This window comes from Manis pentadactyla, chromosome 5, assembly GCF_030020395.1.
Source record: "Manis pentadactyla isolate mManPen7 chromosome 5, mManPen7.hap1, whole genome shotgun sequence".
Classification (NCBI taxonomy): Eukaryota; Metazoa; Chordata; class Mammalia; order Pholidota; family Manidae; genus Manis; species Manis pentadactyla.
This window is the reverse complement of record NC_080023.1, coordinates 1,375,244-1,514,254: the sequence shown is the minus strand read 5'-3', so window position 1 is coordinate 1,514,254 and position 139,011 is coordinate 1,375,244. Positions and strand designations below refer to the sequence as shown.

The 139,011-nt window shown below is 59.2% G+C and overlaps 2 protein-coding genes across 15 annotated transcripts; both read right to left on the bottom strand.

Annotated features, from left to right (window-relative positions):
• Positions 1 to 21,246: 21,246 nt before the first annotated feature.
• HTRA3 (HtrA serine peptidase 3) lies at positions 21,247 to 54,114 on the bottom strand. 9 transcript variants are annotated; one of them, XM_036921311.2, is made up of 10 exons: positions 53,434 to 54,114; positions 42,748 to 42,852; positions 39,806 to 40,028; positions 37,224 to 37,421; positions 36,441 to 36,473; positions 34,661 to 34,775; positions 31,199 to 31,234; positions 25,445 to 25,493; positions 23,773 to 23,868; positions 21,247 to 22,337 (listed from the first exon to the last, which is right to left on the bottom strand). In XM_036921311.2, exons 1-10 carry the CDS (start codon positions 53,979 to 53,981, stop codon positions 22,172 to 22,174), a joined length of 1,569 nt encoding a protein of 522 aa, XP_036777206.2. In that variant the 5' UTR covers positions 53,982 to 54,114; the 3' UTR covers positions 21,247 to 22,171. The 9 variants fall into 9 exon arrangements, with proteins under 9 accessions (XP_036777206.2, XP_036777207.2, XP_036777211.2 ...); XM_036921312.2 differs by having other exon boundaries at positions 37,224 to 37,418; XM_036921316.2 differs by having other exon boundaries at positions 42,748 to 42,847; positions 53,434 to 53,945.
• Positions 54,115 to 86,776: 32,662 nt separating this feature from the next.
• SH3TC1 (SH3 domain and tetratricopeptide repeats 1) lies at positions 86,777 to 134,132 on the bottom strand. 6 transcript variants are annotated; one of them, XM_036921320.2, is made up of 18 exons: positions 134,002 to 134,119; positions 113,883 to 114,067; positions 110,192 to 110,263; positions 107,799 to 107,926; positions 106,576 to 106,681; positions 105,622 to 105,768; positions 104,773 to 104,959; positions 103,917 to 103,993; positions 102,908 to 103,103; positions 101,056 to 101,189; positions 99,386 to 99,427; positions 95,986 to 97,650; positions 94,540 to 94,720; positions 93,321 to 93,471; positions 92,303 to 92,425; positions 91,428 to 91,578; positions 90,324 to 90,520; positions 86,777 to 87,152 (listed from the first exon to the last, which is right to left on the bottom strand). In XM_036921320.2, the coding sequence occupies exons 2-18, from the start codon at positions 114,052 to 114,054 to the stop codon at positions 86,895 to 86,897; spliced, it is 3,987 nt and encodes a 1,328-aa protein (XP_036777215.2). In that variant the 5' UTR covers positions 114,055 to 114,067; positions 134,002 to 134,119; the 3' UTR covers positions 86,777 to 86,894. The 6 variants fall into 6 exon arrangements, with proteins under 6 accessions (XP_036777215.2, XP_036777214.2, XP_036777216.2 ...); XM_036921319.2 differs by lacking the exon at positions 134,002 to 134,119 and adding an exon at positions 120,328 to 120,475; XM_036921326.2 differs by lacking the exon at positions 134,002 to 134,119 and adding an exon at positions 120,328 to 120,475 and having other exon boundaries at positions 87,017 to 87,152; positions 90,295 to 90,520.
• Positions 134,133 to 139,011: the final 4,879 nt, after the last annotated feature.

The following is a 139,011-nucleotide window of genomic DNA, read 5'->3' as shown; positions in this document are numbered from 1 at the left end:
CTCCCTGCTGGCTGTCCCTGCTTCCGCCGTGACTTCTGCTTTCCTCAAAGCCCTCTGTGTGGCGAGCGCTAGAATATGACATCCCTGGGGGGCTGGGGGAGCTGCTTGGAGGGTGGGCCCTGGGAGATCTGACTGTGGCCGCCCTCTCGCACCTCTCAGCTGTGCCCCTGCCCCCAGGGCCTGCCCCGTGCCTCCCCGCTGCTGGGCTCGCCTCCCACGCCTCGGTCCCCTGGGTGGGCACTGGCACATGGCTTAGGCCAGCTACCTGACCCCTTGGCCCACAGGAGATGCTGGCCACGGTAGGAGAGCTGCTCCCATCCCCGAGCTCCTCCTCCTGACTGCTGATTCTGGAGGATTCCCGGGCAGTGCTGCAGGGGCCGGTCTGAACAGGCAGCAGTGGAGCGAGCGCAGAAGGCCCCCTCCCTCTGGCAGGCGTCCCGGGGACACCTGTCCCCAGCACTGAGGGAGGCCGCAGCGCTCTCCCCCGGGCCCCCAGTGCCCACTGCAGCGCTCGTCCCCAGCTGCTCTCTTCTCAGAGCGGGTTAGGCAGGGTGACCGGAGAAGTCAGCTCCCTCTGTCCTCACACAAGCCGCCAGGCCCCCGGGGGCCCGCTCTCGCCCTGCCGTCGCTGTACCCCCCGGGGGGCCGCTCGGCGATCTCACCAGGACTGTAAGTGGGAGCACGCGGTGTCTGTCGGCATCCGGCTCCTCTCTCCCACGTGGCACCTGAGGGAACGCCCGTGGGTGTGGGTGGCTGGGGGCCACCTCTTCTCATGCTGCATGGCTTTGCGTTGTGTGACTGTCACTCGGTCTATCGTGCCTCTGTGGCGCTGTGTCCACGCTAGGGCTGCACCAGCAGAGCTGCCCTGACACGCCGTCCAGGTCCTCGGGCGGGTAACCCCTAGGCGCCTGTGTGCTGGGCGCACCCAGGACCGGCCTCAGCAGGGTAGTGTCTGTGGGCAGCGCCCCACCTGGCAGTCCCCGGAGCAGCCACCCCAGTCCCTCTCCCCGAACACCCACGCTCAGCCCCCCATCTCTCCACTTTCTGTCCTTCCCCTGCGTCTGGCCCCACTGCGCATCAGGAGACCTCAGCCCTCCGTTGTGCCAGGGACCCTGGGTGACCTGCCCCTCTGCACCCCAGTTTCCCCGTCTAATGAATGAGCTGGAACTCAAGCTCTGTCATGAGGCTTCCAGCTGAGATCGTCTCTCTCAGTTAAGGATTCTTTTAAAATCATGAAAGCAGTAAAAGCACATTAAATAAGCTTCTAAAATCAAGGAAGAGAATCACCCAGAGCCTCACCGGCTCCCCCCCAGACCCCGACTGCCTCACTGTGGAGTGTCTCCTTCCAGAGCTTTTCCTGGAGTGAGTTTTCTGGGCACAGTCACACCTCCAGGGCTCCTACGATTCTCCCTCTTGTTCCTCCCAGTAGCGTTTCCAAGGCGCCACCCGCGCTCACACCCAGCTTTCTGACTGGCTGCATGATATTCTGCCGTGGCCTCAGCCGTTTCCCTGTGGCTGCACGTGAAGGCCACTTTCTGAGTCCTGCTGTGACAAACGGCACAGCAGTGGTGATGAGCAGCCATGCCCGCGTCGTGCCCCCGTACCTTTGGCATTATTGAGGGTACACTCCCGGGAGCAGAATTCCTGGGTTGAGGCCCATGAACCTTTTTGTTGTTTAGTAGCAGATAGAAGCTTGCTTTTCAAAGTCATCATCCCAGTGTATAAAGCCAACAGCAAAGCTGCGGCACTTCGCTGCCCCTACCCCCCGTGCCAGGCCCTGCCATTCCGGAGCACTGTCATTAGGTGGAAGGGCTCCTGCTGTGGTTCTCACTGGGCCTGGGCTGCCTGGCGGGCTGGGACAGCTCTCGGCGGGGGCAGCACCTCCAAGGAGCCTGGCGGAAAGGAGGTTGTATTCTCTGCTCCCGGGCAGTGACTGACCCTTGGACCCCATCCCACAGCCAGGACTAGAGGGAGGGCTGCCCGCCGTGTGTCTGGAGCAGAGTGAACACGGAGAGCCCTGGGCAGCTGCCAGGAGCCCCGGGTTCTGGGCTCACCCAGAGCAGGTAACTATGATCAGGTCCTGGAGAATGCAGTTCATCTTTCCCCGCCTCCCTGTGTCCCCTCCCAGGAAAGAGCCTGGCCTTGGGATCGCAGCCAGGTCCTGCCCAGGGTCCCAGCGCTCCGTCACCCCCTCCACAGGCACCACCGCGCCCTCCCAGCCAGCATTCCGAACACCTGTGCTCCCCGTCGGGGCCTCCTGAACCAGCCCGCATGGACCTCCTCCTGGTGCCCCTCCTACCCTGCCTGGCACCAGGCACTACACTGCCCCTGCTGTCCAGCCACCCACACTGTTCACCTGGCGCTCTGCCAGCCTCAGCCCAGCCCAGCACCACCGTAGCTGGTTCTCGCCCTGCTTCACCTTATCAGAGGCAGGTGGGGGCCCGGGCCTCCTGCGCTGGGAGCCGGCCGGGCTGAGGGAGGTGGGGCCGCTGTCTGCACCCTGAGCCCTCCCCAAGGCTGCTCTGACATCGGGGCCACCCCGGAGCCCCATCCTCAGCTTCCAGGCTGGCACCTTTTCCCAGACCCGCTTCCTCTTGACCCGTTCCTAGGCCAGACCCAGATACCTTGAGGGGAAAAGAACTCGTGTGCTGGCATCAGAGCTCCCAGCCCTGCCCCGGGGCTCAGGCACGGGATGTCAAGCCTCATTTCCTCATCTGTAAAATGGGACAGGGTCACCTACACAGCAGGGCTCCTGCAAGGATTCAAGGAGATGCCAGCCAGCACAGATTGCGTGATGAGGGCCATCACTGCTGCTGTCACTGTCACCGCCATATGGGGTTCACGGGGGGAGGACGGCACAGTATTGGGGTATGGGCGTACGGAGGACAGGCCCACGCCCAGCAGACACTCAGGGTGCCCCCAGGTGGGACAGCTGTGGTGAGTCACAGGCCGCAGGACAGGCTGGCCCAGGGAGGCACGTTTAGTGAGCTGGTCTGAGACTCTACCTGCAGGCTGAGATCCTGTAGAAAGATGAAGGCAGGGAGTCACGCTGCCCTGACTCTGGCGCCTGAAGGGGCAGGGCTGTCTCCCTGCTTCTGACCCCCGGTGGGGGCAGCTCGCTTGGGCCTGTGCGGGGATCTCTGCAGCCAGCCCTGCAGGAGGGGATTGTTCTGGGGCCTGGCCCTGGGTCTGCAAGCCGGGTTGTGGTATCTGAAGTTTCTCCATGACATCCCTGCACTCTGGGCCTTGCAGCTGTTTCTCCTTAAAAAGAAAAACACAAACTAAAACCCAAACAGGATTCCAGTGGCAACCTCACCAGGCCACCTTCGGGAACGTGGACAACACGGACAGCTGTGCTGGAGAGCTTTGCCTTCCAAGGGCCCTGGCCTCCTGGCTCGGGGTCGCCGAGTGACGACCCCACAGTCCACCACAGTCCACCACAGTCCACCCACAGTCCACCAGCCCCTCAGAGGACGGAGGGGCCACTGGGGCCTCCTGCTCAGAGCCTTCGCATGGGCTGTTCCCTCTGTCCACAGCACTGTTCTGTGTCCTCCCAGCAGCTCCTCTCCTGGGGGCTGTTCCCAGACCAACCCTCCCTCCCCACCTCCCAGCCTCTCTGCAGCCCAGGCAGCCTTGAACTTTGTGGACAGGCTGTCCTGGAAATGTGGGCTGGGCCATGGCTCTGTGGTTCTCAGAGCCCCGTACGTATTTGACAGGTGCCCAGTTAATTGATGCTGGATGAGTGCTTAGTGATTTGGGTGCCTGCTGGGTCCTGGGGTGCAACAGATGCTTCCAGGCCCCTGCCCTCTGCAGAGGCTCTTTACATCTGCGTCCCTATTAGCAAGGGTAAGACACCCTTACCGAGCCATGGAAATGTGAGTTATTACACCCTACCATCTGTGTGTGCAGCTGGGCAGACCCAGCAGAGCCACACCTCCTCCAGGGAGCCCCCCTGAGTCCCTAGGTCAGCACCTCTACTCCGTGCTTCCCCCCATCAGAGCACCCCTCGGGCTGGCCACCCTGCCCTGTCTGTCCTCTCTCTGACAGCCATTCTCAGATAGCTGCACAGCGGGCAGAGAGGGCTGGCTGCTCCCATGGGGGCTGGTGGGGGCAGGAGGGTTGAGGTAGCGACCGAGTGCCCATGGTGCCAGGTGGTGGTGGGTGCTGTGGGAACACGAGGGAGGCTGCACTGGCCCAGGGCAGCCGGGGCAGAGGCAGGGCCCCTCACTGTGGCCCGCAGGGCACAGGTGAGAAGGTTCTAGCCCTTCTGCAGGCAGCATCCTCAGTTCTTGCTGGTGGATAGGGGGCGAAGGTGACGGTGCTCGGGCTGGGCAGGACAGAGCCGCAGGGGTGGATCTGACTGGAGGTGTGGGGAGGCCAGGCGGTTCCACGGGCCTTGTCCTGGGCCCACCTGGCGATGAGAAGCGGGGACCTGGGACGAGGGGCGGGGCGCTGAGCCCAGCCTCCCAGCAGGTCCAGGGCCATCCACTGGGGATCCTGTGCCCAGCCTGGGGACCCCTCCACATGGTGTGGGGACACTGCACCCCACCTTGTGAAGGAAGAAATGGCTGCAAGGGGGGTCCCTATGGAGGGAGACCCTGAGGAGGGGAGTCCCTGTGGGGGGGCCCCTGAGGAGGGGTTCCTGAGGATGTAGCCCTGTCGAGGGGCATCCCTGAGGAGGGGGTGCTCTGTAGGGGGGAGGGCGGCTGGGAGCAGCGTTCTGGGTCTACAGAGGTCTGGCATCCTTCCTGTGAGCTGAGCCTCAGGAGGCAGCCCCCAGGGCCGAATCATATGGGCACCCCCAAGCCGGCCCTCCCCAAGCCTGCCTGGGACACAGGGGCGCTCGGGGCCAGGTCAGATTTGGGGATTGGCACACTGAGCCCTTGGTGTTTACAGGGGGAAGGCAAAGCGCTCACAGCCGCCGTGGGAGCTGCAGAATGTGCCGGTGATCTGGGGAGCTCTGACCCAAAGCCCGAAGGACAGATGTGGCCCCTGGGGCGATTCTGTGTCCCTCTCCCCAGCGAGGGGCTGTTTGTTCCCACACTGGGGCAGAGCTATTTTTCTCAGAATACAAATGAGTCTTGGCCAGCGCTCCTGTCTCCTTCAAATGGCGGCGGAGGCAGAGGACCGAGGCCACCACAGCCCATGGGCTGGCCAGCCTGGGTCCATGGCTCTGCCCCCAAGGGTCTCCAGCCAGGATCGAAGGGGAGGCCCGACCAAGGGGCCAGAAGACGTCCCTGACTGGCCCCCAGCCCTGCACAGCCGCTCTGCTGTGTGACTTTCCCACGCACGCCAGGGCATGCAGCCAAGTGCCTTCCTCCAGGCCACGATGGGAGCAGGGGCCCCGCGGTCACCTGCTGTTCTCTGCAAGCTCCGCTCTCCACCGTGGGCCTCCTCCCTCCTGCCTCTCGGGCTAGGAAGGATCTCCATCCTAGCAAACTTCTCTCCAGCCACTGTCTGAGCTCCCCTTATCATCCACTGCTCCCAGGAAAACATATTCTTTCAGTGTCTTTTAAAATCGAAGTTGTATGTGGTTGTTACCTAAGCAGTTAAACGATCCCCAGCCCTTGTCCTAAAAGCCAGCTGTCCCCTTGCCCTCTGTGCCACCCACCCACTCCAGTCACTCTTCCCCTGAGACAACCACTTCCTTTTTGTCCTTAGTTCTGTCAGTATTTATGTCTGTATTCCGAAATAACCTTGTACTGCCGCCCCGTGCTTTCCCAGCTCATCAGTAGCTACTGACTTCCCACAGGGAAGACAGGCAGGGGCTGTAGCCACTTCCCGCCCCCCCCCCACTGCCCCCTCCACACTTCTTCCCGTCACCCCTGTCCCACGCACAGAGAGTGTGGTTTGAGTCAGAGCCATGTGATTATAAAGGTGACTCACAGCAGAGCCAGGTCTTATACTGTGATTACTTTTCCCGCCTTACCTTTTTCCTCCTACAGTTACCAATCGCGTTGTTATTTTATCCGTTTTGGTCTCTTAACATGTGTTTATTCACAGTTCAGTGCCCCACTCTCTCTGCCTCTTGTCTGAATCCCCCAGACCTTCAGACATACCAGGTGTCCTGTGTCTTGCTCGGCCTGGATTTGCTCCGTCCCTCAGCGGAGCTCTCACCCTGTCGGCTTTGTAATAAGGATGCAGGGGAAGTGAACGTGCTGTGATCTCGGCTGCCTGGAAATGCCAGCCTGCCCTCACACCTGAGTGGTAGTCTGGCTGCCTGCCTCAGTCTGCCCGGGGCTCTATAACACAATACCAGGCTGGGGGGCTTGGAAGCAGCAGGGACTTACTGCTCACAGTCCTGGAGGCTGGGAACTCAGGGCCAAGGTGCTGGCAGAGTTGGTGTCTGGTGAGAGCCTGCCTCCCCGTTCACGGTGTCCGCTTGCTGTTTCTCACAAGCTGAGAGGGACAAGGGGGCTTCCTGGGGGCTCTTAGAAAGGCACTGAACCCATTCATGGGGTTCCACCCTCATGCCCTCATCACCTCCCAAGGGCCCCACTTCCAAATACCATCACAGTGGAATTAGGGTTTCAGCATATGAATTTGGGGGGCACACAAATATCGTTTCTAGTGCTAAGTGGAATTCTGATTTGGAAATCGCTTTCTTACAGAAAAAAGGTGGGCAGCCAATTTTACAGGAACTATGCCATCAGTTTCAAGTTGACAGTATAGCCATTGTCAAGTCCAAAGCCATTCAATTCCTGATTCTTTATATGTGCCCTTTCCCTCTTGTATTACCTACTGAAAAATTTAAATTAAAAAAATTAATTTTTGAACAGCCTCATTTGGTCCTCCCTCCGGTGTCCTTCAGGTCGGAAAAAGCAAGTTGCGTATTTACATACGGTCCTGGAAATTAGACTAAAAGTTCTGGAATAATCTAAGGTGTGAATTGTGGCTTTGTTTTCCCCTCAAAACATCCAGCATGGAGCCACTGGCATGGTGACCAAGGAGAATGGGAAGTACCCTGTGCCCATCATTGTCATGGATCTCAGCCCTGCTGGCCTGTGGGGGGGGAGTGCCTGCCCGCAGTGGGCTGCAGCAGAGGGAGTGCCTGGCACTCTCACCCTGCCCTGGGGGGCCTCCAGCCCACCTGCGTGGCAGGGCTGCCCCCAAGCATCCTCCCCCTGGGTCCCTGTGGCCCGCTCAGCTCGCAGAATTTGACTGTGCCCATCTCTTCCAGCTCACGGTGGAGGGGGCACGTGAGAGCTCGGAGGTGCTGAGCTCACATGATGCTGTGGGTGACCCCCAGGGACAGCAGACCCTGTCACCACTCCCTGTCACCTTAGGGTTCAGCAGGATTGTCCTGCTACAAGCACAGGTTACAAGGGTAAGATCATGGGGCAGCTTTCACAGCTGTGTAAACCAAGACTGGGGGATTGGGCCCCTGGGCCTCAATTTCCTTATCTGTAAAATGGGGAGAAAGGAGTTATTGTGAAAATGAAAGCAGTCGTGAAATGTGGCTTGACAAGCAGTAAGTAGAACACGGTAGGTCCTCACGTCCACTGCCAAACTGTCCACCAGAGAGCTAGAGGCCCTTGGTTGGCCCAGACGCTCATGCCAGACCCCTAGAGGTCCTGCCCCTGGGGGCCCCGGGCTTGTCCCCAGAGAGCCGGAACCTGATGCAGCCTGCAGCCCCTTGGCCCTGGCCCCAGCTGCCGCCTGCTGGGACACGCAGGCTCCACCAGCAAGGCCTGGCTGCCAGCTCCCTCTGGTCTCGGGATCTGTCCCCTCCCTGTTGGGCAGTGGCAGTCCTCACGGCCTTCTTGGGAGCCTCACGGCCTAACCAGCGCTGTCGGCTTGCCAGGGTCACAAAGGGACCATGCCTTCCAAAAGAAGGTGGAAGGAAGCCAAACTCTGGGCATTCCTGGGGAGCTGGCTGCGCTCTCTCTCAGATCTGGGCCTGGGTACACGGTGTGTTCATGTTGTGAAAATTCACCAAGCTGCTGCACTTATGGCTGGAACCCTGTTCTTCACGTATGTTGTAACCAGCAAGAAATTCATTTAAAAAGGAATCACAGGAAGATAGGATGAGGGACATGTGGCAAGCTTTCAGAGTTTTTATTAACAGTGAGCCCTGAGGGTGTCAACAGTGGGATAGAGTCTGAATCAATCTGAGGCTGCTTTGCAAACATATAAGGTCTACACCATGGAGAAGGTCAGCCCCAGGTATGCAGGCTGGTCAAGCGCTGGGGCCCTGACCCCACACTTTTAGATGATGCCTGTGCTCTGAGTCCCCAGAGCCTCACACACAGTTATCTCAGTGATGACTGAGTAGGTGCATCTGGCACGCGAGCAGGTTTCTGAGCTTTCTGCTGAACTGCTTCCAGGTTTTAGTGAACAAAAGGTGATAGGCATTTCTTCATTACTGTTAAAGTTAAAAACAAACCTGGAAACAACCTAGAGTTGCAATAATGGGGGGCAGTATTCATCCATTACTGTGTCTCTCTGTACTAGACAATTAAGCAGTAATAACGTCTGGGCTTGGAGAACAGCTTGACATTACGTAATGTTAAGTGGGAAAGCAGTTAACTGGCATTTATCTTCAGTGTGACCTCAGTGCAACAAGATCCAGGCAGAAAAAGACAGGGGCCTCCAAGAACTGAAGAAATGGAGAGCTAGTCCATGTTCATGGACAGGAAACCTCGAAGCTCTTTCCCCAGAAGACCAGAAGGGCACACACTCAAATGTCAGCAGGTCCTGTCTCTGCCTGCTGACAGTATGAGTGATTTTAGTTTTTTTCTTTGTGCTTTCCTGATTTTTCTGCAATGAGCACGTGTTACTTTAAGCATTAGAAAAAGGCAATAAACTAGTTACTTTTTTTAAAAGAAAAAAGTGCAGAAAGAAAGAAGAGCTGGTCGAGAGGGGCCGAGCAGCTGAGCTCAGCAGCGGTGTTTGGAGTTGGCTGGACGGGGCCGAGCGTGTCGCTGGGGCCAGCTGTCCGAGTCCCCTTCAGCGTCTGGCGCCTGTGCCCCAGAACTCTGAGGGAGACAGAGGCCCGCAGTGAAATTCGACTCCAGCTCGCCTGGGACGCCTTTCTGTCTGCAGAGAGTGCGCCTGGGAAGCAGCCTGTTCTCCATAGTCTGGAGGGCTGAGGGGGGATTATTTCCCCAGCTGGGGTCCTTTCTTTTAGGAAGCCTTTAAAATGGACGATGGAACAGACATTGTCAAGAAAGCCAACTATGGTTCTTCACGATTGAGACCCCATGCAAAGAGCCTGCAAGGGGCAGTTAGGGGCTCACCCCTCAGACTCGGCTCAGTCTTCAAGGCCTTGTGCAGTGCCACCTCCTCCAGGAACCCTCCTCCCCTGGTTTTCTGGGCCCAGAGTGTCCTCTCCCTTGCCTGCAGCCCTCACATGCGTGACCCACTCTGTCCTGTGCCACCAAGCCCTTCCTCCCTGTGGGGGAGCCTGGCTGGCCCCAGCAAAGCCCTGGCAGAGGGGCAGGAGTGGGAGGTGCTACTGGGGAGTGGGTCGCGGCTGTGGGCATCTGGGTCTCTATCCCTGTGGTCCTTCCCAAGAAACTGAGTGATATACTTTGAGAGGTCCCACCACAGCACAAGGAAACTGGTGTGATCCACGAGGAGCCAACTGTCACCGGCTGAGGTCCCGGGCATTACCTCCCCGGCACGGGAAACATGCCCGGGGCCCCAGCTGGCACACTCCCACCACAGACAGAAGGAGGCAGTCCTTGACTGGAGGGACAGGATGGTCTGCAGGTGATCTGGTCAAGGGCTGGGGCTGGGGCTGGGGCTGGGGCTGGGGCCCCACTGCTCCTGCTCCTGTGGCCTCAGGCAGCCAGGACCCCCGAGGCCACCCCCACGGCCTGCCCAGAAGTGCATTAGATAAGTGCCATGTGTCCAGGACCCAGGGAGGCCGCCTGCCTCTTCCCCAGGCCCCGCTCCCCTGGGACCCTGAGCAAGTGCTCAGGGAGGTCTGATGAGGAAAACAGAGAGAAGGGGGGTCTGAGCTGGCTCTGACCCTGCCCTGGGGAGGTGACAAAGCCCTCACCCACCGTCAGCCCCGAACCTGCCTGGCCCTGTCGCCGAGGCTGGTGGTGGCCCAGGAACTCTTATTAGAGGCGGACTCTCAGTCCCTGTAAAACAGGCAAAGGCCCAGGCTTGGGGCGGGTCGCAACTCTGTAGGCAGATGCTCACAGCTTGACCCCGAAATCAGGCAGACCCGGGCTCGTGTCTCAGCTCTGCCACCTCCGTGCTGCGTGGCCGACTCACAGCTCTAAACCTCTGAGCATGTCCCATGTCTTCTTTTCTGCAAAAGTGGGAAACAAGCCCCCAGTGACAAGGTCATCAGAGGATTTGATGACATCCCAGCCATCGAGTGCTGGGAATGGAGCCTGCTGTGTGGTGAGGGGTCAGCATGTGCCACCGTGGCGGCAGGCAGGGCGACGGGGCGCTCCCTGCCCAGGGTTTGCGTCTGAGAGCAGAGGGTGCCAGGTGCCCCCCCTTCTAAAGAAGGAGCCAGAGCCTCTCTGAAGGGGTGACTGGGAGTGGTCAGGGTGACTAAGGGGTGCTGGATACCAACCACTTGGGGAATGAGATCGAGAGAGACTAGAGGGAGGTGGGGGAGGTGTGCGCCCCGCAAGCCAGGCGAGGGGCTCGGAGAGAACCACTCACGCATTGTCTCTCAGAGACACGGCCCCAGCAAGCCTGCTGGAGGGGAGGACACAGCACGGCGCTGGCCCTGGGGCAGGGGGTCACAGGGGGAGCCCTGGCCCACGCTGGGGCCTGCCCAAGAGCCTTCCTGCCAGGACAGGTGGCCCCAGGGCGGGGATCTAGGTGGGGCGACCTGCCAGAGGCCGGACTTGGGGAGGCAGCAATAGTTTTTCTCAAGGTCACCCTCACCTGAGATTTGAAGTGTCTGCAATTCCCACGCTGTGAGTTCTCCCCCATATCTCTGTCAAGCTACCGATGTGACTCCAGTGACCATGGAGTTGGGAGGAGATGCGCCTTGTCACGTCTGGTGGGTTCCACCCTGAGGCCTCGTGCTGGCCTCAGCCACCCTGGTGCAGCTGTTCCTGCTTCAGGGACCATCAGAGCAGCAGCTGGGCAGCTGGCACCTAATGCCAAGGTGGGCTCTCCTGGGGCTCAGCGGGTGTCCTCTCAAACAAGGGGCTTTGACTTGCATGGGGCTTCCTGTGGAGGGGGGGCACCCTAGCACCCTAGCTGGGCGGGTTTGTCTCAGGCCATCCTGGGCCTGCTGCACCGTGTGGCCGAGACCAGCCATGACCATCCTTGGAGCATCACAGAAAAACCTTCTCGGGCCGCTTTCCTCGGAGGAGCTCTGTGAACACCGGCTTCCCCCTGCCTGTTATACATCCTCCCAAAGCCCCCAGGATAGATGGTTTCCCTATTTTACAGGTGAGGGAACAGGCGCAGAGGGTCTTGCAAGTGCTCCCCTCGCATTCTCAGCTGGAGCCCCGTCCTGAGCCCCAAACCTGCTGTTGGCCACGCATAATACCAGTCTGGGCAGCCACCTCTCCCAGACCTATTTTTAGACCCAGTTCAGCTCCAAATGCAAACACACTGTCAAGATAGTGGCCAACTTGGACCCCATCCACGAGCAGGCCCTCTCGAGACACCGAAACAGAAAACGGCTCTATTTGTGGATGACACGGTCTGTAGGCAGAGGCTTCGGCTTCCAGGGGATGGAGGCCGGATCGCAGACCAGCCCTTGGACGACCTGACACACTGCTGCTTCCTACATAATCGCTGCTTCCAAACACAGCATAAAAATGCACGCAGAAGCATCTTGAAATTACTCTTGCAAAAAGGCAGCTTTGTACTGGGGCAGACCGTGGTGCCAGGGAGAGAGAAGGCAGGTCCGACTCGCTGAAGTGAGTGTGCTCGGGATGGTTTGTTACTGTCTTCACTACTTCTCTGAGCTAGAAAGGCATTGGCTGTGGAGCTGGGAGGACCGCTGGGACCATCTTAGTAGCGCAGGAACCGGACTAGCCCCCCTTGCTTGCCGCGTGCTCGCTGTGGGCAGGGCAGTGCTAGCGACCCCACCTGCGTCCTCTCCGGATCTCCAGAACCACCTCAGGGGACGGACGCACTAGCGTCTCACTTCACAGGTGAGGCCCACGGAGGCTAGGTTATTTGCCCTGCCAGCTGGTAAGGAGGAAGCCTCGCATTTGAATTTAGGTCTGTTGAACCCCAAAGACTACAGATTTAATTCCTCCGTGACCTTATTCTACGTCTTGCAGAACTTCCTCCTCCCATTCGTCTCCCCACCCGCCAGCTCCAATGCCCCCTCGTCTGGGAGGCGCGCTCTGCTCGCCAGGCCATGCTGGGTGCTTCGTCTCTCAGAGCAGCGATAACACCGAGACACCTTCTCTGCCTGACGGGGAGTCCCTTGGGGCCAGGGACCGCTGTGGTGGTCATCTCTATGATTTCTTAGGCCCATCTAGATAACTCACTCAGGAGAGACTGGGGACGCAGTGAATGAATAAAGCTTTTCATCCTGTGGGGGAAACTGAGGCCCAGGGGGGCTGGACGATGTGGTAGTCAGGCCTTAGGCTCCAGGGTCAGAGGCTGGGACATAATTCACACGCAGCCACGTTTGATGGGGAGCCTGGGCTGTCCATGCGCGTCCGGGGATGAGGCCAGTGCGTCCATCCAGGGTCACTGCGAGCAGCACACCGAAGCCCAGGTGGCTCACGCCCCCGCCCATGGCTGGGGGTGGCCAGGGCTCCGCACACGACTGTCTTTACTGATGTTAGAAAGCAGACCATAGTGCCACACCTACCAGGGGCAAACAGATGGGTCTTGTTTTCCTACACAAAGGCTGTGCCAGTGTGCCCAGGAGAGTTCCCTTTTAAAAGTGAGGCAAACACACATAACATAAAGTTTACCATTTTTACAATAAAGATTTTTTTATTATGGTAAAATACATGAAATGTGCCATCTTAACCATTTTTAAGTGCCTGGGTAAGTGGCACTGAGTACGTTCACATCTCTGCGCAGCCACCCCACCTTCCCTCCCGAGAACTCTTTCCATCTTCCCCAACTGAAACGCTGCACCCCTTAAACACCAGTCCCCACCCCGGCCCAGCCCCTGACACGTGCCGCCCTCCTTCCTGTCTCTGTCCTCGACGGCTCCTCTAGGGGCCTGTGTCAGCGGGGCCGCACGGTCTGTCCGTCGGTCACTGGCTCATGTCACCCAGCACCCTGTCCTGCAGGCTCACCCGTGCTGAGGCCTAGGTGAGAATCTCCTTCCTTTTTCAGGTCGCATATATCCCGCTGTGCAGACAGACCCCATCCGGTCTCTCCATCCCTCCGTGCATGGACACTGGGGCTGTTCCCAGGATATGGTTCTGTGAACCTCTCAGGGAATCAGCAAGTCCAGGGAAAGGTGATGACAAGCGACTCCTGAGATGGGCCTGCCGGTGAGCCTGGGCCTGGAGCTGCCGGAGGAAGCCGGGTGTGTGCAGGTGAGGGGCCTCAGCAGGCAGCAGGGGCCAGGCCCAGCGGGGGTGCCGGGCCTGGGGCTGACTGCGGAGTGGAGTTGTCCAAAGCCGCTCAGACGCGCAGTCACCCAGGTGCCCGGTGGGCCTGCGTGGGGAGCAGGGGAGGCTGGCCCAGAAGTCTGGGGAGGTGCAGCCCCAGAGCAACGCTCCTCAGAGCCCGAGTCACCCGCCGCAGAGCTGGGCAGGCAGGAGGGGGGCCGACACCGAGGACAGGGGTGGCAAACACGCCCGATTCCTCAGTCACATGGTGATTTGGGTCAGGGACCTTCTATTTATCTAAAAGACCGTCTTTACTGCTTCATTTCAGTGAGTACAAAAATATACAAAGGGCCTCTCTTCCCCGCCTTGCCTGCAGCGGCCTGCGGCTTGCTGGGCTTGGGCTCTTCATGTGTGTGTCCCTAGGTGGGGGGTGTGCGCAGAGCTCAGCCCGGGAAGGGGGCGGGGGGGCATCTGTGGGCACATTCCCCACGCATCTGAGCGTATCTGCACGTGGTGGGGAACTGCCACCAGAGATTCAGGTGTCCCAGCCCAGCCTGCGGGAACGGTTCCCCACACCTACGTGAGGGCTAGGAACACCGGGAAAGCTGTCAGCCAAAGGAGAACCGAGGGACAGACGGCCCACCTAGAAAGAGTTTATCTTCTGAACCAGGAGTCAGGGCGCAGAGCTCTGGGGTGCCTGCTGTGAGCTGGAGCCCAGCGCCCATCTGTGCACTATGCCGCAGCACGTGGCCCACAGCTGGACGGTGTGACTCATACTCCAGGTCCGAGTAGATCTGTGCATCTATGACTGTAATTCCTGGGAAATGGCAGGAAAGGGTCTTAAGGAATGAGTGGCTTCTTCTAACTTCACCGAGACGCGCTCTGCCTAGAGGAAGGGTGGTCGGGTCGCTGTGGCAGCAGCTCTGTGAGATGCACACCGAAAGCCCCCACCACTGAGGCTCAGAGAGCTCACCACCCTTGACAGAGCCAGGGTTTGGACGAGGTCCTCCGGGGAGTCCGTGCCCCCACCCTGCACTGTGCCTTCTCCCATGGTGTCTGGCAGATCCTCAGGGAGGGCCTCCAGTGAGACATCTAGAAATAAAACTAAATGCCTTCTTATTTAAGAGGCCATCCCGGCGTGCGTGTGTGCCTCCCTCCCCTCTGCCTGTCCCACAGACAGGGCAGCAGGGAGGCGCCCGGGGAAAGGGTCCACAGAGCTGCTTGGGCCTGAAGGGGGTGCACAGACGGACAGGAGATGCTGACACTCTGTGAGTCACTGGAAGGCAAATCTCAGCTGGGCGTGGAGGGGCCGCAGCCGACGGAAAGGCAGAAGAGGAGCCGAGGTGCCAGGAGGGCCAGCCCCCCGCAGGGCCACCTGGGGCTGCAGGTTTGGGGCTGCATGAGCGGGATGAATCCAGGGGATGGACCTGACCCCTGCTGGCTGCTGCCCCGAGCCAGGCGTGCGGAGAAGCCGTCCAGCAGCTCTGGGGACGCCGACTGGCTGCCGCTGCGGGAGGGGCTGGCACTCCGAAGGGAGGCGCTCTGCATTTTGTCTCCAGGCCGAGGAAGGCAGCCCTCTGCCGCGCCCCCCTGCACACCCTCAGGGAAGCCTGCCAGTGGTCCCTCTGCCCTGCACCCACAGATCGAGGTCAGCTTCACTTTCCCAGAGAGGCTGGAGCTGGCAGCGGAGACCCACGTGGTGTGATGTAGCCACGTGAATTAGTGCAGCCGCCACATCACACGTTCCGGCAGACAAACAGGGCCAAGCCGAGGGGAAGCGGCCACGCCAGGGGAGGGCCAGGCAGGGCGAGCAGCTGACCCACAGGGGACGGAGCTCAGTGCTGTCAGGCCAGCTTAGGGGCACTGATCGTGAGCCGCAGAGATCTGGCATCCATACCACAAAGACGGGTTACTACAAAAACAGAAAAAGGAGGGGCAACCTGAGAATAAGATTTTATGGAAAAGATAAACAGAATGAATAGGACGAGTCAAGGAAATCATCCCGAACTTCTGAGGCCAAAGGCAAAGAAGCTGGGAACCGGGGATTAATAGGTCACAGCTGATGACGTATTTTGAGTGTGCATCATATGACAGGCACCGTTTGAAGTGTTTTACTAATCAATTCCCAGGTGGGAATTATGATTATCTTCATTTACAAAGAAAACTCCATTAATACATGTTTGTTCTTAAATTCTACGAACATTTAAGAGAAATGATAACAATCTTATGCTAACTTTCCAAGAAAACAGAAAGGGTAGGCACTGAGCAACTCATTTTATGAGATCAGAATAATCTTGAGGACAAACGTCAATGTGATCATTAAGAAAAAGGAAAATTACAGATCTATTGCACTTATGAGCCCAAAAATCTCAAACAAAATATTAACAAGAATATAAAAAAAGATAATACAGCATAATAAAATTAGGTTTTGTCCAGTAACTCGTTTGTTAAAATATTCCAAAATCAGTGTATGTCATTATATTAACAGAACAAAGGAGGAAATCATTTAGTCATTTTAGTAAAAGCAGAAAAGTCTTCTGTTAAATTTAAATTTCATGCATAGCAAAGCTCTTAGCAAATCAGGAATAAAAGGGACCTTTCTTAGGCTGATAAAGGGTAACTAGAAAAAACCACAGCAAACATTAAGCTTTAATGATGAAATATTGAAAGCTTTCTTTTGAGATCAGGAAGAAATTTAAGATACCTGCTCTCATTTTTACATGACCCTGAGCTAGAGGTTTTAGCCAGTGCACTAAGGCAAGAAAAAGCAGTAAAAGGCATTAGGCTTGGAAAGGATTAAATAAAACCTATTATTTATAGATGATGTGATCGAATATGCAGAAAATACAAAATAATCTATAGATAAATTGTAAGAATTAACAAATGATGTTGGCAAGGTTGCGGGATATAAGGCCAAGTGTAAAAAAAATCATAGAAGAAGAAGAAATCACAAAAACAAGTCTACATATCAGCAATAGAAAACTTAAAAAATTCAAAAGATACTGTTTGTAAATCAAACATAAACTACACAGGGAACTATACAACAATATTGGGAGAAATGAATGAAAATTTAAATAAGTGGGGGAATACCCACGTTCATGTATTAGAAACCTGAATATCATAAACGTTACCTCTCTCTGAAATGATGTATAGATTCAATGCCATTATAGTCAAGTTCATAAGAGGTGGGACTTGATAAAGTTATTCTGAAATATATGAGGAACAAGAAAGAGTCAAGAATAGCTAAGCACTCTTGAAGGAAAAATACCACGTGGATGGTTTCCCTGTACTCGATAAACAAATCATGTCCCACAGCTGAAGTGATTAGGACTGTGTGACCTCGGGGCAAGGACAGAGAGAAGGTTGAGTAGGAAATAGGAAAAACGAGTCCAGAAATGGACCAACACATATATGGGGGCTTGGAGGAAAGAACTGCCTTTTATATAATGGTTTACAGACAGTTAAATAGCCATACGTCCACCTGGGAAAATAAAACAACCTCTCCTTTGCACCACACGCAGAAGTCAATCCAGTGGACTGTATATGTAAATGTAAAATGTTAAAGAATAAAAGCTTCAGGAAGGTAACAGGGAGGCAGGGTTCTAAGGCAGGAAGGCACTCTTTAAGTCAGACATCAAAAGCACTAGGTATAAAGGAAATGATTGGTAAACCGGGCTATAAAACAAATGCTTCTATTCACCAAAGGACACCATCTGGAGAGACAGTGCAAGCTTCCTGGAGGGAGAGGTATTTTCAGCACATTAAACTGAAAAGTGGGCATTCCTACCACAGAATTTTTAAAAAGGCAAATCAAGAGAGTAACAGGCAAGACTTGGAAGGAACTACACAAGGAAGAGATCTCAGTGACAATAAATATTTGAAAAGTTTCCCGACCTCACAGTAGTCATGGAACTGCAAACTGAAATCAAGAGCCGTGGCTCCGTGCCCGCGGAACCCTGGACTCAGGGCTGACCACAGGAAGTGCCGGGAGGGCTCGGGGCCGTGGGAACTCTCGTGCGCTGCTGGGGGGCGTGCAAGCTAGTACAACCACTTCACAGAGCTTCTATTTCTGCAGAAATGGAGTAGACATGCACCCAATGACTCAGCTGTTTCAGTCCTAGAAATACACCCACGGAAATGAGCACAAGTCACTGGAGACACATACGCAGCTGCTCACATCTGCACAGAGGCCACCACCCCAAGCTGGAAACAGCTGGATGTCTGTCTGTGGGGGACTGGCGGTGTGCGGACCGGATGTTACACAGCGATGAGAGTCGTCAGACGACAGCCACACTCGGTGATGCTTCCCATGGGCACAACATCCAGCCCAAGAAGCCGGACACAGAGGAGCCCATTACACTTGTCAGCTGGCGCCCAGAGGTGCAGGCGCGGGCGGCTAACCGTGAGGCGTGGGGCAGCGGTTTCTGCAAAGTGAGGCGGTTGGTGACCTCGTGGGAGGGCTGGGGGCATCTGGGCCCTGTCAGCCGTGGGTTTCCCGACTTGGGGCCGTGATGGGGCTGCTTTCTAACACGTGCAGCTGGTCAGTTTGGACACCTCTGTGTATGTGTGTCACACTTCACAATAAAAAGGACCGTCAAAAAGTAAAGATGCCTCCAGCACGTCAGCTCTCCGTTCACACCCCTGTGCCCCATTGAAAACATTTACTTGAGGAAACATTTCAGACAAAATGAAAAAGAAATTTATAAACAAGGAAGATGTTGTACCCAAGAAAAGTGGGTGTAACCCTGACTTACGGAAAGAAAAGTGCTGACAAGGACCCATGTGTGCAGCATATATACTTGTGCATGTGTGTATGCTCCAGGGTGCTGTGTGTGTGTGCACGTGTGTGTGTGTGTGTGTGTGTGTGTGTTATCATATCCTGGGTACACTTATACCTGGGCTTGGAGGGGCCAGGGCTGCAGTCTGGGGGCTTTGCCCAGGTCAGTTGGGCATTCTACAGCCGGCCGGCCTCTGACCTCTCCTCTGGGCCTGACGAGGTAGAGGGAGCTGTCTGGGGACAGCTCGTGACCCCCTGCAGTTTGTGACCCCACTGTGTGAGCGCATCAGAGTCAGTGCCACCGGCTAGAGGCGAAGTGTGGGCAGGGCCAGCCCCTCCTGGATGCCCCTCCGGGACCACTTCCTCCCCTTTCCAGGGCCCTGCTCTTCAGCCCTTCCCTCCTGTCTGCCCAGCTGTGGCTGCCACTGTGAGCAAGCATCTGGCCCTCCCACCTTCCTCCGATAAGGGTCCACTGGGCCGCCCAGGAGAGCCCGTCTCAGGATCCTTTGTGTGATTACAGCTGCAACGTCCCTTTGGCCGTGTGAGGTGACATTCCCAGTCCTGGGTGTTATGCTCTGGATGGTCAGTGGGAAGACAGCAGGTGCTGGGCCGGGGAGAGGCTCCAGGCAGAGGAAGCAGGTGGCACAGGGGTGGGGCTGCAGAAAACAAGTGGGTGGGGGAGGCAGCCTGGAGCCTGAAGACCCGCTGGGCGCTGGACGTGGGCCCAGAGCAGGCAGCCTCAGGGCGGTCACTTCTCCATGGGTGCAGAGCTGGGGCACTGTGGGCAGGCCCAGGCCCCCAGGGCATGGCTGGAGGCTGGCATCATGGTGCTAGGGGCCCTGCTGCTTCTTGCAAGTCTAACCCACCCCAGAATGCCCTCTTGGGTCCCTGTGCTCTGGATCCAGCCATCCCCCGGGGGCAGCGAGGGACTCCAGAAGGAAGATGCCATGGCCCGCAGGCCTGCTGCCCCTGGGTGACTCCCCTCCTGCAGCTCCTGGCCGGGCCCCAGGCACTCGGGCAGCGCACACCTGTCTGCGCCAGCCCAGCCTGCTCCCCAGGAGGCCGGCCACCGGCTCCCATGTGACCCCCAGTCTCCAGTCTGGGCCTCAGCTCCTGCCTCTGTCCCGTGGGGCGTTTGGACTCCGGCACGTGTGAGGCTCCTTCCCGCCCTGTCCCAGGGCCCCAGTTGTTTATGGAGAGACCTCCCAGCTGGAACAGCCTGCTCCCCGCTGAGGGCACTGGCCCTGTCGGCACCCCACGCACAGTGTCCAGGACACAGAGTGGGGAGGGCTGAATGCCCAGTGGGGGGGACTGCATCCGGAGCCCGAGCATCCCTCAACATCAGGGGCAGCTGGCAGTCTCTGAAAAAGTTGTTTTTCACAGAGCACAGCTGGAGGAGCAGCTGGGGGGTGGGGGGTGCCGGGGGAGGTGGCTGGCAGAGGACAGGGGCCTTGGACACCACAGAGCCCACTTCCAACTCTGCAGGCCCAGCTGGGGGGGGGGGGGCAGGACAGCAGCCCCCAGCATCAAGTGAGGGGTCCCTCCTTCCTAGGAGGTGGCACCTCAGGCCTCCCTGGCTGCAGAGCAGAGGCCCCAGGGTCAGCCCTAGAGGGCAAAGCCGAGACCTCAGCCCGGGCCTGGCCGACTGTCGAGCTCAGAGACCTCACTGACCACCTCCCGTTTCCCATGTGGACACCCTGGGGCGGGGACCTAGCCATGGTCACTCAGAGGCTGGTGACAGGGAGTGAGAGGATGCAAAGTGACAATTTTGGGAATCTTGGGGGCCAGGCGCTGAGTCAGGAACGTCCTTGTGATGTTTCTCTCAGCACTTACTGGAGCCAGGCAGGCCCTGGCATGTCCGCCTTCAGAGAGGAGCTGGGTCTCAGACTGGGCTCCTTACTTGGAGGTGGGCCACGAGGCCGCTGAGCACATCCTCAGGGCAGCCAAAGAGGGAGGGGCAGTGGCTGCACGCGGAAGGCAGAGGGTCAGCCTGAGAGCAGGGGGCAGTGGATGGACTTCAGAGAGCGTGACTCTCCTAGGCCGGGGTGCAGCTGGCACAGGCCGGTTGCGTTTGGCCCACTCTGGGTGGGAGTAGAGGGCTGGGGGCTGGGGAGGTGGGCAGCCCCCTGTGTGGGCCAGGCTCTGACTTTTGCAGAAGATGCTGGCAGTGGGGTGGGCTGTGAGAGGAGGGAGGGCACACGATGGGAGGCCGGCTCGGGATCCAGGAGGGCCGGCAGGCCAGTGGGAGAGGACCCTGGCGTAGAGGGGCCTCTGTGTCGGGCCCCTCCTTCCCCAGAGGGGCCTGGGTGCGGCCAGGGTGTGGGGAGCGGCTCAGCTCATGTGATGATCCGAGCCTTGGACTGCAAACCTGGGTGGAGGCCACAGCCCGGCGCCTTCATTAAAAGCTGCTTGTAATGGTTCGCGGTCCCCTTTCAGGGTGCCGGCTACTCTTATGTCTGACTCCCCACATCTAGCCAGCTGGCCGCAGAGCACAGAGTCACCTGTGGTGTGCCCCTGGAAAGGGCCCTAGGGACCAACCCGATGCTGCCATGGCCATCTGAGATCATCTCCTAAAACTGACCTAAAAGGAGACCCGTGGAACCTCAGGCCCAGAGCCTGGAAGGGCTTGAAGTCCCGCAGTTCACCCGCCCATCCCCACCGTTGGATGACACAGAGCAGAAGCAGAGAAGCTTTATCGCGGGCCAGGCCCACACCGCGTGCCTGGCAGAGGCTCCCTGCAGGTCAGGTGCCCGACTGCTCATGGTGGGCAGCGTCAGCCTGCACCCCACACGCAGGGAGAGGCCTTGGCTGGGGGAAGGGAAGCGAACTACCCGAGACCCCAGAGCTGGGAGCAGGTGGCGGAGCCTGACCTGAGCCACTGGGCTGCGGATTGTGGTGAAGTCCCTGTGCTCAGGGCCCTTGGTGCCCACAGACATGAGGGCCCCAGGTCCCAGGAGAAGCAGTGGATGGCAGGGGTGAGCCACCTCAAGTGCCCCTGCTTCCAAGGACCACGTGCTGGTAAACTTTAATTTCCATACAGTAGAGAAACGTACAGTACAAGCAACACGGGAATGGATTGTACAGGGAAGCTCACAGATACACGTGGAGACACTCGTGCTCCCAGCTGGGAGAGTAGGCACCTTCCCCTGCTGCCCTGGGGGGGGATTCTGTGGGAGCTGCTCTGCCCAGGACACAGCAGAGGTGAGCTGGTCAGTCCTTGAAGACTCCTCCCCGGAAAGCCCCTGCTTCCTCTGCCTGCTGCCCCTGGTCACCTCCGGGAGGAAAAGCAGAGACACCCCCTGTTGCCTGCGGGCTTCTTCCTCACCTGGGGAGGCAAGCCTCATCACCAGCAGCAGGGCTCGGGGACCTCCCCTCAGAGTCCGCGCCTTGGGGGCTCAGACATGGTCTACCCTCCAGGGGCTCCTGGCAGACGGCCCCGGGCATTCAGCATGGCAGGCACTGGGTCCAGGGGGCCAGGGAGGTATTCTTGGGAAAGAAGGAGCCTGGGAGCTGCCATGAGCAGGTGAGGTCGAAGGGGAAGGTGGGCATCTTGGACAGAGGTACGGACAGGTGCAAAGGCAGGGAGCAGGGAGAGAGGACGGGACTTCTGGGGAGCTACAGGAGGCTTCCAGGTACCCCGAGAACTGGGAAGGTGGCCCTTAGGAGCATTCGTCCGAGGGGACGTTGGGCTACCTCTGTGCGCACTGTGGTAGGGGAGCTGATGCTCCCCAAGACTGAGATGTGGACTCCTTGCCAGGCCCAGCCTGGGGCTCTGCCCCTGGATGGCCAGGAGGAGGCCGCTGGCTCTGCTGAGGACCGACTGTGGCCCTTCGTCCTGCCCCCGCGGGAGGCGGCAGTTCCACACGGAACCACCCAGCTGGCACGTGTTCTTGGCCGCGGGCCCTGGCATTGGTGGTGGAGGGGGGCCCCAGCCTCACAGGACCACTTCGGGCACGATGCTGAAGAGCAGGTCGTCGTTCCCCCTCCGCACCTCCAGCAGCAGAGGGGACTCGCTCAGGACGGCCTCCTGCAGCTCGCTCGAGTCTGCCAGGGGACGCCCGTTGACCTTGACAATGATGTCGCCATCTTGGATGCCCCCTCTGCCAACAGGAGAAACACTTAGTCACCACATGCCCTGCGGGGCCCCATCCGGGGTCGGGGAACAGTTCAGTTTAACAGCAGTGGTTTAAGAAAAATCATTTCAGGAGGTAAGGACAGCACCCTGACTTCCAGGCTTTCACACCAGGTGAAAACCAGTGTCCTACACGGGCCAGCGCGCGCCCTGTCTCCTCCGCGTCGGAAGGGCTGGCTCCGCGTCCTGGCTGCGGCCTCCCTAGCTCGGCCGCCTCGGGCCAGGTACGTTGCCCTCACCTGCAGTCCTATGTGGAAGATGCTTTGCAAACGACAACATGGTCCAGAGCGGTGGTTCTAAGGCTACTGCAGTCACTGAGAATTGCTCGCTGGGTCACATTTCCTTCCAACCTGCCTTGCTGTGACCCACCCCTCCACCCGGAAGGGAGGCAGGGGGCGTGGTGGTTAGATGCAAGGGCGGTGGCACCGAGACCCACAAGTGCCGGCTGTGCGACCTCAGAGGAGCAACTCAGGGGAACGGGGCGAGGCTGAGGTGAGGATGAACCGGTGCACCACTGGCCTGCTCTCGGAAGTCCCTGCCGGGTCAGCCGTGGGCAGCAACCAGAATAAAAGGCCGAGTTTGGGTAGCTGTTGTTTGTGCACAGCAGGGGGACACAGGGGACCTGCATCTCCCAGCACGGCTGGAAGCAGCGTGGCACATGAAACAGAAGGAAGGGATCCCCTCGGGTTGGGGGGCCGAGGGCGCCGGAGGCTGGCCCGCCTGGCTCCGCTCCACCTCACACCCTGCCCCTGTCCCGATCGGCCCCAGATGCCAGGGTGGACTACCTCCAGCTCCTGCGGCCGGGTTAGAACCACTGCTCTGACGCAGGCCGTGCTCTGTGCGGATGGAGACCGACGCAGAGGCGGGGCGGGGCTCGTTCAGAGTCCTCTGAGGGGCTGGGCCGGCCACGGCGGGTGCGGCTGCGTGTGCTGCGGCCCTAGCTCACGTGTGACAGTTTTCAGCTTTCCTCTAGCAATCAGCGGTGTCGAAGGAAAGAGTGCTTTATCTCATTGGATCTTGCCAGTCTTCCAGGGGTCAAAAGGGTAGGCTGAATCGTGTCCATTTTGCAAGGAGGAAACAGGCCCAGAGAGACCCAGGCCAGCCCACGGGGCTGGTAAGTCAGGCTGGAGTGGGGCTGTTCTGGGGGGCCTCCCTAGTCTGTCTCCCCATACAGGAAGGAAAGGACTTCCTGGGCCAAGGAAGGGTATAGCCGATGCTCTAAGAGATCCTTCATCTCTCCGGCCTGCCTCTGGCTTAGACCACAGGACAGAAACTCACCTGCCACTCCCACGTCACATCATGTTGCCCAGAAGTGAAAGGTCATACAAGGTCAGTGAAGCAGGCCCAGCCCAGGCCTCGTGCCCACCCGCCCCACCCTCTCAGCTTCCTCTGGTGGAGCCTACCTCTGAGAAGGCGAATTAGGAACAACTTCTTGGACATAAATCCCGCTGCTGACCACCGGGAAGTCTGGGTTGCTGGCCTTTAGCTCGTCCACCAAACTGAAAAGGCATTTCCGCTGTGAAGGCCCTTCTTCCGAGCCTTGCAGCTGATTCCTTGGTGCACATCTGCCCGCTCCTTCCCTCCACCACCCAGGCCAGATGAGGAGCCCCCTCTGGGCCCCCACGTGGCCCTGCCCTGCCACCGACCACTCTGGGATGTCCCTGGTTCCTGTCTGTGCCCCCACTTGACATGGGCACCTAGTGAAGGTGCATGGTTAGCTGTGTGGGGAGGGGAAAGCGACGGATAGGTGGGAGGATGGGTGGGAAGACGAGTGGCAGGAGGAATGAAAGGTGGGGGGACGGACGACCGGATGGACACAGGGAGGGGGTAATGAGTGGTGGATGCATGGATAGAGGAGGGATGGACGGACCCTCGGTGAACGATGGAATGGACGCACAGAAGACGGGATGGGTGGATGGGTGGATGCTGGATGGACGTTTGGGTGAAAGAGAAAGAAAGAGGACGTTTAAAAAGTAAATTGGTATATTGGTCTTGATTACAAATTGCTTTCAGATTCAATCCCAGATCAACAGTTGCTGAAACAGGAAGGAGGGTTGTGTCAGGGACTGCATGGGTTTGTGGGGAGCCAGCCAAGCACACCCTAGTTCTCCCCAGAGCTCCCCGATGCAATGACCTCTTTCTTCTTCACATCCTTGGACTGGACTCTGCATTTTCTTGCGCCTCTGCTTCCTTTCCCTCTTCCTCCCTTCCCCACCCACCTCTTATTTCATTCATTCAGTATTTCCAGGCACCCACTCCACTGCAGACCTGGTCCTGGGGTGGAGCAGAGGGGCAGGTAGGACCCAGCGCCTTCCCCTAGGGAGCTCACAGCCAGGGTCGGGGTGGCGCGTGAATGGCGATTCTCACACAATGGGAGCAGCGCAGGGCTTGGGGGCAGGCGTGGCTGTGCGAGCAGAGAGGGGTACCTCCTCCCTTGAGTGGCCTGGGGAGGTAGAAGACTGCTCTCCTACCCCAAATTCATGCCTGAACCTCAGAAGGTAACTTCGTTTGGAAACAAGGCCCTTGCAGATGTAATAGGTTAAGGATCTCTATAGGATGTCATCCTGACCAGAGTGGGCCCTTTGAAACAGAGATTTGAAGCAGAAATAAGGTCGTGTGCAGCTGGAAACAGAGATCAGAGTGGTATGGCTGCAACCCAAGGAAGGCCTGGAGACCCCAGAAGCTGGGAGAGGCAGGAAGGATTCTCCCCCACAGAGCCTTCAGTGCGAGGGCCGTCCTGTTGACACCTTGATTTCAGACTCCTGGCCTCCAGAACTGTGAGAGAATGAGATTCTACTGTTTTAAGCCACCAAGTTTGCAATTAATTGTTATGACAGCCACAGAAAACTAATCCAGGAGGCTTCCTGGAGGAGGGGTCCTGAATGGAGTCCTGAGGGAGCTGAGGGAATCAGCCAGGTAAAGGGGGAGGATACTCCAGGCAGAGGGACTTGCCTGAGAAAAGGCTTAGAAGCCTGAGTGTGGAGCACCTGCAGGCGGCTGCATATGGCCGTGAGGAGGGCGGCGGTGAGGCACGCGGGTGGGGGGTGCCGGGGGCAGCGCCCGTCAGACACTCACCTTGGTGTGACGGTCCGCATCCGTATGCCGATGAAGCGCTTCTTCCAGTCTGGAAATCAAACATGATGGGCTCAGTCAGAGTCTCTGGAGGCCTCTGCCCTCCCCGAGGGGCCAGGCAGGGGCAGAAATCCTCCCCTGGAGCAGCAACCAGCAGGAGCGTCCTGCCCGGGCGGCCCAGCCCCCACGGGCCAGGCATGTGGAGCGGCCCCTCTCCTCTCGGCTGCTCCCGAGGGGCAGGGAGCTGTCCTGGCTCTGACTGTGGCTTCACAGCGACTCTCACCCTCAGACTCCATGCAGCCGTGTCAGTCGTGACCCCTGCCCTCCTGCTGGACTCCACACTGAGACCGGATGGCCAGCGGGCCTCTCTTCTCCAGCCTCCATCCCACAGGTTCTCCAGGCTTCCCTTGCTCAGACCTGAACTTACCACCTTCCTTTGCCTTCCCCAAAAATAATAATGTTGATCAATAATGATGCTCAGGGAGCACCAGCCATGCACCAGGCCCTCTGGTTGGTGCATCATACACATAACTTGCTCAGGTGGCACCTCTATTCCCCCCGGCTGCTCCACTCTGTGACTGTACAGGTGTCTGAGACCCAGAAATAACATTTACCTATTTTGAGCCATAACACAAGTCTCAGTTCGTTTTAAAATGTTGTCTCATAAAAACATGCTCTCTGGCCATAGTGGAATTAAACTAGAACTCAATAACAGAAAGGTATCTAGAAAATTTTCAATAACTTAGAAACTAAATAAAATATTTCCACATAACCCATCTTCAAAGAAGAAATAAAAAGGAAAATCAGAAAGTATTTAAAATTAACTAAGAATGACACTACATCAAAATTTGTGTGACATAGGTAGAGCAATATTTAGAGGGAAATTATTAGTACTAAAGTGCTGATGTTAGAAAAGAAAAAGTCTTAAAGCCTCAGCTTTGACCTTAAAAAGTAGAAGAAGAAGATCCCCATGCGAGAGAAGAAAGGAAATAATAGGGTAGAAATCAATGAAATAGGAAGCAGAAATACTAGAGAGAAAATAAATGAAAATCAAAAGCTGATTCTTTGAGATCAATAAAACTTATGAGTATTTAGCCAGATTGATCAGGAGAAAAAGAAAAGACAATTAACCATATCAGGAGTGAGAGGTGACATCACTACAGATTCTACAGGTATTAAAAGGATAATGAGATTATCGTGAACAACTTGATGCCAATAAATCACACAACTTAGATAAAGTGGACACATTTCTTGAAATTTCCAAACTGCCAAAACTCATTCAAGAAGAAATAAATAACCAGAAGAGCCCTGCATCTATTTAAAAAGTTGATTTGTAGTTAAAATCCTCCCCACAAAGAAAACTTCAGGTCCAGATGGTCTCAAAGGAGAATTGTATCAAACGTTTAAGAAAGAAGTAGTGTCAGTTCTACACAAAGTCCCCTTAAAACTGAAGATGAGTAAATACTTTTATGATACTATAATTCATTTAAAAAATTTTTTTGGTCTTTGTCCATGATTCCCAGCATATAGCTCCTAAACCTTTTTTATTTCCCAAGTGATAAGAGCTATGGGGGCACCTGTTGTCCTCAGCTCCTGAAATAGCTCCAGAAATACAAAGGTGAAGTTGATTTTCATTATTCTTAACAAGTGCCTTTCAGCCACACCTGACTGTGTGTTAGTGCAGTGACTTTTGGAAAGCCTCTGGGGATGGGGGCTCGTTGCCAGGGGAACCGACCACATAATTAGAGGCTGGGGCTTTCAGCCCGACACCCCCAGCCCACCTCTGAGGAGGGGAGAGGGGCCAGAGGTTGAATCGGTTGCCAATGGCCAATGATTTAATCAATCATGACCCAGAAGGACACACTTGGAAGGCTTTTGGGTCGGTGAGCAGGTGGAGGTGTGGGGAGAGCGGCGTGCCTGGAGACAGCATGGCGGCTCTGCGCCCTTTCCTCATACCTTGACTGTGCATCGATTCGCTTGGGCTGTTCTAAGTTGTATCCTTTTATAATAAACTGGTAACCTAGTAAGTAAACTGTTTCCCTGGTTCTGCAAATCACTCTAGCAAATGATCAAACCCAAAGAGCAGGTTGTGGGAATCTCCAATCTACAAGTCAGCCGAAGACGCAGGTGAAAACTTGGACCTGCGGTTGGTGTCTGAAGGAGGGGGCTGAAGTCCTGTAGGACTGAGCCCTTAACCTGGGGGGTCTGAGGCTGTCTCCAGGTAGATGTGTCAGAACTGAGTTAAACCACAGGATTCCCAGGTTGGTGTGGGGAAACCCCACAAATTTGGGGACCAGAAGTATCAAAGTAGTGCTGTAGTGGAGAGGTGAGGGTACAGGAAGAATGCTTTTCCTAAACATCTCAACTCATTACCCTGAAACCAAAACTGGAAAAGAAAACTAGACCAATACCCCTCATGAAGATATTTGCAGAAGTCTTTAAACATGTTCAGCAAATCAAATTCAACAATATATAAAAAGTATGATACATCATGACTAAGTGACGGTTATCCCAGGAATGCAAGGGTGGTTTAACATTAAAAAAGGAGCCAATGCAATTTGCCATATTGGAACTAAAAAGGGAAACCATCATCTCAACAGATGCAGAAAAAGCTTCTGACAAAATCTAACATCTATTCCTAAATAAAAAATAGAAATAGAAGGTAACTTTTTTAACCTCACAAAGGACATCTATGAAAAACCTTTAATTAGCATTATACTCAATGGTGAAAGACTGAAGATTTCTCCCTAAGATCAGGAATGAGGTAAGGATGTCATTCTCACCACTTTTATTCAACATTTTATAGGAGGTAAGAAAAAAAGGCATTCAGATTGCAAAGGAAGGGGCCAAACTGTCTTTAGTCACAGGCTGCATAATCATCTATGCAGAAAATCTGATGGAATCTACAGAAAAGCTGCTAGAACTCATGAGTTATCAAGGTTGCAGCATCTCTTATGATCAACATACAAAAATCTATTTTATTTGTATATTCTGGGAAAAACAATCAGAAATTGAATTTAAAATAACAATACCATTAATTACAGCATCAAGGTACTTAGGAATAAATTTGATGAAAAATGTGTAAGACTGTAAGACCTGTACACTGAGAAGGACAAAACATTGCTATATAAAAAAATCAAAGAAGACCTAAATAATGGGTCAGAAGATTCAATATTGTTAAAAATGACAATTCTCCTCAAACTGATTATAGATGCAATGCAACCTCAATCCAAATATTGGCAGGGGTTTTTAAGGTAGGAAATGAAAAAAATTCACATGGAAATGCAAAGGGGTCTAGAGAGACCAAAACAAGTCTGAAAAGGTCTGAAAAGAAGGACGAAGTTGGAGGACTGATGCTGCCTGATTTCAAGACTCATTGCAAAGTTACAGTGATCAGGACAGTGGAATGTTGGCATCATGACAGACAAATAGACAAGGGGGACAGAAGAGGCTCATTTTAGTTTTGGCAAAGGAGCAAAGAGTTCAGTGGAGGAAAAATAGTCTTTTCCACAGATGGTGCTGGGACAGTTGGGTATCCAAAGCAAAAAAAAAGACTTTGATTCATCCTTGGTATTATTTTAAAGAATTAATTTGAAATGCCTCATAATCCTAAATCTAATACCTCAGGAAGTAAAACTTCTAGAAGAAACTGTAGGAGAAAATCTTTCTGACTTTTGGTTAGCAAAGATTTCTTAACTACAACACCAGATGTAAGATCAGTTAAAATATCGGTAAATTAGAGTTCATCAAATTCACAAAACTTCTGCCTAAATACACTGTTAAGAGAATGCAAAGCCAGCCACAGGGGAAAATATCGACAGTTCATTTACGTGCTAAAGGGCTCTGCCCAGAATGCATAAAGACCTCTCAAAACTTAATAATGACACAAACAACCCAAGTGTTTAAAAGGGCAAAATATTTACACAGACATTTCACCGAAGAAAATTGGTGGATGGTAATGAAGGATACCGTGGGGGAAATGAGGTCAGAGCAGGCGCGGAGGCCTGGGCCCATGGTCTGGGGGACCAGGGAAGGCTCTGGGGTTCACCCCCTGTGAGGTGGAGCACATGGGGCCACCGGTCATCTCTGCTGGTAACCCCATGGTCCTGGTCGTGCTCAGAAAGAGGAGGAAACCGCGGCTCCCTGCGCCTGAGCCCAAGCAGTTCCCTGGAAGGGTCACCCTGCAAGCCAGCTAGGAGCACCCTTGGGAGCAGAACCCCACTCCCCACCCACCCGCCCAGAGACAGCAGGCCCAGCCCTCACCCAGGTCTCTGGAAAACAGGGCTAGTGTGGGGTGCAGGGGGGCCTGGCTGAATTCCTAGGTCGGCAGAATCGTAACTGCGAGCCCTACAGAACGCGTGTCCCACATGCTGGGCTGGCCGTCAGGCTGGAGGGGGGATCTCACCTTTCTTTCTAAACATGCCACAGAGCCACTCTGGGCCAGATGCCAGGCAGGAACTTCAGTGACAGTAATGAAACCCAGCAAGGTGGGGAGGGGGAGGCATGGTGCAGGCTTAGGGTGCAGGGCACCTAAGGGGGGCGGGGGGCTTACAACACGGTGAAGGCTCTGGGACCACTGAGGCACACTTCAGCATGCTTGGTATGTGAACTTCATCTCGACATAAGACCAGAACCAACAGCGAGAGTGAAGCCCAGCCAGGGCTTCTCCGGCACCTGGGTGACCTTGATTTGAGCCCAAGCCCACCCCAGGAGATGGCCCTCTGCCCCCAGGGATTCAGGTCCTTGTGACATCAGCTCCTCTCCTGAGATATCCCGCCTTCCAGCGAGTTCTATTGGCTCAAGGTTCGAAATAGATTCCTGGACCGAGTACTGCTCACCCACAGCTGCCACCACCCAGAGCCAGGCCGTCAGGGAGGCCGCCGGCCCCCCGATTGTCTACCGCCCAACAGCCGGCAGGATTCTCTGAAACCGAACCCTCTACTCTTGGCGGCTTCCGAGGCCCCACAGCACTTGGGCAGAACCCAGCGTCAAGGCAGCCCCCTCGCTGCCCCACTGGCCTCCCTGGTGTCCCTGCTCATGTCGCTGCTCTCGTGCCCCCTGTGCCGCCAGCTAGGACAAGGGCTTAGAGAGCACAGCCTGCATGCTCGGCTGGCAGCCTTCTGGAGCCCACAGCTCAGCGCGGGCGCCCCAGCAGGGGCTTGGGTGGCTGTGGCCCCTGGACCCCGTCTGCGGAGCAGAAAGCTGAGGTGGGCACGGACGGGGCCCAGACTGCACTCCGGTTTCAGGGCACTAAAGCCTCTGGCGCCTTGACGAAGGAGCAACGGGAGAGGCATGAAGGGCACCCAGCAAAACTCTGGGCCCACTGGGCCTCCTGACGCAGGCCAGCCCCGCCCTGCCCTGCTCCCACGCCCCGCCTCTGCCTGCTTCCCCCACTCCCTGGGAACAGTCCAGCACTCCAGTGCACGGGCTTCCTGGCTCTGCCGGGGACCCTGAGACCAGGAATTGTTGCCATGCCCACTCCCAGAGCCCCGGGTAGCTCGCCTTGGCTCGCCTTGGCTCGCCACAGAGACCCCCCTGGTCAGGACATGAATGAGGCTTTCTGCTCCCCAGGCTGGAGTGGACCTCCGAGGGGCTGTCTCCCACAGGTCACAGAGAGGCAGACACCCATATCCATCAAGCCCATGACCTCAAACACCCCTATGGGCATGCAATCTAGCACTAAAGCTGGCTGAACCCCAGACACTCTTGGGGCCCCAGACCAAGGCTCCCCTGGACCTGCATTTTGGTTCCTCTTACCTTGAAAGTCCCCCAGAAGCCTCTGAACCCCAAACCCTAGATGGGAACAAGAAGTGCACCTTAATGTCTCCTTGGTTTAATAAAAAGATGGTTTGTTTTATAGAACTTTAGATTAACTTGGCTTGGATAATTTGATGTTTTTATTTTAAAAATTACAAACGTTCAACTTCAGGAAGATTTTAAATGATGGATTCAGTCATTCAGCTAAGATTTATTGCACTTTTCACTGCTACAGCTGTAGATGCACTCATCCCATCGGTTCCTGGACTTGCCATGGCAATGAAGAAGGAGATATCTAAGCTGGCCTGTGCATACAGTAAAACAACAAATTTGACTGGATCTATACTGTTGGAACTCAACCAAGAATTAGGAGAAGTGCAAATTGTAGCGCTCCAAAATCTTACAACTACAGACTATTTACTGTTAAAAGAACATATGGGATGGGAACATTTCCCAGGAATGGGTTGTTTTAATTTGTCTGATTTTTCTCAAACTATTCAAATTCAGTTAGATAATAACCATCATATCATTGATAAGTTTTCACAAATGCCTAGGGTGCCTAACTGGTTTTCTTGGTTTCACTGGAGATGGCTGGTAATTACAGGTATGCTTTGGTTATGTAACTATACTCCTATTATGTTAATGTGTGTGCGCAATTTAAGTAGTAGCTTAAAACCTATACATGCTGAAGTTACTCTACAAGAAGATATGTCAAAGAAATAATCAATCTTCCCATGTTTTCTTCCGCCTGCTACTTCTATAGCTTTTCTTCTTCCTTCCTAATTACAACCCTTAAATAGAATTCGTGCCTCGTATCAAATTTACCGAGTATCATAATTCTTCCAAGTGGTAAAGATACCTCAAGACAAATGCTGGGCATAGAAGCCACAGGGCATAAATATGCAAAGAAGTAAAAAGCTAACCATTTCAAACAATAAGGCTTCTCTCTCACTTACCAACTTTACATTTCCCTGTATGGCCCCGGAAGATGACTGGTTAGCCAGAGACGGGTAAGATTCCTCAAGGGAGGAACAACCTAAGACAGGCACAGTCGCAGGGGGGCCATCAGGTGAGAAATTGGGGATCAACAGAGGTGAGGCTTAGAACCTCACCCCCCCCTTTCTGAGAGAAATCTTCTGCATACGTGGATGTTTTATTGCCCTTGTCTAGCTTGGATTAACACATAGTCTACAGGCACACACCTGATCATCTACATGTGCTCTCTTACAACACTAAACTATGTTTTCTACCTTTATCTTGTATCTACCTACCACTTCAGCATTTTATTAAAAATAATAATAATAAAGAGAGAAATGTGGTATCCACATATAAATCAAGTATAAAAACCAAATGAGTATTCATATTTGAACTGACTGTTTATAGTTCATAATGCATGAGCAAAACCGAAAGTTTCTGTGATGACTGCCCTTGTACTGTTCACTATGTAACTTATTCATTATGTAAGAATTTGTTCTCCATGTAAGAACTTGTTCGTTATGCCTCAGAAGATTGGAGACTGACGAAAATTAGGCTTGGGGTAGATTAATGATTGCACATTGAGCATTGACTCCCCTATACAGAATTTTATTGTTGTTAACAACCATTTGATCAATAAATGTGAGAGATGCCCTCACAAAAAAAAAAAAAAAAAGTATACACTTCCAATGGTAAAATAGTAAGTAACCGGGATGTAATGAATATAGTCAAGATATTGTAACAGCTTGGTAGGGTGATAGCTGGTACCTAGAATTGTCATGTATATAAATGTTGAATCACTACGTTGTACACCTGAAACTAATGTAATGTAATACTGTGTGTCAACTACCCTTCAATAAAAAAATAATTATCTACAAAAAAAAAAAAAAAAGATTTATTGCGCTTTTGATCAGTGCACGTGACCTGGGGGAGCTGACAGCTCTGGGGGCTGAGCCCTGCCCAGTGGTTTGGGTGGGGTGAGCACTGATGGGTGGTGGTACCCGTACAACAGAGGGTGAGCCCTGGCCCCTGGTAGGTTCTTGTCTGAGAGAGGAGAAGAGAGGCAAGAAGGGAGAGCGTCCTATCCGCTCATTTCCAATAAAAGCCACCGCAACTCAATCTGCGTGAAATGCAGCTTCACTGCTCGCCAGGCCAAGGCAACGGCACCGTAGGTAGGACGACAGTGTAATCACACTGGAAAGGCTCAGTTACCGGAGAAAAGACCAAGGCTATGACAGGTACAAAGGCACAGGCTGGGCTAAGTTCTGAGCTTCCTAGCAGCCAAGGGGAAAAGGGCTCAAGAGATTAGACAGCCCTGTTCCACAGAAGAAGGCTTTAGCTTCTTCAGGGAAGATTGGCTCTACCCTGGATGCAGGCTGCCTCCTCAGATGGGACACTGATGAACAAAATGGAATCATCTGTGGTGGTTCTTCATGTGACTGGTCCCCAGGGCATGCATGCTTCTGGTGGGGTTGTAGAGGATAGGGCAAGCATGGAGACCCTGCTCTCAATGGACTGATGGTGGGGTGCTGGGAGGAGACAGGGGGGCAATTGGCAGGTGTGAGTGCTGGGCTGAGTCAGGTCTGAGTGCTGGAGGTGGACAGGGGGACAGAATGGCAGGAGGGAGAAGTTCACTTTCGCTGAAATGAAGAGTGGGAAGGAGGCCACCAAGGGAAGGTCCTGAGGTCACCAGTGTGATCCTCATTTGGAAAGTGCCTGTGACTACGGACTTTCAGGAGGTGGTGGGCATGCCTTCACTGGGAGAGTCACACGTGCCTCGTTCAGGCCTCTCCCAGGCAGATGCTCATGGTCATCCCAGAGAGGCAGGGTGGGTTGGGCACCCTTGTGTGGATGCCAGTGAGCAGACAGAGGCTGAGGGGTGAGGCACTCCCACGGATCTGGGGCTTGGGCACCTCTCCTCTGGAGCAGAGGCGGCCCTACTGGGCTGTATGCAGCCCAGCAGGCTGCCGGAGGAGTGGGCAGATGGATGGGAGGGAGGGTAGTTGTAAGGAAGAAAAGAAGGAAGGATGGATGCATGGATGGATGGATGGATGGGGGGTGGATGGATGGTGGGTGGATGGAGGATGGATGGTGGGTGGATGGATGGGTGGTGGGTGGATGGATGGGCGGTGGGTGGTGGATGGACAGGTGGGTGGAAGAGAGGAAGAGAGGGAGCACTGGGTTCTGACAGCTATGGAGCAGCCCAGACAAGAAGAACCTCAGGAGCCCACACAGCTGGGGGCGGAGATCAGAGATGCCCAGCCAGAGGCAGTCTAGAGGGGCGCAGGGTGAATGTGGCTCTGAAGCAAGGCGGGTAGGAAGGCCTGAGAGGCCTAGGGGGAGCTGTCCCGGGGTCTCAGGACGTCAGGGCCCGGGCAGGAGCAGGCAAAGGCAGCCAGCCCCAGGGTGGGCCGGGCGCCAGCTGGAGGCTGCGAGGCCTCTGCCTGGACAGTGTCCCCTGCCCCAGCCCCTCAGGGAGGCCCGCACCTTTGACGTGCTTGTCTTGGAACTCCGTGAGGAATCTTGCGATGCGGTCCGAGGGGATGGCAAAGGAGATGCCGGCTGCAACCTTGAGTGTGTTGATGCCAATGACCTCGCCATCCTGGGGGGACATGGGAGTGGCCAGTCACTCAGGGAGCCCCGGCAACCGCTACCCTCAATTGCAAAGCACCATATCCGTGACACGGCTCCCAGACGTGACCTGGCTGCCAGCGCCTCTGCCTGGGCCCCACACTGTCCTGAAAAGGTGGCTCTAGGATTCACTTCTGGGTCAGGGACCCCCTAGTACCCCTCTCCCACCATTTGTCTCCAAACATGACTCCCTCCCTCACCCGAGAGTGCCTGCCCCTCACGAGCAGTGCCCCCGACCGAGGACACCCCCAGGCAGCGTCCTGAGGGGCCAAAGCAGAGAGAGGGGTATGGCATGGCCCTGGGGGACCAGAGGCCCTCTTCCTTCTAGAGGCCGGTGGGGGCGGTGGGGCCAGGGGATGCCGTGTCCTGCTCTGTCCCTGTAGCTGGCCTCCCACCCTGCCCCCACCCGCACCCCGCACCACGGCTGGTGCAGCTTGGGCCAGATCTGCCCCTGCCACCCAGGAGCTTGCTCTGGACCCACTCCAGGAGGAAGGTACCCCCGGCCCTATGTGCACCCCAGACCAGCTTTCTTGGCCACCAGATGGTGACAACCATACACAATATCCAGGCCAGGGGCCAGCCCACCAGGGGCCCCTGCTGGGGCCTGGGGCAGGGCTTCAGAGCAGGGTACACGTCACCGGCCTGGTCTCCTGAGCACACGTCCCCACCTGGTCCCCAGGGCCTCCTGAGGGAGGACCAGCTAAGTGGAGGGTCTAGGTGACCGAGATTCCGGCAGTGGCCTCGTGTGCCCGTCCCACCACCTGGACACGGGGAGTGGCCTCTGGCCTCGGCATGAGACCTCCCATAGGAGCCCTCTCGGTCACCAGAGCAGTGGCCTCCACCCTGCCGGGAGCCCACCGAGCCTCTGGGGCACATGCGGCACTCCATCTGTGGGCCCGCCAGCTTCCTCTGCCCTCTGACACCCTGCTTCTGCCCCGGCCCTTTGCCCATCCTGTGCCCTCTCCCTGGAATAGCCTTCTGCATGGCCCCCTCCACCCCAAACCCTCAATCTCCTCAGCCCAGGTCAGATGCTCCCACCTCCAGGAAGCCCTCCCTGCTCAGCATCCGTTGAGAGCCCTCTCACGTTGTACTTGGTGTGTCCACACCTGACCCCCATGGATGCCCAGGGCTGGGGACTGCAGCTGACAATTGTCCAGGCTCAGGAGCTGAACTGATTTCAACTGATTTTGAACTCCTGACCTCTGAACAGAGCCTTCTGACTTACCCTGGAAATCGTAGCTGGGATGAGAATGAGCCCAACACTGGGGCCCAGGACAGACCTGTGGGAGGGTGGCTTGAGGGAAAGGAGAGGATGCAGAGGCCCCTCTCACCCCACACATACATGGAGGATGAGAGGCCCCAGACCTGCCCCTTCCCTGGCCCAGGTCCGTGGTGGGCATGTGGCTGCTGTTCCCAGGTCACCTTTCTTCCTCTGACAGTGCCAGCACCCCAAGGGGCTCCAGGGGACCCAGAACAGCATACGCTTGGGTCACGTCCTCCTTCCAGAGCTCCAGCCCAGTCACTGGGCATGAAGATTTGAGGGCCATATTCTGGGTCCCATCTCCACCTTGAGGCTGTGCCCCCATGTGAGCAGAACCCCGGACAACTAAAGGCCCCTGCTGTAGGGGACACTTACCAGGTTCACCAGCGGTCCCCCGGAGTTCCCGTACTGCAAGGGGAAGACGGGGTGTCAGCTGTGCCCCATGCCCCGAGCTCTCTCCCCAAGATCACTGTGGTCAGCAGAGGCATGTATAGGCATGTAACTGAATTTGATCCCCCAACAACCTGAAAAGCCTCACTGCTGACCCCATTGTGCAGGTGAGAAAACTGAGGCCTACGGAGGCAAGTGTGTAGCTGTCTGATGACCTGGGTCTGACCTGGGCCAGAGTTTTCCTCACACACCACAGGCTCCCCCAGACTCCTCCATGGTCTGCGCCACTTGCAAGCTGGGCAGCAGCAGGCCGGTGTGGGCTGAGGCAGGGTGGGGCACCACTTATCCTCCTCCTGGCCTCGAGGAGGCTCGACAAAGCCTAACACTTCCAGAAGAGCGCCCAAACCATGGCAAGCCCGGGGAGGCGGGAGCTGGGGCACGTGGGCCAAGTGCTCTGTGCATGCCAAAGGCCCCGTCGAGATGATAATAGTGACAGCGATAGTGAGGATGAATGTCGTCGCTGGGGTGTGTGATTTAGGAAAACACGTTTCAGGACATGGCTGTGCCTCCACATCTCTGAAGGGCGGCCCTGGGCCAGGGAAGCAGCCCCTAACTCCCAGGGCAGACCTGGCACCCGTGGGTGGAGGTCACAGGGAGTCAGAGCTCCACTTAATGTAAAGAACGAACTTCCTAGCGACGGGATGTGCGGAGTACCAGAGTGGGCTGTGGGGCAGGGAGCGCCTGCCAGAGGCTGCCGCCAGGACTCACATTGATGATGGCGTCCGTCTGGATGTAGTCCATGTCGGAGTCCCGGAGGCCCAGCTCCTTGCCGTCCCGCTGGGCCGAGCTGACGATGCCCGTGGTCACTGTGTTCTGCAAGGCGAAGGGGCTGCCGATGGCCACCACAAACTCACCGGGCCGCAGGTCTGCCGAGCGGCCCAGCAGCAATGCTGGGAGCTTTTTCTGCTAGACGAAGGGGGAGGACAGAGGGAGAGAGGCTTGGCGTCTGCCTTTGGTAGGGCCTGGAGTCAGAGCCCCAGGGAAGGTAGGGGCGGCTGTACGGAGCTGTCAGGGGTGAAGGCGGAGGCAAGTCACCAACCCAGACCCAAGCCAGGCCAGGCTCCGGCTGACTGTGGTAGGAGACACCCCAGCTGGAGTCCTCAGAATAGAGGCTCAGCCCTGCCAGCAGCTGCACATCCCCCCAGGTGGGCCACAGGGATCCCTCCCAGGAAGAATGCACAGAGGGTCCCGCTGGGTGTGACCCCTGAGGTCACCGAGCCCAATGGGTCAATGTTCACAGGTCCCTCTGAAAACTGGACATAAGCCGTGGACACCACCACCCAAGAGTGCATCACACATAAACTGGTGCATGTGACTGGGAGATGTGCGGGAGCCCTGGTGCCCGGCTGAGGACCCAGGGACCCTGGTTTGGGAATCTCTGGTGCAGCTCAGCCTGATCTCGCAGTAGAGACACATGGGGAAACTGAGGCCCAGAAAGGTTAAAGTGACTTAATGGAGCTCTGCCATCTCCCCTGCACACCGAGCCTCTGCACAGTCAGAGCCAGCAGAGCCTGTCTGTCCGTCTGACTCTGCCACTAGCCTGGGGCCTCGGAGGGCCATGCTGGGGCCTCTGGAAGATGGCATGTTCTGGAAGCTGTAGGGAGGTGCCCTGGAGCGCCTGTCGGAAGGTGCTGAAGGGTGCGCCCGTGCACGTGGATTGCTGGGAGCCAGAGCTCTGTGCATGTCCCAGTTTCAGTGTCGCCCACTATGTCAGCTGTCACCACTGTGGCCACCAGGTGCAAAGCCCCTGGGCCTCTTGGCCCTGCTTCTGCAGCTTCCTGTGGGTCTGTGATAATTTCCAAATAAAAGCTTCATAGAAAGGTGCTGGATGCAGTCACGCCCAGGCCTCGGAGCCTCTTCCAGCTCTGGAGCCCGGTGGGTTCAGGAGGTGCTGTGCCACATGCCCACGTTGGGGGCGAGGGCCTGGCTGTGCTATTTTCTGTGTTGCTGAGGCCGCTATAAGGGCTCAGAGGGTCCCGAGTGGAGGAACCAGGCCGTGCAGTGGGAACTGCCTCTCAGCCCCTAAGTTCTGCAAGTGGCATCAAACTGCACTTTGGGGGAGGCTGCTGCCCCTCGGCCTGCGGGAGCACCGTCGGGGGGGGCTGCGTCAAGCCCTCCGGCTCCCGTGACCACGGGGCCTGGGACGCCGCGATCCCTCCCTCTCCACCTGTCAGTGACGGGAGGTGCTGTCCCTGCCTCCTGTCCCCAGGTGCCAACCATACCTGCAGACACCTGAGCCTTACTGATTCTACCACATCGGGGACCACGGGGTCGGCTGGGGTGCGCCCTCCGCCTCGCCCGGCACTCCACACAGTCTCTGGAAGGGGGCGGACCAACCCAGTGGCAGCCAGACCCGGGGTCCCGCCTGGCCCTGCCTCACCCTGCAGGGTCCTCGGGCAGAGCTGCGAACTCTGGCCCTTGGGCCGAACCCAGGCGGTCAGGCTTGGGCTCAGCAAGTAGGCGAAAGGGCTCGAGGTGGGCAAGGAGGCACCGGTGGGTAATTTTGTGGAGCTTTTAAGTCCCTCTCCCTTGATCAGGCAAGAGGAGACCTCCTTGCATCAGACTTGGCATCACGAGCGCCATGAACCTTTATTCAGAGAGAGCAGAAGCCAGGCTCAAGCTCAGCCAAGTCGGTCTCGCCAGCACAGACGGCCCCACAGTGCCAACCTCCCCGCGGGGACGGCCACAGCGGCTCTCACTGAGGCCAAACTACAGCACTGGACAGACGAAACCTGACGTGGGCTGGCGCTGCCCTGGCTTACAGTGCCCTGGGTGGTTCTACCGTCTCCAAGCCTCAGTTTCCCCTCTGAAACAACCCTGACATCCCTGGGACGCCGGGGCAAGGTTCGCACATGCGGGCAGGTACAGTTCCAGCCCACAACAGGCCCCCTGGAAACAGCTGGGGAGTGCCCAGAGGAGGCTCCCAGGCCGGGGTGGGTCTGCCTGCTCGGCTACTGGGGGGACTGGATGTGGGGATGCAGGGCCTGGGGCATATGCCCCAAATGCTCCCCTCTGGCCTCCGTTGCCCACATGGGGACAGCTGCATCCCCTGAAGTGGGTCTGGGAGGGACAATGAAAGTGTCTCCGGGCCTTGGGGGACTGGGTGGGAGTGACTGTGGGCGGCCAGCTTCCTGGCAGCTAGGGGCCCCACACCAGGCAGGTTTGAACCATGACCAGGAACCCAGGGCCGGGGCCTCAGCTCTTGGTCCCTCCAAGTATCTGAGGAGGATGCTGGGCATCTCTGAGCCCTGTGGCCTGGGCAGGTGTCCCCCAGCCCGCTGCCCACTCACCCTGGGGCGGATCTTGATGGTGGCAATGTCTGACTTCTTGTCAATGTCCTTGACGGTGGCCTCATAGGTGTCCCCGCTCTGCAGCTGCACCTTGAGCTGCTCCCGGCCTGACACTGCATTGCTGCTGGACACCACATGGGCGTTGGTGACAATCAAGCCGGCCTCTGACATGATGAAGCCTGAGCCACTGGACAGGGGCACATTGCGGCCAAACAGAGGGTGCCTGTGGGGGGGCGAGCACAGGTGGGGGTTCAGGGCGGGTGGGGACCCCAGGTATAGGTTGGCCCAGCCACGGGTCTGCTGGGGAGGGCGGAGCCAGGGTGGGCTGGGGGAGTATGTGTCTGGGGTTCCCTGGGCCCGGTTCAGACCTCAGCCCTGCCACTTACCAGATGTGGCCATGGCCGGGTCACCTAAGTCTGGGTCCATTTCACAGCCGTAAAGAGGGGACAATGACCTCTGACTTGCAATTGGCTGGGATGAGACCAAGGCCCATAAATGTCAGAGCTGTGACCACGTGCAGGCCCTCACTGCCCTGACAACACAGGCCGGAGCCAGACGACCCAGGGCTCTCATCCCAGCACTTATTATCTGTCTGACACGGCTTGTCCTAGTCACCACCTGGGAAATGGGGTCCTACTCCTCTGAGTGCTGGTGCCTGGAGACAAGAAGTCACTCAACAGACTGGGCTACTATCGGCATCAGGGACATGCACTAATGTGCAGGCATCATCCCCTGGGACTGTCACACCGCAGGTCCCCAAGAATGTCACTGTTCCTAGGGGCAGGGGCAGATCACTTTCCCAAAGAGGTAGGGGGCCCACTCACAGACGCAAGGCGACGCGGGGCATGGGAGTCCACCTCTGTAAATGGGGTAGAAAGGTCCAGGGTCAGGATTCACTGGTGGGTGACAATGCCCACCTCCGGGGAGCCCCCTGACTGGGAACCACAGCCTGCTCCGGCATGCACGCAGCTCGGGACCTTCTCCAGGGTGGGTCACCTCTGGGACCCTGGGGTGCCAGGAGCAGGTACTCAGCGTCCAAGGCTGCTGAGCAGGGATGAGTGAGGAAAGGAGCCCCCAGTACTCATGTAGGAGAAGGAATAGGAAGGCTCAGGGACCATGACAACCACTCATGTCACCGAGCGCTCCCTCCGAGCCAGGGACAGAGTCATTTGATGCTCATGGCCACCTACAAGGTACGTGGGCCTTCCGTTTACACATGGGAAAACTGTGGCCTGGGACATGAGGTACTTGCCTGGCCAGGCGGGTAAAGGGCAGAGCAGGGTGTGAACCAGGCAGCCTGGCCCCCTGGCCCCCTGCAGGGTGGCCACAGCGTCTGTCCCCTCATATCCGTGGCCAGCTCCCAGCCCTCCTGAGCTCCACACGCGCCAGCAGGCAAGGGCTGCACCCGATTGCCTCTGGGCACCCCGTGCTGCCTGCCCCGCCAGTCGGAATGTGTAGGAGTCAGCCCTGGAGCCTCCTCGCCCAGGTCAGGGGTCACAGCCAGAGGTTCCAGCGCTCCTGGTCATCTCATCTGTGTCTGGAATCTCACCCACCTTGGCCTCACTGCCCCCCCACCCACTCAGACATTGGGCTCCAAGGCCACTATCAAAACAGCGTTGCCACCTGTCTGCCGGGCTGCACTTAGCCCTGAACTGGCTTGGGGCCAGGTGCCCGGGGCCTTCTGGAAAGATGTGGTCCCATCCCAGCCATTCGCAAGGCCAGGGACATGCCGCTTAGCCTATCTAGCTGTAATTTCCTCAACTCTCGGTATGGGGCCTGCAGAAAGGGCAGTGAGGAGTCGGCGTGCGGCAGAGGGATGGGCCCCGCTCTGGGGCTGTGGAGCCCCAGGGACAGACCCCGACTTGGGACTCGGCAGCTCTGAGAGCCTGGGGAGGTCCCGTCTGCACCCAGAGAGTGGGCCCATGCTACCCCCTGTGGTCTGTGGGGAGACGCACGGTGGGGAGAGGGGACCTCAGCGCTGAGCGGCGGGCTGCGCGGTCGGGGCTCCTGGGGCCGGTCCCACAGGCACAGGGTGCTCTCCAAGGGATGCGCACCCACCGGGCTGCTCTTGAGAAATGTCTGCAAGCAGCCGACAGAGCGCGGAGCACCCGGCAGGTGATCGAGGGTGCTGCTGTGCTGGCGGCAAGCTCGCCCCGTGGAGCGTCTCTGGGTGAGCACTGTCTCCGCCCTCCTGGGATGGGAGCAGGGGCGCCCAGGGACAAGGGCTCCCGCCGGGCAAGCTCCATGCCGGGAATCAGGGCGTGGGCGCTTCTGCCCTCCCCCAGGGACCTGCAGGCCACCTGGTCCTCTGCGCCTCGGGGTTGGCATGAGGCTCGGCCAGCCTCCACGGCTCAAAGGACAGTGAAAATCAACAAGGTCCTGGCCCACGGCCCGAGGCCTCCTGGTGTCTGTTCCCTCGGCACGTGAGCCCAGCCCCGCCGGTTCCCATCAGGACGGAACGGGGTTCTGACCCTGCGCGTCTCGTCTGGGCTGTTTGCAGGCCCCTTCCACACAAGGGGGCCAAAAGGTTAAGAAAGACAGGCAGGAAGGACACTTTAAACCTGAGAAGTCATGCTGTTCATGTCCTCTCTTTGGGGAGTGCGAGTCAGTCTGGGAAGCCCCCAGGATCCCACGTGAGTGATGCGTTTGCAGGGCAGCAGCCTTTCGAGGGCATTGCTTCCCAGAGCCAGCGCAGACAGCGGGGGCACCACAGCTGCCACCCAGTGCACTCCTGCTTAGCACCTGCAGTCCCCGAGCGTGGGGTCACTTTCCATCTCCCTAGGGGAGGACGCCAGAGTCAGAGTGGGCGTCCTCACCCCGGAGGTCTGCGTGCGGGCCACCCAACCCCGCACCTTCCCGGGTCTCTCCTGCTGCTGGAAGGGGGTCCCATGTGGGCTCAGCAGACGGAGGGGACGCCTGGGGGGCAGGGGGGCCTTACACACCTCAGGAAGAGCTCTATGTGCACCACGGCAGGCGCGATCTTCTCCACCACGTCAGCGATGAAGTTGAACTTATACCTCGGGCTGGTCAGCTGGTGGAGACCTGCACTGGCAGAAAGAACCAGGCCCATTAGTGACCCTGCCAGTGGCCCCAGAGCTCAGCCCCAGGGGAGGGAGGAGGCCCTGGGCTCAGAGCCCTGCAGGGACGTCCCACACTCAGCAGCACAGTGACACCCAGACGTTTGGGGAGAGGGGCTCCCTTGCCCCAAGAATGGTTAGTGCTGAGCTTCCTCACTTTGCCTCCGGGCACTGCCAGGAGGCTAGGGGCTCAGAGAGATTAGGACACTTGCCCTGGCCTGCACAGCAGGCAGATCTTGGGTACCCGGACTGGACCCTTGCCCTTTCTCATACAGCATTGCCCCGGCACAAGGACACTGCCCCCTCTCATTGCCAGCTCTGGCCCGTCCCTCCAGCCCCCGGGGCTAGTGTCCTGACTGGTTAGGGACACAGCAGAAGCCCCAGGTCATCCCTCTAAGCTGCCTCCACATTGGCCGCAGTGCAGCCCCCTCCTGGGCCAAGCCAGGCTGCCAAGATCTGAGTCGCCAGGGCCCCCTCTCTGCATCCAACGTGGCCATGCCAGGTTGGCCTTGCCAGGTGCTTCACGGACTTACCTGCAACCTTATCCAACTCATATTTCTGCCGCCATCGGCAGCAGGGCTGAGCCTGCCAGGACCACAGGCCTGCGGCATGTGGGGGGCATGAGACTCACACACCTTTGGTCTCCGTGCTCGGGCATGCACTGAGGACTCCAGGTCCATGCCAGAGACTGGCACTTCCAGGAGCCCATGCCACCCAGCACTGCTTCTAAATAGCCAGATGGGCCAGTGGGTTGGGAGCTATGTATGCCTCGGCTGGCCAGGCACTGCCACCTCCCAGCTGTGTGGCTTCAGGTAGATTACTTACTCTCTCTGGGCCTTGACTCCTTGTCTGAAAACAAGACTGAAGATAGTCCCCACTAACTGCGGGGACTGGACGTGAATGTGACTTGCGAACGGCTGCCTGCCGAAGAGCCCACCACCCACCTGCCACCCTGAGGTGGGAGAACAGAGGGCTGGGCCTGTGGAGTCCAGTTTCACAGCTCATGCTTCTCCTGATGCCCCCTGGGAAGTGACCGAGCCTCGGGGTCTAGTGAAACTCTGCTGTCCAAACGGAGAGGGGTACCACCCTGAGTGCAGCCGCAGGGGCCCATGAACACCTGTGGGCAAATGGCCATCCCAGATAACCTCCCAGCTGTCCAGGGAGGCAGCCAGTGCGGGGCCATCGCCCCCACCTTACAGGCAGGGAAACTGAGGCTCAGCAAGACAAGTCCTCCTGCAGGAAGACACACCCTAGTTAGAGAAGAGGCCAGGCTCTGAGTGCTAGCCAGTCAGCTCCCCTCCCCGGGCCCCTCACTCCCACCCAGGCTCACCAGGGCCCGAACTGCCCGCTGAGCCTGAGCCAGGCCGCGGGACCCAGAGGACAGCTTGCCCTTTGGCTCTGAGGTCGAGGGTGGCGAGCACAGCCAGGCCCGCCGCTCCTGTGACATTTGCCTCCCCACCAGCCAGTGGGCCCAGCCACAGGGGGCCCATCCTGCCTCTGTCAGCGGGAACCAAGGGCCACCTGTCCCGGCTGGGAGGTGCGGCCCCTGCCAGCCACCTTGGGCTCCTCGCTGATCAAACCGCAGGCAGCCAGGAGCTGCCCTGCCCCGAAGTCCCGCTCCTGGAGGCAAAGCCCCTAAGCGGGGCAGGGCCTGAGGTCCGCAGGGCACGTCAGCAGCTGACCCCGGGGCAGAGCCCATGCTCTCAGCTTACTGCAGGCACTCGGCACATTTATTTCCCTGTGGGATTGCTGATCCTCCCTGAAAACCTGGAGGTGACGCTGCCGGTCAGCTGTGGGGGCTGAGCCCACCCGAGTGCGGGTTTATCCCTGGCCAGGCCGAGGGAAGGAAACCGGCCGCCGAGCTTCCAGCCCCGTTCGCGTTTTGTTCCCAACAAGACCCTTCTCACCAGGAGATCACCCTAGCCCCGGGCCCACAGGATCCCAGACCGGGGCCCTTCTCCCTTCGCAGGGGGACTTGGCAGGGTCTACAGCTCTCCCTGTGGGCCGGGGCTCGCGCTGTGCGGGGACGGACACTCCCAGGAGCAAAGCCAGGTGTCACCTCTCCTGCTGTGTAACCCGTTGACCATTTACCCGGGTCTCTGCTCCATCACCCACCACTCCGTGCCTCTACCTGCCTGGACCACTGCCTGCTTCTCCCCACCAAGATGTTCCAGCTAGCCCTGGGCTCACCTCAAACCCCACCTCTTCCAGGCAGGCCCCCTGCAGGCATCTTCCAGTCAGAATGGTCCCTCCCTCCTCGGGGCTTTGGGCACAGAGCGAGGCCCCTGGCCCATGCTTCCGTGCGGTATGTTCAGGCCACACATCCTGAGTGCCTTCCCGTGCACACCCCCTGCTGGATACAGGGAAGGGACCAGCCAGCGGTGCAGGGACACAGGAAAGCCCAGAGGCAGCCAGGATCCAGGTCCTGGAGACTTCGGAGCTTGAGCCCTCCCTGACCCTGGGGCCGGGCGCTCCCTGCTCCCGCATCAGCCAGCTGGTGACATGGGCTGCAGCAGACCCTGTCCCTTTAAGCCGACCAGCCATGGTGGGCGGTGGGGAGGCGGTGAGGGGCGGGGACAGGGCCTGCTTCCTGGTCCTCCTCCCCAGCACAGATGAATCACCCCTGAGTCAGCTGGAAGGGGGGACGCGGTTCCCACTGCCTCTTTCCGCGTGAAAACCTCAGGCCCCATGGCTGGGAAACGAACTCTGTTTACTTGGGGGTTTTGACAACCCCCACCCCCGCCTCGTCCTCCAGCCAAGGTTCTGAAGTCAACAGTCAGTCTCAACCAGATTCAGCTGTTAGCGTGTATTTTTTTTTTTTTCAAAAATAAACTGTAATCCACAGGCCGTGGAAATTTTAGTCAGTTGGAACTTGACACAGCAAAGCCATTGAGGCCAGGTGTCTTGTGGCACTTCCTGGGACAGGAAGGGGCATGGCCAGGATGGAGAGAGACCAGGGAGGGGATGGGGCTCTACCTCCAGCACTTCTGCATGGCAGAGCTTCCAGGAGGGCTGAGGGACAGAGGCAGACCTGGAGCGAGGACTTACTGTGTGCTCGGATAGTCATGACTGCCATGGAACAGATAGGGAAACCGAGGCCCAGACACCCCACAGGGCCACACAGGTTGTGGACTGCGCAAGTCCAGAACCATTATGAATGAAGATCACAGTGTGACTGGCTCCCCCTGGAGTTGTGCAGTGCACAACCTACCCAACTGCATATGTACTGCTCCAGCACATGATGGGCAGAACCAGGGCTGAGACCTTGTCCTGTTCCTCTGACTCCAAGGTTATGGCCTCTTCTTCTAAGACACCCCCCTCCATCACCCAGAGGTTAGCTGTGAACTAGGGATGGAGGGGTCATCAGCAGATGACCACAGGGTCCCAGGCTGTGCCCATCTGCCCAACACTGACCACAGCCTGCAGACCAGATGGCAGCTTCTTAGGGCATTCAGGGACGCAGTATCCAGGTCCCGTGATGTACGCAGCCTTGCCTACTGCTCCTCTCCCCTCTGTACCCTGGCTCTGATTCCCAAGACCATAGGCTCCGAGGGTTCCCCCTGCCTTTGCGTGGGCAGTTCCCTCTGCCGGGAATGCCCCTTCCCTCATTCCTCAAGGCCTGGGCCCACACACCTCTTCTGGGGAGCCCACCCTGATTCTGCAGGCTCAGTGACTGACCTCTGCCCTCTGGGACCCACAGCACATTGTGACCCCTCCCAAGGTCCTTGTCCCTCTGGACTGTCCCCATGGCCCGGGCACCCCTGGCCCACAGCACAGAGAATGAGTGACTGAGCAAGAGGCTGTCTGGCTGTTCTCCAGGCCCAGATGAGCCACGCTGGGCCCCCACAGCCCCAGCCTCCATCCACAGGCCCCACCCTACCCATATCCCAGGGGCAGGCGCCTTCAGCGCCTCAGGCCGCCTCCTGGGGCCACTAAGTTCCCAGGGAGGCTCCACATGTTTTCCTTTCTCTTGAAAACTTGCCTGTCCCCAAGTGAACTGTCTCCCCCGAGCCAAGTGGCTTCAGATCCCACTGCGGCTCCCAAGGGGGCGATGCTGCTGCCTGCGACCCTCCCCCCGGAGTTCCTGTCCCTGGAATGCACGGCTGGGGCACCCGGAGCTCGCTCCGCCGGCCACGCCCAGCAGCCACCGGCTGGGCTCTAGGCATTAGGACTTCATTGAATTCTAGAAGCAATTCTTCAATTCAGGAATCTTCACCTATTTTACAGGCAAGGGAAAAGACTGAGGAGGTCATGAGATGCGCCCAAGGCCCACAGCCAGGCCCCTTGACCCCTGCCCCCAGGCACCTCCCCAGCTCCCTGCTGGCCCTTGGCCCAGCCTTGGCCCTTCCTCAGCCGAGGGCCAGCCTGGCTTCTCCGCGTGGGGCGTTCCTCCGGGGCTACGGCCAACCCTGTGAAGGAAGTAGCTCTGCCACCAGCCTGTGTGCACTGTGTCCAAGGGGTCCCACAGGCCAGGCAGGACTCCAGGGCGCCCACAGGGCTGCCCAAGCCACTCAAGCCATGGACAGCAAGGCCCGCTCAGACCCTGACCCTCCTCTCACGGGAAGCCCTCCCTGCCCCGGCTGGACCAACAGCTGCCTCCTCTGGGCTCGGGCCCCTCAGCTGTGGCACGGGGACTAAACAAGGCCACCAGAACTCCCTGGGGCACGCGGCAGCCCGTCCACCCACACTGCCTTCCAGCACCTTCCCTTCCTCTCCTCGGTGTCACAAACCCGGGTCAGGTCAGAAACACCTGCTCGCCAATGTTTAGGTCTGTTCACACTGACGTTTATTAGCCCTGACACCGCAAAGCACTTTGAATTCATTATCTCCTTGATGGCCGAATGACCCAGTGAGGAGGGTACCCCACTGTTATCCCCATTTCACAATGAAGAGACTGTGGTAGGGAGAGCTTCAGAGATTTGCAGGGTTGCACCACAGAAGATGGGAGAACTGGGACTCACCCCTGAGCAGCTGGAGGTGGGGAGCAGAACTGTGTCTCAGTCCTGGGTCTGCCCATTATGCATTAGAGGAGCTAATGCAATGCAGTTGAGCAGGTTGCGCACTGTACAAGTCCCCTTGCAGCAAACCTGGTGTCTGGTTTGAGGCTCACACATAACATCCCGGCCACGTCTTTGCTGTACTGAGGACCAGGGGTCTGTGATCTTATTCTCTTTCCTGCTTTATCCCACACGCTTATCAAAACCAAGCAGGAAGGCCACTTCCTCAAGGTGCTGAGGTCTGCCCGGTGTGCAGACGGAAGATCAGGGCACCCAGGCTCAGGGCAGAGCCGTCCCTCCCCACCTGGGGCAGCCCACTGTATCTTGCTGAGCCTTTTCTTATAAGCCACGAAAAAACACCCACATGATGTGTGTTTAAAGCTTTGCGCGGCTGGAGCACCAGCCCGGTGTCTCGTCCTTGACTCTGGTCAACCCGGTGGCTTTTCTCAAAGCAGGCCCTGGCAGAGACAGCACTCAGCCGCCTGGCAGGACACACTGGCTCACTTGGCCAGCCGCCTGCCCACTCCCTTGTCTGGTGAGAACAAACCCCAGGCCTCTGGTGAGGCCTTGCTTTCCCCAGAGGTCCTAGTGGCTGGGGACCTGGTAGACCGTGGAAGTCAGGCCCGGTGCACTGCCTCCAGGAGAGGCCCCGCCGTCCATTTTATCCTGACACTCCCCATTCCAGCCCCATCAGTCCAGAGACCCAATGTCCCCAGATCCTGCCCCCTCAGCCGCCTCATCAGCTGTCCCCTCCCATGGCACTGGCCTCCCACTAGCTGGGCCCCTGTGCCCGCTTGGCCTACCTGTTACTCATAAGCCCTCAGGGGCCCCTCATCTGCTGAAGATGGGGAGCCCTCACATCTCTCTATCTGGCACTAGCCCGGGCTCAGCATTTACTGCCATCCTCCTCTGCACAGGCTCTCTCTGTGCCCACTTCTCCATTGACTGTTTTTATGCCACCTTCTCCAGGAAGCCTGCCCTGATCTATCCCTATTCCAATTCTGGAGGTGGTTTTCCCTTGCTGGGTTCCACGCAGTCATCTGTCCATCACAACACAGGATCAGGGGTCTGCTGGCAGTGGTGATGGTGTGCCGGAAGCAGAGGCCGGATCACACCAGGCCCGCAGGCAGCATCAGAAGGCTGTTCTTGGTCCTGAAAGCAGGGGACCCATGCTGGGCTTTTGGCAAGGGAGACTCGAGCCTCACTATGCTCCCTCCGGCAGGTGCATGGAAAGGGGAGAAGCCTGGCAGGCCACCCCACAGGGTGCTGTGGGACCCCAGCAGCACCTCTGGGCTGGCTTAAGGGGCTGCTTCCTAGGCCAGGGCAGGAAGGATAGCCCACAGCACCCTGGGTCTTTAGCTCCTCTCTGGATGGGCTCCTGGCTTCCAGTGGCCTTGGCACTGAGGCAGCTTGGGGGTCCTCAGGAGGTGCCAGGTGCTGCAGCTCAGCCCTGCCTGGGGCAGTGGGGGGAGGGGGCAGAGGAGGCACAGCCCTGCCTGATTAGTCCCGATGCTGCACCCCAGGAATGCACAGCCCCAGGAAGCTGCTAAGAGGTTAGAATCAAAAGCCAACCAAAGCTTCTAACTAAGTAAAACAGAGATGCTGTCGGAACCTGCTCTGGGGTCACACAATAAATGCTGATCATTAAATGCCATGTTGTAAACTGCCCAGAGGCTCTAAATTCTGATTAATTCCATGCTCAAAGGCCTATTTGTCTGCAGTTGTGGGGGGAGAGGCTGCAGGGTCACAGGGTTCTGGTTACGTGAAAAAGAAACCATGGAGATGGGAATATGCAAGAGCTCCTGGATAGGGGGTGAGTCCCCTATCACTGGGGGAGTGCAAAGGGGTATGGCCATAGGACAGTCACACATCGCATGGACGGTCCATTCATTCCACAGCACCTGCTGTGCGCCAGGCATTGGACAAGGCCCCCCTCCGGGGAGGCTCTGGCCTAGTGAGATAGACGTAAGGCAGAATACATGAGTCAAGCAGGTGGTATGGGTGTCTAGAGGGTCCCCAAGGTGTTCCCATGAGGCTGATGAAGGGGATTACCTGGCATAGCAATCAGGAAAGCAGTTCAGGTGGTAGGACCCCTGGGCCAAGACAGGACAAGGACCTGGCTTGGAAGGTGAGTGAATGGGAGTTTTGGGCAGCAGGCATAGCTTGTGCAAAGGCCCTGAGGTGGGAAGGAGCCCAGTGCGGCTGGAGCACAGAGGACGAGACGGTACTGCAGGGGTCAGGGAGGCAGGTGGTATAGGGCCTTGTAGGTCAGAGTAAATGGTGGGGAGTTTTTGAGGGATCCCCCTGGTGAAGGGCAAGTTGGATTTATCAGGGTGATCCTGGCTGCTATATGGACAAGTGACGGGAAGGAGGGACAGGGAGGTGGGGAGTCAGGGGAGGCCAGCATTGCTGGAGCACGTAGGAGTGGTGGCTAGCACGGGGGACATTCCAAGGCTGCGCTTGCGGACAGGAGGTGAGGAGTGAGGGGAGGGGACGACTGAGGGTGACAGGGGCTCCTGACCTGAACTGGGTCCTCTCACCCAAGGACACGAGCAGCGGGGACCCAGGGTTCCAGCCCAGGGAAGAGACGCGGCTGGACATAGGCCCCCTGCGTCGTCAGGCCTGCGTGTGTCTGAAGGCAGGCTCGGGGGGGCTCAGAGCTGACAGGACTCCGGGAGGGTCCGGACAGGCAGCGCCCTGCCCTCACAGCGTGTGGACATCACCCAGTGACTTCTGACCGGGCCTTCAGGGGGCAGAGGTGGGGACACTGCCAAGGACACTCTCTGGAGGCTGAACCACTGGCACTGGAGACCCTGACTCCAGACCGGGGGACACTACTGCCCCTGCCTGCAGAAGAAAGCCTGGGGCTCATGAGAAGGCAGTTTTCAAAGCCAGCCAGACCACGGTGCAGGCCTGGCTCAGGCGCTTCCTGGCCAAGTGACCTCCAGCCATTCACCTGACCTCTCCCGTCCTCACTGACCGCACCTGTGGTGTATGACGGGCCAGACTCACGGGCGGTAGGCAGTGCAGGCAGCAGACCCTAGCGCCAGCAGGTTTCCCGCAAGGACGCGTTTGCATGTGCGGCCCTGCAACCTGGGTGTCTGAGGTCCCTGTGCCCTGGGGTGGGGCCACACAGACCACAAGGTGGGGTGCTTGCAGGCCCCTGGGCCCTGTTCACGCCTCCCCTGCACCAAGGCCTCCCGTCTCTCTCCAGCCCCAGCTCCCTGCTGAGTCCTGGCGCTGTGGCTCCCATGGTGGCAGGACTGGTGGGATCTGCACCCACGGCCATTCCATCCACCTCTGCTTGCCCCTGTCCCTCTCGGCTCCCCGCCCTTTGGCTAGAAGGTGCCCACCCAGCAGCCATAGCTCTGCCCAGAAGCACCCCTGACCTTGCAGATGAAACAGAAATGGTGGTGGCTGCAGTCCTAACAGTGACAAGGACACAAGAAACAACACACAGCCTGTTGGCTGCCCGCTGGGGACGTGTGCCTACACACCTGGCTGATCAATCCCCAGCAGTTCTCCCTGGCAGGGGCTACTGCTACCGGCACCCATGGCACAGAGGAGGAGACCACTGAGTGCCTGGTCAAGGCCACGCTGTCAGTAGGGACCTGCTGGGATGGCCGCTTCCTGCCGGCTGAGTGGCCTCTGCACCTGCCGTGGTCATTCCCTCTGCACACCCGCCCACGACTCTTCCCGACCGTCGGAGGCTCTCAAGGGCAAGATGATCTGTCTCCTGGTGGTGCCCTGGTCACGAGCCCAGGGCCAGCTGAACACAGGGAAGGGACGTCAGAGATGTGGACTCCATCAGTCAGGAATGAGGGATTTGGAAATGCTGGACCACCTCCCACGTCCCTGCCCACCCCTGGGCCCCAGAGCCTTGGCCTAGTAGCACTCCCACAGGACAGGCAGGGCGGGGATGCAGACAACCTAGCTGCAGGGCAGGCCAGCCCCCCACCCCCCAGCCCCTGCCTCTGGGCCCGGCAGCACCCCACAGAGATGTGCTGTCCTGAGGGGGCAGAGGGGACAACGGCCATCTCAGACATCCTGTGACACCTGCTTTCATCCCACAGTCTCCTGGGCCCAGTCTGACTGTAGTGTCTGCACTTCCCTTAAAGCGCTTCAGTGGCTCTCCCTAATGATCGTATTCAATCCCAGATGATTCCCAGTCTGGGTCCCCTGGAGCCCCTGTGTTCTGGGAGGGCGTCACGCCTTTGCCAGGAAAGGAGCTCTATTGAAATTCTCTTAGAAAGCCCTGCGGGGTGGGGGGTGTGTGTGTGTTTCTTGCTGCCAGTTTCTCAAAATGTCTGATAGACTCGAGGATAGTGTGAACCCTCACTGCAGGGACTGTTAGCTTCCCAAGCTTTTGGGGCCAGGGACTGTTAGCTTCCCAAGCTTTTGGGGCCACAGGACACTCCTTTTCAGAATACCAGACACAATGTGGGGAGCCCAGCCTACAGAATGGAAGTGTGAGCTATTAGCACAACGTGGCTGCACAGCACTGATGGCCACGTGTCATCTCGTTCCTGCCAGCCTGCCCAGCCTCGAGTGTCTGTCACATGCACGCCCGTCCCCTACACGCCAGCTGCCCTCAGCTCCCTGCTGCTCCCAGCTCAGCTCCCCACACGCAGCAGACCTCCACCCGGAAGACCTTCTGGCGAGCCCGGCGCGGGAAGCGCCCGTGGGGTGGTCAGGAGAACACCGGCTTTCACTTCCGACTACTTCTGTGCCCCTGGAAATGCAGTTTACCTGTCTGGGCCTCAGCTTCCCCACTGGGAGGGTTCAGTTTAGATGCCCCTCGCCGTGATGGCTTCCCGGCACCTGGCACCTCAGGCAGCCATGCTCCCCCGGTGCCCCCAGGGCCCCTCGACCTGCCCTGGGGCTAGCAGCTCCCCTAGCTGCAGGAAGCCGACCGCATCTCTGCGAATTGGGGGCTCTGCAGGTACCTGTTGAATCAAGGCGGCAGCCCGCCTTATTAAGAAGCACCCCAAACAGAGGGACAGCGGGGTTTTCTAGCATTTTCTCCCATGCACAAGGTCAACGTGTATGGCAGGAAAGGCCAGGGCCAGCAGCCCGTCCCCTCGGGGCCCCCAGCAGCCCACAGACCCCACATCTGCTCTCACTATTCCCTAATAGCCCTCTGGTGTTGTGCATTTACATGCAGTTAGAAAGGAAACATCTCTCAAAAGGGCACCTGGACTGGGGATTTAAGGCCAGCAAAGACGGCTTTCCACCCAACACCCTGGCAGAGCAGGGGTACTCCACCGGGGGGACGGAGACCCTGACAGGCCGTCCGCGATGAGGCCAGAGCTGGCGAGCCCGGCGCGGGAAGCGCCCGTGGGGTGGTCAGGAGAACACCGGCTTTCACTTCCGACTACTTCTGTGCCCCTGGAAATGCAGTTTACCTGTCTGGGCCTCAGCTTGCCCACCGGGAAGGCCGGTGGGTGGGTAAGATGATCTCTAAAGGGCCTTCCCCTTGTGCCAAGGAGTGGGACCTCGAGGCCGGCCTCCCCTCGCACCCCGCGCCGCCGCCCCGACCCCAGCGCTTGCTTACCCGACGGGCAGGCGCCCTTCTGCAGCTGGCGCACGGGCGTCCCGGAGAGCTGCAGCGCGCGGCGGCTGGCCGCCTGCAACGCGCACACGTTGGCGTAGGTGTGCCCGTCCGTGCCGCACACAGCGTGCGCCCAGCGGCAGCGGCACACGCCGCGCGCGCACTCCAGGCTCTCCCCGCACGGCGAGTCCAGGGCCCGGCCGCACGGCTCGCCCTCGCCGGCGGCGCACACCAGGCAGCAGTTGCACAGGTCGGGCACGTAGCCGCCGGGGCAGCGGGGGCTCGGGCACCGCGACACGTCGCAGCGCGCGGGACACGGAGCCGCCGGGGGCTCCCGGGCCAGCGCCAGCGCGGCCAGCGCGACCACGAGCAGCGCCCGAGCCTGCATGGCGGACCGGCCTGCAGCGCGGGGGACCGGCCGGGGGCACGTCTGCGGAGGGACGGGGGGCGCGCGCGCGGCCACACGCACCGCGGCTCGGGCTCGGGCGGGCGCAGGGGCGCGAGAGGGGCGCTCCCTCAGCGGGTTCTTCGGGCCGCGGGCCCCGCCGCATTTAAAGGCGCGTCCGGCCCGCCCCCATTGGAAGGGGGCGGCCCGGCTCCGCCGCCTGCCCCTCCCTGGCCTCTGCAGGCCCCCGCGGCCTTCCAGGCCTGGAGGAGCCACCCGCAGGCGGCGGAGCTGGGTTCGCCTGGAAGGGAATCCTGAGCAACGGGTACCCCAGGGAGCCCCAGGGATGGGGGCCGAGCGGGAGGAGAAAGCAGAACCGGGGCCTTGGGCACCCCAGAGCCCGCTCCAGCCACGTCCGCCTCTGGGGTTCCAGCGGCCTGCGTCCCCACGGAAATGGCCAAGTTCAGATCTCCCGGCGCCCCCCCAGCAGCGAGCCTTCGGCAAAGGGATGGCACAGTGCCATCAGCGGTATGGATGGAAGTCACCCCCAGACACTGGGGACAGACCTCCAGGAAGCACCCACTTTGCGCCCGGGCTCCCATTCCCAGTCGCCGGCGCTTGGAGGATGTGATCTCCCGGGCTCTGGGCAGATCTGTCTGGGGTTCCGGTACCAGCTCTCTGCTCTCTGCCACCCGGAGGGTCGTCTGCAGCTCTGCGCCTGAGCTTCCTCTTCCGTGAAGAGCGAATGTTCGCTCCCTCACAGAAGTGCTGGGAGACCCCACGGAGGGGATGGTGGAGTAAAGCTGGCAGGCGCTTGGTGCTTGGCACACAGTCAGCCCGCACGACCTGGAAGCTGTTCCACCCTCATTATTCTGCACACGGTCTCTGAAGGGCCACCTCAGGCCCAGGGCCCCGCCCTGAGGGGCCCAGAGCCCAGTGGCATTGCTGTCATGCCTGTGTGATGAGGGCTGTGGGCTGCCAGCGGAGAGGCCTCTCTGGAGGTGAACATCAACATGGCAGGCTTGGACGTGCAGCAGCAGGCGTGGGGGCCGTCAGGGCCACACCGGGAGCCTGTCCCTGTCAGCTCAGAGGCTCCGGAAGCACGAAGAAACCGGTGGCGGCCCATTGGGCGAGAGGAAACACTGATACAAACGTGCTGGGGCTGAGGCATCTGCCCCCTTTTGTGTCCTGAGCCCCTTTGGCCCCTGGTGAAGTGTGGGGGCCCCTGGCAGAGCGATGTTTCTAAATGCATGAAACAAAGTACCCAGCATTACAAAAGGAAACAGTACTATTGGTACAGTTATTAAAATATATAAAACAACAAATAAATCCAGGATACATACATGGGCTTCTCTGTGAACACCGTAAACAGCACCTGGTCCACGGCAGGATGCCAGCTGAGATGCCCAGGACGGCAGGGCAGAAGGGATCCTGGAGCACCTGCAGCAACCACATGTGGGTGGTTGCACCTGTGTGTTTTCTTGGTGACAGGGTCACAGACTGTGGCGTGGACCTATTTCACCATGGAAGAAAGTCGGACTTCACGGGGAGGTGTTCCTGGAAATGAAGCCGGTGTCTATGTGCGTCCCAGCTTTCCAGCACCCAGGTTGAGACCTCTGGCTCAGAGGACGGGGAGGGAGCTGGGGGCTGGGGCTGGGTCCGTGAAAGACTGGGCCCTGCCAGGGATCCGGTGGGGTGTGGCCCTGCTAGAGGAGGTGGCTCAGATTGGAGCACCTGGAGCAGAGCACCCCCAGGAGCTGGGAGAGGCAGGGCACGGGCAGGAAGGGCAGCAGGGGGCTGGGCTGTGGCAGAGGCAGCAGGACATGCATTTCAGCCTCGAGAAACTGGAAGCGCATTTTGCTGTGAAAACACACAGACTTGCAGGCCTGTCTTTAGAATAACCTGGGATGCCAGGGGCTGGGGATCCCAGGGCTGGGCTGGGCTGGGCTGGGCTTCCCCCAACCCTGGGGCTTCTCATCTCCTGCAGAGCAAGCTCAGGCCTGAGGCAGAGGGAGGCCCCCTGGCCCAGGATCTCAGGGAGGGCACGATGACCCGAGCAGACTCCTTGGGGGACCACGTGGTGCTGTAGATGCCCGTCCCTCAGGGCAGCACTGTTGCACACCTGGATTCTTCAGTGCACAGAAAGGCAGAAGGGCCAAGAACTCATTCTTCTAAATCCTTTGTCTACAGATGGGGAAACTGAGTCTCAGAGAGGTCCCAGGGCTGGCTGCTGCTGCAGACCAGAGCTCGCATGGCCATAGTTTACAAATGACAGCAACTGCTTCTTGGGCCCTGAGGCTGTTCAGATGCTCTGGGTACATTGTGTGACTGAACATTCACACCAGCCGGGAGGTGGGTATTCTGATGCTTGGGAGGAGGCTCTGGAAGGTGAAGGCAGCCACGGCGTACGGCAGGCTGGCACTCAGGCCTGGGTCTCTCTGCCAGTCCAGTCCAGCCCTTTCCCTGGAGACCACACCGCCTCCATCGGTCACCTGGTTTGACCTTTACAACCTCCTGGCAAAGAGGATGTTTATTCCTCAGATGGGGAAACTGAGGCCCAAAGTGAAAGCAGTTTCCTTTGACCCCCGGGAAGCTGGAGGGCAGTCTCCTGGGGTCGCCTTTGTTCTTCATGACTGGGCAGGCCTGGCGCATGGAGGCTGCTTGGGCTGGCCCGAGGCCCAGAGTGCTGTCAGCTTGGAAGGGACTCGGTCTGCAGATGCAGAGGCAGCGGTGGGGGGTGGCGGGAGCAGGGCCCTGCAACGCAGGCAACCAGGACGCACACAGGCGCTTGCCGTCTACCGTGGGGTCTGGGTCTCCCGAGCCCTGCACCTCCCGGGGCTCAGGGCTCCTTGAAGGCCTAGGCTGCACCAGGTGGCGCTTTAGGGACAAGTCAGGACCCAAGGGAGGCACACCGCCACCCGCCCAGACTTCAGATTCAGGTCTGCTGCTGGGTCCGGGCAGCTCGCCAAACCCTCTCTCACATGTTGGCACAGTTCCTTCTCCAACGGATGCTGGGAGGCTTGTTTTATTTACATACATTTATCATTTATTCATTTATATTTACTCCCCTTGGTCCCCTCTCTTAAAATATTTGAGGCTTTTTACAAATAAGAACGAGATAAAAAGGAGGGAAGGGAAATAAAGTAAAGTAAAAAAGAATGGTGGAAAAGTAATGGGAAGCCAGAGCCATGTGTTAGTATACAAATTCTTGTCATGAAATGCTGTTTTTTAGTGTGTGCCCATCTGTTTGGCTCTGAGCCTCCTGGTAGCCAGGGCAAAGAGGGACACATGAGGCCCAGGTGAGGGACACAAACCGCTTTCTCCAAAGCAGCCTCATTCTCCTCGCTATCAAGAGGAGAGGCAGGCTCCCCAGGGAGCCTCAGAAAGAAGGTGCTCTGGGATGTCCTGACAGCATCCTCCGTGGCAAAGTCCCACGTGTTCCCCATAAAAAGTTCTTTGTTGGGGACCAGGGGCAAGACAGCCTGTGGCCCTGCAGGAAGCTCTGCACGTGTGATTCCAGTTTTCCTGGGTGAGGAGCTGGGTCCACAGCAGTGCCTGAGCTTGGTGGAAAGCCCTAGAAGGTAATTTGGGAGCAGGGGCCTGCACTGCCGGAGGGGCCGAGAACCCAGGCACTGCTCGCGAGAATGCCTTCCCCACGGCCGTCCTGCCCCACGTAACGCGCGTCCACAGACGGAGCTCCGCGAACCTTCGTGCAGCAGTGGGCTGGGGCCAGCCCATGGGACTCGTGGCACACAACATAGCAGGGCAAGAAGGTTCTAGAAGATAGATGAGGGTTGTGAAGACTACAGGTTGTCAGAACTGTGTCAGTGACGCTCTGCTTTGGGACCCACTAACAAAGAGTAGGCCAGGGGACAGAGGCATTCTCCCAGCAGCCAGGCATCCTGTGGGCTCTGGGGGACTGCCCAGCATGCCAGCTCTCATGCCAGGGGACTGTGCATTCCCTACAAACCCGGGGAGCCCAGGGAGCTGAGGGCAGTCATGCCCCTGCACTCCCCCTTATTTGTGAGCCAATGAGAAGTGCCCCAAATTATTGGGCAAAGGGAATACACTCCCTGGGCTCAGGCTCCAGCTACAGGTAGGGGCTCCGGCTGTAAAAAGTGACCTAGCTCTAGGTTGCAGTTATGACACGGTCACCCTTTAGGTTATGGCCGACCCCACCCCAGATGGCGGCCCCTTGCGGAGAGGGACAGGGTCTCGTTTCCCCAGCACTGGCACACTGGGCGTCGGCCACGGTTGCTTACACTGATGGGAACAGAACTGAGTGTACCCAGGCTGGGCCAGGGTGGGCGGGGTCTGCCTTCCCCAGGGGCACCCTGTCCTGCCCCCCACACCTCTGTACACAGCTGGCAGGGGGTCTGCCCTGGTCCTTGGGTCAGGCCCTCCAGACACGGGGCAGGCTCCGCCGTTTTACCTGAACCTTGTCCAGGCCCGGGTGTCACATCAGATGAGCTCATCACTGATGTCACTTTGGGGACCGTGAAGACTGTCCCTGGCCATATGCAGCCTGTAATAAGACTCATCAGTCCACATGAGTGGGTGACTCAGAGGGCGGCCCCTGCTCAGGGCTGGGGTGGGGGCTGTGACATGGGACGCTCTGTCTGCAGCCCCTTCCCCTGGCAGTCACCACGCTTGGAGGGAGTGACTGCTCCTAGAGGGAGGCCCCCCTCCTCACGCCTGCCCCGCCCCGACTTCCTGGCTCCTGCACACCCCACACACCCTCTCTGGGCCGGGCTGGGCCAGGTCTCCAGCCCCGAGGGGCAGAGGTAGCCAGAACAGCAGCAGCGCTCGGGGGCCCTGTGAAGTAGGGGCTGTTACGGACCCCATTTTGCATATGGTGAGGCAGCCAAGGTGCAGAGAGGCGGAATGACGTGCCCACCGTCACACCGCCTGCCCCTGGCAGAGCCGAGATGGGACTCAGGCTGTCCGGCTCCAGGGGACACATGCACAGCCAGTCCACTGTGCTCCCAGGACAGTCACACCATGAAGGCATGGCAGTGCGGGGACAGAGGGCAGCCTGGAGCAGGACAGGCGACGCCACGGAAGGGGCTTTGACTGCCGAGGGGGTGTGCTGGGCGGAGCAGGAAGACGGGGAGCCGGAGCCGAGGTCACAGCATGCGGAGGAGAGCAGTGGGCCCCTGGGGAGGGTGGGGCAGCACCAGGACGCGGTCGGCTGCCTTGGACAGTTTGCTCTGGCCCTGCGGAGGCATGGGCTGGCTGGAACGGGGTGCGCAGGAGGCGGGGGACCTGGGCGGGGGCACGCTGCAGACATCCAGGTGCAGGCAGAAGCCTTGGTCCGACATCATTTGAGGGTAAGTGACGGAAAGCTCAGGTCCAAGCCGCTTCAGCAGAGGGGGACGCGCACCCTCCTGCCAGGCCCACAGCGTCCCATGTCAGGTGCGGCCTGTGCAGGGACTCCCCACTCCGATGGCCCGCGTGGGCTCTGCTCCTTATGGTTCTGGCTGCGTCATCAGGCGCTATGATGGCTGCCGGCAGAACCAGACCCCACCCTCCGGGGGACCTTTGCCTACAGTCCCAGCAAGTCTCCATGCATTTTATCAGCTCTGATGATTGTCGCATCCAACTCTCGCGCAGTCACAGGGCGGCCGAGTCTGGGGCCCTCCAGCCCACCTCTGATCACCGTCTCTGGGCTCAGCATGTTTCGGCCAGAGGACAGACCCGCCTGCCAGGAAGGGGGTCTCAGAGGGTGAGCTGAGAGAAGCTGCCTAGCAGCTGGGCATCCCCCAACAGGCTCCCCAAAGGGCCAGCCAGACTCTGTGCATACCTCTGGGGACGGGGAACTCACCCCCACCAAAGCAGTCCTTTCAGTTGGGAGAATGCTCTTCCCTCGACTGAGCCAGATTCTGCTCCTTAACTCCCACCTTTGGACTCTGCTGGACCCCCAGAGGCTGTAAAGTGTGACTGTTTACACAGGAAGTCCACGAACATCGGAGGCCGGTCCTGCTGGTTTCCTCTCTAGTGGTTGCCAGTGAGTTCTTGGGCCTCAGTTTCCCGAGAAGAGGAAAAGAAAGGCATGGAGAATGAGGAGAATGAAACTCTGCCCAGGGGGGCGGCGGGCAGGATGCCGAGACTCCTGCCCCCAGCCCGCCCGCTGTGTGCACGCCCTGGTGGCTCCTGGCCCCTCATGTGTGGGTGGGCCTGACCTAATGAGGGGCACCCTGGGAAGGGACTAGACCCTTCCTGTAGTTAGAAGCTCCAAGTGCTGAGAGCTTGGAGGTGTGAGGGGTCCACGGGTGGGGGGGTCACAAGACAAGGACCTGGGGGTGACCTCCAGGAGGTGAGTGGCCCCCATCTGACAGCCAATAAGTAAACGAGGATCTCAGTCCTACAACAGCAAGGAGATGAATTCTGCCCCCTCGGGAGGCTCCTGAAGTCCTCACCCCTGCTGAGCCTCTATCCAGGGATGCAGCTATGAGACCGACACCACGGGAGACTCTGGGCAAGTACCAACCAGGATGCGCCAGGCCCCCCCTGCCCACAGGCACCGGCGACAATAAACAGGCGCTGTTCTAAGCCACTAGGTTTGCAGCAGTTTGTTCCAGCCCAGGAAACAAATCCAGGAGGTAGTGACCGAACGAGAGAGCGTGGCTAACTGAGGGGTGGAGGGAGAGAGTCAGAGGTGGCTGGGGGGGCGGGAGGGGCACCACAGGGGCCAGGCCTGGGGAAGGGAGGGAACCCCTGGCACCATGGCTGGAGGCCCAGCCCCGGGAGAAGGCCACTCTGCACTCCGCTCTGCTGCCCAGCTCTGCCCATTCGTGGCGTTCCTTAGGTTCTAGGGGCAGCACCATGAGGGGTGCTGCTTAAACCTATTTCATGGGTGCAGAAAATGAATGAGAAAACGAGTTTCAGTGGCTCTCCCCAGGCCCCTAAGACAGGTGATGGACTCAGGCTTAGAAAATAGTTGGTCTGTGTCCAAGGTACGTGCTGGATCCCAGGAGCTGCCCCGCTTTTCCATGTCCATTTTATAGAAGGGGAAATGGAGGCCAAGGAGAAGTGAACTGCTAGGGCAACCAGGCTAACTGGGTATGAAATTTGCCTTGACTGAGCCCCTACTAGGCACCAGCACCTATGTGTCTAATCCCACCACATACTCTGAAGGAAGTACCATTACAAACATGCCCAGGGACTGATGGACGTAGAGCACAGAGAGGTTCAACAACTTGCCCAAGGTGGTACAGCAAGTGAGCCACAGAGTCAGGACCAGAACCCAGCCAGCAGGACACACGCCTCTCATGCGGAAGCTGGTCTGGAACCAGTGGGTGCCGAGGCTCAGACAGAAAAGCCAAACCCCAGGGAGGGCTGGGCAGCCACTTAGGGGGCCTGGATGATGAAAATCTCACAGGCCACTGGGCTGAGCACGTTGGTCTCTTTTTTTAGAAAACAATCCTCAGCTTTGACTGTCTGCAGCCCAAGCCCTCCTGGAAATCACCCCACCCGGTCCCCAACAGGAGGAGTTGGACCAGAACCTCCCACTGGACCAGAGGGCCTCCCCAGTCCTGGGACGGTATGTCCTGTCTATCCAGTCTGGCCAGGAGGCCCTCTGGGGACACATCCCCCTCCCCCCACCCCACTCACAGGGCAGCTGCCCGGGAGGCTGCTTGTCTCCGCCTGCCCTCTGGGGAGCCCTCAGCCTTCAGCCTCTGAGGCCCTTCTCCTCCCCAGCTGGAGCTGGGCAGTGGGGCGCGGGGGGCGTCCTCCGGAGCAGTCACTCTAGCCGCCCAGCGCGTCGGGAGTGGGCCAGCTCGGCAGCAGTGACAGGTGGGGTGGGAGGCCCTTTCCCCTCCCCTTGGGCCATGCTGCTCTTTGGGACCCCTGAGCCGTGTCCCAGGGTACAGCTGGGCCAAGGATGAGCCAGAGAGGAAGCACTTCAGAGCTGAAGATGAGGAGGCCCTGGTGGCCCCTGGGGGTCCCCTCTAAGCGTTGCTGCTCTAATGGGACACAGGTGCTCTCAGGCCCACCCCTCAGTGGTCCAATGCCAAGCCCACTTCCTGGGCAGCTACCATGCCCTGCGCCCAGGGGTGGTTCCTGCCCATGGTGACCCTGTAGAGGAGCCCCTAGCAGCCCCGCATCATGGGAAGAATGCGAAGGCTCAGAGAGATAAAGAGACTCCCCCAGGGTCACACCACCAGGGCATGGCAGACCTGGGCACTGACCAGCGGGCACACCGTCAGGCCCTGGCTTGTGGGGTGGCGTGGGCGGGAATATTTAAGGTGCCTAGCTGAAGGCTGGGGTCATGCAGTGACAGAGATGCAATGCTCCAGACCAAGGAGGCCTACAAGAGCCGGGAGGCCCAGCTGACACCCCTCCCCAGTGGGCTCGCACACACACTTTCAGGGGTGGGAGCCACCCTCGCCCGCCAGGGCAGCCTGCCCGGTTCATTCCTTGAACGTCTCCATCTGTTGGCAGAGCCTCGCACCCACGTTCCTCCTGCCAGGCTGGGCTCCACACAGCTACCTGAGCCTCTCAGCAGGAACCCAGGGCACATCTCCCAGTGCCTGCCCTGCAGCAGTGCCAAGTCTGGAGGCGGATCCTGGGCCTTCCCAGAACTCCCCATTTCCCCAATCAACAGGAGCCTGGGTTCCGGTCCTTGATCATGAAACTCAGGTGGGACGGAACCCGGCACCTGTCAGGAGTGAGCCCCGATCGGCTGAGCCGCCAGCACGTCCCACCTCTCTTCCGCAGTGGTTGGTTCAGGGTGGGTCCTTTGACCAGTGAGAGTCATTCCCACGTACAAGGCGTTTGCTGAGCTGACAGCTCAGACATAGTCTTTCTTTCCCTTGGTGTGATGACCAGGAAAAGCTGTAACTGGCAACTCTCTGATGGCCTTGAGGGGACAGTCTGCTTTAGAATGGAGCCACCTGAGGAGCGGTACGGAGAGAAGGAGAGAAAGCAAGTGGGCTTGAACCTGGATCATGCTGTGCCTGAAGCTATGCCCTCAGCTATCAGTTGATCAGCCACTGGTTTTGAGCTTCCCGTGTTTACCTGCAGCTTAGACTGCTGTACTGGGGCCGTGCCCAGCCAGATCTTGACAAATAAACAGTTTCATGAGGAGAACTCAGCTGAGAGGTTATACGCCTGCCATCTGCAGAGTGCTTACTAACATGCCGGGCACTGCCTCCTTAATGCCCACACAGCAGGGTCCCCATTTACAGGTGAAGTCCTGACACTGAATGAAGTCACTCACCCAAGGCCAGAGGGCTAGGATTTGAACTGGGCTCTTGTCTACAGACCTCGCCACACCGGACATCTGGAACCGGGGGGAGGGGGAGCATATCAAGGGCGTGTCTGGTAGAGATGGGGAGTCCCTGTAGGAGGCCTGGGCATGGTGGGTGTGGGGTGCTCTGGGAGGGATCGCATGGCATAACCCTGAGCCGGCTGGAGGGCACGGCTAGCCCGACCCTGAGGCCCTGGGCTCTGCCGCATCTTGCTGTGTGTCTGTTGACGCCCTTCACCACCTTGACCCTCATTTTTCTCTTCCTTAAGGTGGACACACTTGACTCCTTCCCTCTCCCATGCTGTGCCTCTCTTGCCTGCTGCCAGGGAACCAGCTGACTAGGTGGGAAAGACCCAGGGCCCCAACCTTTCAGCCTGAATGCCACCCTCCTGTAAACACCTTGGGACCAAATGCACCCCACATCTCTCATCCCTTAAGTTAAGTGGCCTCTACTTAAACATACGATCCTCCACACCCTGTGGTCTTTGACTGTCAGCCACCCCCCTCGCCCCTCACCCCTCACCCCTCACCTCAGGTCCTGGGCATCCTCGGGGAGGGCATATTTGGGGTCCTTGTTACCAGGACCTTGTTCCTTCCTCCTCCATCTCTCCTCAGTCCTGACCACACACCCCAGTGTTCACATCACCAGAAACTATTCCACTTCCAAAGTCTCAGCTTCCAACCACCACCTCCTTCAGTTAAAAAATGTAGCAGCTTTATTGAGATATAATTCACATGGAGTGTAAGAACAAAGCAAAATTGAAGGAACAAAACAGCAGCAGACTCACAGACTCCAAGAAGAGACTAATGGTTACCAAAGGGGAGGCGTGGGGGAGGGTCGGTGGGGAGGGAGGGAGAAGGGGATTGAGGGGCATTATGATTGGCACACATGGTGTGGGGGGGATCAGGGGGAAGACAGTGTAGCACAGAGAAGAGAAGTAGTGACTGTGGCATCTTACTACACTGATGGACAGTGACTGCAATGGGCTGTGGGGGGGACTTGATGATATGGGTGAATGTAGTGACCACAATGTTGATCACGTGAAACCTTCATAAGAGTGTTTATCAATGATACCTTAATAAAAAAAAGAAAGAAATTAATATAGGTATCCAATATACATGAAGTGGTATCTCATCGTGGTTTTGATCGCATTTTCCTGATGGCTAATGGTGGCAAGCATCTTTTCATGTGTTCATTGGATAATTTGATTATCTTCCTTGGAGAAATGTTAATTTAGATCCTTTGCCCATTTTCAAGTTGAGTTGTCTTTATTATTGAGTTGTAAGAGTTATTTATATGTTCTGGATAAAAGCTCCTTGTCAGATAAATGATTTACAAATATTTCCCCCTTCTGTGGGTTGTGTTTTCACTTTTATTCATTGAAGCACAAATGTTTAATTTTGATGAAGTCCAGTTTATCTATTTTTTTGTTTGCTTTTTGTGCCTTTGATGTCATCTCTAAGAAGAGTTTGTCTAACTCAAGGTCACAAAGATCTACTCGTTATTTTCTTCTAGGAGTGTTTTATGCTTTAGTTATTCCATGGAGAGCTATGATCCATTTAAAGTTAGTTTTTGTGTATGGGTTGAGGCCGGGCCCCACTTCATCATCTGCATGTAGATGTCCCACTGTCCCGGCACCATTCGTTTCTCCCCCCGCTTCCCAACTTAGATGCACAACATTCTGTCCCTCAGCCATGCCATTTCCCTGCCGTTCCCAGTGACTCCGATCCTCTGGCTCCTGGACTACCAGACCTGCTCCTCCACTTTCTCTGGTGTCATTCCCCGTCCAGCTTCTCCTGTCCCTTCCATGGGCTGCTCAGATCGTAGCGTTCAAGTGCTTAAACATCCTCTTCTCCTGTCGTGTCTCTGTCCTGCTGTCTCTCTCCTGCCCTCTCCCTGTGTCATGGCCATCTGGTAAACTCAACCCTGGGGAACCTGAACCACTCTTCCTTCCTGGTGCCCCCCAGTAACTGTAGGTTGCAGGATTTCCCCCAGACCACCACCCAAGGTCGCTGTCTCAGGGGCAGCCCTGCCCCCACCCGCTCCCTCACCCCCGCCCCATATGCTGGTTCTCCCCATCTCTGCAGCTGCCCTGCTGGACCTTCTCCCACCTCTCCCAGCCCTGCTCAGCCCCTGTGCTCGGCCGGCAGTCCAGCCTCTCTCCATTCAGAACACAGACGCCACTGGGAGCCCCTTTGTCCCGTCTTGGAGACCCCTCCTGCCATCAAAAGCCTGTCCACCCTGCATCCTTCCATCCTCACCTCTCACCTTCTCGGGGGCTCATGCCAAAGGCCACCCCAATGTACCTTCAACCCCCCCATGCTTTACCACAACTTCCCTCAAGACGCCAGACCCACCTGGCACCCCCTTCAAAGGGCCGCCACAGACACTCTCTTCAGCCCGACTTCCTGCCAGCATTGGGCAGGGGCTCCGTTTGCTCTGTGGCCTCACTGCCCACTGTCCCGCCAGGCCCTCTGCTTCCCCCCCTCTGCCCTTGCCCTTCCCGGCCTGCTAAGTGCGGCCCCGGCTCCCTACCCAGGCCCTTCTCTCCCTCCACAGCAACGCCACCTCCTCCCATATCCTAGGGACTCCTTGCCTTGAGATCTATAGGCTTAGAGGAGAGCTGCACGAATAACCCAAATGCTGTACCCCGGCACCAGGCTGTGTCTCTCAGGCCCACACTTTCTCCTGAACTGTTTAGAGGGGGCTGCAGGCACGATGCCCTCCCCCCTTAAATTCCTTGGTGTGCGTGTCCCCAAAACACCCCGATGTATCTACAGCACAGTGATCAAAGCCAGACGCAGGGCTGCTGTGGGGAGACCCAAACTAAGGCGGGGTGAGGGGAGAGGTAAGACAGGTCGAGTGGCCATGGAGGCTGGGGGGCCTGGGCCGGGAGGGAGCTGGGGAGCCGGGAAGCCCCACAGCCTTTCTGCGGCTGCGGTCTCCACCGAGGCCACCGGCTCACCATGGACTCGGTGGCAAGGCTCAGGCAGGCGGGACAGCGGCACTGCCACCCACACTGGGGCCCAAGACGTCAGTGAGAGCTGCCCCCAGGCCTTGCGCTTCCAGTCCGACTGCCCCCCGGGTAGGCTGACAAGCGGTGAGTCTGCCCCCGCCCTGCTCCCTGCCAGGTGCTGGCAGGTACCCTGTCCTGTGGGCTCCAGGGGGCTGTTAGTTATAAGTGTGGTCCTGGGAGGAAGCGAAGGTGCAGAGGGACAGAGCCTCTGCTCAAGGGGCAGCAGGGCAGGGGCGAGCCCACCGCCTCCCAGGACTCTGAGCTCCTGGCAGAGTGGCCGCGCTGGGCCTGCGCTGCCCTGGACTGGACCCGGGTCCAGGTTGGGCTCCTTTCCCAGGCCTGGCCAAGGGCACCAGTAGTGGCATGGGCCCCCCACCCCCAGCACCCCCCACCCCCTGAATGTCCCACTCCCGGGAGGAAGGGAGAGGGACTTGCTGGGAGGGAGGCGGGGCAGGAGCGGGAGGCGGGCCTTGGCCAGCATCAGTGTCTGTGGCCAGAGTGCGGCAGGGCTGTGGGAAGGTGGTGCTGGAGAGGCGGGCTTGTGCCAAGGACTCCGGGCCTCGGTGGGGAGCTTGTTCAATCCGAAGTGTGATGGAGCTGCTGGGGGCTGGAGGCTGAGCTGGCACGTGTCCTTAAGTGTGGCCGCCCCCGGGTTCTGTGTCCCTGCAATGCCCACAGTGGGTGTGGCACTTGGTGGCCCCTCGAGTTGCAGATAAGATGCCCTTCAACCCTCACTCCTTCAGCGGACGCGCTCGCTGAGAACTCCGCCCGGCGGGACGCAGGGGCACGGAGGACGGGGCCGGCCCATCCTGTGCATGGCGAGGAGCCTGCGACTTGCCTGCGTGTGGGCAGGAAGCCTCAGCCACGCAGCCGCCGTGGCTCCCTGCCCCGGAGGCCCCCCCGCCGTAGCCCCGTCCCCGCCCTGGCTTTCTGCAGACACAGCGCTTCTGCCCCGCTCTGGCCACAGCCTTCTCGGTGACCTCACCCCCGAGGCATGCCCCTTCCTCACCCTTTCCCGGCAGGCCCTCTCCGTGTGGGGCCCTCTTCCCTCCGTCTCCTGGGCCCCCCAGCCCTGATTCTCGCTGTCCCTGCCTCATGGGCTCCCTGCGGTGGCCTGTGTCCCGCTGCCCCCAGGCCTGACCCCTGGGCCCCGCTCCCTGGCCGTCCTTTCCACTCTTCTTGGCATCAGAAATTCTTCCCCGTCTTTTCGTAGTGTCAGGTGTCACCTCCCCAGCTAGGTCGGGCATCGCTGCTGAGCTCACACTGCCCCCGGGTTTCCCTCAGAACACCTCACATGGCAAGTGCCACAGGCACTTTCCCAGGCCACCATGATGGGGACTAAAAAGCCACCTCATTGTCCCAAGCCCTAAATCCACATTTTGCTGATGCTAATGTGGCCCCGCCTCCTCCCCTGTCCTCTCTGCCCCTGCGTGTTTCTGGAAGTCTCTGGGAGATGGCTGGGGACCTGGGGACACACGTCAAAGCCGAGCCTGAAGCCCGGTGTTGGGGTCTGTGTGGCTCATTCCTGGCTGGGCACTGCGGGGGGAGGTGTTACCTGAGCTCTGCCGTGGCAGATAAGGCCCGTTTCTTTTGTGTGTGTGGCGGGAAGAGCACCCGAGTTCGCCCAGCACTTTCCAAGAACGCAGTACAGGCGGTGGCTCTGCTGGCAAGCTGGGCGTTAGGGCCCACGGCTTACTCCTCTGCCAGCCGCAAGTTTCAACTTTCTGAGCAACATCTCCTCGTTTTCCCCACCCACAGCCCCTGGTAACCACCACTCAGCTCTCTGTTTCAACGAGTTGGGCTGGTGACATCATACATATGTGCCTTTGACTTACTTCCTTAGCCTAATGAGGTCTGTCCACATTGAAAATGGAAGATTTCATTCATTCCCACGGCTGAATAATATTCCTCTGTATTTTATATGCACTGCGTCTTCTCTATTCATTCACCCCTTAATGAACACTTAAGCTGTTTCCCCACCTTGGCTACTGTGAATAATACTGCAGTGAACGGAGGCTGCAGACGTCTCTTCGGCATCCTGTTCCCATTTCCCTTGGGTAAACACACAGAAGTGGAACCGCTGCATCATATGGTCTTTCCATTTTTAGTTTCTTGGGGAGCCTCCGCACTGCCTTCCACAGGGGCCGCACCACTTTGCATTCCCACTGACAGGGCGCACGGGCTCCCTCTTCTCTGCGCCCTTGCTGGCACTGATCTTTTGAGTGACAGCCACTCTGACCGGCGAGAGGTGATATGTCATCGGTTTTGATTGGCATGTCGCCGATGACTGGCCATGCGGAGAACCTTTTCGTGTACCTTTGGACATCTGTATGTCTTCCTTAGAAAAAATGTCTATTCAGGTCCTTTGCTCATTTTTAAATCAGACTGTTTGCTGCTGAGCTGTACGAATTCCGTATATGACTATAAAGACGTGACCCCCAGCGGGACGGGCGGTCTGCGGCCCAGGGCGGCCCAGGGCGGTGTAGGGTATCGCCGTGTGGAAGCTCAGGTGGGTGTGGGTGCTGACAGCCCCAGAGTGTGGCCTGTGCTGGTTACGAGGTCGGTCTCCCTGCTTCAGGCTCAGCTTCCCCAGCCGGCCTTATGGTGCTGGGCTGGCGCTCTGCAAACCAGGGTTCTGCTTTAGCATCTCTGAAGGTCCAGTACGGAAGATGATAGGACATCGCTTCCTCCACGAATTTCATTCCTGATCAAGTTCCTTTTGTGTGTGAAGGAAACATACAGGCATTATTAATCCTTGAGAGCTCAGAGCATATACACCCATCTACTCTCCCTTAAAAAGACTACTTAGAGATGAGCCGTGGCTGAAGGGATGATTCAAATGGTTTGTGTAACAGTCGGGAGGTTTTTCTGGCAGCCACCTTGAAGGTGGTCAAACACAGTCAGTTTAAATAATTACACACTGAGTTATAAAATAACAAGTGTCAAAGTTATTTTTAAAGGGAAGACAATGTAACCGATTCATTCCTTAGATCAATAAACACTCCCAGACCTACAGCAGGCATCGCAGACCTTGGGTTGTGGGACGAGCAGCGCGAAGCCCCGGCTCTGTGCAGCTGGCATCGCCCGGCATGCAGAGAATCAGCGAGCCAGCCCACCAGATACCTGACGGTGATCAGAGCCACACGGAACGCAAGGCCAGGCCCGCGGGAGGGGCTGTGCGGGGACTCATGTTATTTGGAGGCAGCCAGGAGGGCCTCACTGACAAGGGGACACTGAGCCCTGACCCAAAGGAGTGGGCAGAGGGAGGCCTGCAGGTTTATGGAGGGGAGGGCTCTGGGCAGTGGGGAGAGCACCCGCAAAGCCGGGATGCTGGGGCCTGTCGGACGCCAGAACCCAGTGGGCGAAGAGGGCCGGGCAGGCCACAGCGTCTCAGGGCGTGGAGGGAGTGGGGGCAGCACTGGGGGTCTGAGCAGAGGGTTGACATGATCAGGCTCATGTTCGCAGGCCTCCCTCTGCTCCTGTGTCAGAGGCTGAGGCTGAGGCAGGGAGGAGGCCGCTGTGGTGACACAGGGGAGAAGTGGTGGGGGCTCAGGTGGCGGGGACACGGCCGGGGGAGACAGACGGAGGTCTCTGGGTCTGCGCTGCAGCTGTGGGGTGAGAGGACAAAAGAGGTCATGTCTGACTGCGTGATTCTGGACTGGACCTTCTGGACGGTTCCAGCAGTGGTGACTGAGATGAGAAATGGTAGGCAGAGCGCTGAGGCTCAGGCATCCCGTGTGACAAGCCTGTCGGCATCCAGGTAGAGCCTCTGAATGGTGCAGGGGGGTGGGAAACACCCAAGCAGGGCCTGGGCACGTCACCCACGGAGTCCCGGGTGCAGAGGCAGCGTTTAAATTCACCAGGCGGGATAAGTTTGTCCAGGGAGTTGGTGTAGACGGAGAAGATCCCCAAGGACTGCGTCGGGGCCCCACTGGCCGAGGCTGGGCCTGTGTGTGAGTTCAGGCTGCCATTCAAGACGCCGCCGATGGCACGATGGCAGCTCACACAGCAGACCTGCCCTCTCCCGGCCTGGAGGCGGCGGGGAGGCCGAGGTGCCGGGCGGGCAGGTGGGTTCTCCGAGCCCCTCCTCGGGTGTGGACGGCCGTCTCCTCCCTGCGGCCTCACGTGATCGTCCCTCGGTGCGCGTCGGTGTCCTGATCTCCTTTTCTCACGAGGACGCCAGTCAGACTGGACCAGGGCCCACCCTGTGACCTCACGTCACCCTAATCACCTCTCTAAGGCCTCATCTCCAAATGCAGCCCTCCTCCAAGGTGCTGGGTGTGAGGGCCTCCGTATGCGGATTTGGGGGGACATGACAGCCCATCACAGCAGATAAGGAGGGGTGGCACAGGGGACAGAGAAGGGGCAGTTAGGGAGGTGGGGGGTTCAAGAGGGCACGGGGCCAGAGGTCGAGTTAAATGTGTGTAAATGTACCTAATGTACTAAATTGTACACCTAAAAATGGTTTAAATGGTAAATTTTATGTTATATATATTTTACCATAATTAAAAATAAATCAACCCTCCTTTTCTGGCAGTAAAGGGCTTCCTGCTGTAACCAAAGTCAGCCTTGGCCATCCTGATTCTGGGGCCTCCCTGACACCCCTGCCGGCTCCTGCCCACGTGTCCCCTCAGTGCGGGCTACTTCCTCCCACTCACCACCACCCTGGAGGCACAGCTCGGGGTCCCATCCTCAGCCCACAGTTGCCCTTTGGGACCCAGGCAGTTAGATGCCATCCTGGGGTCCCTGCTCTGGTCAGGGCACAGAGCAGGACCTGCTACCAGTGGTTCTGGCCCACATCCAGCCTCCCAGGCCCTCCCCTGGTCCCTGCTCCTGGGCACGCAGCCATGCCCTGGCTGGGGTCACACCCCCAGGCACCAGGGTGGTCTCAGCCCCGCCAGGCACCCAGAGCTGTGTTCTGTGAGCAGCCCCTGCAGCCGCACCAGAGGCAGGGATAGCCCATGGAATCCACTGGAAGGACGACATCGTAAGCCGATGTTTCCGTGAGCAGGCCAGGCCCTCTGGGGCTCCTTCCCAGCAGAGCAGGCCTTCATGCCACAGTCCAGGCCAGGGGGATAGTTGCTCGGCACGCACCCGCCTCACATACAAGCAGTGGCATGTCTGTGGCCGGCATGTGGTCGCTTGTACAGAACCGAGAGGGGCTCTAGAGACAAGTTCCCTCCCTGCCCACCCCGTTAGGGGGCCTCTGTGTTCAGACCCCGGGCCAGGCACCTGTCAGGGTGGGGGCCAGGGAGAGCTGGGCAGACAGGCAGGTGGCAGGTTCTTGTGCAAAGAGATGCTTCTCACAGCCACCGTCCAAGGCTCCCGGAAACCCAGCCTGAGGAAACAAGCAGAGCTTTGCACAAATGTTCAGCTGCGGTGCTTCCCACAGCGCTGCTACGGCGCCGGCTGTCCGGCGTGACCTGGCTGCCGCCGAGTGTGTTGTCTGAGGAAGCTGCGCCCCGTGGGCACAGGCAGCCTTCAGGAGCCTCGGAGGTGAGGAGAGGTTATAGCCCACGGGGGCCGATGATGCCGTTTTATACAAGTTAGGACAGATGTCTGCCTTTACATCCTCCTCTCAAATCTGGAAGGAAATTCTCTGAAATGCACCATGGTGGGAGGACTCTGGGACATTTTTCTTATACTGATGGCCTTTCTCTACATTGACACATAGCAAGAGTATAACTTTTAATAGTCATTTTGGAGCAGTGTGAGCATGTGTACCTCATGTGTGTACCTTTGCATGTGTGTGTGTATGTGTGTGTGTGTGTCAGTGTGCAGATGCATGTGTGTGCATGGACATGGTGTGCATGTGTGTGCGGTGTGGCCTTGCACGTGAGTGTGTATGTTGCTGTGTGGGTGCAGGTACGTCTGTGGCATGGTGTACGTGCAGGCCCAGCGTGCTTGTGCGCTCTGTCTCGGTGTGTGTCCGTGTCTACGCACCAGTCCCCCTGTTGCCCAGCAGGCAGTTCTGCTCCCTGGGGCTGTTCTCAGGGCCAGGATGAGAGTTCTTCCCAGACTTGCAGTCCTGGGATTCTTTCCAGAGGGAAGGGGCTGGAGAGGGGGAACTGGCTGCACCCAGCTGGGCCCAGGCGGGGGCTCAGTGCTGACTTCCGGCTCCCGGAACGCGGGGGCCACCAATGAGACCCAAGGAAGAAAAGTGGCTTTCCCATTCATCACTGCAGACCAGAGGAGCAGAGCTTGACAGGGCCTGAGAAAGGTGGGGAAACTGAGGCCCAGGGAGCCTGAATCACAGAGCAAGTGAGCAGCACCGGGGCTCTGCCACCTCCCACCCTGCCTGGTGGCATGCCCCCACCTGACCCTCAGTCACCACCCCCAGGAGTGCCAGTCCCACGGCCAGAAGGCATCTCCAGCCACCTAGAGGTAGACCAGCGGGCCCTCCCCACATCTGCCTGCTGTGGGGTCGATGCCGTGCAGGGCATGCAGGCCCCTTCATACTGGAAGAGCCCCCGTGGGAGTGGGGAGGTCAAGTGTCAGGGTTTGGGGGCCACACGAAGAGCAGTCAAAACATACACATCTCTGAGCTCCAGCCACGACCAGGTACCCCTCCATCAGACTGCCAGTCATCTCCACACCCTGACCAACAGGCAGATAATACTTGCCCTCCGCTTTATGACCCCAACCCCCAGTTTTTCCCCCCAGCTAAGGCCAAGGGCTCTCAGGCAACATAAAATAAGCAGACCATTAATGAGGCAAATGAGGCATTAAGACAAACACGGGTGCAGGGCAGGGTGTCTGTGGTGGCCACCCTGGCAGGCTCTGCCCAGCCTCCAACCTCAGCCTGCCTCCCACTAAGGCCGAGTGCCTCCAGCCACCTGCTGATCGCCCTGGGGTTGCCGTGGAAACGCCACCCTGGCTGTTAGTGGGGAGCCAGGAGCTGCAGGAGGGGTCCAGGTTCTGCCCTTCCTGACCCACTTCCCCTCTGGGCCTTGGCCACCAGAAGGGGCTGTGGTCCAGTGGTCAGAGCATGCACTTTGTCTGCAAAATGCCAGGGCCACACCTGCCCACCCAGAACGTGAGTGGTGGTTCAGAGCAGGGACTGGCAAACATGCATTTGTGAAAAGCACAGTGAACGGAAGCATCCTGGCAAAGTGCTCGGGAGCAGGATGCCCAGCACCCAGTCACCAGGCCATCCTCGGTGGAAAATAACCGACAATAACTACTGGCCAAAAGTGCAGCCCAGGGGAGGAGGCCATAAGGGACTTCTGAGGAGGCGAACATGCAGCTCAGGGCAGAGTCTCCAGTCCTCCATGTGGGCCCAGAGCCCTTGCCCAGCCTTGAGGGGCACACCTGCTGCCGGGTCCCAGGGAAGCTGGGACCCTCTCCGAACCCCAGCCCCTGGGGCAGACCTCAGCTTGCTTCCCGACTGTCTGGGACCACCTTCAGCCAGGAGATCTCACACACATGCCTTCCCCGCTTATTCACTCAACAGGCGCAGCTGAGCTTCCTGGGAGCCAGCCCAGTGCTGGCTGTGGCACGGATGGAGACCCCCCACCCCTGGCCTCCAGGGCCTCACAGCAAGCAGGAGCCCAGCTGGTAAACGGGGGCGACAAGCTACTGGGAAGCATGTTCCACAGTGAGGTGGGGACCCGGTGAGGAGATGGTGTGGCCAGGAAATGCTTTACAGAGGGGCCATTCACAGTGGGTCCTGAAGGGTGAGTAGGAGCCCACCAGGCTGGAGAGGGAGCATGTGCAGAGGGCTGTGAGGGGTAGATTATCGCCCAGTGTGTGTGGCTGACCCCATCAAGGCTTTGCCAGTGAACTACAATAACAGTGCCATTTACTGAGAGCTGACACTTAGTACAAGCACACCCTACATGACCTTCATGGTAACCCCAAAGCAACATCATTATCCCCATTTTATAGATGAGGAAACCCAGACTCCAGGGGAGTTGACTTGACAGTGACTGTGTGGTTCTGAGCAGGGGCTGGGGCCTCCGGGCTGCGTGGCCTTGGACATGTGCCATCACGGTCCTGGTCCCTCGTGTGCTGGGAGGGACTGCCCAAATGGCCAGGTGAGCAGAAGGGGGCTCTGATGGCTTTAATGGAAGAGCTGTCCCCCAGATGCCCCTAAACAGCCCCGAGCATCTGTCTGTCCCTTTCTCAGGGAGGTTGATTTCTGAGTCAGAGGTCAAGGTTCCGTGCCCTCGGGGAGGGCAGTGGGGACAGTGGGCCAGGCAGACTGGGCGGGGCTCCAGCCCTGTCCCTTCTGTGCTTCTCCCCATCCCTCTGCCTCCCCTCTCCAGGCCCACCCCTCCCAAAGGCAGAGACCCAGCTCCTCTAACACAAAGCAGCCCGCCAGGGCAGGAGATAGGCACACAGGGCCCCGGCACTCCCGCTTGGGTTCCCGCCTCCCGCACGGCCAGTGGCGCCCGCAGAGAACCTGCTTCCCCAGGGACTGCTGCCCGCCGGAGGCCGGAGCCTCTCCCAGGCTCCGGGCCAGCCCCCTTCCCGCCCTCTGGGGCCCTCAGCCTGCCCCTCCCGGGGGCCGCAAACGGGCACCGGGTCTCTGCGAAGCTGCCCCCTCGCCGGCTCCCTCAGCCTGCCCTCTAGCGCCGTCTGTAGGACTGACCTGCCCATGACAGGGGCGGGCAGCAGGATGGCGGCCCCGAAGTGTCCAGGCTCTAATCTGGGACCCTGTGATTGTGACTTCATATGACAAAAAAAGGACTTTGCAGAGGTGGTTAAAGTAAGGATCTTGAGATGGGGGTTACCCTGGATGACCTGTGTGGGCCCCCCGCAGTCCCAGTGTCCCTGCAGCAGGGAGGCCGCGGGCGACTGACACACACCGACGTGCAGAGGAGCAGCGGGGGCGGAGACACCGCCCGAGGGCCGAGCGAGGCAGCCACCAGCCAAGGAGCGCTGGCCGCCACCAGGGCCGGAGGAGGCGAGGAGCCCTCCTCCCAGAGCTTCCCCGGGAGGAGACCTGCCGGCACCCCGATTTCAGACGTCTGGCCTCCAGAGCTCAGGGGGGATGGATTTCGGTTGTTTTAAGCCTCCCAGTTTGTGGTCATTCTTTACAGCTTCACAGGAAACGCAGTCTTACACCAGAGTAAACAAACAAGAAGTTTAAAGAACGACACTGACTCCCAGGCCAGACCCCTGCGCCCACCTGGTGGGTTCCTCCTGTCCCCCCCCCACCCCGCCTTTTCCAGAAGGGCCCCCCAGGACCTGGTAGCCCGCAGAGGAGAAGGACGTGCTTTGGGTCAACCCTGAAGACCTCCCACGGGGATGAGGGCACCACTCTGGGCAGGCTGCAAGGACTGGGGTTCTCCCTCTGGGAGCTTCGAAAGACTGATGCCAGGTCCCCACACGGGGCCAATCAACAAGCAACTCAGGGCCCTGCGGCCGCAGAAACCTTATTTCCATTCAGTGACTTGGTCACTTTGGGTTTTAAATGTGGGCACCATAGGATTTGAATTCAGCCAACTTGAGATGCCCCTCCCCTGTTCCTTGGTTCTCAGGGCTACCGGAGGGTCTGCTGTCTGAGGGGTCCTGAGCCCACAGTCCTGGGAGTCCTGAGCGCCATCCCCCCTGCTGACAGCCGGTGTGAGGAGGTACCCGGCCGGAGGGCAGCCCGCACACACTCCCCAGGGGACAGCCAGCCTGGGCCTCCCAGAGCCCTGTCGACACTCCCTTGTCCCCCAGACTGGGGGCCAGGACCCTTAGACTGGCCACCGCTAGAGCCACGCTGGACCATGTTCTCGTCCTGCCCTGCTCCAATCCCCCCAAGTGAGTTGGGTGACCCCAGAGCAGAAGGGTCCCTTTCCAGCCAAAGCGCCTCCCCTCACCCCTCAGAGTGGGCTTTCATTTTTGAATGCAGGGTGCGGGGCCTCCTCAGAATTCAGCGCCCTCTCTGACTGCCCCCTGCCCACTGCCTGTCTTCAGCAAACCCCTTATCTATTTTTTAAAAAGCAGACTTTATTTTTTAGAGCAACTTTACTTTCACAGGAAAACTGAGGGGAAGGTACAGAGATTTCCCTTATGCCCCCTGCGCCTACCCATGCACGGCCTCCCCTTGGTATCACCCCCCACGCGAGGGCACCTTTGTCACCATCAGTGACCCAGGGTTGTCCCATCATCATCTCCAGGGCCCACGGCTCACGCTGGGGCCACTCTGGGTGCTGTGCGTCCCGTGGCTTGGACACGCGCGTCGTGCCAGGTGTGCCATGACCGCAGCACACAGAGCAGCCTCCCGGCCCTAAGAGGCCCCCGTGCTCGGCCTGTTCGTCCCTCTGCTCATCACCCCGGAAACTGCTGCTCTCGTCACCGTGTCTATGGTTTTGCCTTTCCTATGAGGTCATCTAGGTGGAACCACAGAGCGTGTGGCCCTACCAGGCTGGTCCTTTCCCTCAGAGGTGTGCATTTGAGGTTCCTCCACGTCTTTTCCTGGCTTGATGGCCCATCCCATTTTAGGGCTGAATAATACCCCACCATCTGGAAGGACCATGGTTGGTTTGTCCATCTACCTTCTGAAGGACACCTCGGTTGCTCTAGTTTTTGTCCATTATGAATAAAACCGCAAGAAGCATCCATGTGCAGGTTTCTGTGTGGATGTAAGTTTTCATCTGCTCTGGGTACATACCGAGGAGCGGGATTGCAGGACAGAACGGGAAGAGTGTGTTTAGCTTTGTAGGAAGCCGCCCAACCGTCTTCTCGCGCCGCTGCGCCGTTTGCATTCCCGCCACCGTCAGCGAGTGTTCCTGCTGCTCCACGGCCGCCAGGGGTGCTGCCAGGGGTCCCGATTTGGGCCGTTCTGGTAGGCATGTACTCCCCTGACCCATTTTTTAAAAGGACGCTGCTTTTCGTGGCACTGTTACCCATCTGTTAATCTGGTTCGTAATTGTGAAACTGTTCTCAGTCCTCCAGGCTTCGCTCTGAACCAGTCAAGCTGAGCCCTCCCGGAGTTAAACCCAAAGCCCGTTGGATTTCATGCGTCGTCACTGGGGGGGTAGGGGGGGCAGGGGACACCTGGGGCTGCAGGCTCAGGAGGCCAACACTAGCCTTCCCTCCCAACACAGCCTTCAGGGACCTCGTGGGTAGCCTGAGATGGGCCCGGCTGGGAGGGCTGACACCACGGGAAGCGGCCCTTCAAGAGAGCACACCTCCTGTCCGTGGCACCCGACTGCATGCGGTGTTGGGTAATTTGCTGTTCTCACGCGACCAGCATTTGGTAGGCCCACCATGAGTGGTCCTTGCTCATTGGCTTGCCCTGCGGGTGGCTCCTCACCGTGAGACCACCGTGTGCCTCTTTGCCCCCTAGGTCAGTAAGGAGGTTCTCTGCCTTTTATTGTATCTGTCAGCTTTTGCTGTGTAACAAACTACCTAACCCTTAGTGGGCCTGAACAAACACTACTTTATGTAGCGCCTGAGTCCCTGAGCCACTGGGCAGCTTGGACAGGGCCAGCTGGGCTGGTGGCCGCTGAGCTCTGCCACGCGCTGGTGGTCAGGGAGGGTGCCTGGGCCCTCTGCCTTGCCTGTACTCTCATGCAGGACTTAGGGTTCCAAGCAGCCACACCCCAGTGCCCTTGAGCTTCCAAGCCTCTACTTGTGCCCTGTGCTAATGTCCATTGGTCAGAGCCAGTCGGGATCCAGTGCTTGGGCTGGCATCTCCATCTCTCGGGGGCAGAGGGAAAAGCCCTGTGTCCATTTATCTTCTCCACGTGGTCCCCCACAAAGGGGGTTTCAGTGTGTGTCCCCCAGGGCCTGGTGGAGACTCACTGGGAACTCAGGTGTGCACACCTTGGGCAGGATGGGGGCCGCGTCTACGGTTTGTAGGCGATGCCACGGGCTCTGTGAGGCGGCTGCGTATGGCAGCTCGTGTTCTGCGCCCCGGTCTGCACGGTGCCGTCTGCTGGCGTGGCTGCCCCACTTTGCAGACAACTGGCCTGCTTGCTCCCCTCTTCCAGATGTCGTCAGCTTCTATTTCGTCCTCCATTTAAAATGACTGTTTGACAGAGAACAGACTGGTGGTGGCCGTAAGGGAGAGGGGCACGGTGATGGCGACATACATGGAGGGGAAACACTTACTGACAGTGTCTGCTCTCGCGGTCTGGGTGACGGTGACATGAGTGTGCGCACATGCCAAAGCTCATCGGCTGTGCACTATGGTTTGTGAATTTTATTATATGTGTAAGATAAATTCTAGCCGGAATAAGCAGGCAAAGAGAGGCAACAAAGGGCCAGGTAATTTATTTAAATACCCCCAGGTGAGGTTCTGTGGCCTTCTTGTCAGAGACCAGAGAAGTCACACCCGGTTGGGGAGGTGGGGAGATTATAAGGGATCAGGAGGGGGGTAGTGGGCAAGCTATCCTAGGGGGTGTGGAGAGGTATGATTGCCTAAAGGTGACATAATAGACAACTAGAAACTTTTTTCCTTCCAAGAGAGAGGAGGCTGACATCCGGGTCTTAGTTGGCACATCAGGATGGAATTCAGGGAGAGCTGTCCCCTCTCCATATACGGCACGGACTTTGGGGTCTGGTCTGTTCTCCCCCTATGGCATCTCTCTGTTCTGTTTGCATGTCCTTGTTTTTTCTTTCTCCAGCCTAACAATATGTACTTCCATTTTTAAACAGTAAAATAGCAATACAAATAAAAGTAATTGTGTGTGTGGTCATACATGATGTTTGGAGACTTTATATATATATACAAAGCCATAATTATTACATGTTCTATGCACATACATACCATGTGTATTTCATAAAGCACACATGCACGCACACACATGTGCACTGTCACTGCTGCTTTGCGTCCATGCAGAGCCAGTACCTTCTATGAGCTTGCAGCTTGTCTTTTAACTTTGTCCTGGGGGTCTTGTCTGCACGGCAATTCATAAGTTAAATATAGTCTGACTTATCAGCCTTCTGTGCTATTTGTGTCCTGTTGGAGAAATTCTTCCCCATCCTGGCTCGTGAAAATATTCTTTCTCTTTTTTTTTAAAGAGGTTCCTGTCATTTCTGCTCCCTGTACTTCAGCTTTTGAAGTGACGGGCCCGGGGTGAGGAGGCCGTGGGGAAGGCGGGCAGCCGAGGGTCCTGCCCCGCTTCCCGAGGGACCCGGCCCCGCACTGCGCATCTGTGCACCGTGCGCCGGCATCCCCGCGCTTGGGAGCTCGCTTCTCGGCTTTCCGCTGTTTTTCTTGTTTATGCAGTCATCCCTGTCCCAGTGCTGCCTGGTATTCACGCAGTGATTTTGCAGTAAACTATTCTGTCTGAGAGGGCAGGGCCCCCTGCACAGACTTCCCGGTTCCTTAGGAGAGTTTTAGTGATTCCTGGCCTTTGTTCTTCCAGGTAAGTCTTAGAATCGGGTTGTGACATTCCCTGTGGGAATTGTTTTTGGCATTGCCACGAAGCTATCCGTCAATTAGAAGAAAACTGACATCTTTACCATGCCGAGCTTTCCCACCCGCGAGCACAGTAAATACTTGGGTCGGTTCATTCCTAGATATTTGTATGTTTTCTTGATATTCTAAATTGTATGGTTTTTAAAATTGCATTTTCCTAACCCATTGTTGTCTGTAGGAATGGAATCGACCTTTGTTCACTCTTTTCCTAGCAAACCTGCCTTCTTATCAATCCTAAAAGCTGCCTGAGGCCGTCGTGGGGTGAGGCCCCCATGTCTCCTGGGATTTCCTCCCAGGCAGTGCCCTGTGGGGTGCATTGCCCCTTTCTCTGTAAAGCCCTTGGGGCCAGTTCCTTTGTCCTTGTCTTGCTGTGCTTTCTGGGACCTTCAGCATCCTGTTGACTAGAAGTGGTTGGGGGCAGCCTGGCCTCGCCCCTGAACTTCCCCGGGAGCACCACGGGTTCCAGCGTTAAGGCCCTGGGGCTGAGGGGTCTGCTCCTCATTTGCTGAGACTATTTACCTGGGGTGGGCAGGAAAGAATGTGGAATGCTTTTCCTGCACCTGAGGCTACCCTGGGGTCCTCTCTGGACCTGCCCCACAGTGTTGGCTGGATTGGGGTGAGGCGGTGACCATCTGGCACAGCAGTCCAGCTTCCCTGCTGGCCCGGGACCTTGGGCCTGGGGAGGGGCCGGTGGCTCAGGCTGCATGCCTGCAGGGGCTGCCCCCAGGGGGCAGGTGGTGATGGAAGGTGAGGAGAGGGGCCTGCCCCTGGGGCTGCCCAGCCCCAGCAAGGGAGCTGCCAGCCCCTGCCGCCCTCCCCCAGGGGTGGGGCCTGTCCCAGAGCCAAGACATCTGAGTCTCCCTCCCTAGGACTTCTCTGGAAACCCGGGCCTGCCTTCCCCAGGTCTTGCTGCCTCACCCCCCCCCCACCCACCCAGTGTAACGGGTCCTTGGAGAGTCCCCTGACCCTGCAGACAGCTCGCTAGAGCCTTCCAGATGCCAAGCCCAGCCTTGTGTCCTGGGAGGGCCGCCCCGTTTCCTGGAGACACCCCTAGTCCTTCACTCCCTCTTCCTGGGATGTTGTGCGAACCCAGCCCAAAGCCAGAGAGATTGTGAAATCTTGTGTATGGTTCTGGCTGGGGATCGGGGCTGGCCAGGCAAGCACAGCCTCACAGACGAGGATCTGCTTGCCCCTGGACCCCACTGCCCCTGGGGGTGAGGAGTGCCCTGCTGACCCCTCCTGCCCAGGAAGCCAGACCTGCCCCTGAAGATGGCCCTCTGTGCAGTGAGGGAGGGCCTTGCAGCCGAGGCTGATTGGGTCCCACAGCCGGAGGGTGGCTGAGAACCTAGGTCCCAACACCTGACCTTCCCTCCCTCCCTTCCTCCCCAGTGCCTGGGGCAGGAGCAGGACCTGGGCAGCCTTGGGGGCCTGGGCAGGTGGGCAGGGCAGGCAGGGGGCAGGGAGGCAGGTGAGAAGGGGCACAGGGGGTAGGTGGGCAGGTGGGCAGGCATGTAGGGGGCCAGGAAGGCAGGGGGCAGGCAGGAAGCGGGGCAGAGGGCAGGGGGGCAGGTGGAGAGGGGGGCAGGGGTCAGAGGGGCAGGTAGGTGGGGGGAAGGTGGACGATGGGCAGGGGGCAGGGGGCAGGGGTGCAGGTGGGCCCACTCAGGATAATTTCCCATTTGAGTAATTCCAAGGCAACTGATTAGGCCTTAATTACATCTGCAAGACCACTCGTTTGCCAGGTGGCAGGACCTGGCTGCGGAGGCGCAGCCCCACATTCACAGTTCCTCTCAGCGGGTGGGATCACACAGAAGGCAGAGAAGACTGACAAGAACCCTGCTCTCCCCAGGGGGAAGCACGTCGTAGGCTCTGTTCCTATGCTCAAGTCAGCCCCGGGGATCCTGATAAACTCCGGGGAGGGGCTGGCTGTTTCATAGGCCGTTGTTCACCTCAGCAGGCTGCACGGAACATCTCGTTGCCCTTTTTACAGAGAAACCTGAGGCTCACTGAAGGCAGGCATATACTGGCACCAGAATGGTGCCTTGTGCTGGGTGCCCCGGGTCACATGATCCCAGAGAGGCAAAGCCTGGACTTGAACCTGTTTCCCACTGTGGATAAAGTGAAAGTTCCTGTGCCCAGGATTCCCACCTGGCCCTGGTCAGCTGGCTCACTGCACACGTGTGGGCAATACGTTGCTATTGACTCTATATAAAGAGCTCTGCCCAGTGCTCTGGGCGCAACATGGTGGCAGGGCTGTAGGAGAGCAGAGGTGAGACTGGAGTGGTGGCAGCACCGAGGACAGGCCCAGAGGATGGCTGTGCAGGATGACTGTGCAGAGAGGCCCAGGGGCAGAGACCGGCTTGCTGCCTGCAGACTCGCTCTGAGTGGACAGGATTCTAGTGACTGACCTGCCACCACGGAAATAAAGTTGGGTGTAAATCCTTTTGCCCCAAGAACATTTTACTGTCATTTTCTTTGGTCACAATGTCTTGCCAATGGGTTTCAGGCCCAGGCAAGTTTGCTATGGATTCAATGTGACCAAAGAAATTACAGTAGAGCGTTTTTGGGGTGAAAGGGTTATACCCAACTTTATTTCCACAGTGGCAGGTCAATCATTAAGTCTCACCCACTCAGAGCAAGTCTGTAGGCGGCAAGCCGGTCTCTGCCTCTGGGCCTCTCTGCACAGCCGTCCTCTGGGCCTCTGCTCTGCTTTCCTGCAGCCGTGTCACTGTGTCGCCCAGAGCACAATATACAGTCAATAACGACACATCGCCCACACATGTGCAGTGAGCTAGCCGACCAGGGCCAGGTGAGAATCCTGCCCACAGGCACCTTCACTTTATCCACACTCATTGAATCTACGGTGAACTTGCCTGGGGCTGAAACCCATTGGCAAGACAGTTGGCGAAGTCAGCAGGGTTCACTGGTGGCCAAGGGAAGGGAACAGGCTGCCTCGTGGGAGGGGTGTTTCAGCAGCCGCCCCTGCGGACAGGGAGACTCCCGAGTGTCTCCCAGTGGGCATGTGGTCCTGGGAAGGGGTGGAGGACTGGGGTCCATCCCAAAGAAAGAAAATTTGTTGCTGACTGAAATGGCGTCACTACAAAGTGCTGTGAAAATAGTAAAGGATGTCGTGCTGGCCGGAAAGGAAGCGGCCCGAGAAGCAGCAGCCCGAGAGCGCAGGCCGCCAGGTGCCGTGGGGTAAGAGAAAGACGTAGTGGAGCCGTGAGCCCCGGGCGGAGGAGCGGAGGTCTGAGGGACAGGTGGGGGTGGAGGCCCTGCCGGGTGCCGGAGGCATCGGCCCCTCCTGGGGGGGGACCCCACCTGGCTGAAAGCTGGTGGGAAGCCGGAAGGACTGCGCGACCGACCGTGGGTTCCTCCAGGAGAGGTGAGCCCCCTCCTCAGGCCGTGGAGCCCTCCATGCTCTGCTCCCGTCCTCAGGCTCAAGCACAAAGGGAAATGCGGTCTGCTTCTCGAAGGGAGAACCAAAAGGGCCCGTGAAGCTCGTGAGGGCCCAGAGGTGGGTTGGTTTGAAAAGGCAGGAGCCGACAGAGAGAAACTGGATGCCTGGAGCTGTGGCAACGACTGAGACCGGAGCAGCGGTTCCGGCGGCTGAGGACGGAGCAGAGGCAGGGACAAAGCAGGAGGACCGGCCTGTGTGTCTGCAGGACTTCCCGCTGAGAGGCTGGAGACGGGGGGTGTTGTGAGGCCCACCCGTGGTCCTTTGGTTGACTCACTTGAGTGGAACTGGTTTGAATGTGTGCCAGGGTGTCCACTTGGTGGCAATTGATCTCCTCAGGCTTGAGGGTTATTATTATTTGTTGTAATTTTTGTTATTTGTATATTGTCATAACCTCTGTTGTTATTATGGAATTTGGTTACAGCGCTCCAGCTTTCTTGCACAGGGACCATTGCAGAGGATTGAGGGCACACAGACTGAGAGGAGAGAATCCCAGAGGGGTGGAGTGTGGATAAAATGGAGGTTCCTGTCCCCAGGATTCTCACCTGGCCCTGGTCGGCTAGCTCACTACACACCTGTGGGCAATATGTTGCTGCTGACTCTATATAAAGAGCTCCGCCCAGTGCTCTGGGTGACACGGTGGCACGGCTGCAAGGCTGCAGGAGAGCAGAGCAGAGGCTGGAGTGGTGGCAGCACTGAGGACAGAGACCCAGAGGACAGCTGTGCAGGACGGCTGTGCGAGCTGAGACCCAGAGGCAGAGACTGGCTTGCTGCGTGCAGACTTGCTCCGAGTGCATGGGATTCTAGTGACTGACCTGCCACCTGGAAATAGGATTATTCCCAACTTTTGCACCCTAAGAATGTTTTACTGTCGTTTTCTTTGGTCACACTGAATCCATAGTGAACTTGCCTGGGGCTGAAACCCATTGGCTAGACACCCACCCCTGAACTTGCAGATTCTCACCGAGCTGCCAGCAGACCGGTGCCAGGAGCCGCACAGCCAGTAGCCGACAGCCCCCCTTCCCAGCCCAGGCAGGGTGCCCAAGCTGACCACATGCAGCTGGGATCACAGTTGGTGCAGGCTGGAGTCCAAGGGCACCTTAATGCCCCCAGCAGACCCTGAGGGATGCTTAGACATGCCTCTCTGTGCTAGAGAGAACCCTTCCGTGTCCTGCTTGAACCCCTGTGCTGATGGGGAGCCCACTTCTCCCCGCAGTGAGCTCTCCCGTCTCTGGAGAACTCAGCCTCACGCTGAGGCACACACACCCCCTCCTTGCAGCTCCTGTCGCCTGTAGTTGGGAGGTGATGGGGCGGCTGCGGCTCCACGGTGATGATGAGGACAGATGCTGTGTGTCATTGGCGTAGTCCTACTCCTCTCTGAGCCTTGGTTTCCTCACACAAAGCTAGTGGCCAACCCACACTTGGGTCAACATTTGCTCCTTGGACGATGCTGATGCCGAGAAGGGTGTCTCCAGGGATGGTGGAGACAGCACAGGCAGGAGGTGGGGCTGTGTGCCCCTGGGGGGGCTGCTTTGCCTCTCTGTTTGGGGAGGTGCATGGAGGAGTCTTCAGGGAACTAGCAAGGGATGTGATTCCATTCCCGGCCCTAGGAGCTCCTCCTGGAGGGGCCATTTGTCCCTCCAGGCCCACTTAGCTTAGTTCCACACTTGCCCCATAGTGGTTGATGAAGCCTGCACACAGTAGGTGCACAGTGAACCTGCGTGGGAAGGGGGACTGAATGGACCCAGTGTAGACCCAGGTACCTCCTTCTAAAACCAGGGCAGTGGGACTTCTGGGCTGTGTGCCCACTTGGTGCCCAGGGCTGAGTGCACATGACCATTTCTGCTGGAAGACTGGGGGTGGGGGGCTGTGGCCCAGGCCTGGCCTCCAAAGGAGCAGAGCCAGCCGAGCCCTGGTCCCCACCCGCGTGCTCCTGGTCTTGGCTGCACACAAGGGCGTCAGCTCTGGGCCCGACCCATGTTCTCTCTTCATTCTCAGAACCTTGCGGTAGGGTTTGTTTGTTTTTGCAGATGAAGAAGAGACTGAGGGTCTGAGAAGTAAGGAATTTGACCAGAGTGACTCAAGCCCTGGTTCAGTGTTCTGTAGCCTGCGGTTGTTGGCCCTCTTCCACAGCAATAAGAACCATTCAAGGGGACAGGCCACTCTCAGCCCTGGCTCGGCGTGCATCTGCGTCCTCTGCTTCTCAAATCCTCTCTGCATCCCCCCATACGGCGGTTAGCAACTTTGTTTAGGTTGTGACCAACCTGGGGCTCAGAGAAATGAGTTCAGCCCAAAGCCCACAGCCTCTAAGCAGGACCTCCCCTGACCTCCAGGTCTGCTGCCAGAGGGCTGGGGGGTCCCAGCAGGGGAGGGGATGACCTTGTGGAAGGTCAGGGAAGGCATGGGTTCCCAGGCCCCTGCCCTCGGAGGCAGGTGCCCCCTCGGAGTGGCTGCAGGCATGGCCCGGGTGCTGCCCAGCAGGTCAGTGACCTCAGAGGCTTGTGTCCTCGGGTCACTGTGCCAGGCCTTGGGTCGGCTCTTCACGTGCGGCCTCCTCCTGGCTTCCCGGCCCCCGGCCCACAGAGAGGGCGGTGAGGGCTCAAGGTTAGAAGTGTGCAGCTTGGCTGGGATCTGCTCCTTGAACCCTGATTCCCCGCCCACGGCCCCCGTTCTGGGCGGCTCTCTGCTGCCCCCTGGCAGAGAGGCCTGGGGCAGGGTCTGCAGGCCGCCTCCACCGGGCTTCCCGGAGCAGAGGAAGCAAGGGAGGAAGGCGCTCCCCTGCCTCCCACCCAGGGCCTTCCGGGCTCTCCTGGCCACAGAAGCCAGGCTCTGCCACTGAGGCCGTCCCCCAGGCCTTGGTTTCCCTTCTGTGAAATGTGGGCCTTGGGAAGGGGGACCAGAAGTGACTGCTTTGTGGGTGCAGGAGGACTTGGGGGAGATGAAGTGTTTTTGAGCTACACAGAGGTGACGGTTGCAGGACGCTGCTCAATACGCAAAACCACTGAATTGTTCTCTTTAAGTGGTGAGTTTTATGTTGTGTGAATTTCACCTCATCAACAAAACAAATTAAAGAAAAAGGCCTTTTAGTGCCATGTAGGTGAGAACCACTGGGTTCCTCTGAGCCTCAGTTTCTCTGCCTGTAAATCAAGGAGATGATTTCCGCCATGCCTGGGATCCTGGCCCCTGGCTGCTGGGACGGGTGGGTTGGGGGCTTGCTGTCCTTGTGGGGCTGGTGGCCCTGCCACCATGTGTCCTGTCGGGCTGACAAGGGGCAGCAGGTGGGGCTGGCCGGGCTGGGCCAGAGGACATTCAGCGGGGGAGCCCTTGGGCCACCCTCCCTGCTCTCCATCAACTCAGGACACAGACGAGGGGTGCAGAGGTACAGAACAACGCTGTGCCAACACCTTCCAGGAACCCCCTTGGGTCCTAACGGGGGCACATCCCTCGAGGCAGCTGGTAGGTGGTCAGTGGTTACCACGTTGGGCTATGAAGCTCTGCCCCTCCTGTCTGCTGTGTGATTGTAGGCAAAGCACCTAACCTCTCTGTGCCTCCTACAGTTTTAAAAATTGTAAATAGAGACTACAACAGTCCCACCCCTGAGACTGGTTGGAGGGTGAAAGGTGCTCACACACAGTGAGGGTCCAGAGAAGGAAAAGGGGGTCTAGGGAATCCCACAACTGCCTCCCACTTTGACAGGCAACTGGGGCTTGAGTGACAGCAGGGGCACCTGGCCTGGGTCTGCCGGACTCACGGTCCTCCCAGCTCGTACCCGAGGCCCAGTGCAGCAGCAGAGGGCTGCGGGCATGAGGCCTGGTCCCTGGGCACTCCCCAGGAGGTGGACCAGCGAAGGGGGCTTGCAGACATCAGGAGGTTACTGCAAAAAGTGTTTATTGCTGCGTGACCCCCACTGTGTGCCTCCATTTCCCAGACAGTGAGCCGCCCGGAGACACCAGGACAGACGGGGAGCCCACTCCCATGAGGACAGGGACTCAGGGCGGGTGGCCAGGGGCCAGCCAGGGTGCCCGCCCACAGCACCGCTCGGGAATCAGGGTGGCCCTGCGTATGTTGAGCTCGGTGGCAAAGGTCCTGGCCTTTTGGTAGAAGAAGAGGGACTTCTCGCGGTCCAGGAGGAAGTTGTGGTAGATGGTGGCCAGGCGTGTGTAGATTTTCATCTGGGCCTTCTTGTTGCCCAGGTCCACGGCCGCCGCCAGTGCCAGTTGGTAGTACCCAGCCGCGTCAAACGGGTCCTGAAGGCGAGACCAGCGTTTAATCTGGACTGAGCATTAATGAGAATCTGGGAGAGGGGGGTGCTCCTCCCCGCGGCCATGCAGTCACCTCTGTCCACAGCACTTTACCCTGCAGGCTGCGGCCTGTGACAGGTGGGAGGCCACTGTGCCCAACGGCAGGGCACCAGGCTGCTCGCTCTGCCTGGGTCAAGGCTCCTGCACCTGGCACCTCTGGACTCAGCTCATGTGTGGGGGCCCTCTGGGGTCTGTGTGGGCCTGGCCTGGCATTTTGGCCAGCCCCCGGCCCTGCCTGCACGCCGGGCCCCTTCCCTCCCTGGAGCCAGGGCCTCACACCTCCTGGCCTTCTCCCAGTCTCCCCCCAACCCCGGGGCATCTGTGCTTCCCCTGGGGCCGAGGAAGGGTCTGATCGCTGCTCTGAGACCCCGTGCAGGGCCCACCTTCGCCAGGGCCACCCTGGCACACCAGCGTCCAGCCCTGCATCCATGCTGACACCAGCACGTCCGGGCCCCTCCGGGCAGCCCCGGCACAGAGCACCTCCTAGGAACCTCTCTCGGGCCTTCCCTGCAGCGTTAGGGTGGGACGCCCCCAGACGCCCGCTCCCTCTGAGGATGCAGCTTGGCTCAAACCCCAAGTCCGCGGCTCAGTCCGCGCCCGGCCAGTCTGCCCCCACCACTCTGGCTTCCCCCCGCCGCTCCTGAGGACGCCTCCTCCACGCGGAGGCTCCTGAGGGACCGCTCTGCACCCGGGCCTGGCCCTCCCTCCCCTGCCCATGACAGCCCCCGGGACAGAGGACAGAGTCCTGATTCACCAGCCCAGGCTCCTCACCGCGTTCTCACAGCCTCCCAGACGGGGGAAAAAGCAGAAACGTGTGGCAAGCAGCTCAGCAAACATTCCCCGCCCCCACCAGGGCTGGACCCTGTGTGGCCTGGGAGCTATGGCTTGTTCTGGACACAACATGGGCCACACTGGTGGCAGAGGAAAGCTCAGCAGCGTATGGGAACCCCAGGCAACACCAGACACAGCCCCAGGTGGGATAGGAGGGCTTCCTGGAGGAGGTGACATCCCAACTAAACAGAAAGACCTGACCAAAGTGGACAGTTGGCAGGGATATATTCACATGCTCGTGAGCACATGTGCATGGAGCATCTAGTGGGCGGCAGGCCCAGGATTCACACCCAGATCCATTCTATTCCAAGGCTCGTTCTTTTGGTTCTATACCCACGCCCAGGTTAAAGATGACCCTGTTTTCAGAGACCATTAGCCAAGATCCCTGCTGTCCCCCACCTGCAGGACAATGCTCTCAGGCACAGTCAGAGCCCTCTTTCTCCTGCCCATCCCTGTCCTGTGCAGGGCAGCCCCTGGTCACAGGCAGGGCAGGAAGGAACCTCTCTCTCTCCTGGGCAGGTGGAGGAAGATGTAAAGTCAGCCGGCGGCTCCTGGTGGAACGCAAGGGCTCGTCTGTAAAGTCGGGCCTGGTGTTGAGAGAGGTCATGCGAGGCTGCGGGCAGTAGGGCGGCCTGGGAAGAGCCTTTGGAAGGAGGCAGAGGTGCTCTCTGAACCTGAGGTCAGCCGCCCAGGCCCAGGGACCTTGGCCTCTCAGCTGCAGCCCAGCCCTTTCCTTCCTGCCCCATGTGACTGGGGACAGAGAAGGCCCCCGTCCCTGGGGCCCCTTCCCAGGGTCAGAGGTGAGTGTGTGTTCTGCCTGGAAGGAGATCGGGCACCTCCAGGCCGGGAGCTGCCCTTGGGCTGGCTTCTATTCCCCATCTCAGGTGGGTCTGTTTGCTTCCCCAGCCTGCTTGCCCTTCCTGGGTGGAGCTGCGTGGCCATCAATCACATGGAACACATGGGGTGGGGTGAGCTCCATGTGCCCCCATCGTCAGACCACCCAAAGGTCAGGGTGCGTGTCACAGACAGCAGAGGGCTCTGGGTATGCACAGCTCAGGTGAGGCCGGCCTCACCCCTGCTCCACCACCAGGCCCCACTGCCCTGCACACGGAGGTGGGCCTGGCCCAGAGCCCAGCCCGGGAGGATGGGCACAGACACCGGAGCTCGCCGGGTCTCAGGGCCAGAGGGTCATGCGTCCCAGGGTCCCAGGCACCGGAGCCCTGCCTCACGGCTCCTGATCCTACACCAATGAGCTGACCGTGCCGAGCTGTATTTCTCCTTGTCCTGTGGGGGCCCTGCTCCTCCAAAACAGCAAATGCATGCCAAGAAACAACCACACAGAGCCTGGATCTCACACAGCCTGGGTCCCACAGAGCCTGGATCTCACTGAGTCTGTGGCACGCAGACTAGACCGCAGTGAGGCTCAGTTACAGTGTTCAGTGCTGCCGGTGGGCTCCCCAGAACCGCCTCATCTGACACAGCAGGAGGCCACAGTGACCAACTATGGCCACCAGGTGTCGCCAGTGCACAGCCAGCACCGCCCCAGGCAGGGTGTTGCTGGGTACTGACTGGGTGGGGGTCTCCCAGGGCTGCCCCAGCTCCTAGATGACATTTGGTGGGGGGACAGGAGCGACGGGGAGAACTCGGCCCCTGGGCCGCAGTGCCCTCCCACAGCCAACACAGCAGGCACGGTGCAGGGGCAGAGCTAAGCCCCGGCCGGGCCCGGGGGCGTCTGCCCATGGGGGGAGCGGTGGAGATGTCTCCAGGTCCTCATCTGTGTCCACTGCGGGGCTCAGAGATAGATGGGAAAGTCCCAGCTCGAGGCCCTCCACTCCGACAGGGACTCAGCCAGGCTTCCGGGAGTTGTGTCCCCACTACACAGCCCGGGGTTAAGTCACACCCCGTCCCCAAGCTCACCCTCCCTCTCTGAAGCAGGATGATAACAGTACCTGCCCCACCCAGCTGACGTGAGGATTCAACATTTCTCGGAATTCCAGGAAGGAAGAGTCTGCACAGACTGGCAGGCTTCCTGGAGGAGGTGCCAGTATTTGGGTTGCTCCTTGCAGTGTGGGTCTCTGGAGATAATAGTGACGCCCCTCTCCTTCTCATGCCCCTCAGAATGTCCTTGTCACCTCTCCACTTTTTTGGTGGCTAACCCCTGCTTGACTATAAAGACTCAGCTTTGTAGCCACCTCCTCCAGGCAGCCCCCTGATTACACTCCCTTCTGTCTGTCCTTTACCCAGTGGTTGCTCTCACCTGTTCGCATGTCAGCCGCCCCCACCCACCTTCAGGTCGTAGAAGATGATGTCTCCAAGCACCACGTACACCTTCACGTAATACAGGGTCTCCTCGTCGAACTCCAGCGGCGCGTTGCAGAGAGACAGAGCCTTGAGGTAGAAGTGCTCAGCCAGCTCGCTGTGGCCCAGCCGGTGGTGCAGGGCAGCCAGCCGGTGGCAGGCCACTCGCTCGTTCAGCTGGTCCCCTGGGCACACGGGGAGGGAGCACGTGCGAGGGCATGGCTGCGGGGGTCACGGGGGTGGGGGGCGCCCAGGCCGACACCGTTCCAGAGCTCCAGCCAGTCCCTTCCCATCCCAAGACTCACTTTTCCTGCCTGTAAAGCGGGCCTAATAATGCCTGCTCTTTGTGCCCCTCAGGGATGTGGGGAAGTCCATGCCCATGTGGGCATGTGGCCACCTGGACGGGGGCGTTTGGCTGCTGCTTCTGAGCGGGGGCCCCAGAGCTCATCCAGTCTGTGTGCTTGCAGGCACCAGGCTCTGGGCAGCCTGCAGACATGACGTGTGACCCTCCCTGGTGTATCTTCAGCTGCACCCCATCCTGGGGGAGCTTCCCGACTGGGCTGCCTCCAGGACCCCCCCTTCCAGGATGCATGCTGTGGGGCCCACATGCACACTCTGCTGTGCACCCACTGTGTGCCTGTGCAACAGGAGGTGCTACACACAGTGGGCCCAGCCCTGGGGGACAGGCTTCCAGAAGGGGGCTGGGATTTCATCAGCCAGAGAACACTGGAGGCTGGCCGCATGCGGGGAAGGACAAGGGGAACGACACTGCAGGAAGGCATGGGTGGGCCGCCTGGCATGTTCAGGGACTGGTGAGAAGCCTGGAGTGTCCAGAATGCAGGGCACACTGGCTGGCCCTTGTGGTCAGCAAGGGAAAGAGGCAGAGGAAGCCATGGATTGGGCAAAGGCAGTCCAGCTGCGCAGTGAGTGGGGCACCCCCTGAGCTCCCAAGCCGTCCCCGGGGCAGGGCCTGGGCACATCTGCTGTGCTCATCTCGCCTGCCTGCTCAGGAGGGGGTGGCCTGCAGGGCAGAGGAGCCCACAGGTCTCCTGAGGTCGGAGACCCTTGTGGGGCCAGGGGCATGGGGCTTACCCAGGGCGATGCTGAGTGCCAAGGCCATGTGGCCGAACTCCAGGCCCTCCTGGGGTACCTCCAGCTCCGCCAGCAGTACCACCAGCTTGTTGCACAACCGAAGCTCAGCCTCCCGGTTCCCTGTTGTCTCGGCCAGGGGCAGCGCCCGATCCTGCTCACACAGGTGATGGGTCAGACCTTCTCCTGCAGAGGCAGGCCCAGGCCCAGGCCCCTCCGGGAGCCCCGGATGTGTCCTGGGAGCTTCCCACGGCCCCTGCCATCCCACTACCTTTATTCGGTTCTGCCCACTTAAAGGAAAGTCATCTCAGAGAAGTCCTGGTGCCCCAGGCCCACTGGGCCATGAGGAAGTTGGGGTGGGACCCATCTGTCCACACTGAGTAACCTCAGACCAGCTCCCCCACTCCTGGGCCCTGAGGGCCTGAGCGGGAGGGTCCAGCACCCCTCTGTGCTGTGAAATGCCGTGCTCATCCGACCCTAGGGCTGGGCTGCAGGCAGGGAGCCGGGCTGACAGGGTGGGGGAAGCAGCCCTCCGGGAGGCACGCAGGCCTGGGCCCTGCCCTGGTCCTCCTGCTACACACTGTGTGCCCTCGGACACACCTCTGAGCCTCACTTCCTTCACCTAAAAAACGGCGACAGGACTTGAACCCCAGTGCTGAGACTGGCTGTAGGTCTGAAGCTGCCTCTCTCCCCAAATGGCTCTTGGTTCCCCTGCCCCTGCCAGGCCGGATCATCCCAGGAAAGCCACCAGGAAACCAAGCATGTGCATGGGCAGTCCTGCCTCCAGGAGGGAGGCCTCTGCCGCCCCACACCCGTGTCTCCCCCATGCAGGGCCCCCCACCCAAGGCCCACCCACATCGACCCTGCAACCCACTCACCCGGTAGAAGGACACGGCTTTCTCCCGCTCCCAGGTCCCGTTGAAGAAGATGTCTCCTGCGGCTTCAAACAGCTCCAGCCCCAGGTTGGGGTCCCCTGTGTACAGGGCCGCGTTCTGTGCCACCTGTGGGGAAGCAGAAGCCCTCCTGAGGCTCCCAGAGCCCCGGCAGGGGGCGGGGTCGTGCTCCCCAGCTGGCTTCCCCGGGCTCGAGTCCTTAGCTGGCACACGTCTGCCTGCCGCCCCCACCAGAGGACCCAGGCTTCTCCGTGCACCCGTGCTGGCTCACGGGAGGTGCTCAGCAGACACCAGCTGGGGGAATGGCTGAGTGGACTAGCTCTGCCCACATCCCAGCCACAGCTGCTGCTTGGCACTCTCCCGTGCACCCCTGGGCCTTTGCACCTGTGACTCCTGCTGCCGGGAACACCCTCCTCTCCAGGTGGCACTCGCTCCCAGTCAGCCTGCAACTCACACCAGCCTCTGGGACCCCAGGCAGAGGGAAGCTCCCCGCCTGGCTCCTCTGCTCAGTCAAATGCCCGCAGCAGCCCGTGGCCCCGAGTCTGGGCCGTTTATTGATGTGCCTGTCCCCATCTCAGCCATAAGCTCCTTAGCCTCTGGCCCAGGGAGGTGCACAGCAGGTGCTCAAAAATGAGAAAACTCACAAGACTCGTGAGCCTCTCAATTTGTTCCAAATTACGTCATATTTAGGAAAACATCTAAAAATGGAGCTTCTGTGATAAATGCATCTTTTAAGGAGATGCTGCTGATGCAAGTTCTTCTGGGTGTCAAATGAGCGGGCACATTATTTGCACAGTTATTGAACGTTTGCTGTGCACCTGCATGGGGGTGGGCATGGTGAGGGGCACAGGTCTCTGGCCTCGAGGAGCTCAGCTTGCCATGGGCAGTGGGGCCCCAGGGCCTGGGGCAGGAGGTGGCACGGGCCCCTGGCAGGCAGCAGAGGCTCCACATGCTTTGGGAGCGGGGCTGCGGGGGCAGGGGTGCCCGGGCCCGACACCCGCACCTGGAGGTACACGTCCACCAGCTCGTTCTCCCGGAGGATGTAGTAGATCTTGCCCGCCTGCAGCCATGCGGACGCCTCCTTCTCCTTCCTCTGGAGGTCGATGAAGATCCCCAGGCTGCGCTTGGTGTACTCGAGCGCAGATCTGTAGGCCCTGAAATCAGACAGGGACGCTCAGGACAAGCCCTGCCGTGTGGCTCCTCCCGGTGACGGTCCGGGGACAAAGGGCCTGGGAGCCGGGGGTCAGAGCAGACCCGGCGCTCTCCTGACTGGTGGGGGGGCCAGATGGAGACACTACCGGTAGACGGGAAGGAAGGGGACTCTGGGGGAAACAGGAGAAGCGCGCTACTCCGTCTCCCCGCCTCCCCGCCTCCCCGATGCAGGCACACACCTCCGCAGACACCACAGGGATCATTAGTACCGGGCAGATATTTGAAGATTGTTTAGGCCGGTAGTTCCCGGGCTCCACTGTGCATCAGAGCCACCCAGAGGTCACTTTGTTAAGATACAAGTCCTGGGGCCTTGCTCCGGGTGTTCTGACTCAGCAGATCTGGGGTGGGGCCTGAGAATGCGCATTTCCAACAAGCTTCCACCCATGATGTGGATCCTGGGACCCCACTTTGAAACCAAGGCCCGAGGCTGAGGGGTGGAGGCCCAGACTAGCCTGTGTCCCACGCCCTGTGGGAGCCAGCTCCGTCCCTGCCCACCAGGGAGGCCCCACCCAGAGAGCGCGCCACTGGTGACCACCGTGTGCTGCGGGCTGCGTGGCCTGGCCGGCCGTCCTTACCCGGCCCGGTCAGGGGGCCCAGGGTGGGCTTTACATGGGACATGCCGCCCCGCCCTGCCCAGGGGAGGCGGGAGGGACAGTGCTCTGGGCACATGTGGCCGCTGTCCTCACATCTGAGGGGAGAGATGAGGACCAGGCCACCTGGCCCAGAGCTGGGCCAGTGGGCAAAGACTCAGGGCGGGCAAAGGTCAGCTCATAAAAGCTACCATAGCAAGAAGGATCCAGGATGCCTGCCGTGCCTCCCTGGGAAGGTGTGTCGGTGGGGCCTCGGGACACGTGCCCACGTGTCATGAGCACCGCTCAGGACAGCCCCCAGGCCTGCCAGCGCAGTTGATCTGACACTGGGGAATGAAGTGCTCCCCAAGGACAGGCTGCCCCGGGGCCGCGACCCGGCATCCCTGCGGCCCGCTCCCACCCCGCGGCGCCAGGCCTCACCGCTCAGTGCCCAGGGACAGGTAGAGACGGCTGATGGTCTCCAGGAGCTGCCCCTCCAGCACCTTGTCAGCCACCCTGCGGGCCAGCGAGAGCTGAAACTCGTGGTAGACGACACACTGGGCCTTGCTGGGCATGACAGTGCTGTAGAAGTGACACAGCCGCTGGACGGCACGCAGCTGGCCTGGAGGGGGGACAAACAGAAGACGAACCGATACTCCTCACAGTGATGTTCGCAGGGTCCTGAGGCCCTGCGGGAGGCCTGCCTCTTCTGTGCCTCTGTGAGCTGGGGTCATCTCAGACGGGGAAACTGAGCTAGGGGCCTGCTCAAGGTCACACAGCATGTCACAGATGCTCGAGATGGCACCAGCCATTTTTATAACCGGGGGCCCTGGCCAGGCTCTCCCACGGCCCGAGGCTGCCTGTTTCTGCTTTACAAACTCCTCTTGGCAGAGCTGATGAGGCTGGGAGCACTGGCATCCCCATGGTCCAGGTGGGTAGACTGAGCCAATGCTGAGCACCATGCCTGGAGCACACAGCCTGTGGTGGGGACGGGATTCAGCTCCTGCTCTGGGCATTTTGTAGCCAGTGCCCTTTCGCAAAGCCAGGATCCACCTGCTTCTCGTGAAAGCAGGGGGCTGAGAACAGCAGAGAGCTTCCCCGTGAGAAGTGGTCCAGAGCCCACAAGGGAGCAGAGGATCTCAACACCACCACGAACCAAAGAGGCCTGACAGACGTCTATGGAACAGGCCCCAGCCACCGCGGGACACGCGCTTGTCATGCGCATAGAGGGTTCTCCAGGGCAGAGCGTCAGCCAGGTCCCAGAGCAGTTCTCAGCAAGCGCAGGACTGACGTGATAGGAGGAACGTCCTCCAGCGACACTGGGCGCCATCCAGGCAAGAACAGAAGGACACCCAGCTTCCCACTGCCCACCCCCGGCCCCCACTCAGACTTCGTATCTTCTTGCATAGCCCCGCTCACTGACCCCAGGGCCTTTGTAGAAGCTGCTCCTTCTGCCAGCCCCCGATCCCGTGCTCCACTAGACTCTCCTCAAACCTCAGACCTCAGACTTCCTGAGCGATGAGTCAGGTCAGGAGCGGCCTGTCATGCTGAGTGCCCCCTTTTGTGGCTCTTGTGACCTGGGAGTCTGTTTCCCATGCTTGGTGGCATCCCGCAAGGGTCACAGGGGCCTGTCTGTGGTGAGCCACACACAGCCCGGTGAGCTCCCACGAGAGCTGTCCACGGCGTCTCAGAGACGCCTACAGACAGCTGCAGGTTTGCACCACTCAGCATGCATCGCGGTGGAAAAACAACCGCTTGCCTCTGAATTGCAAACCCCAGGTGTGCTCTGAAAAGAGATGGAAAGAAAACATGTTTTCTTTCCAGGAAGCAGGGTGCCCTGACTCAGACCCTCAGGCGGGGCGGGGCCGGGGCCGGGCTGGCACTTACTCTCCAGGTGGTCCGTCTGCACGGCGACCAGAAAGGCCCACTCGTAGTAGCACTTGCCCTGCCGGGCGAGGGCCCTGCGGGTGCACAGCAGCCCCAGCTGCAGGAGCACCTGGATGAAGTCCTGGCCGCACTCCTGGCTGGGCAGTCTCGAGAAGAGCTTCACAGCCTCCAGGAAGTAGTGCTGGGCCAGCCTGCGGGCACCCACCTGCAGGCACAGGGCCCCGAGGTTGGCCTGGACCACCGCCTCGTTCCGCAGCCGGCCTAGGCTCCTGGCGACGCACAGGGCGCGGTGGTAGCCCTCGGCCGCCGGGCGGATCCTGCCCATCCTCTTCAGGGCCACGGCCGCCATGTTGGCAATCACACCCTCCTGGTCCATGCTGGCCACTGCCATGTCCAGGACAGACTCCAGGATGTCCAGGGCCAGTGGGCTCTGTCCGTGAAGCACGTGCAACCAGGCCAGGGCCAGAAGGTGGTCCACGGCCAGGCAGCCTCCAGTCTCAGCATTGGCCTCCACCGCCCGCATCATGAAGGCGATGGCCCTGCCGTGCTGCCCATGGTGGTTGTACAGCCGGGCCAGGCTGGCACAGAGGGGTCCGTGCAGCGCCAGCCCTGTGCCTGAGGCCAGGGAGGCTAGCGCCTGCCTGAGGTGGTGCGCGATCTGGGAGGGGAGGCGGTGGACCCTTGGCGTGTTCTGCAGGACCAGGGCCACGCTCCTGAGCGAGCTGCGCAGGGAGCCCCGAGCCTGCCGCGAGCCCACCTGGACACAGCTCAGCGCCAGGTGCGGCAGGCACTTCCTGCTGTAGATGTCCGCCAGAAGCAGGTAGCCGTCTGCGGGCCACGAGGCCTCTGGGGACCCGAAGGCCCCCTGCAGAAGCAGCAGTCTCTCCAGGAAGGGCAGGGCCTCGTCGGCCTGCCTGAGGTGGATGTGGTGCCGGGCCAGCAGGAAGCAGGCCCGGGCCTCAGCCTGTGGGCTCCGGCTGCCGATTGCCCGCCGGAGAGCATGCTTCAGGAGCTCTGCCTCTGCCTCGGTGCTGCAGACGTGGCTGGGCGTCCCCAGGAGCAGGGCCGAGGCTTTGGGCACCACCTGGGCACACCTGTCCCTGTTCTTCTGCTTCAGGTGAACGGCTGCCAGGTTGGCATACACGGCTACCACTAGGAAGAGGTCACCGAAGCGGCCCCCGAGGGCACCCAGGGCTTCCTCAAAGTACACCCGGGCCTGGGACAGCTTGAGCTTCCGCACACACAGCCGCCCCAGCAGGAAGCAGAGCCTGGCAAGGGCCATGGGGAAGCCGGCCTTCTTGGCCACCGCCCGGGCCTGCGCCAGGTGCCCGGCTAGCTCCTCCTCATCCGTGAAGCCACAGAACACACCGCTCAGCCCCGGCAAAGAGATGTCGTACAGGCCTCGGAAGCAGGCCTTGTACCCAGGTGCATCCAGGAATAGCAGCAGGGAGCCCAGGGCCTCCGGGTCCACCCAGTCTTCTCTGGAGTCCAGGCAGAAGGAGGGCTCCTCTGTGTCTGGTGAGCTTGCAGCACTGGATGCCACGGGGAGACCCCAGGACATTGGCTCCTTGGCACAGCCCTGGCAGGACTTGCATTGTTCTAGAACTTTCTTCACCTTCTTCAGGGTCTCATGTGGCTCTGGGTTCAGGCAAGGCGGAGGCATTTCTGCAAGTCACCAAACCCCCAGAGGGATTAGAGTTTGATCTGAGTTCAGGCTGGGCAGGAACGTCCCTCCCTGAGCCTCTGTCCCTCTGTCATGGTGCTTTGCAGACACTGGCTGCACCGAGCGTCTGGCTCACGTGAAATACCCGGACCTGTTGCAGGGCACACAGGCAAGCGGGTAATTATGGCCACGGGGAGAAGACAGATCAGCGGGGCCAAGCTTTTTACCAAGTAGCCCTCCTTTTCTTGGCTTCCCACTGGGAAGCACGGTTTCAGGGACTCCACACTGTGGCTCGGTGATCACTCAGAGATTCCTTTTCCCTTCAGAAAGAACCAAGAGCCCCTCAATCGGGCACCGTCACACTCACTGCTACGACTGCGTACGTGCGACTCTGTCAGCATTTGGAGCTCTTGGGTCAGGAGGAGCAGGAATCTCCACTAATCATTACGAGCCGGTCAGTGCCACTGATCAGCCTGAGGGCGAAAGCCTCCTAGGGCATCAGCAAGGCCGGCCGCGGAGGGGAAGCTCCTGTTTGCGTCCACCTGCCGGGCTCTGGCACGGAGGCCGTTCTCCACAGGAAAGACTGGGAGGTGCCCAGACCCCCGAGTCTCCACCCTCACTCTGGCTGGCTTGCAAACCTGAGGCCCACGGTTTCTAAAGAGCAGACCAAAGGACAAGGTGCTGGAGAATCTGAGGCCATCCCTGCTGCCCGGAAACACCTGCCTGCAGGGATGCTGCCTTCGGACAGAGTCAGTACCCAGAGGGACGTCCAGCGTGAGGAGCGAACACGCTACATTTCCTGTTGGAAAAGCCCGGGCTTCAAGCGGAAGTCATTTGGAAGGAAAGAACCAGGCTCTAAAGACACCTCTGTTCCAAGCTCACTTGTAAATAACAGGCTCAAAACTGTCTATTAGTCTGTGAAGTCTAGGGAAAAAATGAAATGAATGTGGTTTAGTGGCAAATGTCTGACCTGACTATACATTAGGTGGGCTAGGAAAACGTCTTCTCTGAAGTGTGCTGCCCTGGCCTCGGGAAGAGCCGCGCTCCCAGCGGGCCCCGGGGGGCTTGCAGAGAGTGCGCGATCCTCCCCCGAGGCCAGCCTGCAGCTCTGCCTTTTTCTCGCCCTGCAGAGGCCTGGGACAGGGGGCCCTGGAGTGGCCCTGGGTCCCAGGGGCTTGGCCTCCTCCTCCACACCCCAAAGTGGCCTTTCTGCGTTTGCACTTGGGTCCATCCCATTGCCAGGGAATCTCAAAGGCTCCCCAGGCATGTGCACCTCAGGACCTCCCTGACGTCTGTCCTCTGTGGGGAGAGGAGATGGAGGTGCGGAGAGAGAAGGAGGGGGCCTCCCTGCAGCCCGTCAGGGAAGGAGAAGACCTCGAGGGGCTTCTCCAGCATAAGGCTCCCACATCAGCCCCCTACTTCCCATCCAAAGCAGAACATGGGTGAATTTCAGCTGCTCCAGGTTTGGTGAAAGGAACCCATGGTCAGGCATGGGCCTGAGGGACACGCCACCTTAGCTGGGGCCAGTGCAGGGTGGCTGGGGGCCCACTGCTGCCATGGAGGGGAGCTTCACCTTCTCCTCATCCAACCTCCTCTCCAGGGTGGACTCCCCACCCACCAGCTCCCCAACAGAGGAGTGACCGAGCCAGCACCCACCCTGCCCACTCGGCCCAGTGCCATCCCCGAGGCCCCGGAGCCAGAACCAGAGGAACCCCGTGCCCTGTGGAAAGAGCCTACCTTGTTCTTCCGGCTGCTTAAACTCAGCTTCTTCTAACCTGTCTGAAAATGGAGAGAAAAGATGCGTCACCCTCCGGCCAGTGCCCTCCGGGTCTAGGGCCCCCAGGACCCTCCTGACACCAGCACCCTTGAGGGCCTGGGGGGCTTGGAGGTCCTGCCACTCAGGTGCAGGGAAGCCATGTCCTCCAGGAGTGCTCCACCCAGGCCCCGTGCAGGACTCTGTCCTCCCACCTGAGGCCACTGGTTTCTGCGGCTACCACTCTGGAGACAGGGGACATGCTCCCCACAAGGGCCACCCCCTCACTTCACCGGCTCTCCTGGGGAGCAGGGCAGCAGATCTGGCTTGGCGTCCCGCCCCTCAGGCGTTCCTACGCTCCTCCTGCCAGGGCCAGGCCCTCTCCTAAGCCTCAGGCCCACCCCCTGAAAATGGGCTGACACTAAGGGTGCTGGGTTGCCATGGAAACCAGAGGAGGACAGAGATGTAACAAGATGTGTAAAGAAAAAAGCACTGTCGACCCTGGTACCACATCACCACCCCCAGGAGCCGTGAAGCATCCTGCAGAGAGAGTACCCCAAAAACATCCCCCCAAGTGAAGGGTCTCAATAGTCCTTCCTAGAAGGAGAGTAAATTGCACACCAGGCTGGTTAAAGCCTTGATCTGCTAAGGTCAAATTTAGGTTTGCCTGTTCAGGAAGGGAAACTGATTTGTGGGCTCTAGAAAGTTTAAATTCACTATGGGTGCAAAAGGTCCTCCATGCACATCAGCAAGCAGATGTGTGCGTGTATGTGTGTGTATGTGTGTGCGTACATATGTATGTGTGGGGATGTGTGTGTACATTCATGTGGGTGTGTATGTATATGTATGCATGTGCATATCCGTGTAACTGTGCCTTTGTATATGTGTGTACATGTGTGTGTGTGCACACATGTGTGTTTATGCATGTAGGGGGTATGGGTGTGCATTTATGTGTGAGTGTGCATATGCATGTATGTGCATGTACGTCTATATGTGTGGGAGGTGTGTACACACGTGTGTTCCCTAGGAATGGGCTGCAGAGTCACACCCCGTGACCCACTGCAGTTGCCCAGCAGGCTCGTCCAACACTGCTCTCTGCTGCAGTTCCCTTCCCCGCTGTGAGTCACAGACTCCCCTCATCCACGCTTTGTGCTGCGCGGAAGCCCTGCTGGAAATCCCTTGCCAAGGACAGGGGTGTTGTGGAGAAATGGGGACAGCTCCTGTCTGTGTCAGGCCTGCCTGCAGCCCTCGGTGTCCCTAGCAGAGCAGCCGTGGGAAACCACTGCTTCATGCCCAGGTTCCGCAGTCCCTATTGCCAACCAGGGGGGCAGTGAGCATTCCCCGAGGGGAGGGGCTGAATGTGGGTGGGGGATGGAAGCCAGGACGGTCCCACATGCCCCTGGCTAGACAGTAAAAGCCCATGACCCGGTGCTGATGGGCAGAGCGAGGCAGGCAGGCAGCCTCATGGGGTCGATGGAATACCAGCGGGCTCCACCCTATGGCAAAGAGGCTTAGCGCCAGAGCCTTCATTGCCCTTCTAGGAATCTGCCCCAAGAAAATGTCCAAAATAATCGGCTGCAGGTCCTGGGATGTCCCCCCGGCAGCGTGAGGGATGGCAGCAGCAGCTCCTCACCCACAGCACCTCCACACCTACCCAGGCTGTACACCGTGCAGACGTCTGTGCCAGACACCCTCTTCAGGAGCTGCCTGGCATCCTCCTCAGTAAAGTGTCCTTCCTTCCTGAAGAATGACCTTTCTTCCTCATTGAGAAAAACCACATTTTCCAACCTGGAGAAAATAAAGTGCTAAGATAGAGTGTTTCTAAAGTAAGACCCATTTCCACTCCCCCACTTGACAGGCAGTCCTGCACAATGACTTTGTGCCCAGTGGTGAAGACAGACACCAAGATACAAAGTAGATCCTGCCCTCCAGGGTGCCTCTTCTGGCCAGATGCAGACACCCAGCAGCATGAAAGGCTACAATAGACACAGGGGTCACAGCAGCCTAGGACAGTGAGCTCCTGAGCAACCTTCAAAGCCCCACCTCAAATGCCCCTTGCTGTGAGGCTGGTGGCCATGCTAGCCACAGGCCGACTCGACCCCTCCCCACTGCAGGCTCCCACGGCTCCTCATACAACCTATGCTGGTGCTTCCCACAGCACCCCACATGAACACAGGGCTCTGGGAAGCCAGAGGGAAAAACAGGGAGCCCCTCTGGGAAAGCTGCCACTCTCAGCACAGGCCCAGCCAGCTTCGAACTGCCTCTGATGGACAGGAGCAAGGGGCACGGAAGCAGCCAACATGCCAACTCGGGAAACAGGATGACGGGTGGAGCATGCCAGGATGCCCGTGGCCTCCGAGGTCTGGTCTGTGGCAGTGCCAGACGAGAGCAGGACAGGGAGTGAGTGCTGGGGGAGCCCCTGAGGACCACTGCGGAGGTGAAGTCTGGGGCTGCCACACCCACATTCTCTGGGATCCTCGGCGGGGGTCTGGCCCAGGGGAACATACTCCCCCAGACGACGGCCACAGACGTGCTTGCCGACCACTCCCCCGAGGCCAGGGGCCAGGCAGTGGGGACCCGCAGGATTCTCCAGGTGGGCGCAGGGGCCTGGAGGGCTCACACGGGGAGGGAACTGCCAGGAAGAGCGTCCCGAGGGGTGGGCCACTGGAGATGGGACTTGGGGGCCAGTGAGAACCCCGGGAAAATGGGAGGGCCAAGACGGAGGGGACATCTCACATAGTGCGCACACCATGGCCCAGGGTCGTTTCTGAAGGGATGAACCCACCCGCACAGCTAGACTCCAGGGCAGCTGATGACAGTGGCGGCCTTTGAAATTAGTGGTCACCAGGCCTGGGCTGTGGGGCCTTTGAAGGGCTTTTGGGGGGTGGCATGGCATCCTGGGTTGACTAGTGTCCCCCCCAGATTCATGCCCACCTGGAGCTTCAGAAGGTAACCTATTCAAGAAAGTCTTTGTAGATGTGATTTGTTAAGATAAGGCCACCCTAGAGTAGGTGGCCCTAAGTCCAGTGACCGGCGTCCTTATAGGAAGAGAAGGGACACAGATACACAATAAGCAGCCATGTGAACATGGAGGCAGAGACTAAGTGAGGCACCACAAGCCCAGGAGCTCCCAGGGCCCCCAGGAGCTGGATGGGGCAGGAGGGGGCCTCCCCTGGAGCCCCCAGAGGGGGCCTGGCCCAGCGCACCCCCTGATTTAGACTCCTGGCCTCCAGAGCGTGGGCGCATCAACGTCTATTGCTTTAAGCCCCCAGTCTGTAGGGTTTGTCATGGCGGTACCCCGGCAGCTAAAGGACACAGGTCCAGACAGGAGGCTGGTCAGCCTGGACACGAGGGAAAGGCAGCCTGGCCTGGGCCCAGCAGGGGGACGGGGGAGCAGAGGGAGGGGACAACACCCAGGTTTGTCACCTGGGAGTCAGGGAAACCGCGGCTGGGCTCACGGGGGCCGAAGGGCGGTGTGGGGAAGGGGTGGGGCCTCGGCCACTCACTCAGACACTCTGCCCTGCGCACTGATGAGACTCGTCCGGACAAACCCGACCTGGCCCGAGGCCACGTGCCGACCCACGCACCAGGGCAGGCCGGGCACCTGTGCGCCCAGGATCTGGATGTGGTCGCCGCCTCGGAAGGTCACCTCTTCGGGCCCCGAGCCCTGGCAGTCTGCCGCTGCTGAGGCCAGGCCCACAGCTGCAGGAAGGAGGCCATGGGGTCAGTGCTGGGGGTGGGCAGACGGGTGGCCCTCAGCCAGGGGGCACAGTCCTGCTGTGGGCATCATCCAGTGCCTGTTGGGGGTTGCAGTGGAGCTTGACCACCAGTCTTGAGGGGCTGGACATCTACGTGGCCTTTGGAGGGGGTGCTTTACCCCCACGTGGAGAATGAGAACCTGAGGTCACGAGACATTGATTAACCTCTTCCCAGGGCCTTTGGCCACCAAGGCCACGGCTCTTTCCTCCATCTGTCTCTGGCCAGGCCTGGTCAAGGCAAATGCAGCTGTGAACATGAGCTCCTCCTGTCCCTCCTCCCAGTGAACAGGTGCGCAGGGCTGTGCAAACACCAGCCAGCTTGGCCCAGGGCAGAAAGCAGGGCCAGGAGCCTAAGCTAATGGTCCAAACCGTCTTCTCACAGGGAGACCTGTGCCACAAGGCCCTCCAGCCGTGCACGCGGCAGATTCAGCAGAGCCCGGCCCGCCTTGACCAAGGGTCCTTGCTCAGGTGGCCAGAAAGAGTGTGCTTGTTCAATGGTGTGTGGAAGCCACACTCCAGGGCAGCTTGGAGGCAGACGGGCCAGGGACCCCAGCCCAGCTTTGCTGTGTGCTGTGTGAGTCTGGACCAGTTGATGGGCCTCTCTGAGCCTCAGTTATCACCTCAAGAGCTCAAGAGGACTCTGGCTACTTTTTCTGGTTTGGGGAGGATTCAGAGCACTGAAGCTTCCAGAATGCTGGTGATTTCCCCTTCTCACCCACCTCTTTCTCAGGGAAGAAAGGCCAATGGAAATATTTACCCATCAGCGGGCTGTCTGGTGGCATGGATCCCCCCATGGAGTCATCGCTGGGGTCCCAGGGGACCCTAAGAGCCCACCTAGAGTGCAGCAGGACAGGACTTCAGACTTGGGGAAGATTGAAACTGTGTGGAGACTGGAAAAATCAGCAGCCCCCAGGAACCCAAGTGATTTCCAACACCTGCTCTCACTACACACACACACACACACACACACTCACACCTGCCCAGGTGTGCAGCCTTCAGGCCCAGGGGTGTGGCACTGACTCCAGGGAGCTCCATACCCCCAGCCCAGGTGCCTCCTTTCCTTCTGCAGGCCTGTGAGACCTTCTGTACTAGCCCAGGAGAGCAGCTGAGCCACTGCTGGTTATTCCATGGACACTGAATGTCAGGAGGTCAAATTTCTCTCTTTGCCTTGGCTGCCAGGAAGCTCTGAGCTAAGATTAAGTCCCACATCCAGCATGTGAACAGGAGCTTACATGCTCCCAGTCCCTGACTGCCCTTGTTGCTATCTGTTTTCTATTTGTGCAGATCCCTGCTTGAGTCCTCCCCATAGTGTCTGTTATGTTGCTCCCACAAAAGCTATTCAGAAGGAGCCAGAATATGCAGCAAGGGCTCCATGCTGCATGCCCCCCTGCCACCTGATCCCAGGACAGCCCTGCCAGGGAGGTGCTGTGCAGGTGGCAGCGCTGAGGCTGACAGCTGCCACGGCTGCACACCAGGCAAGAGCAGAACAGGGCGGTGGCTGGGTCAGTCTGGCACTCCATCCACTGCCCTTGACCCAGGGCCTGAGAGAGTCTCCAGGAGCCAGACAGCGCGCAGGACCCGCAGGAGGCAGAGAAACAGATGTCGGTACCTACTGATGAAACGCAATCAAAGGTTCCTCGGAGGGTGTGCTGGGGCAGGGGGCCGAAGAGTCCGCTGCCGGGGCTGCCTCCCCCTGCGGGACCCCCAAAGCCTGGCTGGGGGCCTGAGGACCCCTTGCTGCACCCTGGAGGCCAGTTGTCACTCTCACATGGTAGTCAGGACACAGGACAAAGAAAGGACCTTCAAAGTGACAGAGAGGGTCATTTGGCGTGGCTGGCCACCAAGGCAGCTGTACCCTGGCCCAGTGGGGCACCCCGTTCCCCACCCTGTGTGAAGGCAGCGCCTGCAGGAGTGCCCTGCCGAGAACCACCTGCAGAGACAGCTGCGCCCAGACACTGGGTGCCCAGGGGCCCCGATGGGAGGCCAGCCAGGCTGGAGTCCTGGGGCTGCCTGGACTTGTCCTGCGGGCCCCTCTCAGCCTTGGGTCTCCCGCCTGTGCTCTGAGGACCAGACATGTGGCCCCAGGAGCTTCCTGCTTGGACCCCCACCAGGTGTGCGGCCTCAGCAGGCCACTTCTCTTCCTCACTGTGGCCGGGGCAGGCCAGCTGGCTTTATGTGCCCTTTGCTGCAGACTTGGAGCCCAGCTAGGAGGCCACTAGCAAGACAGGAACGCAGCGTGGGGCGGCCCTCCAGAGATCCCTTTCCTGCTATTTCTTTGGGGGCTGACCAGGGTCTTCACAGTGAAGTAATGGAGCCCAGGCATTTCACTATGAGGAACCCCTCCTTGCCCGAAGTCCCAGTGCCCCTACATGCATGCCAGCTCCAGAGCACTTCTGTGCCCACAGCCCCAGGGCCCTGCACAGCCTAGAGCTGGCCAGTGAGTGTCACCACGCAGCCCTCACCTTCCTGGGCGAGGAGGTTCTCGTGCGTCAGCTGTAAGGCTTCCTCATCCACATGGACTTGGATGGCCGCCTCCTCATCCTCGTCGGGCGGGAGCAGCCAGAAGGCCTGGTCCAGAAGCAGGTTTTCCAGGCAGTGATGAGTGAAGCCTGGGGGCACCAGACAGGCCCTGGTCACCAGCAGGCTCCGGAAGCAGGCAGGAGAGCGCCCCCAGCCCGGGGCTGGCCAAGCCCTGTGCTGACCAGCTCCAGGGAAAGAGCCCGCCCTTCTCTGGGGCTCCCAGTCCCGCCCACACCCAGGTAGGCCACAGGTCTGATGCTCTGGGCTGCGAGCAGAGCGGCCATGACCACGGACAGCTTATTTGATCTCCCTGTGATGCAGAACATTCAGATAAGGACTGGTTTCTGCCTCTAGGACCCTCAGTCTCTTCATCCACGAGATGGGACAAGAGGATTCAGAGACTGGGCACACGAGGGGGTCGGCATGGGCCCTCCTCACGGCATGTAGGAAATCGTCGCTACGATTCTGATTTTCTGCTCCCTTGGTCCTCGAACCATGGATGCGAAGCGGGGTGCCCCGGGGGGTGTGGTGAGACCCCGCACATGTCTCCCGGTGGCAAGGGGAGCAGTTTGGAAAGGAAGAACTTCAGCCCGGGGAGAAATAACATTTTCTGGTCTGTGCTCGGCCAGTCTGAGCTCAGCTTCACTCGGGTCTGGTTAGGTGAGCGGGCAGCACGTGCTGGGAAGGACCCGGGAGCTCGGCCCGCGTGCCTCTGCAGCAGCCCGTCACCATCTCCCTGAGGACAGGTGAGCACCCTAGGGCCCATGTTTCACTGGGCGAGCCATTGTGAACTGACCTATACTAAAGCCCTGATTTGTGACATGAAGTGCTTGGTGGTGACAGGTGTCCCCCAGGGGGGGTTCCCACAGCCAGTTCCGGGAGGCCCACGGCTTTACCAAGAGCATGGTAGGTGGAGAACTTCCAGATTTCTTCGAAAGTCTTAAACGTCACCACGATCCGATGCTGGTCACTGTGGATGGACAGCAGCCTGGCTGATAACTCCTTATGGCCAAGAAACAGGAATCAGAAATGAGCTCAGCAGCTTTGGGGCATCTGACCATCAGGCGGGCAGAGCCACACAGTGGGAATATTCTGCAGAAGTGACCCTGGCAGGGGCAGCAAGCATGGAGCTGACTGCCTTACAGTCCAAGGCTGCTCCTCCCCTGCTCCCAGGTCAGCAGCGGCTCCCCAGTGCCTGGACCAAGCTCTGCTCCTACCCAGAGCTCAGAGCCCTGCAGCCCTGGCCCCTTGCCCTCCACAAGCCTGTCCCCGCTCCCTCGTGTCCACCCCTCTGACCTCTGACCCATGAACGCTCCTGGTGGGACGGGCATTACAAATAACACCAACTGACGCCAGGGCCCTTACCGCTCACAAAGCTTGTTTGTTGGGGAGGGAAGGGGCACTAGTGCCATCCCCACGTGACAGAGCAGAACGGCCGTCACCTGAGGTCTGACCCTCCGTGAGCCGCACTCAGCCTCAGAGCCACTGTGCTACCTTGCCCGGCATCAAAGGGCAGCCCCGCCACTGAGCACTGGCATGCTGCCTGCAGGACCCTCACATCCACTCCGCGGGGCCGTCACTCTAAGGATCTCTGGCACGGACTGAGGAAGCCTGGCTCATGGAAGCTAAGGGGCATCAGCCAAGGCCAGGCAAGGCCAGGTGGCGACTGCCCAGCCCTCAGTCCCAGGACCTCTGCCACGGGGCCCGTCAGCAGGCCACTCTTTGGCGCAAACGCCAGCAGGGTCAGGATCCTTAAAAATCACGCTGAAAGTGAGCTGGACGCCCACCAGTCCTTTTCACACCCTACAAAAGATGCTCTTAAAATCCCGGCAGGGTGGCTGGGGGTGACACTGGGAACATGGTGGCCCAGGTGTGGCTGGGGCTGCAGGGTGTGGTCAGTGGTCCCTGGAGCCAGACCCCCAGGAGAGTAGGTGAGGGAAAGCCACGGCGCCACCACAAGGTACGGTCAGGGCCGCCTCCCCCACCCTTGTCCTTGGTCCCCCGACGCCTGGCCGCCACGGACCCTCCTCCTCTGTCCCGTTCTCGAGCGTGGAGCCCCGACACCTCTGCTCACTCACCCTCCCACCCACCTCCCCCGGTCCCCAAGGGGCCACCTCACCCCGAGAGCACGGGCCACCTCCCGGCTATCGTTCTCCAGCAGGCGGAGCTGGCCCTGCAGGGCCTGCTGCAGGCGGGGGTCCGGGAGCCCACTCTTCCTCCGCACAGCCAGCAGCTGCAGGGTCAGGTCTGGAAGGGGCAGGTCAAGGTCAGGCAGTTCGCCGGGCTCAGGCTGGGAGTCCTGCGGGGGGACCTCCGTCCCCTGAGCCTCCAGCCTGCAGACCGAGTGCTGAGGCCTGGGGCCCTGGGCTCACTGGGTCTCCTGGGTCATGGTCAGTCGCCACGCCAGGCAGTTCCTGTGAAAATTCTGCAGTTGCTTGTCTCCCCTGAGCCCCGGTTTCTGTCATGATGAGTAGGTCACATGCCACCTATATCCTACAGTGACAGGAAGAAGGGGCCTCGGGGTACAGCCCAGGACAGGCCAGCAAGGACCATTCAGCAAATGGTCCCAGGTCACCGTGACCTTCAGCCCTGGCCTCTCCACCACCCCAAGCTCCAGATGGGGGCATCTGGTGTCCAGCAGGCACCCTAGAACTCTCAATCCTGCCCCCTAAATGGGCTCTTCCCCCTTTTAATCCATCTCCAGAAGGGCCCCCATCCCCACCCTGCTCAGACCAAGACACCGCCCTCCATCACCCACCGGATGGCCCACCTGTGAGCCCCTCTCCACTGCCCCAGCCCCAAGGCCTGACGTGGGCAGTTGTCTATGCCCTGGGCCTCCCTCCAGACAGTCCTCTGGTCCACGGAGAGCCAGAGAGGCCCCTGACAACGAGCTCTGGCTGACTGCACACCCTTTCCAGCCCTCTGGGGCAGGGCCATCGCTGGAACTTTCTGGCTCAACATACATGTTTTCTCTACACTGTCCTGCACAGTGGCTACTAGCCAGGACACTGCTTAGTCCTTGAAATGTGGCCAGTGTAGCCAAGGAACTTGATTTTTTATTTTATTTAAGTTAAATTTATATACAAATCACCACATGTGGCTACTGTGGGCAGCTGCTGTGGGCTTCCGCCGGCACAGCCTGAGCCTCTGGCCCTGCTCCCCCTCCCCACCTGTCCTCCTCTCCTCCAGCCTGTGGCCTTCTCTCTGCTGCCCTGAGACACGGAGGCATTCCGCACACACCCCAGGGCCTTTGCATGTACCATATTCTCCACTTGAAGTACCCTCTTCCAGACCAAGTTCTGGCCTGGCTGGCTGCCCTATGATTCAGATCTCAGCGCAAATACCTGCCACACGTACCCATCCCGGTTCCCCCAAAAGGCCTCCTGGCCATGCAGCAGGGATCCCAGAGCATGGGCTGCTCCAGAGGAGGAGGGGAGGAAGGAGAAGGGGGGAGTGATGGGGGGAGAGAAGACTAGGGGGAGGGGAGGCGAGGAGAGATGCCCCACACCCTCTGAAGAGGCCTTGCACCTGCCTTAGAACTTTCTAGCCCGGGGACCTTGGAGAAAACACCCCAGCTCTCCTGTGCGGCAGGGCCAGGGGCAGGGCAGCATGGAGATTTCTGGAATCTGGGATCAGGCAGCAAGCTTGGCCTGGTATCTCGCAGCCAGCTCTGTCACAGGACCCCCCTACTCCCGTAAAAGGGCGTGGTTGCGTTTTCAGACCCAGAAGGATCTGCCGCATCGCCCGCCGTGCCACCACGCAGGAGCCGCAAGCAGCGCTGACCGCCCAGAAGAAGGAGGGAGGGTAAGCGGCATCAAGGCAGAGGTGAACCGACAACAGCACTGCGGTCTCCGTGCCCACCACAGCCAGGGGCCAGCCATGGGGTGCCCAGCAGAAGGGGGACCTTACCGCCTCCCCAGCCTGGGCATGCACCACCGCCACTCAGGCTGCCCCCCACCTTCCATGCCCTCTGGAAAGCCCACCTGTCCTCAGAGCCGCCTCCCAGAAGCCTGGATGCCTCTCCCAGGGCCTGCCCCCTCCCTCTGAGATCTCTGGAACACGGTGGGCTCTCTGGTCTGGTCCCATGTCCCGCCTGTGACCCCTCCATGCTCCCACTCATGGGCTCTCAATTCCCTGCCTTTGGCATCCAGGGCCATGTCCCCTCTCTGGGCAGATGCACACACAGAGGCCAAGGGAGGCCTTGGCAAATGCAGGCAGACACCAGGTTTCTGGCTCCAAGTGCAAGTGCAGACCCCTGGGCCCCACGCTGACTGGCTGGATGGGAACCGGAGAGCTGCACCTGGCATCTGCATTGGATGAGTCCCTACCCAACCCCACTGTGATCTCAAGGCAGGAAGTCCGGGGCCACACTTTGAGAATGTCCACTTTGGGTTGGACATTCCTGAGCTCAAAGTCCATGGGACAGTTGGGGTGGAGGGAAGGGGATGCCCAGGATTCCCACGTTCACACCCCCAGTCCAGATCCAACCCCGTAGCACCTGAGGATGTCTACCTGTGGGGTAGGCTCCCATCTGGCCTGGAGGGGTCCCCGCAGCTGGCGGCGAGGCGCACAGAGGAATGGCATCTGTAACAGAGCAGGTTTGTGAGATCAGGGTGAGAGCCGGCCACTCTCAGTTATGCGGGCACCACTCCCCAGGTATTTCTGGAAGAGGTGCACCCCGACCCTGCAAACCGCCATTCCCATGAGCTCCTGTCCCCCAGGGTCGCAGAAGCCCAGCCTGGACAGAGGCCTGGGTCTCCTCCTGCTGTGACACATCGCCCCCAGCTTGGTGGCTTCTGAAACAGCAGGAGTGTATTATCTTGCCTTCTGGAGTCGACGGTCTCACTGGCTAAAATCAAGGTGTGGACAGGGCTGGTTCCCCCTGGAGGCCCCTGGGGAGGACCGGTGCCCTGGCCTCTCCAGCTTCTAGAAGCGCCTGTTCCTTGGCTCATGGCCCCTCCTCCAACCCCAGGACGCAGGGCAACATCTCGCAGTCCCTCTGATTCTCACCCCGGGTGACCTCCCCCTCTCAAGACCCTTATCTCATCTGCAGAGCCACTTTTGCCATAAATTCTGGGGTTTAGGATGTGGGCTTTTGGGGGGTCATTATTCTGCTGACTACAGAGGGGAGGTGACAGCCCAGGAGGAACCCAGGGTCTGGCACGGATAGAGCCGCACCTGCCTCGGCTGCACCAGCCACTCACTGGGTGACTCGTGCTCTTTGGGCCTGGTGAGGCTGGTGGAATGTGGCTCACTGCCTGGTGAGGGTTAGTGAGATGCCCCAAAGTGCAGGGCTGGGGGTCTCACTCAGGAACAAGAGCAGACAATGGGCTCCTGAACCCTGAGTGACAGCTCAGTCCTTGGCTGGCTGTTCCCCCACCCCGGCTCCCCGTCCACATCTTGGCTCGGGCACCTCGCTGCTGGGCTACTCAGCTTCCTTGTCTGTAACACGGGATGAGCCGTCGGGTTTTAGGACAGAGAGGATCTGGTTTGGAAAAGCCTGTGGTTTTGCAGAGGGTGCTGAATTTCCACGCAGCTGTTTCCCCCGCTTCCAGACCTTCTGCTCACAGCCGTGGGCAAGACGCGGCTGCATCCCCGGACCTGCGTCATGATGGCGCTAGGTTCCGCTCTCTCCCCGCCAGCGTCTGTTGACCGCCTCCATGCACTGCACCAACCCCGTGCGTACCACCGCCTGTGCGACTCACATGCAGGCCTTGCCCGCTCTGTGTCCCAGGGCCGCCCCAGAGCCAGGCCCGCCGTGGGGGCCCAGAAATGCCCCTCAAAGCCGAAGAAGGGTATGGCGCTAAGATCTCGGCGTTAAGCCCCATCTTTCAATTCCGAAGCCAAGGCCCCTGGACAAACGGCCGGTTTCAGGGCTCAGGTAGGGAGAGTGCGGGACCAGACCTGAGTGGCCTGCAGCCCCAGAACACACGATGAGCTCGTAGAACGATGGGAGCTTGTCGGAAGATCAAACTGGAGTGGTTTCAACAACATAAATAACGTGGCAACTCATTTGGTCCAGGAAATGAAGTTCAGATCCATGAGCCCACACAAAAAACAATTTGTATTTAATTGTTCAATGTCACTGGGGACAGAGGCAGCTCTCCCTTACAGTAGAAAGTCTCTTAATGAATGTAGACGGCATGAGGACTAGAAAGGCACTGTTCAGCAACCATCAGTCATCACAGCGACTGTGCCTTCTGTCCAGAACCTCCGTGGAAGGTCACACTAGTGCTTTACGAGTGTGAGGAGGAACAGGACCGTCCATAGTCTTGAAGTGTCTTCCCACAGGCTACTTGCTAGTGACAAAGAAACAGTCTAACTTTGGGGAGATGGACCTGTCAACCCTTCCCTTACCCAAGTGCTCAAAATGCCCATCACCATATGGAGATGAACCGGCGTCTGTCACACCTCCTGCTACGCTGCTCTGAGACACGCGCCTCCGGGTGCTCCCACCCCCAGTACCTGACTGTGCAGGTGAAGACACGTCAGCCACGCCACACTGAGGGGCGTTCTGCAGAATAACTGGCCTGTGTTCTTCCAAACATCAACCTCTAGATTACAGGCACCCCGGAGATGTGGCAGCGAGCACTAGCACGAACCTGGGTGTCCTTTTGCTGGAAAGAACATTATTGGGACAGATGGTGAGATCTGAGCAAGGTCTGCAGATTAGATGACAGTGTTGTTTAAACCAGGGGGTAACAGTGGAACCTCTCGGTGCTGTGGTTGTGGAAGATTATGTCCTGGTTTAGGAGACACACATGCCGAAGTATTTGGAGATAAATTACCTGCAATTTACTCTTAAACAGCTGAGAAAAATATATATATATAAATACAAAGAGAGCAGATGCAGTGAGATGCTAAAGCCTGCGGGCTCTGGGTGGGGGTGAATGGGAATTGCTGGTATCACTTCCTGTGACTTCTGTCATTGGTCCAAAGTCGCCGAAAGACAAGGCAAAGGCGAAGGAGCCCCACGTGGACGCGGCGACCCTGCCTCAGCTGGGGGCACCTTCTGGGAGGGGAGGGCACTGCCCCCGGCCTGGGCTCACGGATCCTCCCCACAGGACACTGGGGCAGAGCGGCTGGGGCAGGAGGCACCTGGAAATAAGGGCAAATGCTTCCTGTTCTGGTGCAGCACGAGACGCTGTCACCCTCTCCCCGGGCTGGGGGTCACTGGGAGGCTGGGCCAGCCCGCACGTGCCCAGGAGGCCTCGGCTCCTTCTTCCCCATCTCCGGGGAGCTGGAGTCCATGTCGGCAGTGAGCTCCCCACCCCAAGCCCCCACGGTTCCTCTGGGCTCCCCTCCAGGCCAGGCAGGCGACTGATGGCAGGACCACTTCTCACTGTGGGTTGGCAGCCAGGAGGCCCCACCCTGGCTCTCCCCTTCTCTGCCCACACCCAGAAGGACCAGGATAACAGGTACAAAATTCCTCAACCCGCCGAGCATGGACCGTGCCAGGCTCTGGGCCAGGTACCGTGAGTGAGGTTCTATTTCCATCCTCCCAAAGCATCAATCATTCATGGGTCGATCGAATAGTTATTGAGCATCTCCTGTGTGCCAATCTCTAGCGCCCCAGGGGGCAGCTGGGTGACTGGGAGGAAGGCGGGCGAGCTGAGGATGAAGTCGGGGGCCACAGGCCGTCCCCAGCTCCGGGAGGGGCCTGGGCACACCGCGGTCTCTGCCTCCTTCCCTCCTGTCCTCCGGAGCCCTGGAGATGACCTAGGCCACCCCCCGGGTTTCTAAGCAGGGATGCTGGGGCCCGAGGTGAGCAGCAGCCCTGTGCCAATCAAGATCAGAATGGATCAGAAATGCAGGGGCCTGAGGGGTGGGAGGCGACTCCGCCCGCGGCAGGCCTGCTCCGGCTGCTCCTCACCGCCTGGCCCCAGGCCTGGCCTGACCACTCACTGGTGCCCCACCCTGAGCAGCCCCAGGGGGTTACATCCTGAGGGCGAAGCAGGACTCTGGGAATTCACAGGCTTGTGAGAGGCATAAACTGGCGGGGCAGGTGTTCTAGAATTTCCAAGCCCCTTCCTCTGCCCGTTATGCGACCACTGACGTGCCCCTGGACAAACATGAGTCGGGCCCCCTCTCTGACCAGTGACTCACTGGACATGGTGCTCTCTCCACACACACGCTGGCCAGGCAGACACGGCCATGTCCGCGGACAGGCAGACAGCGGGGTGGACCTGGGGCAGCAACTCACCGCCTCTGACCGGAGCCCCGGCCTCCTCAGGCCCTGCTCGCTCCCAGCCGACCGACGAGCTCCCAGCCCCTCTCTGGACTTGGTGGTCACTGCCGCTGCCTCCCAAGGGCCCCTCAGGACCCCTCGCCGTCAGGCCCGGCTCCTCAGAGACCGCCTCTCCTGCCCCCTTCATGCCCAGCCAGCCTCTGTGGAGAGAAGACAGGGTGGGGGTCAGCAGTGACAGCCTGTCCCGAGGACAGACACTGCCGCCAGATTTGGGGTCAGGAGGAGAGGCCGCCTCCCTTCTGCCTGGCGGACCTGGCACATCTTTCCAGAGCATGGCTTTCGGTCGCCTCCTCTCTGGCCAGGACAAGCCCCTTTGGGTGCCCACAATGCCCGCCTGGCCCATGAGGTTGGAAGTCTCTGTGAGCAGGTGGGGTGCCCATGTTTACCCCTCAGAAGACCCCAAGGAAATAGCCCAGAGCCTGACATGTGGTGGCCACTCAAGGCGTCACTGCAGGTACCTGGGTGCATGTGCAAGCAAGAGGGACGCGTGGGGGCAGGAATAAGCAGGTGTCCTCGGACCCTGGATTTGAGATAAGCCCACCCCACGTCCCGCCGGGCAGGGCTGGGCCGAACCCTCTCCAGGGACTCCTCATCCCCGAGAGATGACTGCTCAGGCCCGCGTCACGAGGCCTCCTCTGCGCTGGGCCTCACGTCCCCAGGAGCTCCTGCCCCTCCTTGGCTCCGTCCCTCCCGCCAGAAGAGGCCCGGACCTACGAGGGTACCCAGAAGGCCATCCCTTCAGGCAGGAAGTGGGCTGGGTCCCAGGCTGCCCTGGGAAGAAGGAAGTGGCCAAGGGGAACCAGCGACTGCTCCCCAGCCTGGGTGCCGGCGGCCCCCCCACCAAGAGCCGGTCATCGTGCCTCACGCCTTCCTGGGCTGTTACAACCAGACAGACCGCGCTCCTGGAGTCACAGGCTTTGTCACCTCCGGGTGACAAAGGATTCAGAAGAGCACAGAGCCCCCTTCCAGGCACGGAACGCATGAGGTGCCAGGCAGGTGGGCTGTGTGGCCTTGAGCGGGGCTGAGGCGCGCAGAGGCAGACCCCCACCCTCAGCCACAGGCGTCAGCCACGTCTGAGCTCAGCCTCTGCCTCGGGGACAAGGAGTGGCCCTGCTCGTGTGGAAGGTCAGCAAGAACGAAGCTAGGACACACACGCAAGGGAAGTCCCTCGCTTGGGCCTCACTGTTCACTGACGTTGAGCTGTACGGTTTCAACCACAACCCAGAGCAGGCCAGTGGGAATCCCCTGTGCACGTGCACACAGGCAGGAAAGCCACCCCTCTGACCTGCTCTGGGGACAAAACTGCAGGTGAGAAGCCAGGCTTGTCTGCCTCCTGGGCTGCCCCCTTTCGTGGCAGATGCTGGAGAACAGAGCACTGAGCAGCAGACCAGACATGCCAGGGACACGAGTCCCCGTCGCCCAGCTCTGCCAGCGACTGCCGTGGGGGAACAGGCCGGAGACAGCAATAGGGACCACGGTCCGGGCGCAGGACATGGGGCCCGGGCTCTGACAGCTGCCGTGGGGTCCGCAGCACCGAGCTCTCGGGAAGCACAGGGAGACACCGAGGTGGCCTAACCCTGGCGTGGGGCTGCTCCGCTCTGGGAAATTCACCTTGTGTGTGTACAGAAAGCACCGAAGAGGAGAGAGAGGCGGTGGGGTCTCTTGGGCCTGGGGGTTTATTTCCTTGCCTCAAATTTTCACTGAAAACAAAACAAGGGGTAGCTGGCCCTTCATTTGACCAGCATGTACAACTTTCAGAGCCATTCTGAGGACCCCTTCTAGGCCCCCTCCCCACCCTCTTTCCAGGTTCCAGCCCAAGAGCAGCCAGGCCAGAGGCCTGCACAGGGGCACAGACAGCTGGACAGCGGCAGGACTGCGCAGGCCTGTGTTCTCAGACGGCCTCCAGCACAATGTTTGTCACCACCCACGCGTACTGGTGCCTCAGCCGGTTCCAGGCAGCCCGTGGGGAAGGCGCATCTCCCCAGCTTACAGACAGGGAGAACAGGACCCCAAGGGGTGGGCAACTCTCCCCCCACACGCCCTCACATTAACTTGTGTGCGCTCACACGCACACACACACACATGCACGTCAGTGGCTGGCTTCCGCTGTCTGTTCTCGGGCCCCCGGGTGCCTCCTACCTGCCCGGTGCAGCACCCAGCCAGAGGGACCACGACCGTGTGGCAAGAGGCTGTCATGAGACGCTGCTCCCCACTCCCTTGAGGCATTTAGCGTCGTGTGAGGAAGTTTCAGGGGGGTGACCCAGGGGGGCCCATGGGTGCTTCTCCCCCTTGGGCACCATTCTCCCCAGAGCTGGCCTTGCCCCAAGCTTGCTGCAGCTGTGCACCAGCCAGGCCGAGACCCCTTCCTCACCCACTGCAGGATGGCAGGCTGGACCCCACACTGAAGTCTTTGGTTGTTTGCACAACCACTGCCAGCCCAACCTGTGGCCAGCTGCATGCTGGGCTGCAGGAACAGAGGGCAGATGACCCAGGCCTTCTGTGTTGGGGATCTGGACACAAAGTGGGCAGTCATGATGCTATGGTGAATTCTGTAAGGGGGAGAGAGCTCTCCCAACCCCGGAGATGGAGGGAAGGGGTTGGACAGTCGGGAGGGCCTCCCGGGGGAGGCAGCAACCGTTAGCCTGTGCAGAGTGTGGAGAGAATGGGACAGTGGAGAGGCGGCCATGTGCGGCTGGGCAGGGCCAGGCACCCTCTTGGTCACATAACCCCAACTCCCAAGGGGTCATCACTGCCAGGGCAAAGCACGGGGGGCTTGCAGTAGCCACGAGGCTGGGCAGCTGCAGAGCAACAACTGGGTCCCAGACCTGCTACCAGGCTCCAGACCTCCAGACCCAGGGGGAGGCCCATCCCTGCCCCCACAGGCTCTTCCCAATACGCAGGCAGGATGAGGAGGCGCCAGTGGCCAGGGCCCCTCCCACCCTCCTTCCAGGACCTGGAGGCTTTGGGAGCCACTAGCACCCGATGCACCCAGCCCAGTTGCCCGTCCTCTTGTCCCCAGAGCCTCTGCCCCGGGGCCCAGTGGGCGTCCCTCAGGCATCACATGCATGGCAGCAGCTCAGATGGCAGTGCAGGGAGTCACCTCCTTGTCCGTGGACGTTGACTCGGGGGAGCCTCGGCCCCCAGGGCCTTGGCCTGGCCCTCTGCTCTGGGCCTCAAATGGCGAGGGGGATCCCTACCAGGACCCTAGAAGGCCCTTTCAGCTCCTTGTCGTGGCTTGTTCCCTCTGGGGACAGTATACTTCTGCAATCGGGACGCCCAGAGTTAACAGTAAAGACAGAGCAGGCAGGGCCTGTGGGGCCGCAGAGGCAGGCACACGCCTGGGCAGGAATGACTCTGGGACCCTCGTATGACCTCCATCCCAAACGGCCTGGACGTGGAAAGGAGAAAGGTGGGCTGTCTGCTCTCCCCCGGCAGGCAGAGCCTGGCAGGGCTGCTGAGGTGACATCCAGAGCTGTGAAGCCGCGGCAGGCAGTCCCCTCCACGCTGCCCTGCGCCCAGGGCTCACCTGTGACCTGATTCCCGCCCCCCAGCCACCCCCGAGGGTGGGTGGGTGGGGGTTCTCCTAACCCCAGGGGCCTCCAGGCCCCCTGGCCCCCTCCTAGGCATCCGGCCCCCATAGCAGGAAGCAGCTGAGCCCCAGGCAGGGGGTCCGGCTTGAGGCCTCTTTCCAAAGGAGGAAGTAGGCAGATTGCAGGACGCATCCTGCAGAATCTCAGCCCAGACTTTGTAAATGGGTCACACGTCATTTTGTGCCTCGTATCCCCTGCTCCCGCCTCCCAGGGCGCAGTCTCGCCGTGCCCCGAAGACCCTCGGTATCCCTTGGGACGCAGGCCCTCCCCAGCCCCGGCCAAGCCTGACCTCAGAGTGCCCTTCCCTCTGCCCTTTGCCACAGTGCCGACCTGCCCCTCAGTGCCTGCGCGCTGCCTGGCCACAGGGCGGTGGAGGCCCGGCTGCAGCCACCCTTCTGAGGCACGAAGCGTCCCAGCAGAGCACCCGGCTCTTGTTTGTGGGGGTCTTGAGCTCCCGACCCTTGCGCCCGCCGGGGCCCCCGCCCTCCCTGCCCTCCCCACCTCATCCTTCAGGAGCAGGTTCTGGGTCCCCGCCTGCAGGACGGTGCCACATCCGGGCATCCAGCTTTTAACCACCAGCCTCCCCCTGCTCAGGACCAGCCTGGCCGTGTCTGCATCTGGGGCTCACAGTCCTGCACTGAGCCAGCTCAGGGACGATTTGGGGACCTTCCTGTGGCTCAGTGTGACCCGCCGCCCGAGCAGGCGGGGCTGCGGTGACAATCGTAAGCGTGGGATGCCTAGGCACAGCCGGCGATGAGGATGTGGGCTCCATCTCAACCCAGGGGCTGGTCTGTAAGATGGCCTCCCTGGTGGCGCAGGCTGCCCTCCCCTCCTGCCAAAGCAGCTGCTCAGGAGACGGGCTCACGGCACTGTCAGCCGTCCTGTGGGCCCTCAGAAGCTCTTCCTCCCCCCTTTGTCCTCCCTTGTTGCGGGGAATACCCAGGGGTCAGCAATGAGCCGCAGGCCCAACCGCAGGGCCAGGGAACTGGCACCAGAACACGGAGATATGGGGTCAGTGGGCTGGGGGACAGGTCCTGGCCCCCTGTTACTCACGGAGATGGGGAATGGAGATAGCTGCCTCACACGGAGGTCGGCGGATGAAACGGACAGCACTCCTGGGTGACGGCTGGCATTCAGTAAAGGGGGGCTCACCAGAGTGAGATGGCACCACCCCAGCCCTGAATGGCTGTGGAGAGGTCTGGCCGAAGCTCGCCCTGGGCTTGTCCTGAGCAGATTCTTTGGGGGCCCATGCAGACATTGTCCGCTTCACTGAGAAGTACCTTGGAGGGTAAACCTGTGCTTGGGTGAATCGTGTTTCCCCAAATTTATATCCACCTGGAACCCCAGAAGGTGAACTTATTTGGAAATAGGGTCTTTGCAGATGCAGGTAAATGAGGTCATATTGGATTAGGGTGGTCCTAAACTCAAGGACTGGTGTCCCTATAGGAAAGGGGGGACACACAGACCCAAAGGGGGAGGCCACACAATGATGGAGGCACAGATTGGGATAATGTGTCCACAAGCCCAGGAGCGCTGGAGCCCCCAGGAGCTGGAAGAGACAGGAAGGACCCTCCCTGGAGCCCCCAGAGGGAAGTGGCCCTGGTGACACCTTAATTTCAGACTCACCCCCAGATCTGGGAAAGGGTGCATTTCTATTGCTGTTGGTCCCTAGCGTGTCCTTGGTTATGGCCGCCCCAGGGCACTAGTTCACCCAGGAACCCTGTGGCGTGACTCTCTCTGCTGCGAGGCAGGTTAACCTCACCCGTGTTGTGGCATTGTATGTGGCTCATTACATGGTACAATGCCCAACGCGGGAGGAGTCATCATTTCAACAATGGTGTTGGCAACGTAACAGCCACCACCCGGGTACCACCTGAGCATCCTCTCCGAATCCTCTTGGCAACCTGCAGGAGGTGTCACTGTGCCATTTCCCAGATGGGCAAGCAGAGGCTCAGCGTGCTGCTGCGGTGATGGGCTAGCTGGGGGCACAGGCGTGGTCTGAGATCTGGGGGCCTGAGTACAGAATTTCAGCCCCCACCCTGCCTCCAAGCATGAGCCCAGCTGCAGAGCCCCCAGATGGGGCATGGAGAGGTCATGCCCAAGCAGCCCGCCCTCCTGCAGGCTGCCCCCAATTCCGACAACGGCCATCGCCCTTACTCCTCCGATGTCACTTTACCATCCATCATTTCTGTGAGTTGGACACTCCCGCAGACAGGGCTGGGGGTCCTGGGACTCCTGGAGGGGTCCCTAGAGGACAGGTGAGGGTCTCCGTGGTGTGCCAGGACCATGTGCCCAGGGCAAGACCTGATGCCAGAAGGCCTGGGTCTGCATCCTCCCCTAGAACTTTCTGGTTGGTGCCCCTGGTCAAGGTACCCATTATTGTAATGGAAAGAGGCCCGGGTTGGTGACTTCAGTGTGGCAGGGTCACAGATGCAGCCCCACCCAGACACTTGTGGTGTCTGCTCAGTGTGGCACCAACCAGGCTGGTGTCCCAAGTGAGCCTCCCTAGAGCTGGAATCCCTTATTGCTGGCTGGATTTCCTGGGCTCGTCCAGACCCTCAGGACGCACCGGCTAAGTACCTGCGTGTCGGTGAGGTCGGGAGAGACCAGAGAGCGGCGGTGCCGCGGCAGACGTGAGCTCCCTACGGTCACCACCACTCCGCACAGCCGCCCCACAATTCCACAATGTCAGAGAAGTTTTCAGGAAAGTGAAAGGCCAGAGGCGATTTCTACATGCAGCGGTAGAAGACCCGGCTGTGTGCACAAACCCTGGTGGGCCAGCCCACACCCCCCGTCCCAGCGCCCCATACCTGCGCCCCGCTCCTCAGAGGCAGCCCCCCGGCCGCCGGCTGCAGGACGGCAGGCACCAGGTGGCTGCTCCCGGCTCCTGGCTGGCCGGCGGTGCGGACTGGCTCAGGAAGCCAGAGCGGGCGGCGGCCGCCCACAGCCCGGCTGACTGCTCCACGCCGCCCCCACCCCCTGCTTCCTGCCCCACTTCCTCCCTGCGCCTCGGCCCGTGGCAGAGGCAGTCCCAGGACACCGCAGGCCAGTTGATCATCAGCTCCTTCCTGGACCAGCTCCAGGGCCTGTCCCACCAGCCCGCTGCCCAGCCCCCGGCTCTGAGGTGGAAGCCAGGGGACACCCCTGCTCCTGCCTGGCATCTGGGATTGAGGACGTCCCCCAGCTGCCGGCGCTGCGGCCCTGCCACCCTCAGCACTGCTCCATTCCTCTTCCACTTACTGTGCACACATGCATGCACACGGTGCGCACATGCACAGCAAAGACATACACACGTACATGCGCACACAGACACATGCATGCTGCACGCAGAGGTACACATGTGCTCACGTGCATACACACATGTGCAGCCCCTCCCTCTGCTCAGGTGCCATCCTGCTTGGCCCAAGCAACCCAAACATGTCGTGGGCACAGCGGGTCGGCCCGCATGTCTATCTTCCTCTCTGCCTTCCTGCTCGCCCCAGGCCGGACCTGGGTGGGAGGGCAGGTCATCTGAGCCGTGCTCTCTGGCGAGCTGGGGCTGGGTGTCCTAGGGGCCTAGACAAGAAGCAGGAGCAGAGGGTCGGCCCTCAGGCCCTTGCCGAGGTGGGGCCGGCTCCAGCTGCTGGCCAGCCCAGCCCCAGGAGTTGAGAACAAATGGGTGACTTTCTCCTCCATCCCGTGCCTGGGGGAGGCTGAGCTTTCACACATTGTCTGTTTTAAACCAGGAAAAATCTCTGTTATGTGGCAATGTGCCTGTTTTACAGGTAGGGAAACTGAGGCTCGGGGAGGTCATGTGACATGCCCAAGGCCAGGGACAACTAGAAGATGAGCTCCAGGCCAGGGCTTCTAGCGGAGGCACTACCGGCGTTTGGGGAGATGGCCCCTTGGCATGGGGAGGGCTGACACGTGCTCTGTAGGATTCTGGCAGTGTTGCACCCCAACCAACTAGATGCCAGTAGCCTCCCTGACCCCCTGAACCCTGACCCCTTGACCCTAGCCACGACAACTGAACACATATCTAGAAGTTCGTCCTGTGGGGGCAATGTCACAAGGCTGAGGGACGCGGCTCCAGGCCCAGCTACTTCTGGGCAGCATCACCCCTGCCCCGTGGCCTGCCCCCCACACTTCACCCCGGCTGTCCTTTGTCTGCTCCCACCCCTATGCCCACAGACCCCAAAGTCACAGCGGGGCCAGAGCCCAGGTGCGAGGGAGCGTCTGTAGATGCAGTGGGCACGTTCCACTGCGCGGTGGCCAGCTCCCCACCCGGGGCCTGCGTGAGGCCCGAGCCCCACAGGGCAGAGCTGGCCTCAGGGGCCCAGCACTCCGGCTCCCCGCCGGCACCCCCAGCCCGCATGCCCTCCGCACGGGGACCCTACAGGGGGAGCTGAGGCTCTGGGGCAGAAGTTTCAAAGTCCCCGTGGCCGCAGCCTGAGAAGCAAGGGTGAATTTCATGCTGCCTCACGCGTCCCAGGCAACCAGGAGCACAGGGCTTTTCTGCCCCACTGGGAGGGGAGGCCTCCCCAAGCCCAGCTGCCCCCTCCATGGAGTGGGAACAGTGGCCTCTCTTTGGAGGGTTCTGTGATGGGTCGCTGTGTCCTGGGGCCACCCTGACAAAGCCCCACAGCCTGCGTGCCGGGAACAGAGACTGATTCTCACGGTTTGGAGCTCTCCAGGCAAGAGGGGAAAGAGAAACATCCAGAAGGTCAGCACCTCCCCAGTCCACTGGCCCCACCGTCCACGCCGCTGCACGCCTGCACACAGCCCGGGGCTGGCCTGTCCCACTGCCCGGTGAGGCCCGGGGCTGCAGGATAAAGCTGTGCACAGGTGCAGAGACCCTCTTCTCTGACTCACAAAGCGCCCTGGGGGACACCCTCTGCTCCTACTGGCCTCAGTCTTGGGTCTGTGATGTGGGGCCCCCAGTTCTCCAGCCTGCTGTCCAGAATCCCTCATGGTACAGAACACGAGACGCTTGGTTACTTCTCCCTTTGTTTTTCTGGAAACTGTGTTGAAAGAGGCCCCAGAAAGGCTCCATGTCCATGTCCATAAAAGGTTCTGGTCACATTTCCTCTCCTGGCCATTGTCCCTGCTGCAGCCCAAGACCCTGTATCCTGTTTGTCTCTGCAGCTGTGCTCTTGGCCCAAGGCCAGGGGGGTTTCCAAGAGCCTCCCTGACTATGCCCAGCATCCTTCAAGTCTGCACGAGGCACCCCTGATCGGGACAAGTGCCCCAATTCTGCACAGCGTACCCTAACGCCTTCCAGAGGAGGAAGCTTTCCAAACTGGGGTCCCCTCACCCAGAGGCTGGGCACGGGGCAGCCCTGCTCAGGAGTCAGTTGACACCCCAGCCCAGCCCGGCCTTTGAGTCCCTCTGGGGGAACCGTGATTTCCTCCCTTGCCACGGGTAGAGTTGGGCTTGGGGATGTCTCGGTGGCCCCCAGCTCAACAGCTCGGATCCCTGGCATGCTTGTAATACATCCCGATTGTCACTTGCCACGGCCCTCCCAGGGTACATACGGCGATGACCCCACTGAGTAGCAGGTGGGCTTGGAGGAGACAGCGCCTGCCCAGGGCCACACAGCCAGGCAGCAGCACCTGCCTGGGTCCCAGTGGTCCCAGTTCTGTCCAGTACCAAAGCAGATGCCCTGACTCTCTAAGGTGAGGGACTAGCAGCCAGGAAAAGCACCAGATTCTCAGGAGCCCCAGGAAAGCCAGTCCTGCCCAAGGCTGTACTTTTCTAGGTAACGAAACCCTTTTGCCTTCAACACCAAACCCGATTTTAATTGCTCAGGTGACGATCCGAAGAGCAACGACTGGCCTCTGTCCCTTTCCCGATCACTGGGACGGGCGGCTGTTTAACTGACTGCAGGGTTCCGAGGCATGACCGGATGTGCGCCCTGCAGGCCCGGCCCAGCGCTCCGCGGCCCTCAGCACCTTGCTCCTCGCCGCCTGCCCCCTCCACCGGCCCCTCCCTTCCTTTCTGAGCTGCTCCAGGTGGGAAGCCTCAGCGCGACTGGACAGAAAGCGATCTGAGGGAGGCGCTTCCCGAGAGAGGAACAGGCACGTTGGGGCCATGCCACAGCTTTGCGTCCTGTCCTTGGGCTGCTCTGCAGTCTAAGCAGACAAAGTGCAAGGGACCGTTTTCTAGCTCAAGTAGGAGCCACATGCACAGCGAACTCACCTGGGAGAGCACGCTTGCCCAGAGGAGGGAGGGCAGGACGTGCCCAGGGCCTGGAGCCCGCAGTCAGGGCCGGAGGCTGGGGGGCCGTGTCCTCTGTGAGGCCTTGCGTTGTGCAGGAAACAGAGGCCCAGCGAGGCCTCAGTGTGGGGACCCCCGGCAGGGCCTTCTCGTGGGCTGCGGGGACTGTGGAACTCAAGCACACAGCCCTGGGCCTCACCTCCTCTTCTCACACACACGCTGTGACTCACTCCCTCCAGGCCTCCCAAAGATGCTCAAAGCCCCCCTTCAAGGTGAAAGGATTATGCCAGGTGGCTCCGGAACATGCCGGAAACTGTTCTGTGTCCTTCCTATGGGAAAGTCTGCACCCCAGCCCCCGGAGACCCCGCTGCAGCTTCTCAGGGCCCCCCTGTAATCACCTATCTCTGAGGGTCTGAGGTGGCTTTGCTCCCACCCTAAATCTGCCATGACTGTCCTGCCTTTACAGGTGGAGAGGCCCTTCCTCCGAGGGACTCAGTGGACCAAGGGGCCCCAGGACAGCTTCTGCCAGACTCCGGGACCAGCCACTGACCCAGGCTCAGTGGGGACCAAGCCCCTGGCTGCAACCAGAGCCGGGAGACAGGGTCTGAGGGGTGCCAGCCTTCCACCCTCTGCTTACTTCCTACTCTTCAGCTCCCGAGACAGACAACAGCAATTGCAGTCTCGCAAAGACCACATCAGCGCAGAATCTCAGGGCTAGAAGGGAGACCCAGGCCTCCTCCAGCCTGGCCGGGACCCTGATGGCCCCCCTGCAGGTGGTCTGGCTTCTTGGCAGATCCCACACTCCCCCTCGAGGAAGCTCTGCTCTTTGTTTTTGATTTTCTTTTTTTTTTTTTTTTGAGAGGACATCTCTCATATTTATTGATCAGATGGTTGGTAACAACAATAAAGTTCTGTATAGGGGAGTCAATGCACAATCATTCATCAACCCCAAGCCTAATTCTCGTCAGTCTCCAATCTTCTGAAGCATAACGAACAAGTTCTTACATGGTGAACAAGTTCTTACATAGTGAACAAGTTCTTACATGGTGAACAAGTTCTTACATAGTGAACAAGTTCTTACATGGTGAACAAGTTCTTACATAGTGAATAAGTTCTCACATGGTGAACAGTGCAAGGGCAGCCATCACAGGAACTTTCAGTTTTGATCATGCATCATGAACTATAAACAATCAGGTCAGATATGATTATTCATTTGATTTTTGTACTTGATTTATATGTGAATCCCACATTTCTCCCTTATTATTATTATTATTTTTTTAATAAAATGCTGAAGTGGTAGATAGATGCAAGATAAAGGTAGAAAACATAGTTTAGTGCTGTAAGAGGGCAAATGTAGATGATCAGGTGTGTGCCTGTAGACTAAGTATTAATCCGAATTGTTGATTTTCATTTTTCATTTTTTTGCACTGGATTTCAGCAGAGCTACCCTGCCACCAGAGATCATGGCCCCACCATCTCAGCTATACTTCCAGGTCCCCATTGATGAGGTGGGGCTCACAGACCAGGGGGCAGATTGGATGACAGCTTGATCTTTGCAGCGTCAGAGGGAAGCCTGACAGAAAAAGGAGAGGAAGGCAAAATCAAGGAAGGCTTCCAAGGGGTGGAGGCTCCTGGGCCAAGTCTTTGGAGAAAGAGGTATTAGGCAAAGGGGGTGGAAAGGTCTTCCTGGGCACAGGGCCAGCCAGGAGGCACTTCGGCTCCACTGGCCTTTGAGGGGACAGCCCCGCTCCAGCTTGCTAACCCTTCCGGGTGACTGCAGACAGGGGGCGCCAAGGAGAGGACGGGTCACACTTGTGCCCAGGGCTAATCCACAGCAGGCCGCAGATGTGACTCCCAGGAGCACAAAGCCCTGGAGGGTGGAGGATACACAGCTGCGCTCTGTGCCAGGCCTCTTTTCTGCCCAGCAGCTCCGAGCAGTAGAAATAAGATGCGCAGCGCCGCGTAGGTAATTCCAGAGCAGGGAGCAGCCGCCGCTCTCTGTAAGGGGCCAGGGAAAATAGGGCCATTGGTGGGCCTGTGCCACAACCCTGCCCTTCAGAGCTTGAAAGCAGACCAAGGCATAGAGATGAGTGGGCGTGGCTGTGCCATTAAAGCCTTATTTACAAAATAGGGGCTCAATTGGGCCTTAGGTGTGGACCCTACTCTAGAGAATGGGTGGGTGGGGGCTTGGTGGAGAAGCTTCTCAGGATCTCCACCAGTGCAGGAAGGAGTCGGCACCAAGCCATCCCTGACACACTGCCACACTGCCACCAAAATGGATAAAGCCTCCAAATAAGGAGCGCATCTCAGCAGGGGTGGGTGGAAGCCAGGGAGCCAGGGAACATGGAATGGGCACTGACGGCTGGACAGCTGAAGACCGTCTTGTGCCTGAAGCCGGCTCAGGATATTATACATGCAGCTGTGTCCTGCCTCCCTCCCCATGCTGCTGTGAGAACGACTGCAGACGGTGGTTAAATGACCGAGTACGATGAGGACCAACACTTAGAGTGCAGGAGATGAGTTCCAAAGGGAGGCAGCTGATCGGCTTGCAAAGTGCGTCCTGCAGGCTTACAAATGGGGGAACCCAGACTCGGGACAAGAAAGCTCCTCTCCCAGGGTCGCAGGCAGGAGCCTCGGGCCCACCAGGCAGCGCCCCATCATCTTTCCTGATCTCTGGCTCCACATCTGTAAAATGCAGATCTGACCCAGCTTGAAGCCATTTCCCAGGGAGACAAGAGGACAGACGCCAGCACACAACTGCTGAGGCACATTCCAGAGCCCACCCAGGTCTGGGGAGCCGGAAGGAGCCGCCTGGAGACGCCCTTCCCGGGGAGACCTCTGCACACCCCAGTCCGAGGACAGATGCAATCCCAGGACAGAGATAGAAGCTGCTGGCTTGGAACCGGGCAGCCGGCTGCCCCTGGACATGCAGGAGGAGCTGGAAAAGGGCCTGTGCTCAGCAAGGCTCTGTCTGGGTTTGTTATTTCTGGCCTTGGTGGCTGAAACTGGCCCCGGCCAAAGATGAGCAGAGCGCTGGGCCCCGGGACTTCAGGAACTGCCCTTTGCAAAACAAGGATATCGAGATGGAGCCGGCTTTGCAGATGACTGGCGGCGCCCCGGGCGGGTCTCAGGCCTCGCAGGAAGCAGTCAGCAGTTCCCGCGCCTGGGCTGGGACTGAAGACGCCCACCCTGCCTGGTCTCGGGCTCGGTCCATTCGGCGTCCGGGAATCGCCAACTTTGGCCCGCCTGGCTGGGCTGGCCCAGGAGCTGGCCAGGTGCCTGGGATATTTGTGCAGGGTACTCCTCCAAACAGTGCTCCCTCCTCTGGGGCCGTCAGGGAGGTGAGCAGCCAGTAGGTGGCACTCCCTCCTGAACACCCCAAATAATGCACACTAGGCTCTCGGAGAAGGCCGGTCACAAAGGCGCACTGCATGGGGGCAGGCCGGGCGGCCACGTCCTCCTTGTCCAACCTCAGGGTGGCCCTGCAGGTCCTGCCACACAGGCCCCTCCTTGGCAAAAGGAGGGACAAGGCCCTGGGAGGCCACACAGCTAGGGGACACCAAGCCTCAGAAGCACTCCGGTTTCTCCCACGGTGGGACCGGCTCATCCCACCCCCGGGACCGTGTGGCTGTGAGTTGCGTGGTGACCAAGAAGTGGGGGTGTGGAGGAGGCCGGAGTAGAAGGCCCCAGTCTGTGGCAGACAGGTGGGCTCCATGCCTGCCGATTTTCTGGGAGCCTGGGAAGGTGACCCCACCTTATAGATGAGACCCCAGGGACACCCCAATCCCATCAGCCTTCACTCCCTAAAGCACCCACGTTCCTGACTGGGTGTGGGACCCTGGCTGGAATTCTGGACATTCTCCGGAGCCCAGTCACGTGGCGGGGGGAGGGGAGAGTGGGGGTGGGGGCAGATCCCGAACTTGGCCCACACAGACATTAACCCAGCCCAGCACAACCTCCCTGCCGAAGCCCATTTTCCTGGAAACTGGGCCCAGGGTGCTGTAGGCCGGGTGGGAATTCCAGATTCCCAGTGTTCCCTGGGGCCATGCACACGGGCCACACTGTCAGTCCCCCGGCTCGGAGGCTCAGGGGTGCACTCCTTCAGCTCCCGTCTCTGCTCCCTTCTGGCAAAGCCCGCAGAGCGGCCACCCTGTCCCCATCCAGGCCACCGGCTCCACCCTCCACCAATCCGACCGTGGCCTTCTTTCTGCCCAGCTGGCCACACCCTCCTTCCAGCGCCCCTCCCGGCCTGCTGCCCCTCTCATCCAGGTCAGGGGGCCACCTCGGATGCTCCTCAGGGGGCCTGGGACAGTGGCCCCACTGCCACCCACCCCTCCACCACCTTTCCCTGACTCAGCAACATCACCACCAGCTACTTGGCACCTGGCCCTTGGTTGTCCTCCCACCTGTTTGCCTCAAAGCCCTCCCGCCACGCCCCTGCCCCATGCCTTAGTCGGGGCCTTGGGCTCTCTGACCAAGGTGCCCCCATGCCCCCTGCATTTGCCCATCACTCCTCCAGGCTCTGACCTCGACACCTGCCAATCTCCTGCAAGTTTCCATCAAACACTGCCTCCTTCTAAGCCTTTGCTGACTGCAGACGCGCCAGCCCTTCCCCAGCCCCCAAGGGCCCTGAGCACATCTGTGCTGTAACAGGGTCTGTCTAGGATGCCACTCAGTGAACATGGAGGACCCCACAACTGTGAGTTCCTCAAGGGCACTGATGAGGAGCTCTGAAAGTGTTTGTTGAATGACTGACAAACAGCAGCACCAGCAATGGCAGAGCGAGCTCCCCAGACCCCACGGGACCTTGCCCAGAAGCCCATGTGCACAGGATCCTGGATGCACATTAGGAGCAGACCCCCGAGTGACCAGTACCTCTGATCAGGCAGAACCGTGCGGGATGCTGACCCTCCTCTTTCTGCCCACTGCCCTGCTGCGCGCTGTCCTCCCAACTCTCTAGGGGGGCAACTGGTCAGGAGGGTATCACTCAGGCCTCAATCTGGGCATGTGCTCCGGTGACCTCCTGACCCCTCTGGGAGCCCTGAGGGGGTGTGTGAACGGTGCCTGTTGCTCTGACCCGAATGCTGGGGAGTTGGGGACGGGGTCACAGCCTTGACAGGCCCTTTGTGCTCTGGGCAGCAGCCCTTTAGGCTGACATTTACCCCTGTGCCCTTCACAGGCCCAGCGCCCAGGTATAACGCTTCATGCCTGTCTCAGGAGTGGGGCCAGAGGACCCATGGCTTTGATGCCAGCGCTGGGGGGAGCCCGGGGCCTCCCTTCACCAGTGGCAGGATGGGCATATCCTCCACCTCCTTCTCCTTGGCACAGCTTTCCTGCGTTCACAAAGGGCAGCTCTGTGGTCCAGCCACCGCACACGCCCTCTGCTGTTTATCCCAGGCTGACCCTGCTCCGTACATGCTAAGGTGTACATGGCAGTGGAAAGCGTAGGCCCTGGGCTCTTGCCTCAGCCATCTGTCCTGGCTCAGCACCCAACCAGCGTGGAGAAGAGGCTCCCACAAAGGAGGGCGATTGTTACCCTTGTTATTCAGTGGGGGCAGGAGTGGGGGGCTGGCAGCGTCGCTCAGCTGCACCCTTGCCAGCTCTGCTCTGTGCCTGGCCCAGTGCTGGCACACAGCCCCATCCTCCAGGGTTCCCAGTCTCGTGGAAGCGAGAGCTGACAAAACAGATGCGGACAAGACACGGAGCTGGAGTGACCGGGACAGAGGACCGGCAGACAGGTGGGGACACGAACAGCCCCAGGTCTGCCTGGAGAGGAGAGCTGCGGAAGCTGCCTGCAGCAGGGGCCGCGAACCAGGCCTTGGCATGTGAACTGAGGGAAATGTACTTCCCGGCTTGAAGCACAAGAAGCCTGGAGCATCTTTCAGTGCTGGAAGGGAGGACGTGGCATCTAGACATTCCACACAATGACGGCACTATGGCAAAGGGACACAAGAACCAGCCGAAGGAGTTATTCCAATTTGAGCAAGAAAATAAAGTAGGACTAGATTATGACCCAAAGTATAGAATAAATATCCACAAGCCCGTATCAATATAAATAAATGATTGAATAACAAAGAGACCAATCTTCCCAATCATGTGCATGGCTACTCTGCCCTCAGGTGGGGCACCCGTGTGCCCCTCCTCAGCTGTGGGCCGCGCAAGGTGGCTGCCTTCTGGGAGGCACTGGGTGGAAATGGCGGTGAACGGTAGTTTTACAGCTGACCCAATGCCACCTCAACCGCATGATGGAGGGACTGTCAGCAGTGACAGGCGGTTGCCCTGGATACACCATGGTGGGATGGTACTTACCCTCTGCGCTATTCTACCCAAACCCTTAATTAACCCCAGTATTACCATGAGAAAACCATCAGACAAACTGAAATTGGCTGGGTAACACAGGCGGGGTAGTGCGGCAGGGGTGACGAGGGAGGAGATCCAGTCTGTCGGGTAGTAAGGGAAGGCTACCTGGAGGTGACGACGTTTGCGCAGGGTTCCGAGTCGGGGGGACTCAGGTCCATCTACCAGCAGCCGTTTTTAGTTAACCGCCTCTGAGAAGTTGACCCCTACTCAACACCAGAGGAGACGACCAACTGTGGAAGCTGTGAGGACCAGGGGCAGACAGCTCCCATCTGTTGCCTTAAATATATGAGCTGATGCTCCATCTCTCCCTCACCACAAGTGCAAAATGATCTCAAAACACCTTTTGTCACCTCCCAGGTGAGCCAACAGCCAGCATCTGTTCCTACACCCTTGGAGGGCCTGGAGTGCTGGGCTGATGGGAGGGCAGGCTGCCAACCCAGGCCCCCGAATCCACACTTCCCTCCATCCTCTGAGCCCGCCTCTGGGACTCACCCTGCAGGTGCCCGCCCACTCCTGAGATCGCAGCCTACAGGCAGCAGACACTCTTGACAACAGTGACACCTTGGAAGTAACCCAGGTGTCACATAAATCACGCTCCAGCCAGGCACCTGCTAGCGTGCACGTGTGACAAAGGATGGGGACGCGCCCTGCACACCAAGGAGGAGAGAGCTCTGAGGCACAGCAAGTGGAAGAGAAGCCGGATGCAGTGGCACATCGTCATGCTGCCCTGCGTCCTAAGGAGGGTGAGAATACATTCACATCTGCTGGCAGTTGTGAAAAGAAATTGAAAGGTTTAGAATTAGCAGTGGTGGGTTGAGTAGGAGGATCAGGGGATTTTTTAGGGGAAACTGCTGTGTGACCCTGTGATGGCAGACCCATGACAACACGCATTTGTCCAGAGACATTAAACTTCATAGTACAAATATGAACCTTAATGTATACAAGTAAAAAAGTTTCTAGGAGGACAGAGGACTCCCAGGAGGGGTGCAGAGTGTGACGTAGAGTGAGCTGTGTCACAAATGTATGAGCCTCCCTGAAGTGGGAGCGGCAGGTGGCACCTAAGGAGCTTTGGCAATGTGTGGGGCCTGTCGGACCGAAGCCAACGGACCGAAGCCAACGGACCGTGCACGTGCCCTGGCTGCAGCTGAGAGCGCTGTGCTCCCAGGGGCCCGGGTGCATGTGCTTGTACTTCTAACCGTGTGCTGAGCAGCTGGAATTTGAACAATGAGGTCAGTGGATGGTGGGTGGTGAAAGGCGGTTTTTCTCACTGCTAGAGTGGGAGTTACAAGAAACCAGGGAGAGGGGCCTGGAACCATGGGGTGATAGATTAGAGCTGAAGACATCAGTGTGAACCCCAGTTTCATTTATATAGATACCTGTGTGACATACAGAAGAATTTATAGATGTGTGTGTGTGTGTGTGTGTGTGTGTGTGTGTGTGCGTGCGTGCGCACAGGTTAGATACACTATATACTAACTTATAGATATGTGCACATACACTGGGAAGTATACTTACAAATAGGCATGCATACACTGGTTAGTATATACATATTTAGTATATGAATATATGTTAGTAGATACATATTTCCATGCTCTGAGAGGTCCTAAAGAAAAGACATCCAGGTATAGCAATAAGCACACCCTGAGTGCAGACCTTGGTTTCTAAGACCATTCTCCAACAAAGGGAATCAGGACTTGGAGAAATGGCTGATTTTAGGACTGGAAATACGTATACAAGATGCATCTGGCTTGTAGTGCCAGGAAAGTACGGTGGGTGAATGAATGACGGATGAACTCCCACAGTGATGGGGCGTGTCCGTGGGACAGGGGGCCAACTGAAAGAGCCCCCGATGGCCAAAGGCGGGAAAAGTCCAGCAATAAAAAATTGATTAGTATTCGATTATAACTCAAAGTGTAAAATAAATATCTGTGAGTCTGATATAAATAAATAATCGAGCAAATAAATAAATGAGGGCAAAGAAACAAACCTCTCACAGAGAAGTTCCCAATGACTTCCACAGGCCTGGGCTGGGCCGGCAGCACCCACCGAGGAGGCCAGCATGGGAGGCGAAGGAGGGGCCTCGTGGGGGAGAAACCTGGCAAATGGGACCCTGGCCAGGGGGTTGAGGCCGGCGGCACGGCGGCAGGCCGTGTGATGACCGGTGCCCGTGTCGTGCCCGGAGAAGGACGTTCACCTCTGTGCTCGTCCTCCCAAGAGCCGGTGATTCCTGTCTGACCTCGAGAAGTGTTCGGACAAACCCCAGAGGGGGTGACATCCTATCGGCTACCTGACCACCCCTCAGACCCTGCCGGGGTCATGCAGAGCAAGGGTGGGCTGAGGGACCCCCAGCCCAGAGGGCCTGGGGACACGTGGCGGCTGGATGGTGCCCTGGACGGGAGCAGGAGGCATTTGGTGAATCTGAGTAAGGTGTGCACTGTCTCTGGCAATGAGGGATCAGTACTGACTTCTTGAGACAAACTCACTGTGAAAGATGCTGACAGTTGGAGGCCGGGTGGGACTATGAGAACTCTGCACTATCTCTACAATTGCTTTGTAAACCTAAAACTGTTTCCAAAAGTCACATCTATAAAAACAAAGTCCCAGTGAGGTGGAGCACATTCGATGTGTGTAGACAGAGAACCATTAAGGCCCAGAGGCACTGAGGATGCTACTTGCGATCCGGGCCAGGCCTGCAGCCGACTGCCAGACCGAAGTCCCAGTTCTGCTTGCTGTGTGGCCCTGGGCCAGCCCAGGAGCCTCTCTGTGCCATGCCTCTCTCAGCTGCAAAAGGAAGATGCACTGGGCAGAGCCTGGCTTTGTTATCGACCTTGAAGCACCGGGTAAACCGAATCGGGCCATTGGAAGGGCACCCCAGCTCCAGCCACTGCCTGCGGGGATCTCCGGCGATGTTTCCCCTCGGCCTCTGTTCCCACCTGTAGATCAGGGGTGAGGACCTTCCCACCAGGCTCCTGAGAGGCCCATAAACAGAATTCTGCCCAGGGCCCCCTGGGGCTTGTGACCATTCCCTGAGGGCCCCGAGGAGAGGGAGGGAGGGCCACCAGCTCACTATACATGTAGAGAAACTGAGTCTCAGAGAGACGCAGGGCGTCCTTGCCTGGGGCCACAGGGCAGCCCCTCCTCGCCCGGCCAGCCTGTGCAAAGCCCACAGCGAGGGTTCCAGGAATGAGGGGACAGAGCTCTCCTTTGCTCTTTCCACGTCAGGCCCCCATCCCCCTCTGCACAGCCCCTTCCCCATCCAACACCCACTCCCAGGCCCAACCCAGAGGCAGGGAGGGGTTGCCCCCAGGGCTGCAGGGACTTTGGCCCTGGGGCACTAGGGAAAGAGTAGGGGCAGAGACTCCAGGTGTCGATATCCAGGGGGGACAGGGCAGCATTATGGATGAGGCAACACCAGCCCCCAGGCCCCCAGCCCAACTCTCCTCCAAGTTCACCAGGGGACCACAGCCAACGGCCACGTGTGGGCACTGGGCTGGCCCCCAGCACAAACATGCTTATCTTGCAGACAGGGACACTGAGGCTCAGAGGGGTGCAATCACTTGCTCCCAGGACCCAGCCAGGATCAGAACTCCCACAGCCTCTGCCTCCTGAGCTCTCACGAAGGCTCCTGCCCCCAGCTGAGGGAGGCGTGTGCCAGCCTCACAGCCTCCACCTTGACAAGGCCCAGCTTCACTGGCCCTTCTCTCAGCCCCTTTCTCAGACCAGGAGGGCCCTTCCACAGCCACCTGAATCCCAGCCTGAAGTGGCATCTCCCCTACTGCTCCCCAGCCAGGCCAGTTTTGGGGTGCAGCCCCCATGCACAGCCTCCTCTGGCTCCACCTGTCGTGACAGGTGACCCAGAGTGTGGGGCTGGTGGATGCAGTGCAGGGACAGCTCCTGGCGCAGACAGGATGCAGTGGTCTAGAACTTACCCTGCCAGGGGGCAGACGCTGTGTGGAGAGGAAGGAGGGAGGCCCCAGGGCCTCCCCTGCGCTGCCACCTTGTTGCTGGGCCGGTCCCTCCGGACGCTCCCTGGCACATGGCAGCCTAGGCAGGAAGGAACACATGTTCAGCCAGGCCAGCCCTCCAGGCTCCAGTCAGGTGGCCTGAGCACTAAGCCCAGGTCATTGGCTGACACGGCTGGCCCGCCCTCTGGGCAGGGGCTGGGTCTCCTCACTGACCTTCCTCCTCCTTATCAGAGTGTCTGCAGGCCTGGGTCAGCATTCCTGGGCTGCGAGGGGAGGAGCTGTGGTCTGCTGGGCTGGCAAAGTGCAGGAGACTGGCTCCCAGCCTGGGCTTCGTGTGCGGGGGCCTTGGGGACCTCAGGGAGAGGGGGACTGGGCTCTTGCACAGCTGCTGGGGCCGCCCCTTAGCTGGGCTGAGCAGAGTGTGTTACTCACCCCGGGGCTTGGTTTCTGTGGCTGGGCCTTGAGGGCAGCTGGCTGGGGAGTTCAGCAAACATTTATGAGCACCTACTATGTGCCGGGCGTGGTGTGAGGCCAGCAGCTGTCAGCAAAGGTGGGCAGGGTCTCTCCTGTCTCCAGAGACACTGATTCCCAAATTTTCTCATGATGAGTCACTTGGGGGTGTCCTTAGTTATCTGCTCCAGACATATCAGGTTAGGATCCCTGGGGGCAAGAGTCAGAAATCTGGATCTGTGACAAGTTCCCAAGTGACCTTTGTCACCAGGCAAGGCTGAGCGCTCATGGCACAGTGCTTCCACCTGGCGATGATCAGTCAGGCGGACGGAGTCCCCTGGGGCCTGGGACAGATACTGCCGCCCCGCCCTCTGCAGACCCCTGAGCCACCAGGGGAAAGAGCTGCCTCTGCTGAAGGCAGGGCGTGCTGGGCTGTGGGGCCTGAGCCGGGCCTCGAGGCTAGCCAGGAGCTGCCCGCTTATCCTGGTTACCTATGTGGTTGGAGGACCGACCGAAATACGAAGTTTTCTGACATTTCCTTTGCTTTTCATTGTGAGAGTGTGGAGCCTGCTTCCACACCAGCAGATGTCTGATGACGGGGGTCCTCTGCAGTCCCTGACTCTGCCCCTCCGGTCTAGAGACCTGGGCTTCCTTCCCACAAACCCTCCCACACTTGTGCGTGTGTCCAGCACTGTCCCAGGGCCGGGGATTCTGCAAGGAGGAGGCTCCAGCTTGAAGCGCACATTCCCGTGACTGTCACCAGCCATCCGCTGCCCTCTGCCCACTGGTAAGCGGCTTAAAACTGAATTTGCTTTCAACACTTGAAAGGCCACAATAAAACCAGACATCTGGCTGTTCTGGAAAATCTAGGAGGCCTACCTGCACAGGGCAGCATTACCACTGGGACCATTCAGCAATGGTTAAGGGGCTCCCGACCCTTTGTGGGGGACGAGCTCTTCAAAGCCTGTGGCCACACAGGGGGCTCCATTGCTTCACCAGTGATACCCTGCAAGGACTGGACTGCAACCCCTTTCCCTGGGCCTAGTGGGGCCCTAGGAGCTGAGTCCCGGCAGTGGCTTGGTCCTGGAGAACCTGCCTGGCATCTCAGAACACTGGGAGGCCCTGCAAGCTCTGGCACAGTGCCTCAGGCTAGCTGGCCTGCAGGGTCCCAGCCAGTGCCCCAGAGGGGGAGTATGCTGGTCACTAGACCAGGGGAGGCCGGCCTGGGGGCTTAGAGGTGCTTAGGTCCCCGCCACTGTCCTCAAGGGGCCGTCCCCCAGACTGAAGGCCCGCATGGCCAGGGAACCTCCCTCAGGCTTCCCAACATCCTCTGATTTCAAGGGCTTTAGCCACACAGCCAGGTCTGCAGAGTGTCCCGTTTCCAAGTATGGAGACCAAGGCCCCAAGCCACTCATCAGCGTGGCAGACTCTCACCCTGAAGTCGCCAGGCTGGGGACCCGCCATGGGATTTCACACTGTTGATGTCTCCGAGGCATGGAGGGTCTTTGTGCTGGGGGCCGGGTCACCTGCCCTCCCCTAGCCTGGCGGGTTCTCTCATGGCTGAGCTGGGCTGGGGCCTGCATTTTGTATCCGAGCTTGACTGCAGAAAATGCACTCCTCTCTTGGGCCTGCATCCCCGTTTGCCGGCTGAGTGGCTGGGCCGCGGTTATGCCGCAGGGCCCTACCCCACTGCCAGGCCGGGATCCTGCCCCTCTGCCCCCTACACACAGTCCTGGCTGAGGGTATGAGCCACATCTGGGACATGGCACAATGCCTCTCCTCCCCCTTTAGGTGAGAATTCTCTCAATAATACAGAAAACCTCTCATCTGCCTCCTTTAGCCTGATTTTGACAGGCTCAGGATCGGCCCAGGAGGCACAAGAGCTTCCTGGATGCGGTGAGATGGGCACACCTCGCCCTGGGACTGGTGCTTTCGAGCCCAGAACTCACTTAAAAACACACAGATCCCCTAAGCCCTTAAGTTATCACCTTGCCCTTTAAAGACCACTTTAGAGATCTTGCTTAAAAAACAAAATTAAGTCCCGTGCACCTTCCTTTCACCAGCTGCGACCCCAAAGGGCTGGCCAGACCACCCCATCAGCCCCTGCAGGGACCATGGCTGGATGGACAGGCTGTTTTCGGGGTGAGCTTCCCACCACGGTGAGGTCCCCAGGGCATGTGATGCAGTGAAGGAGAGAGGTGGCCCTGAGGGGCAGGTGCGGCCACATCAGAGTGGAGAGGACGCAGGAGAAGCTCCGAGGTCCTAGCAGATGAACGCGTGTGGAAAAGCTGAGATCTGCACGGCGGGGGAGCAAACGCTGCGTATTAAATGGACGGCGCTTGGCCTGTCTCCTGGGATAAGCAATGCGCCTGCACCCAGAGCAAGACACAATCGGGGCAAAGAAAGGGCCCCGCCATGGGCAGGGGGCAGGTGTGGCCCCACGACAATAATGGCAGCTTTAGTGTGACCCAGACGGTGCTGCCCCAGGGCCACGCAGCCGTGAGCTTGGCTCTTCTGGCCGGGTCATGGGGGCCAACCTCGCCACGAGGCAGTGGGGCAGCCGGGGCTCCCTCTGGCCATGGGCAGCAGGAAGGCCCCGGGCAAGTGCTGGCGACGTCAGGGGCGGATAAACTGCCATTCCCTGATGACATTCTCAACATCCTCTCCAAGGGGGCCCGCGTTTGTTTCTAAAAATGCTCTTAAGAAGAAAAAAATGGACAGAATGCAAGCATGTTCACTGTGGCCATCAAGGTGATGAGGTGGGGGGACTGAATATTCATCATGCTTTTTCTGGACCATGCAGGTGTGTCACTTTTATGATCAGAAGATGAGTATTTCTGTAATTAGAAAAAGGGCAGTTAGTGTGATAAAAACCATCTTTGGGGTGCAAGTTTATAAATTAAGCATTTCTGAGCAAGTTTATAGACCCTCAAAACTTGTGCTCCAGGGGCCACCACCTCAGTGGCCCCGGGCTTGGGACCCCCATGACCCCTTTCCCCAGTCTTCAATTCTTTAAGGTGCTGTCACCTGTTTGTGGTGTCTCCCATTGCAAACAAGCATGTGGATGAGCCTGGGGGCAGTTCTTTTCCCTATTGGCTTTCAGCAAGTCCCTCTCCCACCGGGCCTCAGTTTCCCCAGGTGGGCACAGACGTCAGACCAGCTGCCTGCTGGGCCCCACATTCCCCATGCTGCGGCAAGCCTGGAGGTGGGACTCCTGCCCACCACTGCCCTCTAGTGGAAAGTGGAGGTCGCGCACAAAGCCCCCCCCAACCCCCGTCAATCACAAGCTCTAGGATAGGAGTGGACCTAAGACCCCAAGGGCAGCCTCAGTGGGAGTGCCCTGCGGCTGTGCTCCTATAATGCTCCCCCTGGCCGAGAGGCACATAGCTTGCCTAGGAAGCGGTGAGCTGGGCTTTACCTGGTTCTCTCCACTCACACAATAACATCAATAATTCAATGATGGACAGCGTGCACTGGTCACTTACAGTGACCCGGCATTGTCCCCAGCCCGTGCTCACTGCAGTCACTGCTCACGCGGGTCTCCTCACCTGATCAGCAAAGCAGCCAGAGCGGGAGGCGAGCATTCTGGCCTCGTCCTCTCAGAGTGAGGAGCCGAGAGGGGCCCGAGGGAGTCCGGGTCACACAGCTGGTGAGTGGGCCAGCTAGGACACGGTCAGGCTCGGACCCCACAGGCAGGACCTGGGGCCACCGGGGGTGTGCAGTACTCGGGATGACAGGGTCCTTGGCTGGCCCGGCCAAGGCAGGGGCCCCACACCAGCTCTCAGCTGTGTGCTGCTCAAAGCAGAGAGACCAATAGTGGAGGAGAAAGAATGAGAACTTTGGGCCGGCAGACCCGGCTTGAGTCCTGCCCGCACCAGACACCCAGCAGGCGGTCCTGGGTGATGCCCATCCCAGCTTAAGTAACATCTGGGAGTCAGGGCAGAAATGCATGCAGAGGCCACATGCTGGGACTCGGCACAGCAGTGCCCACCGAGCATTGCAGGCCCACAGCGGTGGCAGCTGTCATCAAAGCAGAGCAGGTGCCCTTTCCGTGGAAACTGCAAGCTCTGTTCCCACCTGGACAGGTGACGCTGCCCCTTAGCTGACACTTCAGGTGGTATTTTCTTGGGTCAGACATATAATCTTGCTAAGCCTCAGTGTCACTATCTCACAGTGGGGCTCACAGGTGGGCAAGCTGAGAAGTGGTCCTCTGCAGTGAACCTTCAGATGAGACCACAGCCCCGGCCAACTCCCTGAGGGCAGCCTCAGGAGAGCCCTGGAGCCGCCAGCTGAGTGATAAGAAATGTTTGTTCCTCTAAACCCCTGAGAGTGTGGGTCCACTGCCCTTCGCCCTGGAGGGCTTTCTGTGATGACAACGGGGAGGCACAAGGCGCTTCAGACCAGGGTGTGGCCCAAGGACACTGGAGCTGTGCATCTGTTCACTCTGCCGGCTTGATGGCTTCGGGCTGACCTCAGGGAGGGCTGCTGTCCATGCCTCGGAGGCAGCGACCTCAGGGGCCGTGG

Excerpts from the sequence above, each read along its gene's own strand:
- HTRA3 (XM_036921311.2), bottom strand. The coding sequence starts at position 53,981 with ATGCGGCGGGGCCCGCGGCCCGAAGAACCCGCTGAGGGAGCGCCCCTC. Across the intron at positions 42,853-53,433 it reads GAAGGGCGCCTGCCCGTCGG|TGCAGGTCTCCACCAGCTGA; the intron begins GTAAGCAAGCGC and ends TCTTTCTGCCAG. Across the intron at positions 37,422-39,805 it reads CCATCAAGATCCGCCCCAGG|CAGAAAAAGCTCCCAGCATT; the intron begins GTGAGTGGGCAG and ends CCCTTCGTCTAG.
- SH3TC1 (XM_036921320.2), bottom strand. The coding sequence starts at position 114,054 with ATGAAGGGGGCAGGAGAGGCGGTCTCTGAGGAGCCGGGCCTGACGGCG. Across the intron at positions 94,721-95,985 it reads GCAGACGGACCACCTGGAGA|GCCAGCTGCGTGCCGTCCAG; the intron begins GTAAGTGCCAGC and ends TCCCCCCTCCAG. Across the intron at positions 93,472-94,539 it reads CTGTCCCTGGGCACTGAGCG|GGCCTACAGATCTGCGCTCG; the intron begins GTGAGGCCTGGC and ends GTCTGATTTCAG.